The sequence below is a fragment of the Denticeps clupeoides genome, chromosome 3 (assembly GCF_900700375.1).
Source record: "Denticeps clupeoides chromosome 3, fDenClu1.1, whole genome shotgun sequence".
NCBI lineage: Eukaryota > Metazoa > Chordata > Actinopteri > Clupeiformes > Denticipitidae > Denticeps > Denticeps clupeoides.
In genome coordinates this window covers 6,283,117-6,388,651 of record NC_041709.1, presented here as the reverse complement: position 1 = coordinate 6,388,651, position 105,535 = coordinate 6,283,117, and the positions used below count along the sequence as shown (strand labels likewise).

General features: G+C 43.0%; 4 protein-coding genes across 5 annotated transcripts; 2 read left to right on the top strand and 2 right to left on the bottom strand.

The window, feature by feature from the left end:
• Positions 1-546: 546 nt before the first annotated feature.
• On the bottom strand, positions 547-6,169 carry isoc1 (isochorismatase domain containing 1). Its single transcript, XM_028974832.1, has 5 exons — positions 5,850-6,169; positions 4,619-4,738; positions 2,818-3,021; positions 2,617-2,733; positions 547-2,530 (listed from the first exon to the last, which is right to left on the bottom strand). Exons 1-5 carry the CDS (start codon positions 6,114-6,116, stop codon positions 2,384-2,386), a joined length of 855 nt encoding a protein of 284 aa, XP_028830665.1. The 5' UTR covers positions 6,117-6,169; the 3' UTR covers positions 547-2,383.
• Positions 6,170-8,866: 2,697 nt separating this feature from the next.
• On the bottom strand, positions 8,867-21,942 carry slc27a6 (solute carrier family 27 member 6). The gene is made up of 10 exons (XM_028971667.1): positions 21,355-21,942; positions 20,291-20,500; positions 19,091-19,249; positions 17,720-17,844; positions 16,083-16,277; positions 13,315-13,405; positions 12,334-12,532; positions 12,149-12,246; positions 11,233-11,363; positions 8,867-9,927 (listed from the first exon to the last, which is right to left on the bottom strand). The coding sequence occupies exons 1-10, from the start codon at positions 21,839-21,841 to the stop codon at positions 9,751-9,753; spliced, it is 1,872 nt and encodes a 623-aa protein (XP_028827500.1). The 5' UTR covers positions 21,842-21,942; the 3' UTR covers positions 8,867-9,750.
• Positions 21,943-24,900: 2,958 nt separating this feature from the next.
• LOC114785418 (long-chain fatty acid transport protein 6) lies at positions 24,901-33,345 on the top strand. Of its 2 annotated transcripts, XR_003749059.1 has the most exons (11): positions 24,901-25,436; positions 26,114-26,323; positions 27,011-27,169; positions 27,656-27,780; positions 28,188-28,382; positions 28,924-29,014; positions 30,110-30,308; positions 31,474-31,571; positions 31,704-31,834; positions 32,274-32,511; positions 32,546-33,345. XR_003749059.1 is itself a non-coding variant. In XM_028971668.1 (10 exons), exons 1-10 carry the CDS (start codon positions 24,962-24,964, stop codon positions 32,448-32,450), a joined length of 1,860 nt encoding a protein of 619 aa, XP_028827501.1. In that variant the 5' UTR covers positions 24,901-24,961; the 3' UTR covers positions 32,451-33,345. The 2 variants fall into 2 exon arrangements, 1 of the variants encoding a protein (XP_028827501.1); XM_028971668.1 differs by having other exon boundaries at positions 32,274-33,345.
• Positions 33,346-39,284: 5,939 nt separating this feature from the next.
• fbn2a (fibrillin 2a) lies at positions 39,285-100,522 on the top strand. The gene is given in 72 exon segments (XM_028971708.1): positions 39,285-39,660; positions 40,005-40,087; positions 40,474-40,572; positions 41,763-41,858; positions 43,374-43,469; positions 45,589-45,786; positions 48,234-48,359; positions 52,277-52,399; positions 57,195-57,347; positions 58,736-58,903; positions 59,407-59,526; positions 59,677-59,799; positions 60,162-60,284; positions 60,404-60,526; positions 61,023-61,175; positions 63,155-63,208; positions 63,298-63,423; positions 64,364-64,489; positions 67,284-67,403; positions 67,822-67,959; positions 69,186-69,236; positions 69,382-69,507; positions 69,635-69,862; positions 70,292-70,417; positions 70,516-70,644; positions 70,740-70,865; positions 71,198-71,323; positions 71,527-71,649; positions 73,855-73,980; positions 74,261-74,386; positions 79,029-79,151; positions 79,984-80,106; positions 80,231-80,356; positions 81,388-81,510; positions 81,597-81,719; positions 81,897-82,058; positions 82,191-82,259; positions 82,444-82,569; positions 83,718-83,843; positions 84,072-84,224; positions 84,311-84,382; positions 84,476-84,601; positions 85,990-86,112; positions 86,279-86,404; positions 86,539-86,655; positions 86,935-87,063; positions 87,184-87,303; positions 87,724-87,849; positions 88,274-88,429; positions 88,519-88,569; positions 88,694-88,746; positions 88,748-88,820; positions 89,229-89,348; positions 89,482-89,604; positions 89,806-89,885; positions 89,887-89,938; positions 90,188-90,313; positions 90,723-90,790; positions 90,792-90,933; positions 91,006-91,125; positions 91,217-91,303; positions 91,306-91,344; positions 91,620-91,737; positions 91,871-91,896; positions 91,899-91,930; positions 91,933-92,002; positions 92,698-92,750; positions 92,752-92,818; positions 95,633-95,779; positions 95,782-95,854; positions 97,690-97,855; positions 98,199-100,522. Coding segments are annotated over 72 exon segments (8,412 nt in total). The 5' UTR covers positions 39,285-39,484; the 3' UTR covers positions 98,565-100,522.
• Positions 100,523-105,535: the final 5,013 nt, after the last annotated feature.

Genomic DNA, 105,535 nt, shown 5'->3' with positions numbered 1-105,535 from the left:
ACATAATTGAGTGAGTTGGAGTTGTGAGGAAAATACTGGAACACTGGTGCCCTCATCAGGAAAAATGTAAAAACTACTGCCCCCTGAATATTTATGGAATTGGAACATGGTAACTCGACTTATTTGCAGGGTTATAGCTAATTCGTAGTGAATTAGTCTCATTGTAACACATTTGTTTTATTGGGTAGCTAGATGTTATGAAGGAAAGGAAACACTATATTCTCTATTCATGTCCACTGTAACAGTCCATGCTGAAATCTCAGATTTCTTGTCTGTTCTGTTTCCTCCAAAAAAAAAAAAAAAAAAAAAAAGGAAAGCCCAAACTGCAGTTAGGTACAAGTATAATAAATAACACATTACGAGCCTTGTGCTGCACCGGACACGCGACGGTTCAATCCAAGAAAAACATTTAACTTGGGGAATGTAGACATCACTTTGGACTGGCATCAACTAAAACATATTCATAAATTTAAAGTTTTACAAAAGTAGGACACCTGCCATAATCACCTGAAAAAAAAAATCAAAAGACAGGCAGAGGACTCAAGCTCCATTTACGGCATATAAACATTTATTTGTCAATAGTTACAAAAAGATTAAAACCAGCACACAATCCAATATCATCACAACAGAGCAGGATCTTTCAGAGGTGCAAGTAGAATCAGCATAGAGAGTTCATAAATAGGCACAGAAGTGAAATGCAACATTGACAATCGGAGAGGCTGTTTTAAACATTTAAACATCAGTACACACACACACACACACACACACAAAAAAAAAACAAGCAACACCAACATATGGCAGCTGCAAAGCATATCAGACACACAGTAACCCACCAAGTAAGACATATTTCTACTAGGGGGGCTGCTGTATCAACACCGTGGAAGTGAGGTTAAAGGTGCGCTTTCACTATATGAGAGTAAAGAAAGACATATTTATGAACAAAGCTCTAATTTTAATAGTAGCTACTAAATGTGAAATATTTCTCACCAAATTTCATGTTTTAAAGACTGAACTCGAGACCTTGTTTCAGAACTTAATATCAGATCTGGAAGAATCATCAATTTTATTCATATTTTCATGTAATATATTTGTGATGAACATATTACATGAGAAATATTTAATATTTCTCAAACTAATAAATGCATGCATGCATGTTGGAATTCTTTAAATATTTTTTAAGGACATTACTTACATCAATGAGGTAAACAGAGATTTTAGAGTTATACCCCACTCTTCTATAGAGTAATATTTACACTCCACAGATCATGGAAGATCACTGTTTAAGTCAATCTGCTCCAGGACTCTTCAAGTCGTGATCTTTGTGGACCAAGTTCTGATCACCTTCAACTTTTCCATCAGCTGTCTGCAGACACTGTGGACACTCAGAACTGGATTTGGATCTGAGGGTCAGATCTTAAGAAGCCTGGTTTACACATAATGGGCAGGTTTTGGGGTTTGGACTGGGTCAGCAGTCATTTGAATGTCTTTCCATGGTTTTGCTGGCGCTTTGTATGGGTTGTCCTTTTTAATGTGTGTAGCATTCAAGCTAAAAGAAGCTGCATGCCACCGTCAACATGCCAGGCACTGTCTACTGGGTGTTGAATTTAGGTTAATGTTACCCAATATTTACACTATTAAAAGTTCTTCCATCCTTAAAACTGATTTTATCACATCGTTGCAGATCTAGACCTGACAGAAGTTTGGTGAGAAAGAAACTCAAGTTTCCATTTAGTAACATTCATTCAACAAAACCTTTAGGTTTCCTACTTCCAATCATCCTGCACCATGGCAACTCCATACCTAATAGAACCTCAAATTAGATAAAGAACTTTAGCTATTAAACTTGTAAAGGCCTGCCAAAATTTTGAATTTTGAGATCCACCATCCAATCCTACAATTTTCAAAACCAATATCCAATCATCTTTGAGTTCATGTCCATGAATTATAGACATTCAGTTCACAGAATGAAACAGTTCAGCATTAAAATAGAAAATATGAGAGGTAGTCTAGGTCTTCAGGACAAAACCAAAGGAGAAAGCTAATGAACATGGACTTTCAAACACAGAGCGTAACACAATTTAAAGCTGTAACAGTGAAATCATAAAGCTAAGCAAAATACAAACAATAAAAACTGAAAACCAATCAATCAATCAATCAATCTAAACTGACAGGAGAAAATCCACAGATATTTTTACGATTGTTCATTTTCATTTCATCCATAAAGTCTAATTTAGCCCAAACAAACCAAAACAAAGTACACAAACATTTCAGCAAAGATTGTGACTATGACCTAGGGGATGCAGTTTGTGCCACCAGTATGATCGACACATTCGTCCGTCCCCTACCGTCACCGGACAAATAAGGATGCCCTGTGGCCCCGCCCTCACACCTTCGAAAGCAAGCCGGATTCAGGAGCGCTGGCTTTGATGATGTTCTGGACCTCTTTGAACTTGGGATGGTCTTTGTCTGCCACGAGCTGCAGCAGCACAGATTCACTCGTTGTTATGGTGATTCCGGTGCGCGCCAGTCGCTGAAGGAGGAAAGGGAGAAGGTTGCAGCACTATAGAGCACGAACAGCGATAAGAACGATTCTTTGTCACACGGCAGCTTTCTTACCTCCAGTGCAAACATCCTGTCCATCATGCTGCGAGATGAAGTGGCGTCAGCAACTATGTGCACTTCGAAACCTCTGCCAATCAAATCCAGAGCGGTCTGCTGTATACACACATGGGTCTGGCCAATGGAAGTCACATCAGAAGTTGAATGTTACTGCACAATACCTGCAAGTCACAAAACGTTTTTATTATTATCATTTACCTCAACCCCAAACAGCACAATGCTCCGAACCCCATGGATCTCCGCCAGTGCTGCCTCCACCTCAGGGAGGACCATGGAGAACTTTGTCTTGGGGAAGACCAGCTTGACCCCGGTCAGGTCCATCTCCTGCACTGTAGCACCCAGACCTTTCGGATACTGTTCAGACACAATGATGGGGATGCCCAAGATGCGCGCCCCCTGCAGCTGGGTAAAGAGGAGGCAAAAAATAATAAAAAGATAAAAATTCATTTTAAATGATGAATTTTGTTTTACATTAATTTTACTATATTACATATAATCACTGTAATTCACTGACAGGAATCTTTACATTTACAGCATTTATCAGTGTAAATAGTGTAAAATATTTTTGAGGTCAAATCTTGAAAATGTATAAATCTTTGTATTTGACCTCAATACTTCACAGTCCCAATGTCACTTGACAAGAGGGATCAGAGAGTGAACGGTACTTGAACACTTCTCATCCGTTCCTTTTCTCCCCCTTTCCACGCCAGCTAAATACAAGTCAAAGTGGGGAAACTGGAAAAGGAAACCAGAGACAATCTCCCTGTTATAGCTGGAGGCTATAAAACAGGCCCCTTCAATTCAGCAGGTCCAGCTCTGGCTCACGTTCCTCTATTATTCTCAGGTATAGCTGGCTTTTGGGGCGGACCGGCTCACCTCGCATACTTAATTAATGAGGGGAGAACGGCAGCGCGAGCCTGGACTGGTTTGACATTCCGCTCTGATTAAGTGGCAATATCCTCGTCTGGCCGCCATCCTTTCGAACAAAGACAAAGGGCCACATGAATATTAGACAGGCTGGGTCTGGACAGTGTTACACAGAGATCGTGTGGAGGTGAGGCTGTTTTCCTACACAGACACACCGGAAATCTGGAAATCTCATTTTAAACCCCCTGAACCTCAGAACCACACAATAGAAGGTGAAAAGTCATAAAACCAGAAAGGAGCTTTGAGGAATCAGCGCTTCTAAAATGTGGGATATTTGAGACAAGACAGCCTGCTATCCCAATAGTCTACATTTAACGTCGGCATGATTAAAGCACGGGCCTGGGGAGAATGGACCAGATTTTCCCAGTGTGCTAATGCCACGGTCTTCAGGAATGACATGAATACACAAATAGAAAACACAGCCAGCATCCAACCAGCTCCCTTTATAAGTCAAAGTAGTTGTGAGCCGTATTAGTCTTCTGCACACCACTAGGTGACGCTGTCTGATTGTTAATGTACAAAGTAGTTGTCAGGCGAGCAGTGCAAAGTACCAGAGGAGTTTAGATTGGCAATTTGATGTCTCCAAAAGCTACACAGCTCTGGATGAATGAATTGGAAAAGGTGCATCTTATGCACCATGTAGTGACAGTGGTGGCCAGGCGGTTAAGAAAGCGGCCCCGCAATCAGAACGTTGCCGGTTTGAATCCCGATCCACTGTGGTGCCACCGAGCAAAGCACCGTCCCCACACACTGCTCCCCGGGCGCCTGTCATGGCTGCCCACTGCTCACTCAGGGTGGTGATTAAAAACAGAGGACACATTTCGTTGTGTCACCGTGTGCCGTGTATCACAACCACTTTCATCATGTGTCAGCTCGTTTTAATTCATTGATGATTCAAAAAATTGTTTATTAATGAACACGAGATAGTCTATGAATCGATATTTCAGTGGTTTATTGTATAGTGTGGGTGTGTCTGGGGTTTATTGATTTAGTAGTCCGGTGGGAAATGACTATGCCAAAAGGGCATTTATAATCTCGGGGCATCACGTATGGGATGAGATCTTAACCTTACCAGCCTCTGTCCCACACTGATGATGTCACCAAAATACTTGATGGCAGGCCGGAACCTCTCCTGCATATCGCAGCAGAAAAACACAGTCGTCGCTGGGGTCAGGTTTCCCAGTGTCGTTATCTGCAGCAACAGAAAAGGTGCAAGTTACACAGCGTGGTGAATTCTTAAAAATAATTGACATGTTAATGACAATTCATCTGAGAGAACACTAAATGGTATTATCCTCAGAAAGACATCATGCCTAGTAGTAGCCTAGTGGGTAACACACTCACCCATGAACCAGAAGACCCAGGTTCAAATCCCACTTACTATTATTATGTCCCAGAGCAACTTAACCCTAACCCTGTCCCTGTAACTACTGAATGCAAGTCGTTCTGGATGCCATAAATGTCTTCTATTCTCCTCTATCACACTCCCCCTGAAATATATCTGAAATGTCACAATCACCTGATGCAGAGCATCAAAACGATCCGCATTATATTTCTGTATTTAGCTAAGCCATGTTCTTGGGCCAGAAGTGCATAATTACGGTACGATCACAATGAACCTGAATTTTTTTTTTTTTTAAATAATACAGCACAGAACTGCATGTAAATACCACGTGTAATAACCGTCCACAGGGAAGTATATGAAGTACGCTGCCAGCTGGCTTGTCTCAATGCACATTTACCTGGCACCAAATCAGATTATTACAGAAACTGGACAGAAAAAGTGTTTATAACCTGTGGTTTGTACCACGGCTTCACGTAGCCTGCTGGACTCTGGAATGAATCTGATTAATGATCCGTCTACAAGTCACCGTGTGTTTCACCACGACCACGGGACCATATGCGCTCATGTGACATCGTTTTAAATAAAACCACGGCCGCACGGTGGCTGTTGGCATGGTGAATACGGCGGGGCAGATGTCCTACAAAGCTGCCCCGGATTAAACGATCCATCTCGTTAGATTACAAATGACCGCTGCTCGCCATTTTAAGGCAGTCCTAGCTGTACAACTTCGATTTGCACATGATAATAATACTATTACGTTATTGCTACTAATGGCCATTTTAGATAAGATCCCGCCACGTCCATAACACTTTCTGGTGGATTTTTAATCTGGTGGATTTTGTTTAATCTGCCACCGCGAGGTGACAGCGACACGCCAGCGTCCCTTCGCGTCAACCTCGACACTTCTCGGTCATGCGCAGAGCGGGGCGAGAAGCCGACGGAAATCGCGCCGTCTTACGTCCATCTGCAGCGGCACCAGTCGCAGTTTGCATCGCTCCGATATCGCGAAGCCCTTCGGCAGGTCGATGAACTGGCCCCATTCGTCCGAGAACAGCTGGATGACGAACTTGCGGTGCACGTCGATCTGCTGTCCGTAAATCGACAGGAACTTCTGAATCAGCACTTCGTAGCCGGAGCCGGCGGCCACGGAGGACGGCCTGGAGAACTCCGAGAAGGAGAGCAGGACCGGGACGTGATTGTTGCTGCTGCCGTGCGCGTCCGCCATGATGCAGCCAGCGAGTGTCCCGGCGGGCGGAGCCGCGCCGCCGAGTGCGACCTTTCAACCCTGACCTCGAACGTGACCTCCTCACGTTGCCCGCTCCCCCCAGTCATCTTCCGCAAGTACAACAGTCATATATATATATATATACACACACACACACACACACACAGTCATTCATATATATATATATATATATATACACACACACACACACACACACACACACACACACACACACACACTGCTTCGGTACCTTTTTATAGATGGCAGGAGGGTGAAGAGAGCATCTGAGGGATGTGTAGAGTCCTTCACAATGCAAGTGGGAAATTTACATTGTCATGGCAGAAATTGGACAGTACAAGATAAGAGCAACAAAATAAAACAATATTCTGACTGTATAACATAAAAAACAGTGGATGTGAGTTGTAAAAATAAAATGATTCTTATTTTTTAAATGCCTGTATACATAGAATATATGTATGTGTATATATGTACAGAGTGTGTGTGTGTGTATATATATATATATATATATATATATATATATACATATATTGCACATAAGACACAAAAACACTATGGTGTATTGGATGCAGGGGTTTGTTAGTGTATGACCTTGTGAATCTCTCAGTGCTGTCAGGGTCTCCTGCATGAGGTGGGAGATGTTGTCCAGCAGGGTTGATAGCTTAGCCACCGTTCTCCAACCACTCACCACCTCCACTGGGTCCAGAGGGCATCCTAGAAATAGGGCTCGCCCTCCGGATCAGCCTGTTCTCTTTCTCTTTCTGTCCCCAGCAGAGATGCTACCTCCCCAGCAGACCACACCATAGAAGTTGGCATGAGTCACTAAAGGTCTTGAAGAGTGGGCCCTTCACTCCAAAATCTGAGTCATGAGTCCATTGCAGTTTATTGTTCAGATGAACACGAATGTACCTGTTGCTCCCCACAGCTTCAACGTCCGGACTCTGGTTGTAGGGGAGGATGTTTGTGCCTGCCACCAGCCTACCACCAGCTCCCTTTCCAGTGTTGACCTGGAGGTAGTTCCACAAAGTCCCAAGTCAGTTCTCTGTACTCCTTGTCATCCCCATTCGTCATGAGGCCAACTTCTGTAGGAAGCAGTTGGTGGTGTTGTGAGTGAAGTCTACAGTGTAGATACAATGTGAAGAACAACGGTGCCAGTTCCCTGTGGGACCCCTGTACTGCAGACCACAGTCTGACACGCAGCCCTGAGTTCCCACATACTGTGCTCGGTTGGTGCGGTAGTCCAGGACTCATGTTGTGAGGCAAACTGAAGTGAGTCCAGTGATGAGCTCACCGGGGGTCAAAGCTGAGCCAGGACCAGCCACTCTAGGGTCTGTAGCTGATCAGGCCACTGGGTGGTAGTAGCCTAGTGGGTAACACACTCGCCTATGAACCAGAAGACCCAGGTTCAAATCCCGCTTACTACCATTGTGTCCCTGAGAAAGACACTTAACCCTAAGTTGCTCCAGGGGGACTGTCCCCTGAAACTACTGATTGTAAGTCGCTCTGGATAAGGGCGTCTGATAAATGCTGTAAATGTAAATGTAAATGTTCTCAGCTGTCCTCAATAGCCGCTGTAGGGTCTTGAGGTCCAATGTGGTAAAGTTCCCAAACCAGACAGTGATGCAGCTGGTCAGAATGCTCTCAGTAGTCCGTACAAGGTGGTGAGGATGGGTGATGGGCTTCCTCAGGCTCCGCAGGAAGTAGAGACGCTGCTCAGCTTTCATGGCTGTTGAGCTGTTGTTGAGAGTCCACCTCTTTTTACTGTTAACATTGAATTTAAGAATGCAGCCAAGCTTTAGCAGTACAAATGTAAAATTGTTTGTCATGCCAATAAAGCACCTTGAATTTGAGAGACTTCTCCTAAAGATTAAATTATTTTGTCTATTTGCTTTAATTTATGGCTTGTTTAGTACTTTTCATTAATTTCCAGTCTTCCTGTTTAGTTTAAATGGTGATTTAATGTATGTCAGATCTGTGATTTCGCTACAGGGTGTCAGATCATTTAGTGACTTTTGTTGTCTTCTCCTCACCTAGATATTTTCAAGAGCTTTTAAATTATTACATAAAATTAAGTTTACACGCATAGTCCCAAGACCCCAGATTAAGAGTCATGGTGCTTACCTTTTTATAATACCAGTGCAATTATCATCTACATTTATTATCATGTATGTTAAAATATATGTGGTTGTGGGCATTACTTTGATCCACTTGACATTTGATTATGTTCTTCTGGAGAGATTTTCATCTTTTATGAAGCTATGCATATTGTAGGTTTTAAAAAAAAAACAACACAACGATGTATTTATTTCCAATTTGCAATCATGGCTAAGTGTAATGAAACATCATAGCAGGCCATTTCACCTAATCAACAATAAAAATAATTCATAAGATTAACAGAGACTATTAAATCAAACACAATTATATTTTTCTTCAGTTTCAGCACACACAGTAACAAACATTTCCACTGATCGTCAAAGACATCCGCAGTAGGATTGTAATCCTTAATTTTAACTAAGACCTAAAGCAGGCCATCCACCACTCTCTAATAAATTTAGACCAACGAAGGATCAAACACAGCTTTTGCCTTTTCAGTCAAAAATGGGCCAGGACAAAAAAAAAAAAAAAAAAGATCTTTAAAAGAATATTAATGGGACTTTGGGGTTATAAAGAGAGAGAAATGGAAGGGTTTATGATGATTTGTTGCACTATAATTGTAAGGAATCACATCTTAGTTCTCACCTTCATTTTCACTGACAAACAGTGCAAGCAATACAAGCACATCAGTATTCCATTCCATTCAGACAGCATTGTGGGTTAAATGGTAACCAAAGGCACTCTTAATATGACTTCAATAGAGTCCAGCCACTTTGTTCATCTCCTGTAATACCAATGTGAAATGGACATGTTTAAGTAAGCAGTGGTATTGAGGCCTACGGACTGCAAATTTGTTCCTTTAAATCAAAACTAGACGAGATTTTGCCAAGCACGCTTGTAACTTTCTTGTAACGGGATTTGACACTTACGGTTTATATCACAAATGTGACACATTCAGGTTTTTTTGCAGACAGTTACAATTGTACACATTTCAAAGATGGACATTCAGTGCAAATATAGTGTTGGAACCTGTATCAGCCAGATCCGACACTGCAGAAGGATCAGCGCCAGTAAAGATTTATTAGCTGGCTGTCCATCTTAACCAGTGCAGTTAGACAAAAGCCGCAGAAAGGTCCAGAACCCGATACTAATTTGTTGTGCCGCATGATGGACGGAACCCTGGATGAGCTGCCTTTCCTGTGCTCATACCAGAGCACCTGATCTCTTTGTGCCTGGCATATCAGTGAAGTCATCATGACCTCCTCCCTCCCCCCACTCTGTTAATCTATTATTAAATGGAATTGTCCAGGACACAGTGCACACAAAGAAAGGGATGCCATTCATTATTCACTACGTGATTTGATTCAGGGACACTTTTGACTTCCATCAAATATACAAGACTACTAAATGAGCCTGACAGCATCTGTGCTCCTGCTTCAGTAGGAACACCAAACTTCACAGAGTGTCTATTGTCCAGAAAGGTGGCTCTTCTGTATTATTTTCAAAGCTACTCCTAATGCAGCTAAAGCTTGCGCTGGCCGTCCATAATGTTTTCATAAAGTGAAGCAGTGAGGGGGACATAGCGTTTCTCTGTATAGTCTAAGAAGTAAAGTGGGTCTGCTATTTTGGTGGGGTTGAATCCACTTGCCACTAGTTGGAATTTTTGTTGTTTGAAGGTGCCAGTCATTTCCATCGACTCCTGCAAAAATAATGCAAAATATATGCAAGTTAATGTTTCAGTTCATTTTAGTAGGGTGGTAGATGCCTAGTGAGATACAACTCAGTGTGTCCCTCATAATAATTAATTTGCAAATGTTACAATTAACACTGTACCACGAAAGAAACCTCTCTCATAAATCATTAAACCACCTCTGGGAACTCCTTCAAGACCATGTCTATATTTAGATTTAAAGGATTTATTATTGTACCATAAGCTTTTGTTTATAATATAAGTGATATATTGCTATTGTGAAATACAAAAACACTTTAGGTAGTTTTCTTCTTCTTATTCTTATTAAGAGCAACTTGGAGAAAGATTTATTGTGTGCTGCTTTACTGCCACTAGGTGTCAGTGTTGCACAAAAAAACAAAAGTTTCCTAAAGAGACCCACACATAAATATATATTCATTTTTTAATGAATACAGACAGTCAAAATAAGTAAAATGGCCTATCTGTTTTCTCTGGCTTTTTGTTAAAGTCTTAGACACTCATTTCACTTCACTTTGACACAGTGTCAATTATAAAGTCCAGTTTATGACAGAGTCCCCCTGTTAGACACAGACAAAGTTAAATTCACCCTAGTTAGGCTGTCCTAGTTAGGGTACCGAGCCACTGTAGCACCAATATACTACTATTACCACATATTTCAGTATCGGTCGTACAGTACAAAAGTCTGCCGCTGCTTCTGTTTGTTTTCTCTGAGAATCAAGCACCCAGACTACTGGCAGACCCCAGTGAAGAGACCAGCAAATAACATAGCATGAAACAAACCAGAGGGTCACCACAGCCACCACCACCGTTACAACTACAGCTTCAGGGATCTTCAAATGGACCAGTAGCATCATTATGGACACGTAATCTAGACCATGACACTGACTACATCCTGGACTTCTCCAACCCTACAACTGTAGGACTTATTATTATATTGTACAAATCATCCCCAACCCTGCACTGACACCATTTGCAGGCTCATTCTACCCTGGAAGGGGGTCCCTCTCTGTATCACTCCTTCCCAACGTTTCTTCCTTTCTTTTTTTTCTCTCTCCTAGAGTTTTTTTGTGTGGAGTTTTTCCTTGTGTGCAGAAGGGTCAAGTGTGAGGGGTGTCAACTGTAGGGCCTGTCAAAGCCCATTGAGACATACTGTATGTGATTTTGGGCTATATAAGAAATAAATGTTGTTGTTGTTGATGTATGCTTTAGAGGCTCATCTGAAGAAACTGCAGCTTATGAACATTCTACCTTTATACATCATCATTTTCACCATGCTTTACCACAATTCTGTACCTGTAGCCTTATGAAGAGAGGGCGAGCGTAGGTGGGAAGGTCACTAACAACATGATCAAACAGCTTCTTCCCATCGAACTTACAGTCAGGCCTCACAATCACGGCAGCCATTCCGGCTCTCCCCTCATTTCCTGTGGAAAACATGGAAGCTTGTGTCTTTTTTCCTGTCATTCCTGTTTTGCATCAACAGCAGACCATTGTTTATATAGTGGACACGCTCGTTTAAAAAGGTTTAACGTAATAGGATTTGCAAAGGTCAGGGGGTTAGAAAGTCGAATTCAAGTTAGGTTACAGGCCCATGCTGACGGACCCCAGATGCCCTTTTAGCCTCTCACAAAAATATGTGAGATATTTTCTATATATTTAGGTCTTTAAATTAGTCCACATCATCATTAGGTAGCTACTCTAGCATTAAAATCGTGGTGTTAATGAAAACAAGCTCCTGCAGGGTTACATGGTTAATTGTCTGTCACAAGGAAATATGAATCATTCAGTGTTAACACTGGGTCACTGATGCTTACAAACGCACTGCTCATTAATATAATGCATGTCTTTGCTGTTGATACTGAACACAGGTCTAATTTGAAGTTATGTTAAGGCATTGGGACTGAGCATTTAAATTCTGGGTAAAGATTAGTTTCTTATAACATCTTCAGCCTGTACAGTATGGCAATGTTCTTAGTCTTTGTTATAAGTGTAAAGAAGTGAATGCTCAAGACCAGTTTGACAATTTTAACATTATCTTCTGCCTATTAAGCAAGGGTATATGCAAATTAAAATAAATTAAGTATTCATCCCTGCCACAGTCCTTACAAAAGTTGAGTAAGTAAAAATGGGGCTACTGTTTTAAATACGTTTAAATAATATCACCATTTGCCAACCCAGATATTTCTGAACTTTATCTTGAACACTCTACCTGGAACCTCTACACCGTACACATTTGCCTCCTGAATGAAGTCCACAAGTCCAGTGATTTCAGTCACCTCTGTGGTGGCCACATTTTCACCCTTCCACCTGAAAAAGCCCAGAACATGATTTAACATTTCAACAGCACACATCACATTTCAGCAGACCTTAAAGTCACCAATGTTCATCCCTCACCTAAAAGTATCGCCCACTCTGTCCTTAAAAGAGATAAAATCCTCATAGTCTTCTGCCATGAGGTCCCCAGTGTTGAAGTATACATCTCCTTTAACAAATACATCATTCAGGAGTTTCTTCTCACTGAGCTGTTTGCTACCAGCATACCCAAAGAATGGACTTTGTGAGCTGACCTTAGACAGGAGTAACCCTGATTCACCTGAAGGACAACAGAGGGGAATCATTATACAAGACCATGAAGCACATCTCAGATTGTATCAGACCAACTTTAAAATGTGTTTTGTCCACACTCAGCCAAAGTTACTTTCAGGTTATATCACTTCTATTATTCTTATCTTCTAATGTCTATATTGTATGGCATTCTACATATTATCTATACATAATATCTCCTTTTTAAATGTTACATTTATTACATATATATCGTTTTTATATAAGTTTTACAGCTAATAAATCCACTGTGAATTATTCCTCATTAAAAAAAGATGTTCAAATATATATTATAGCATAAATAAAAGGTAAAGAGCAAATAAAATCTGTAGAACCAGTACATACCTATCCTAAAATCTGTCAGCTTGAAATATGTATATGGTATAAACTGCCTGTTATATTTTTCATGAATCAGGTTCTGAATGCTGTAGAACATCTACCACCACTACCATGTCATTACTGCATTATTATATTACAAACATTATTACTGATTGCTTATGCATCTCATGTATTGCCATTTATCCAAATGTACTTATGATTATGATATTTTCACTTTATGAGATTATTTAACATTAATACAAACAGTCAGATCTGTGGCTGTAATTCTGCACCACTGCTGAATTTCGGGACCTATACGTGATATTTTAAGCCCAGGTTGTAATGTCTGTATCTTGTTTTATCCAGTTCACGCCCAGCCTTATAAATCAACCCCGTCAGTGTGAGCAAGGCTTGAGATATGTTTGAAAAGCACATTCAGATAAGGCTTGGCCTCACCTTTTGTCACTCGTTCACAGAATCCGTGTTTGTTTCTCACTGGTTCATCTTTCACCATGTCATACTTTACCAGAGCATATTTAAACAGGAGCTGAGAGAAAGATAGAGAGCAAGTGAGTGAAAATCTGTGGCTGAATGAGTCGAATAAATGTTTACAAAATGCATAAACCAAATAGATAAACTGTTCAGTCCACCAAAGTTCATTCAACCCCTTTTAATGTACTTTGTGTTCAAGTGTTCTGGGAAACATAATCTGATATACATATGTCCTCCGTAAAAAAAAAAATCATGTTTGACATTGGGTATCTCACTCCTCACAAATGAAATTATGATTATCTGGAATTCCACAACCACAAGCACCCATGCCCATAGTTCAAAAATGTTACCAACTGCCTTAATGTAAATCTCATAGTGCTTTTAATGGAAAAGTAACACGACCTGCTGTAGGAATACTCTGATGGATTTAAGACTTGATCTTACACACCAGGTTGTCAAAACTCCACAATCTGTTTGGGTCCAGACATTTAGCATAAAAAAATTATTTGGACTTACTAAAGAACAATAGTAATTCATGAGATAAAAAACTTTTTTTAGAGTTAGAAAACAAATTCAATTGGATTTAATACTAAATAAAGAAAAGATGCTCACTAAACCTTATAAGCCACCAGTACATGCAGCTTAAGAGCAGGTAAAGGCAGCTTAAGATGCTTTAAGCAAACACAAACCTGTAGACAGACATGCAGACTTGCTGCTTGGTTATGCAGGACAATCCTAGATAATGTTTCATTTGGCATTACGGATACAATCCTGACATTTCCGGGTCCTCCGGTTCCCTGTTTCCAAACTGGAGTATTATATTGTGTTCTTGTCTGTGTTCTCTCATCTATGATCAATCATCTGTGATCAGTGTGATGTTCTGTCATTGGTCGTTTTATCTTGTGTTTCATGTGTTCCTGGCTCGTGACTTTGTGATTGCTGCTGCGTCCTGTTTGATTTATTATTAAATGTAAATACATTTATATAAAAAAAAATAGCGTGTATGTTAGGTCATTGCTGTTCTATGATGTTTGTTACTCAGATGTTATCATGGTTGTGAAAGCTCTTGAGAAGCACCGTGATTTAACTCGGATTAGACAGTTAGTATGTCAGTGTGTCACTGTCCTCTGCACTACATTTACACCTCAAATAAATGATATTCTATAGACTACAAATGGATCATTTTAAAACATATGACCCGGTAACCTTACCATTTGCTCGCTGGAAATCCAACCCCCTGATGAATTGACTGCTGCACAATGTGACATGTTAGGGACATGCTTATGTATCCTCCAGAAGTAACTGTGCTTAAATGTGATCTGCGCCATTTTAAATCATTTCGCAACGCTGGGTCAGGAGCCACTTGTGCCCTAGGTGATCTAAGAATAGCTAAGGTAAAGACTTTATCCTCATAAAGCCCTTACTATTGCCCCTGCTAAGTGATAGCAAAGCCTTACGTGAACAGAGTCTGACCGCAATAATTAGACAAGAGCCTCGTTGCCCTATTCTTTAATTAGCATTCGTTTCATTCATAATCTCTGCGGGCACTTTATCATTCTGTATAATTAAGTGCTTTGCAGGGATGTAAATGGTGATCACACACTTAATTTGACATGTGGCATTGGTAACATCAGAATACACTGATCAACCACTACATTACAAGCGCCCATTTTGTGGTAATACCCCAGATTTTGGGTTCTTAGAACCCATTTCCTAGAATCGTTTAATCCTTTATTAGCTAATAACCGGAGTTCTAGAAAAAACACATCCCACAGATGCTCTGTTCATCCGTTCAGAAAAAAACACTGCTGACTTTGAGGTTCCCCTGCTGTGCAGTCCATTGAACTGTTGTGTACTTTACCACCTACAAAAACACTGTTGTTGACCAAGTGCACCTCTTCATGGAAGCGGATCTCTCCGATGGCAGTGCCCGCTTTCAAGAAAGATGGTTCAAACATGGTTTGTGGAACCAAAATCTCTCCAGATTTCAATTCAATCAAGCCTCTGTGGGTTGTGTTCGCAATTTACTCGACTTAAAGCGAATGCTACTGACAGCTTGGTGCCGGATATCACAGCATTCCTGTGGTGTAGGGGAATCTTTGACATGGGTCAGGGCTGTTCCGGTGACAAAAGTGGGACCAACTCAATATTAGGAGGATGCTATGAATGCCAATGCTATGGCTGATCAGTGTATTTTTTATTACTATAGCATACTCTGTATTAGTGTTCCCTTCAAAACACATTTAAAAAAATATATATTGAAAAATGAGCAAAAATGTGGATTCAGTTCTGCCCACTTTTACTTGTAATGACTATAAAAAATCCCTTGAAATTTCGATTTGAATTTGAAACGACTGACACACTGCAATCGTCTCTGGAAGTCACATGAGGGCCATGTGAACCCCTTGATGCCATTAACTGTTGCACTAATGTTTCGCATTTCTCTCTTAACCCAACCCCGCGACAGCTAAACTCACAGCGTACAAAGAGTCAGTGTGGTCAATGACCTGCAGTAGCACTATATAAAAAACGTGGACCTCAACCTATTGCCTATTTAGGCAGATCTATCAATATTGACAGCACACATTTTTATCTGTTTAACATGGGGGGCATTAACATTTATGGCATTTAGGTTCATAAGCAAGTGTGTTACCCACTATGCTACGACCTCCCTGCTCAACATGCCTATTAGGCTCATGCTGTGGACAGTTGGTGCAGGAGCCAAGACTCACCTTGTAGAACATGTTAGACCGACCCACCGCACCGATCTTGCCAATGTGGTTCATGAAACACAGGTTTCCCTCTGTGGACCCGTACAGCTCACACATGCGGATTTCGCCGAATCGCTGGTGGAATTCCCGCCAAATGTCCTGACGTAGCCCATTTCCTACCGCCATGTGCACCTTGTGCTCCTTTTCATTCTCTGTCTGGACATGGCAAACAACCAGACAGAACACAGCAGAGATTCATTTTGTGATGTGCATTCCTCATGAACCGGGTATTTTTGCAAATATCTGGCTCTCACTGTGATTAAAAATGATCTTTTGGACACAACAATATTATCATCAAGGCTCTATTTAGAGTGACTATTTTAACGTGACTTGTGAGTCACCCTTCCAGTCTTGTTTGTGCTTCTGATAGGTGACACTCTTGCAGACAGTGGCCATGGCCTAACAAAGACAGGCAGTCACACAAGCCCATTCTGAGCATCTGCTAGGGAATGCGAGCTCTGTTTTCATGTCGGCCCACATTCGCCGAGCTCAGAGCTCAAGTCCAGAAAGGGAGAGTGGAAAGGAGCTTCCTTATTGGCTCATTAAAAACCGGGCTGTGGTCTGTAGCACAGCAGGGGCAAATATGCACATGCCTGCATGGCAAAGTAGGACTGTGCTTATGTATATTATGTGTATTTGTGGGTGGGTGGAGGAGGCTGGGATGTATTGCAGATGTGTGCATATTAAATTGGCATTTACAATGCATCCGGAACGTATTCGCAGAGCATCACTTTTTTCACATTTTGTTATGTTACAGCCTTATTCCAAAATTGATTGTTTTTTTTTCTACACAAAAATTTTACTTTTTGTTTTATTATCACATCTACATAAGTATTAACAGCCTTTGCGCAATACTTTGTCGATGCACATTTGGCATTAATTACAGATTCAAGTCTTTTTAAATATGATGCCACAATTCCTCTTTTATCAAATGCCCTTTTGCAGGGCGACTTAGAATCAGTAGTTACAGGGTTAAGTATCTTGCTTAGGGACACAATGATAGTACAAGGGGTTTGAACCTGTAACTTTGTGATCTTCAGGTTCATAGTCGAGTGTCTTACCCACTAGGCTACTTCCACCCTGTTATAAGGAATATAAGGATGCGTGTTTTGCACACAGGCAGAATAAGCGCATGCATTTTGTAGCTGTGCATGCCTGTGTGAATGGCTATGAATGGGACTTTTTTAACATGACTGTGAAAGTGCATGCGTGTTTAAGGGCATGCAGTCAGTGCATTACCGCAGAGGCTGCCAGTGCCAGGATGTGAAGAGAAGGGTACTGGTGGGCGGATGAGTGAGACAATGGCAGTTTTCACTCAGTTGTTCACCCCAGCTTGCATGCAGCTCTGTGCCCAGAGTAAATGTGGAAATGGGGAGCCAGCAAGCACCCAGACAAAGGACCTCCTATCTGCCATTTGGCTGTGAAATTACAGCACAATCAAGCGCAATGTTTCCAAAGAATCCTACCCTAATATTATGCAATCATTAGGCCTCCATCATTATTTTAAAAGACAAAGTTAAAAAACAAAGTTTGCCTTCATTTGCCTTCAGAATGAATAGTCATTTGTTATATAAATGTCTGGTGGCACAACCCCTCACCTTAGGCTGGTTGCACAGGTATCGACAGAGCTCTCCAATGTACTGGAAGATGGTCACGTTGTATGTTCTGCAGTCGTTCCAGAACTGTGAGGCTGAGAATTTCTTCTTCAGGACGCATGTAGCACCTGTCCCATGAGGGGAGACAGACATTCAACACTTCATTTGTATGATAAAACAATAAATTCAAGAATAATATTCAACTTGAACCACCAGGCACAGAGAGAGAACTTAATGACTTAATAAGATGTGAATTTACGGGACCTACTTAATGAATACATAACATCTAGAAAAGAGTTTAATGCATAAAGACTTATGTAACTCGTTATAACCTGGTATAAGCTGCTATAGCCTTGGTATAACCTACTGCATTACAGGAGTTACCCAATCCCTTCATTTGCCATTACAGAAAGAGGTCATATAAAGATCTGAAGTAAGTGAATGAGTTACCTAATCAAAGTTTTCTTCAATGGTTTAAAGTGTGCAAGGTTCTCTGTATATAAATCTCATACTATGATGGGTGGAAGTAGCCTAGTTTGTTAGACACTCGACCATGAACCAAAAGAGCACAAAGTCACAGGTTCAAACCCCACTTACCTCCATTGTATCCCAGAGCAAGACACTAAACCATTTGAAGTACAACCACAATAATTCAGTCGGTGAATCCATTGCATATCCATTCATAATTTACAAAACTAATCAAATTACTTTTACCATTACTTTCATGTAGTAACTTCAATAGTTACACTACTGTTACATTTTGTAATACGGTAACTTGTGATTATACTGAATTACATTTCCAGAGTAACTACAGACTATGTCGCTCTGGATAAGGGCGTCTGCTAAATGCCACAAACGTAAACGTATGGGTGTGAAAATAAATGACGGTGAGCAAGCACAGCATTTATATTTTTCAGTCTAACAATATAACGTTCAGTTAAGTGCATATCATTGGTTATATAGTGTAAGTCCATAATCAGGGGGTTGTCTCTGGGTTCTAGGCAACTGTCTGGTTGCAGCTGCCCGGTGTGACAAACACACGCTACATCCCCATCTGTTTTTAAAAAATCTAGCCGACATTAGGATTATAGGTGATTAAAATTATTTTGATATATTTTGAGATGCATGGAAATATTATTATAATATTATAAATATGCTTCCCTGACACCATTAACCAAAGGCAAATGTCTTGAGATAATGGTGAGGATACAGCATTAAAAGGAGAGTCTCAAGGAAAGCCACTGATGGCAAACTAGAGGGTAAAATAGATGCTTCTTAAATTATACAGTATGTGGATGTACCTTTTGATAACCAGTTTGGGCTGTAGCTGAAAAACGTAATCACTTGCCAGCAGTAGACAGATTGCTTGCTTACCCAGCTCAATGGTTCCTCCTATGCCAATAAGCGAAGCTGCACTGTGATAAAGAGGTAAGGGTGTGTAGATCACATCGTCCTTAGTGCCACCATATGCCCAGAACCCAGCGGCTGCCTTCAGTGCCTGCAAATGTGTGATCACTGCTGCTTTGGGTAGCCCTGAGGAACAAACAAGCAGTTTAGTGTTACTGTGATTGCTGAGTTGGGAGGATTCTTCCTCAGTCTATGTTACATATATGTCCACCATGTTTCATGGAAATTGCTCTTGTGTAATTGATGAGGAGAAATGGTTCTCTTGAGGGCCTACAGGCATCGGATTTCACCGTAACTATGACAGGGAGTTCATCTGTAACCATCAGAGGGAAAAAAAATGGAGTTCCCAGAGACATCTAGCACAAAGGCCAACATTTGTGTCTGTGTTTCACTGTTGATGTCCGCAATTAATGATTACATAAAGGAAGAAGGTGGTGATTTTAATGAATTTATGTTGAACTAGGTACATGTGTAAACTGAAGTCAATCTGAAGGTCCATACTGGCAGGTTCCAGTTGCAGAAGGTCCAAATCAAGATCAAGGTTTTGGTTCAATCAAATAGTTGAGTATTGAACTCACTGCTCAGCAGGTCAGATTGGGATTGTTGGGATGTCAGATACTTGGTATGAGACACTGGAGATGTTGGTTAAAGCAGAATTTACAGGGACATTCCCGCCCTGGAGAGTTACGTGTCTTGCTCAGGGACACAATGGTAGAAAAGTGGGGCGTGAACTTGTGACTTTGTGTTCTTCTGGTCCATAGGTGGGTCTCTAACCCAGTAGGCTACTACCAAACAGCAATGAGGTGAATAAGGCAAATTTCATAATTACAAAACTTACCATGCCAAAAACAGTGTATATGAAGATGGGTCTCTAAACTATTCAGTGTACTACTGCACAAGCTTCTGCCTACAGGTCACGTGAAAGTGTCTTTCGGAGTGTAGCTGAATGTTCAGCTGGATTTTAAACCTCTCTGGGGAGTTCTGTGGTATTTAAGCAGATGTTCTGGTCTCTGGGACAACTGGAATAACTTGATCAAGGAGTCCCTGTAGTTTCACAATAACCTGTTGGGAGCCCAGCTATTTTCACAAACATTAATGTCCAAGTCCAACCTGTTCCACCAAGCCTGTGCACCGAGTTTATCAATGAAGGGTAGAATGTGTAAGAACCTGTGGTCCCAGAGGTGAAGATGTACAGGGTGGGCGCTCTGAGGCTGGTGGCAGCTCTGAGCTCTGCTGGAACAGCTTTATCGGAGGCTTGCTCCATCTTGTCCAGTAGAGTGTGCACCCCTGGATAGGGGGTCTTCTCCTTCATTGCCCATACCGAGATGTTATCCTCCTGGAGGTTTGGCAGAATATCTTGCAAGGTGTCTAACAGATCTGCAGAAAGAAATATATATATATATTTTTAAATATGAGCAAAACGCTCCTGTGATCTCTGTGAACTCTTATTGGCAGGCATAAAACAAACACAGACAAGACCAATGTTCGGGAGGTCCTCTTCTGCTGGGTTTAAATATATCACTAAACTGGGAGACATATGAATGAATATGCATTAAAATGCATTAACAAGAGATAATGTCTATCAAAAGGAGTGCTGGAATGCTGTTGTGAAAAAAATATATAGACTTGGCTTTCACATGCTGACCTTAGGTAAGAGTGTAAATGCATGTGGTGGAATGTTGCTCCTGATTCTGAAATAAAGTCCAGACACAAATTCCTGATCTCGGTTTGTGGTTTCAGTTCACTTCCTGTGCATGGTCCTCCCCCAATGCTGCCAATAATTCCTTCTACAAAGGTATTTTGCTTATGAAGGGTACTAACTGGGACTATTATAAGGAAAGGCAACATTTCTGCAAAACGTTTAGCTGTTTTTTTTTTATTAATATATGATTGCATAAGCACTTTGGACATTGAATTTCCATTTGCAAAATGACTCCCCATTTGAATAAATGTGCATAATGCAAACCCAATGCAATTCAGTTAATTGTTATTCTATTTTTTATTCAAAATACTTTGAAATGAACTAAGGATTACATCTGCACTTTGCACATTGAGTTGCCAATTGCAAAACTGAATATTTGTGCTTCAACTCCTAAGTTGCAGCGATTTAACTTGATCTGTTTTTGACCGCTGTAATAAATCCACGCGTGTTGTTGTTGTAAAGCTCCTTCCCACGTGGGTGGCGCGTCCAGAGGGGAAACCCGGGATCTGGGGACACGGGGACTCCCTACCTGCTCCCACCACCAGAGTTCGGGCCCCGCAGCAGCTGAAGCAGTGCAGCAGGGACCGCGACCTGACGTTGGTGTTGAGGAAGGCCACCGAGCAGCCCAGCTTGCTCAGGCCGAACCAGACGCACACGAAGTCGGGCTCGTTGCTCATCAGCAGCGCGACCGTGTCCCCCTTGCGCAGCGTCCCCCGCTCCGCCAACACCCGCGCCACCCTGTTGCTGCGCGCGTCCACGTCGCCGTAGGTGTGGCGCGCGCCGTCGTGGATGATGAAGGTCTTGCCGGGCGCCTCGGCGGCGCGCCGCACGAACGTGTCCACCACCGTCACCACCTTCCCGCGCCGCTTGGACGCCTCCAGGCGCGCCCCGTAACGCACGACCTTCGCCAGGAAGAAGGCGTCCTTCCAGAAATAGGGAAAGTACAGCTTCTGTCCGACGCGCAGGGCGAGCAGAGCCGCCAGCAGGGCCGTCACCCACGCCAGCGAGAGGAGCATCGCCCAGGCCGGGACTAGGACAGCATTCGGCCTTTATTATATTAATAACAATAGACCCGACGCGCTCCCGCGCTCTTCAACTTTGTCCGCGCTTCCATCGGCGTTTATGAAACGCCAGGCGCGTCATGTGACTCGTGTTGTACAACCAGCGCGCGGTGGGCGTGTCCTCTGGGCGTCCCCCCGACAGCGCGCGTCGCACGTCGCGACACGGCGGACAAACCGCCACCAGCGGCGTGTTGCGTGTAATCGTGGAGGAGACCCGGCCCCGCGTTTCCTGGAGGCTCGTGGTGGGCTAATGGAAAAGCGAAAGTGAAAATGGGTTTACCGTACTTAAACGACACAAAACACACCGTAAGTGTGATCTTGAGGTGTAAAACAACATAAAAAATAAAAGTGTGTGTGTATATATATATATTTCATGACCATTTACGTTGGTAGATTCTCACTGAAGGCATCAAAACTATGAATGAACACATGTGGAGTTATGTACTTAACAAAAAGTGGAGACCTGGACTCCACAGTCACCGGACCTGAACCCAATCCAGATGGTTTGGGGTGAGCTGGACCCCAACAAGTGCTAAACACCTCTGGGAACTCCTTCACGACTGTTGGAAACCCATTTCAGGTGACGACCTCTTGAAGCTCATCGAGAGAATGCCAAGAGGGTGCAAAGCAGTAACCAGAGCAAAGAAACTAGAATATAAAACATGTTTTCAGATATTTCACCTTTTGTGTTAAGTACATAACTCCACATGCGTTCATTCGTAGTTTTGATGCCTTCAGTGAGAAACTACCAACGTAAATGGTCATGGAAATAAAGAAAACACATTGAATGAGAAGGTGGGTCCAAACTTTTCTAATGACTGCCACGACGTTACTTTTTGTGGCTGTTGGACTTGCATGAAGTGAACTGATTGTGTCCATTTGCCAGGCTCTGGGAACATTTTCCCCTTCATTACTGTCCATTCCAGCCCCCCCCTCTCAGCATCAATGGCTGTTTGTTCCCAGCTATCAGGCAGGTTTTTCAGGAAGTTTTAGGTTCACTTCAGACTTCTTATTTTAAACACAATACGTTTTTTTTTTATTATTATTAATACACTTCCCACTTCTAAAGCACGATTGAGTTCGTGACCCTCGCCTGCTTTTAAATGCTGGTGTACGCGGACTGTCGTCATTATCTGATTGTAAATCTTATTGTTGACATTCGTGTAAATATGTCCCAATGTCGTGATCTGTTGTGGTGTTATAGCGCATCCTTGTGGCAGGAGATGGGAACTGCCTACAATCGCCCTCACTAGGAGACACTAGGAGCGAGACACTAGGAGTCCATCTTTACGTTTCTTGTGCCAGAAAATAAGATCCTGTATGGCAAGTTTTATGTTTAGCTGATAAAGACATAACTGTGCAGCATGAACATAAAACAAATACAATAAGGCTATTAAATAAAGCTATATAAGCCATATCAGCTCTCAACCACAATGCTACATAGGACAGAACACCAATACACTCCTGCACTTTTCAAACATCCTCTGGACTCACATTTGCACATCTACTCGTTATATATAAATTATGTTTACATTTATTTAAATTTCTTCTCTTTTGCATGTATTCTCTTTTGTAATTTTCAGGTTAACAGCAGAGGCAAAAGCATTTCACTGCATGTATTTGACTGTATATGACCGAATTGGAATTTGAATAAATACTAAATCTTACACATACTATATGTATACTATATTTTATATTAATGAAATCAAATAATTTAAGCCCCAATGAAGATTTTTGCTGGTCTCGTCCACTAAAAGGTTTCATTGTGCCTCAGAATTTGAAACCCATTTTGTGGACTTTTAGTGCTCGAAGAAGAGGAGACCATGTTGGAGACAGAGAAGCCTCCTCCGTGTTTATCCTTTACTGTACCCCGTTCAACCAATACTGGGCATCCTTTACTGTGAAGTGATTGTCACATGTGATACACGGTGCACACAGTGAAATTTGTCCCCTGCATTTAACCCATCACCCTGAGTCACCATGACAGGCGCCCGGGGATCAGTGTGTGGGGACCAGTGGCCCCTTGGCGCATCGGGATTCGAACCGGCAACCTTCTGATTACGGGGCCGCTTCCTTAACCGCTAGGCCACCACTGCCCACTGTACCCCGTTCAATGCTGGCTTTTACTAACCACCGTGCGTCCACTCTCAGATCGAGTCTGGTTCGGCATCCGAAGAAATTCCTTAACATGATCTTACACGCTTCTGCGACGGAGAGCGCTGTGCATTTCCGGCAAATTTCTGGGTGGGTGGTAGTAGCCTAGTGGGTAACACACTCGCCTAGGAAGCAGAAGACCCAGGTTCGAATCCCGCTTACTACCATTGTGTCCCTGAGCAAGACACTTAACCCTAAGTTGCTCCAGGGGGGGACTGTCCCTGGATAAGGGCGTCTGATAAATGCTGTAAATGTAAATGTGTGTTGTGTACCGGCAACAAGTCCTGCACATGGCGATTCCGTTTTACACGCATCGTGCAATCTTAACTAGAATTGAGGATTTCTTCCGGGAAAAAAGTTAGAATTGCGAGACGACTGTTGAGAGTCTTGTTCAGCGGGATCGGGATGGATCCGCGGGCTCCAGGCCCCCCAGGGATTTTGCGTGTGTGCCATTAAGGACTCAAATTACAGTAAAATGGCGACAGGAGGATTGCGATCTCATGAAAAACCGCGTCCACGCAGCCCATCTCCGATGCAACCGACAGAGGGAGAGAGAGGAAGAGAGAAAAGAGGGAGAGGGAGAGAGAGAGAGAGAGAGAGGAGCGAGGAGAGAGAGGAGGAGATGAGAAAAGAGAGTATATAGTGTAGTGAGAGAGAGATAGAGGAAGAGAGAAACAGAGATAGATAGGTATAGATAAAGATAGTCCTTTAGAGAGAAAAGATATATAGTGTTTGTTTATGTTTCTCTATGCTCTCTGGAGAGAGGAAGAGAGAAAAGAGAGAGAGCGCGCGCGCAGAGCGAGAGAGAGGGCGAGAAAGAAACTTTTTTTTTTAAGTGCGCACTGGGCATGCGCGTCAGGACGCGCAGGCATTTAAAGCCCACGGCGCTGCGACGCGTTCGTCGTTCCCCGGGCCACGACGATGACCTGGCTGCTGACTACGGCCGCGGCCGGACTCGTGGCGCTGCTGGCCCTCCAGCGGCTGCTCTGGCCGCACTTCTGGCAGGACCTGGGCCACTGCCTGGCCCTGCGGAGGGTCGGGGCGGCGGCGCGGCGGCGGATGCGGAGCGGGGTCCTCACCTACCTGGACTGCTTCGCCGCGCGGGCGAGGAGGAGTGCGGAGAAGCCCTTCATCCTGTTCGAGGGCCAGGTCCTGACCTACCGGGACGTCGACGAAAGGAGCAACCGAGTGGCGAGGGTCTTTCGGGGCGAGCGGGGGCTGAAGCGCGGCGACGTGGTCGCGCTGCTGATGAGCAACGAGCCCGACTTCGTGTGCGTCTGGTTCGGCCTGAGCAAGCTGGGCTGCGAGGTGGCCTTCCTCAACTTCAACATCAAGGCCAAGTCCCTCCTGCACTGCTTCCGGAGCTGCGGGGCGAGGACCCTGGTCGTGGGCTCAGGTAGGGACGGTCCCACGGTGGCAGCTGTCAGTCAACCCCACGGTGCTTCAGCGTGGCCTGGAGACCTGAATATGTCCAGGAGTCGGAGGAAGTGTGTGTGTATGTGTGTGTGTGTGTGGGGGGGGGGGGTGAACATTATTATCCGGCGTATTCTATCACCTGAATATGTCCAGGAGTTGGAGGAAGTGTGTGTGTGTGGGGGGGCGGGGGGGGGGGGGGGGGGGGGGGGGGCGAACATGCAACTATGGTGAAGATTATTATCCGGCGTATTCTATCACTTTACTATGCCCAGAGTTGTGAAAGTGAAAATGTCATTGTGATACACAGCATGGCACACGTTGACACACATGGAGTTGTCACTGTGTGTGTGTGTGTGTGTGTGTGGGGGGGGATTTACGCAACGTTTACGGATGACCAGGCCTGGCGCAGGACAGCTGCCAGCGCGCTCCACCAAACCACAGCAAAACCAGTGTAATTCGAATCCTAAAGCAGCAGCGGGCCGGGACGTTTAGTCAACTTTGTGTGCCCGGGAAACTCATAAAACACACACACACATCGAACAAGCATCAGCCTGCTCATTAGATGCTCATTCGTTTGCTTCGGACCTGTGGCTTACTGCCCATGTTCTTTCAGTAACATAGCTCTCATCAAGTTTCTCATCTGTCTCTTTAACCCAGATCTGGTCAGTTCCCGAGAGGAAGAGCTCCTTTGCCTGAAGGAAGATGGTGTGGACTTGTGGGTTGTGGACAAGAGCTCCTCCCTCGCATACGTCAGCCCGTTACTGGAAAAGGTGGACCAGACCTCCGGTGAGGGGCTTCCAGCTGAAGACTTGCCCCGGGCCAACCTCATGTCCAATTTCCTCTTCATCTTCACATCAGGGACAACAGGTAACGATGGATGAACTCTACTCACGTCTACTTAGCTTGAATTAGGAGGAGGTTGAGCCACCCATGCACTTTACAAAACATGCATAACAGTTGTATATTTAACAAAAAGTATCTGTATATTTATCAAGATCTATTGTTGTGCTCATTAAAAGGGTGGTAGTAACACACACGCCCATGAACCAGAAGACCCAGGTTCAAATCCCACTTACTACCATTGTGTCCCTGAGCAAGACGCTTAACCCTGAGTTGCTCCAGGGGGGGACTGTCCCTGTAACATATTGTACATGTTGTAAGTCGCTCTGGATAAGGGTGTCTGATAAATGCTGTAAATTTAAAATGTAAATGTCACTCATTTCAGTAGGTGTTTAAAAAGAACCGAATATAGAAAAAGTCATTATTAGTGGCATGTACATGTGAAAAAACACACAAATGTTCATCACAACGTAGGCCAAATAAATTTTTAAAAAATTTAATTCATAGTCTTTGTAAAAAAAAATCATCACAAAATAACAGGCAAATCAAATCAATCCCACAGCGATGTAAATTGTACAACGTCTGAAAAAAAAATCCAGTCCACTTCTTTATTTTCTTCTTTGTTTTCGATGAACAGCAGGTACCCAAAAACCACAGCGGCGTTTGTAACGTGGGATCTGATCCGGTGGGATCTGTTCGCTGTGTGTTTTTCAGGGCTTCCTAAAGCCGCTCGCCTGAGTCACCTGAAGGCCGTGATGTGCATGAGCTTCTTACGCTTGTGTGGAGCCACCTCCGGTGACAACATCTACGTCCCCCTGCCCCTCTACCACATGTCCGCCTCTCTCCTGGGCATCGGGGGCTGCATCGAGCTGGGTAAGGAATGCCGCTGGAGAGGGTCCAGAGAGCGCGCTGTGTGTTTGTAAAGGAGGTTGCCCCGAGCTCCTCTTCACAGTGGCTTGGCCGCACTTCCGAAACCTCAGACCAGTGGGAGACAAATTACAGGAGCACCTGCAGGATCCCAAAATACTTTATTTTATTCCAGAACTCACGAAATCTCACCATTTCCAACCAGCCACCACAATAAATATGCTCTTGGTCAGCTGAGAGAAAAGGCAACTGGGCGTGGACACCAGTGCGTATTTTTAGTGCAGGCTAGGAGAAAAGATGTGATTTGTGCAAGTTGCACACAATTCAAGGAAGTGCCAGTATTCACTTACTCCCTTAGCGCTGTGGACATGTGTAAGCATGAACCAAGCTTGAAGAACAGCATTTTACTTCAGATATCATTTAGTTCAGAACTAATGGTTTTGAAAACAACGGCAGGTTTTGAATTTTTGAATTTTTTTTTTCTGCTTGAAGGGGCCACATGTGTTTTGAAAAGGAAATTCTCAGCGAGTCAGTTTTGGAAGGACTGCCAGAAGTACAATGTCACAGTATTCCAGTACGTTGGAGAGCTCTGTCGCTACCTGATCAACCAGCCTAAGGTAAAGGAGACCCGCATCTGTGAACATAGATGAACCAGTTTATTTTTTTGCATTACAAAAATTTAAATTCATAATAAATAGAAACATGAAGTGCTTATAACATTGTATTCAAAATGTACAATTTTAGAAATGTTTGATTCCCCCATGTATGCATGTAGAAATACAGAATATTTACAGAACACACTGAATTAGTTGACCATGTTTCAGCCATTGTAATGGAGCCTCGTCTTGCCTAATGGAATTCTAAATTCTGGTGAAGCACATTTATCCATGGGTGTAATTCTGACTAATGACTGTGCTAATGTAATATATTGTAATTGTAATTGTATTAATCTACCACCCTCTGTGACATGTTCACCTCTTTTGAGGTGATAATGTGGTTTCAATTACGTCTTAATCCCTTCCAGGCTGTGGAGGAGGCATCACACAGCGTTCGGATAGCAGCAGGGAGTGGCCTGAGAGCGGATGTCTGGAGGGATTTTGCTAAACGGTTCGGGAAGATCCAAATTCGAGAGGCCTATGGCCTAACTGAGGCCAGCATTGGCTTCCTCAACTACACCAGAGAAATTGGGCCCATTGGTCGGGGGGGCTACTTCAACAAGGTGGGTCTTTAACAATAACCATTGTCTCTTCACCAAAGTGCTGTCCAGACATATTAATAATACACATAATAAAAACAATGGGTGAGGACAATAGATAGCAACAGTAAAAATAGTAAAAACAAGAAATAAAAAGTAAAAAGTTAAAACCAGTAAGAAGAAAAAATAAATAAATGTAGTCTGGCCATTTTGCCCTTTAAAGACAAAATAAAAAATTGGAACAAAATTCTATTATGTCGTCAGTGCAGGGACTCTGCACTGACTATCTCTGTTCTTTGTATTCGTTAAAACCCCTGCTGCTGCATTTTGGACTCATCGTAGGTGGGCAAAAAGCATGAATGACTTTTTCTAGATTTGTGAAGTGAGATTTGCAACATCGGGTTTTCTAAAAGCAGAGATAGGAGCGATCTGTTATAAAACAGAAGTCGAAATTGTGGATGGCCCAAAAAGAAGACCTCAATCTTATTAACATTAAGCTGCAGGACACTGCTTGCCATCCAGCATTTGATATAATGAAATGTGGTTTATAAATTTGTTCTTCCAGCGTAGCATGCCCTTTGAGATCTTGAAGTGTGATCTACAGTCATGTGAACCAGTTCGCACAGAGTCGGGACAATGTTTAAAAGTAAATAAAGGTAAGAGAAATTCTATTTAGCATGATTACTCCAATGCAATTGTCTTTATTGAACAATGTTGAACCAAGTAGCCCAGTAAGCAGTTTGAGGATTGATTGGGGATTGGAGTTACTTTTTAAACCATGGTTGATTACAAAAGGAAGTGTAGCTTTTTGACCCCTTAACCCATTGACAGGTCCAGGCAGTTGCTGTGTTATTAAAAAGTAGTTACTGAATAATTAAGAGGAGTTGTCTATAGTGCTGGTACCTTTTAAGGGGTTTAACAAAACAAAGAGATGTCATTATGTTTGTCAAGGGCCAGTTGTTGGCCGGGTAGCTGGGCCATCCATTAATCTATCCGTCCATTCATTGTAAACCTTGTGAACAAGTGAAGGTTTTATGCTATGATATTATATAAATGTACTGTTCCTACATAAAACTAGGACCCACAGAGAGGACATTTTTATTACAAGTGCTTTAAAATGTTCATCATTGAAATCCCTTGTTTGGTTCACTAGGACCCGATCTGTAGATACCGTTCAAATAACAACACAGACACCAACCGTTTTTTTTTGTTTAGTTTTTTTTAACATATACAGTGTGTGTAAGAGCTCTTCTTAGTCCAAATAACCGGAAGGTTTTTAGTTTAGGGTTGAAGATCTTTAGTGACTCTAGTTCATTCCCCAACCTAGTAGCCAAGACAGCTGGTAGCATGGTGGTAGTAGCCTAGTGGGTAACACACTCGCCTATGAACCAGAAGACCCAGGTTCAAATCTCACTTATTGTGTCCCTGAGCAAGACACTTAACCCTAAGTTGCTCCAGGGGGGGGGGACTGTCCCCTGTAACTACTGATTGTAAGTCGCTCTGGATAAGGGTGTCTGGTAAATGCTATAAATGTAAATGAGCTAGATGAATGCTTTCCTAGAACCTGGAGAGATGGTGGTACCAGTCATGCTGGAGGATCAGAGAGATCGAGATGCAGAGGAGGAGTAATGACAGATCTCAGGAAGATTGACATAATGAGAGAGATTGGAAATGTGATATTTAATAACTGGATGCAAATTTGTGCATATTGTAATTTTTCTAAATGTGTCCTTGATCTCTGATGTTTTGAGGTGAAACGGGTCTGCTGGTTGCCCCTGTGTCTGCTATGAACCCTTTCCTGGGGTATGCCGGAAACAAGGAAATGTCGGACAAGAAGCTGCTGCGGGATGTCTTCAGAAAAGGGGACATTTACTTCAACACTGGCGACCTGATGCTGCAAGACCATAGGGACTTTGTTTACTTCCGTGATCGGATTGGAGACACATTCAGGTGACTCATGCAATTATGTTTTTGGAACAATTCTAGACTACTGATTACATTATGTTTGCATTATCAAAGAGTATTATGTGATAAATTAGTTATATTTATAGATATAAATATAGTGTCGTATTGTGGTTTATATCCTATAATTTGTATATTGTCTTTTAACAGTCCATAAATTGCCTTGATGTGACAAATACCTTCTGGTACCCCCGCTCTACATGACCAGAGTGGCCTTCCATGACCCTTCCATTGTTTTCCCTGTCTCTGGCCTTCAGTCAAGAGATTGATGTTCTCTGCCATTTGTAACAGCCCGGGACATTCCAGACACAGCCATTTCACTGAGAGTGAAGAAAGAGGGGAATAATGCCCATTTTCCCTTTATCTGCTGTGGATTTGGCATGTTGGCTGATGTCATAATCCACAGGGATTGGGGCCAAGAAACAAGGCCATTGCAACCATTCATAAAACAAACCTATGGGAGTGATGCAGGACCTCTTTCCGGTCCCCAGCAAAATAATGAGGGGACTCTTGTCTGATGTGAGCAAAGAACTTAAATTAAAAGCAGTGCCATCCTTATTGAGCCATGAACAAAGGCTACCCGCCTCCTTTGTTATTGAATGAGGCTGTACTGGAAGCAGTTACCATGACGATTAGCGGAACAATAGTTTCATTAGCAGGGCCTGCCATCAGGTCAAAAGCTTGCAGCTAGATGAGGAATCTGAAAGAGCAGGGTCACAATTGCAACCATTTGTCTTCTGGTTTGGCTCATGGATGCAGTTTGCAGTATGACACAAAAATGAATGGTTCCCAACATTGCAGCATGGAGTGCTGTTGTGGTAAATAGTTCAGTACTGGAATGTAAAGGGGGCACAGAATACAGCTCTCCAGAGTGTTGTTACTCATGCATATTACAGTATTAATATGCCACATATTTGTTTTTGAAATCACATGACCTTGCTTCATGCAGTTTTATGTGCTCATCCCAGAATAGTGTTGCCATCTAGTGTTACATCAAAGACCAGTTAACTTTGGAAGTTTTTATGGACAATATTCTGACATTTGTTTTCAACGGCAAATGATTCATGATTTTCTTCTAGTTCTGACCACAGCCACATAAATGTTGGATCGATTTATTCATGTCAGAAGACCATCTTTGCAAATTTGTCTGCAGGTGGAAAGGAGAAAATGTAGCGACCACCGAGGTATCTGAGATTCTGGGAAGTCTGGATTTCCTGCAGGATGTGAATGTCTATGGTGTTTCTGTGCCAGGTGACAAAATAATTTTTTCAATTTTGTTTTGTTGTTCTTGTGCATTAAAGTGTGTTACTGGTTTGAGTAAAATTAGTCTTATCAATAAATGCCGTCTGTAAATGTATCGTTGTGCCTATCCCCCCTAAACAGGGTACGAGGGAAGGGCCGGAATGGCAGCTATTGTCCTAAAACCGGAACACAGTCTGGATGGTCAAAGGCTTCATGGCCATTTGGTCCAAAATCTTCCAGCATACGCCTGGCCTTGGTTTCTGAGAGTGCAGGTTTTTGGAACATTCCAACATTTTCTCACAAGAATATATAATTTATTAAAAATGCTTACTTCTGTATCACAGTTTTACATCCTGCTTTATTTTGTGTTTAATTTTAATTGATACGTTGCACAATGAAACCACATATATTGTGACATAAAACTCACAGACACACTGGTAGTAGCCTAGTGGGTGAGACACTCCAACTTACTACCACTGTGTCCCTGAGTAAGACACTTTTCCCTGAATTGCTCCACGGGGACTGTCCCTTTAACCACTGATTGTAAGGCTGAGAAATGTGTAAATGTAATAAGTTTGTTCTATAAGTAGTAAACGTGGTGTAAATGTATGTGTTAGCACATTAGTTACCTGTCTTTACAGGAATTGAGCTGATTGAGGCTACAATGGTCTTGCTTATAACCTTCATAATGTTTTTCCATGTTCTTCCTAGACCTCCTTAGATTTGACTGAGACTTTTAAACAACAGAAAGGGAAGCTGGTTGAAGAAGGATTCAGCCCTGAAGCCGTCCAAGAACCTCTTTACTTTCTGGATGTTTCACAGAAAGACTACATCCCTCTCACTCAGACTGTATACGAAGACATCATTTCTGGCAAGATACGCCTCTAACAGCACATCCAAGTAGATGTCCTTCAGCCTGGGAATATTCATTCTATTTTATCGATTATGCATTCTAAAAAAATAATAATTGTTATGTCATGCACATGGGCATCACCCCTAAGGGCTCATTTTCAATTATTGTAAAATACATGTGTCATTATTCAACTGAAGCCAGTCAGTTCTAATATACAAACAATGCCAGCATACTACTCAGTTAAATACATTTTATTAAATATGTAATATATTGAACTTCAGCTAAACTACCTGAATTACACATAATGTCTAGACTTTTGTTACAATTAATTTTTATGATAATTGTTTGTACAGTACTTTATACTTTTATAAAGCTGTTTACATTTGTTATTTAAATTGATGCATTCACACATCACGTGGGAAGTTTAACTGTTTCATTCAAATTCCCGGAAAAAATTGTCTTTCAGTGGTGGTTCTATTACGGCCCCAGGCAGCGGGTCACTCCAACCCGCGTTCATCACAATTGTGTTACAATGAGCAGCTCTCAGGGCTCCCAGTGAGTTGCCTTGCCTATGCATGTGCTGTGCACAGGTAAAAACTCTTTTAATGCAAACAAAGCAGTTTCAAGGTTTCTCAGTCTCAAGGCTAGCATGTCTATTAAAATCACCCTCCCAAATGCTGCCAGTTTTGACTTTCTTGAAAATGACCTTTAATATGCTAAACGTTTTTAACTTAAGAATATCTGTGACTTTTCTGTTAATGGCTTGCCATAAAAAGTAGTGTCAAATATTTTTGTGACCTAATATTTACAGTTCTTCTACAACACATTTATTAGATTTAGTAGTACAGCCTGAACTTGTCTAATATATATTTTGACTCCTGCTGTAGCTTTGTAAACTGGTTACAAAAATGTAGCAACAATAAAAATTGATCCAGCATATTTAATTTGTAGTTGATTGCAATTTTTGTTTCATTTCAAAACGATTGATTTGTCATTGTAATACACAGAACACCACACAACGAAATGTGTTCTCTGCATTTAACCCATCACCATTTTGTGAATAGTGGGCCAACATGGCGAGACAAGGGGACTTCACTTACACCTTGACTGTTTGGGATTTGAACCCTTTCATTACAAATCCGCTTGCTTAGCCACAAGGCCACCACTTTCTCATTTAACATTCCCATTAAAGCAAGGCAAAAAAATAATAATTTTGCCTGAAAAGGCTACTGAAAATAAGGAGCCATAGGGTTATGTATGTCATGTGACAGTCATGACCTGAGCCAAATTCCACTAGAATCTGGTTTTTGTAAACTGGTTTTACCTTTGTTGAAGGATCATGCATTAATTACTGAAATTCTGCATCCCTTTGTGAACCTTTAAGAACCTTTCTGCTTCTTTTATAAAGAAACACTTTTCCTTAGTCTTTTACATGTTAGTAAGAATTGTGTTTTTATACTGTTTTTAACATTTCAAAATGTGTCAAAGTAGTGACAGCAATGATTCTGATTGGATATGTGAGGGTATCATGGAAACTACGCAAACAGTACTCTGTTTGTTCTCAGCACATGTAAAAAACAATTAAATATATGGTCTGTGGCAAGTTGGAACATTATAGAGTTATCTAGACTCAACCAATTGGAAGTTGGTTGCAATGCAACTGTTGTTCGTATCCACTAGAGGGCAGGATATCATCTGCATTCATTGTCTTGGATGGCAGCCCAATAAGTTTTTGCCTGTTATCACATTGCCACGACACAAATTAACTAATAGTTCTTAAAGTTCCTAATAATTCTTAAAGTTCTTACTAATTAGCAAATTGCCTTCTCTTGCTAGTTGTGTGAGGTCCAGGGTACAGACCTGGAACTCAAGCCTCGGACAATCTGTCCTCCTCATTATTTTAAACCAGGGGTCACCAACCCTGGTCCAGGAGGGCACCAGTCCTGCAAAGTTTAGATCTTGTTAGACCAAAAGGGGCAGCTCTAGCCTGTTTGGTGCCCTGGATGAACACCCCCTCTGCTGCAATTGTCAGGATTGCCTGCAGCTGGCCTCCACACCTGACTTTAATCCTGACGCCCCATAAATGCCGGAAGTTTCCGCCCGTTCGGGGTCGCTGGCATTTTCGTGGACTCTCTGCACGAACTTGACCTGGTTTAGTTTCATGTGTTTTTGAGTTCTGGCAATCGCCACACGCCTACGGGTTAGTTTATGTTCTTTATTTAAGTTAAATTCGTTTTCGGCCACCGCGCCAGTCTTTATTTGTATTTCTTTGTTTATTGTTAATAAAACCCCGTTCCCAACATGTCAGACCTCTGCGCTTCCTTCCCCCGTAAGTCCGTAGTCGTGACAGAATGCCAGCGACCCACCCAAAAGCGCAGAGGTAGAAAGCAGAGGAGAAGAAACGCCGCGAAGGACGCAGCCCGGCGCGGCGAACGCGGACACCAGGGGAGAGACGCGCCGCCCGTTCTGGTGGAGCGTTTTCTCCCCGAGAAGCCGTGGTACGCGGCGCCGCGTGATGACGTCACCCCCGGGAAACTCCGCGAAACCCGGAAGCGACAACGTCGGCGGGTGAGTGGGCGGAGCGAGGACGTTGGCGTCGGCAGCAGCGAGGAAGTGACGTGGGCAGCGAGCGCAGAAGATGCGACCCCCACGATCTTCGGCATGTCGAGCCAAGAACTCTGCGCTCTGCTGGCAAGGCTCCCCGTGGACTGGGACGACACGGACGACGACGAGAGCACGGGAGACGAGAGTTGGGCTCCGCCCATCGCGCCAGTCTGCGATCGTCGCAAGGTCCGTGGGGACCCACGTCACTTCCAGGGGGGTGAGAAGCGGCAACAACAACGGCGGCGTTCCTCCAGCGAGGAGGTGGGCAGCCTCCAGCCCGAATGGCCAGAGTACTGCCCATGGGAGCTTATCGCGCCATGGGTCCAGGATGTCCGCAGGGTGGACGACCCTTGGAGTCACCGGTGGGAGGACACGGATGACGAAAGCGATGATGACGTGGATTTTCGGTGGGCGGTCGGTGCCGGGATGGCTCCGCCCAGCGTGCGCGTCCGAGATCATCGCGGCGTCCGTGATGACCCATGTGACTTCCGGGGGTACGAGGTTGACACGGACGACGACCAGGATGACGCCGTTTGGGCAGTCGGTGCCGGGATGGCTCCGCCCATCGCGCCCATCCAGGAGCGTCACGAGGTCCGTGGAGACCCACGTCCCTCCCAGCAGTGTGAGGAAAGCTGGTGGAAGAGGGCGACGGGAGGTCGCCAGCCAGCAACTGCGCTGCCGGGACTGCCTCGCAGGGAATCCTCCATTCCTGCTCCAGTCGCCGACCCGCATTCCCTCTGCCCGGACGTTCCCCAGCAAAATGGCAGCGCAGCACCAGCGTCCACACCTGCTGGAGAAGACGTCCACCCCCCTCCACACCACACACCTACCACCATCTCCAGCGACGTGCCCAGCCCCGTGTGGGACCGCCCAATTGTCCCGGGACCCTTCAGTGGGGCAGCAGACACAGACGAGATCACTACCATCCTCACGTGTCTGACTGGATCAGCATGGGGCTGGAGCACAACCCTCTGGCAGCAGGGAGAGACAGACAGGAGTTTTCGGGACTTCCAACAGAGACTGAGGGCGGAGTTTGATCGGCCTGAGCCAGGGATCGAACTCTGCCCCTCCACCACATCCAGTGCCAGTCAGGATCCGGGGCAAGAAGACCCAGCACTGGTGGGCGACGAGAAAGTCGCTCCTCCCGAGATCCTGGCTGTGCCCCCTGAGGAGGTCCCAGAGAGCCCAGAGAGGGAGCCAGACGACCCTCTCTTCTGTCTGTCTCTGTCTGTGTGTGTCTGTGTGGCATATGTGTCCGTATGTCGCCCCCAGTTCCCCTCTTTGTGTCCACCAGATGGCGACCCAGCCGCGGAGCCGAACCCCAGGGAGGAGGTTCCTGACCCGAATGTGCTGGTCCAAGGCGAGGTGGACAAGCCCCAAGGTACCCCTAAGTCCAGCCGGGGGGGGTGCTCCCCCAAATAATTTTTTGGGGGGGTGCAGTTCGGGTTGGGGACTCCTCCTGAGGGGAGGGGAGGTGGGGAAGCGATGGAGCTGGGTCCTCCGGTAGCCAGTGAGGAGGGCGGGGCAGGCATGGGCCTGCGTCTGCCTCCAGAGGGGTGGAGCGCCATAGAGCCCCCGGGTAGGCATGAGGACCCAGCTGGGACAGGCAGGAAGAGGGCCTGCTTGTCCCAACGGACGCAGAAGGGGCTAGCCGGATGGTCTGGCAATGCCCCCCCCCTTGGCACCAGGGCCGGGCAGCGAGAGGGGCTGCATAGTCCCAGAAGGCACCAGCCTGGGGTGCCTGGAACAGTCGCCGGAGGCTCTGGGACAATCTCCCTGCGCGGTGCAGGGGGTGACACAAGATGTGTCAGAGGGGACATGTGGAGACAGGGCCCACACGTACCCAGATGGATCGGCCCTGATTATTGTGTGCAGGTACGGGAGTCCGGGGCCGTCATGCGGGACCACGCCGGGGAGCCAGGCCGAGGGTCCGGGGCCGCCATGCGGGACCACGCCGGGGAGCCAGGCCGAGGGTCCGGGGCCGCCATGCGGGACCACGCCGGGGAGCCAGGCCGAGGGTCCGGGGCCGCCAAGCGGGACCACGCCGGGGAGCCAGGCCGAGGGTCCGGGGCCGCCAAGCGGGACCACGCCGGAGAGCCAGGCCGAGGGTCCGGGGCCGCCAAGCGGGACCACGCCGGAGAGCCAGGCCGAGGGTCCGGGGCCGCCAAGCGGGACCACGCCGGGGAGCCAGGCCGAGGGTCCGGGGCCGCCAAGCGGGACCACGCCGGGGAGCCAGGCCGAGGGTCCGGGGCCGCCACGCCTGACCACGCCGGGGAGCCAGCCCGAGGGACCGGGGCCGCCACGCCTGACCACGCCGGGGAGCCAGCCCGAGGGACCGGGGCCGCCACGCCTGACCACGCCGGGGAGCCAGCCCGAGGGACCGGGGCCGCCACGCCTGACCACGCCGGGGAGCCAGCCCGAGGGACCGGGTCCTCCAAGGGGAGGATACAGCAGGGCAGGAGCCCTGTGGTTGCCGCCGTCCGCCCCGCCGCCTCCACTGATGGTACTGTTGGGGCTCCGAGGACGTAGCCCTTGGAGGGGGGGCTCTGTCAGGATTGCCTGCAGCTGGCCTCCACACCTGACTTTAATCCTGACGCCCCATAAATGCCGGAAGTTTCCGCCCGTTCGGGGTCGCTGGCATTTTCGTGGACTCTCTGCACGAACTTGACCTGGTTTAGTTTCATGTGTTTTTGAGTTCTGGCAATCGCCACACGCCTACGGGTTAGTTTATGTTCTTTATTTAAGTTAAATTCGTTTTCGGCCACCGCGCCAGTCTTTATTTGTATTTCTTTGTTTATTGTTAATAAAACCCCGTTCCCAACATGTCAGACCTCTGCGCTTCCTTCCCCCGTAAGTCCGTAGTCGTGACAGCAATACTATTTATTTTACACGGAAATGTCCATAGTCTTCACAACCCTATGTGCATATGAGCAAAGTTCCCAGGCCATTTTTATAGTGAAACATGTTTTGGTCCAGACAGGTATTAGTTGATCCTATTTCTACACATCCTATTTTACCATAAACAAGAGAGCTTTTCAGTGGTCCAGAGCTTTTATATTGTAGGGTTTTTTTTGTAAAAGAATGCTATTCATCAATCCAATGCACAATTCCCATGTAAAATTTTCAGTGAAAACAGTGCTGGGTCAGACAGATAACAGATGATTCCGTTTTAATAGTTCAGGATGTTGAGTGGACACAGAGATCCTCACCACATACAGATTTAAAATGTTATTATTTCTGAAACAGATTTCCTGGCTGTAAGCCTCACGGAATACGGGTACTGCAGCCTGCTGAGCAGAATTTAAGGTGGAACTGACAATTCGAATAAGGAGATAACTTCAGCATCTGTTTTACTTTATGAGCTGGTCATTAGATGCCACTCCACTCCTGCCGCCCTCTCCCTCTGCGGCCCTTAGTCCCTGCAAATGGTGAGTAGAAAACCGATCGGTGGCCATGCAAAAAAGAAAAAAAAAAGCCAATGCCTGTGATGCCGCCTCCATCACGATATTCACCATATCAAAACCTGCCACTGTCCACCACACTCCATTCAACTGAAGAACTGGATGATAATGAGTACAGAAGTTGAATCAGATGTGCCAAATAAAGGTAAAGCACAAATATGTGCAGGCCAAGTGCCCTCCAGGACCAGGGTTGATTACCCCTGATCTAAACATATATACTCTCAACAACACTACATAGAACTCCAATGCACTCCAGCACTTTCACTCTCAACCACTCTGGACTCTTTGCACAAAATCTCTGCTCTTTTGACTCTTTGCACAATATATATATACACATTGACTTTCACTTATTTGCACACCTTCACCCTACCTGTCACACATATTTTATGTTAAAGACATAAAAATGTAATATTTGGTTATGCTTGCAATATTTGCATATTGGTTTTGGTTATACATTGTATACTTGCACATTTGCAATACTGTGGTCTGTAGCAGTCGCAAAAAGCATTTCACTGCATATCATATCGTGTATGACTATATATGTGAAAAATAAAATTTGAATTTGAATTTATGTTTAAAATATACTATATATTATACCCAAAAAAAGATAGGTCTACATCAGGTCAAAATATCCTTTCAGTGACATTAAATAATATTCATCTAATTTTATACATGCCTGAGATCATCTGCAGAAAGGTCCAAGCATCCTTCCTGGCTGTAAACCCTGACAGCGAGACAGAGGGGCGGGGGCGCGCACGGCGCAGGGGGCGCGCTCCCGATGCCCCAGTGCTCGTCTGTCACTGCTCGAATGCAGCTGCCCCTCCTGGACCCCCGCTCCATGCAACGAAGGGACCCCCACGGCTCTGCTGAGGAAGGCGGTGCGAAATGTGCAGTCTGGAAGTCTGAAATGATTCTCATAGGAGAACCCGGCGATTAATGCCAAAGCAGCAACTACGAAATAACTTTTTCACTTTTTTTTTGTTTCAAACGTTGAACGGGAGATTATGATGGGGACAAACTGGACTTTGCTGTGTATGATTGGATGGGCGACAATCTCGGGCGTTCTGGTGGAAATCGTGGCGGGACAGAAGGCTGAAGGTCCAAGCAGACCCGGAGCCGATGGCTCCCAAGCCCCCGCGGGCAGAGTGCGGAGACGCGGAAAACTGGACGCCCTGACCGGGTAAGGGTGGCTGGACACGCGGGGGCTGAATCTGAATTACACGAAAAGAATACTCGCGTGTGTGTGTGTGTGTGTGTGTGTGTGTTGAGTACTTTTTAAATAAAAAAAAATCGGTTCCACACCGCGTTATTTTATTCTCTGCATAAAATAGTTGGTTTTAATCATATCTCACACCCCTGCTCTGAGTGTGTGTGTGTGTGTGTGTGTGTGTGCGTGTGTGTGTTCACTTTGCATGCGTTGTTTTGGAGCACATAAACACGCCACAAGCGACTTGCGACCTCGGGACTGGCATCTGATCGTTTCCAGTCCATCAGACCCCCAACCTTCCCGTGGCTGTTTTGCAGGCCCAACGTGTGCGGATCCCGCTTCCATTCCTACTGCTGTCCGGGGTGGAAAACGCTGCCCGGGGGCAACCAGTGTGTCGTGCGTAAGTGGCGCGGCAGATGTTGCTGCTCGGCGGGACACATGTGCGGGGTTGTCTCTGTCTTTTTTATTATTCTGTTTCTCCGTCCGACAGGGGGCGCTGTTCCCCGCTTCCACGTGTGATACACGTGTGGAAATGTCATTCCCCTCCTACAACTCTGCAATTTCCTGTGCAAAATAAGTTTTTTTTTTTTTAAATAGTAAACACTGTGTAATTAATTGCATATGTGGGGAATAATCGCACGGTGGGATGTGTTTGGCGTGGATGATATTCCCACGTTGCCGCTCCAGTCCAATGCAATCCGAATGAAGCAATCCATCCCTGTCATGCTTGTGTCGGGTTTAATGAAACATGGAGACGTGGTGATTCCGTCTTGTCGTTGCCTCCAGCGATATGCCGCAGCGGCTGCGGAGACGGGTTCTGCTCACGGCCCAACATGTGCACCTGTCCCACGGGCCGCGTCGCCCCGTCCTGTGGAGCCCGGACCGGTGAGTGTGTCCCGGGGTTCCCCACTATTGACTGAATCCACCACTCACCTGCGCTGCTGATCGTGGGGAAACGTCCCTGAATTCACCCCTTCGTGGGCACGTGCGTTTTGAGAAGCTTACATTTACATTTACAGCATTTATCAGAGCGACTTACAATCAGTAGTTGCAGGGACAGTCCCCCCCTGGAGACAGTCAGGGTTAAGTGTCTTGCTCAGGGACACAATGCTAGTAATGCTAGTGGGATTTGAACCTGGGTCTTCTGCTTCATATGTGAGTGTGTTACCCACTAGGCTACTACCACCCAACTAGAAGCTTGCATGAAGCCCACCACTGCACAGACATTTAACTGTGACCCCCTTTCTAGTGGGATCAGTGGAGTGAATTTCAGGAATGATAATGTGTCTAAAACCTGATATTTTACATGAAAGGTACGGGTGTAATAAAGCATTACAAATATCTTAAAGTGCAGCACAGAAACTAGGAAATAGTCAATGTTAAAAGAAAAATACATAAAAATGCAGAACGTTGACAGCAATCAAAAGCATAATTGTCTTTATTAATTAAATGGGTTTGAAATATATTAATCCCTGACCCTGATCCAACTCCAATCAAATTGCAGGTAATGCACGAGCAGAAGTGAACTGAATAAGAGCAATATTGTTTGTGTAGTTTCTTACATATAAGTTGTTTAATTCACTGGTTAAAAAAGAGATTGTTCATCTGTGGTTGACATGACCATGTAATAAACATGCGTATGGTTTTAATCAATGACTAAATGCACTTGCCCGTGAAAGCTGGGGTGACACTGTGGGTGGAATTTCCTCTGTCCAAAGGCATGCTCACAATGTGAATTGATGACTAAATTATCCTCGGTGTAGGCGTGAGTGATAAGTGAAATACAATCCTTAGGTTATTACTTATCATGTAAAATGTATTATAGAGTTATCAAGCTTGTGCCAAACCAGTGCTTAAACGGGACAGGTCAATTTATTTTGCATTTAGTTTTAGGACAGTATGCATCCAGAAACAACCAACATTAAACTCTACATTAAGCCATTTTCAAACAATGTGCCAATCTGTACTCAGCGCTGTGAAGTGTACCGTAATTTTACTGCATTCTTTTTGAAACTGTGTACTGTTCTGAAGTTGAAGATATGATTTACCATCCATGTCCTTTAATGTCCTTCCAGCCCAGCAGTGTAGCATCAGGTGTATGAATGGTGGTGCATGCGTGGAGGACCACTGTCAGTGTACGACGGGCTATGCTGGAAAGCACTGTGAACAGCGTGAGTATAACCCAGTGCATCCTGTCACCCATTTACATTACATTTACATTTACAGCATTTATCAGACGCCCTTATCCAGAGCGACTTACAATCAGTAGTTGCAGGGACAGTCTCCCTGGACAGACTCTCTTGCTCAGGGACACAATGGTAGTAAGTGGGATTCAAACCCGGGTCTTCTGGTTCATAGGCAAGTGTGTTACCCACTAGGCTACTACCACCCTACTACCACTAGGCTACTTTGCACCCCTATGAAAAGCAGGGTGTCCATCTTGTTGCGTGCCTTGATATTTGATATGCTGTTGAAATGATGGGTTCAAAACCCAGATATGCCGTTTCAGTCCATGTATTTATCTACATGTATTCCTTTACATTGCTAATTAATTCATAATTGTTCCACATTGGCTAACAGAACTGGCAAAACATGGGAAGAGCTCTTTATTTGCCCCACATTGATCTTGTGTAATGGTGGGATCTTTATAATAAATAGAGTAAATGCTCCATTTGTAGATATGCAGTGTGCAATGTCGTGACCGGCTTAAGACGAGGCCTGAGCGGCATGGCTTTTTGCTCAACCTGTCTGACCTGCGCCCTCATGTGTGGAAAATAAATCAGTGTGGTGCATTGAATTTATGCTTGTAGTAAATGACAGTGGGAGGTTGGGCGAGGAGAAGAAATAATTTTGGCTATTGGCACAGCATGGTGCTGAGACGGTGCTAAAGCCATGGAGCTCAGACGTACTTCATTTCTACTGAAAATCTGAGGGCGCTTCCAGATGTTTGAACATGCGCAGCCCCACTCAATTTGGAACAGTCCATTTTGAGAAGAATAAGAAAAGACTTTTCAGACTAACCTGAAAAGATACCCTACTCCTTCAATGGTGCCAACAAATGATCCCAGTTTACAGATTAAGAATACTTTCCTGTCAGTATTTTATTATCGGCATAAAAGAGATATGCAGCAGTTTCTGATTGATAATCTGGTGAATCCGACACATTAAAACACTCCTAAAAATCATGTATAGCACCTCCAAATAACCCCCCTAGTGTCAGTGTGCTCTTGTTCTTAGTAAATATCTAGAGGTTTGGTCATTCAATATGATTTACGTAGTTTTTATATTGTGTCTTCATTTTCATCTGGCACAGGTAGAAATGTTTCATGACAGGATCTGTAGCTGTGTTCATTTGAAATAAAGTTTCCCTCTAGGGGACAAATTTGATATGCTGGGACATCGTGCTGTAACAAATGTGACAATGAAGTGAGTGTCATTGTGAAACACTGCATTTAACCCATCGCCTTTGTGAGCAGTGGCCAGCCATGACAGTGTGTGGGGACGGTGCTTTGCTCAGTGGCACCTTGGCCACTTCCTTTCCTGCTAGGCCACCACTGCCCCTGACAGTAGAAATGAGCTTCTGCTGTCATTTAATCTGTTCATTTACCATATTTGCACTATTTTTAATGCATGAATATTAGCTGGAATATATGTCCACCAGTTTGAGTTACTGGCTTGTCTTTCAGCTCTCTGTGAGAAGAAGTGCCAGAATGGTGGACGCTGCATCGGGCCTAACAGGTGTGCCTGTGTGTATGGCTTCACCGGCCCTCAGTGCGAGAGAGGTAAGCAAAGCCCCTGTGGAAGATCTGACTCACTGTTATGTCTCAGGGTTTGGTGGAATGGACTGGCCCTGTTTCTCCGCGTCTGTGTAGAGGAAGTGACTAATGTAGATGAGAGCGAAGTACGACACGTGAGTGAAGTCACAGGTCCTTGTTTTTAATTAAAAAGATATTCAAGTATACACTCTTTCTACTAATTAACAAACTCACTGGTAAATTGACTGGTAAAACATGGTGAATGCAGTACCATATTCATATCCAGCTATTCTGATCTAAGTAACCAAAATGCACTACAAAAGGTGATTCAGGGGTTTGTGCATCACAAGCTGAAATATAAGCCTTATTCTTTTGTATAATGCAGGACACGTGTGTCAGTAGATCTGGTGGGAAGTGGTGGGTTGCAGCGCAAAGAAGGGGACTTTGGGCTGTCCAGCCTGCAGCCAAGAGGCCAGACTCATTTCCTCCCAGGCATTAGTAGTGACTGGACAGGCTGCTCTACTCAAGAGCAACTTGGTCATCAAGGCTTTTGATGAGGTCCAAAGCACTCGCCTGAGTCATTACTGCCAGTATGGCATCAATGCGGGAAGCAACGAGTCATACTGCGGTCAGCATTATAATTTCTGTCCTGGCCTGAATGGCACTCCGGGACAGGTTTTCCTGATGTTCCGTGTTCTGATGTTTCGCCTGTTTTGTAAATGTAACTGCATGTTTTTAGTCAGTGTGTGCCACCAGTGTGTGTCACCCGGTTCCGTGCCTTGTATGCATCACGTCTTGTCGTATTAAATCCCTGTCTGTTTCCCTGGAGTCGCGTCCTTCCTGCCTGCGCCTTTCTAATCATTAGCGCTATAAGCTTGCGTTAAGAACATGTACATATTTGAATAGATGTATATGATGTGAAGTTGCTTTTGTGTAATAGTGTGGCAATGCAGTGATTGTGCCTTATTAGATTTTTTACTGTTCACTAATCTGGTGTGTTAAGGTCTAAACTGATAGTAAAATTGCCTGTATGTAAAGAATATTAATTTCTCCAGCATTGAATGAAACTTCCATTACCCACCACTTCAAAATGGGCCACTTCAAGATGCAAGAAATATATTTATATATATATTTATATATAAATATATTAAAAATATTGTTCCGGGTAGGTTTAAGTGTAAGTGTTGGTCTTGTGAACATCCCGTATGCATGACACTCTGCCATTATAGCTCCTCCTGATTTGGCTTCTGACCATCTTCTGTAAATGTTTATAACCCAGTTTTAAAAGCAGTCCTGATCTGACACAGCCAGTGTTGGAACATCGTGCTATGGTGCAGATGTATTTACCATTTACTTTATAATTTGTAACAGACTAAGAGGCACACACATTTTCTTTTTTGTGGCAGCCGTGATGACACCTTAATGTAGTCGAGGCGACTACATGTAGTCTCTAATCAAAATAAAATGAGAATCTATTCTACAGCGAGGAGTTACTCTCAAGTAATAATGACCTACTTTATTAAATGTGGGCATTTAATAACATACTTGACAAATACCACTTGCGTTTCCTGTTCACCTTATGCACATTAGCTCCTTGTTGAAGCAGCCTTGGTAAACTTATATATAAAGAGTTTGGTAATGCATGTTATTTGCAAGTGTATTTTATAGTATCAAACTTTATAGCTTGAATTTTAAACAAATCTGATGCTAAATAATGTAAAGTAAAATTGATTAATTGTCACATGTGACACACCACAGCACAGCACCCGGTGCACACAGTGAAATGTGGTCTCTGCATTTAACCCATGCCCAGGGGGATGGGTTGGGCACTCACGAAAGGCGCCCGGGGAGCAGTGTGAGGGGACGGTGTTTTGCTCAGTGGCACCGCAGTGGCACCATGGTGGGTCAGGATTCGAACTGATTACGGGTCCGTTTTCTTACCCGCTAGGCCACCACTGCCCTTAGAGTGCGAATGCAGTCCCCCACTAGCAGAAATTATGCAGTTGCGATTCCCACATTTAGGGAATTCGCTGGAGTCAGGTCTACCAGGTGAAGTGGCGAAGTTGAGCATGGAAGTTGAGTAAGTAGGCTGGAAACCCTCTCGTAGCACATGTGAATACATTTCTGCTTCTGTTCCATCTCTCAGACTACCGGACAGGCCCCTGCTTCACCCAGATCAACAACCAGATGTGCCAGGGTCAGGTGAGCGGCATCGTCTGCACCAAGACGTTGTGCTGCGCCACCGTGGGCCGAGCCTGGGGCCACCCATGTGAAACGTGTCCATCACAGCCTCAGCCCTGCCGTCGAGGCTTCATCCCAAACATACGAACTGGAGCTTGTCAAGGTATCAAAGAATGTCTGACAGCCTGAAATGAGTTCTGCATTTTGATATTTATTTTTAGAACGGCCCTAAAAAAGCATTATTACTACTCATTCATACATTATACATGTTTATTCTGCAGAACATTACTTTGATAATGAAGCGGACTGTGAAATTAATACATGATTTATTTTTTATTGAAACGGGAGATATATGTTTCAATTTCCAGAATAAAGTACATGATTTAAGTATATATTCAGTTTCAGATTTTGTATTTGCTGTTTGGATTTTGCCCCTCAAAGATGATGAGCAGCCATTTTGTATTGAAAGCTCTGCTTTCACAGAGACAGGACAGGACAGGAAGGCGTATGCCAGCCAGGCACAGTAATGCAGCCGTGCTGAGACAGGCCAGACAAACGGGAAACCGGGCAGACGTGCACCTCAGTGCCACTGGTGCTTTGAGGGATCAGTGGTGGTGGGAGGCCAGCAGAGAAAAGCAGATTTGCAGTAACAATCAGCCACATTTGCTTGGCCTGTTTTTGGTCTCGTGGCTGTCCTGAGCGTCCTCATGGTGTCAGTCCTGGTTGTAGAAAGGATGACTGGAGTCATCATGTCCCCTCTATAAAAACCTACGATCTATAATCAGATTATAGGTCAAAGTTAGTACGTATATATTTTGGCGTTACAGAGTCACTGTCTACTGTTACCTGGTTACAGATGAGTTGCCTCTGAAGCACTCATTGTTTTATAAGGTATAATGATTCTTCTTACCTTTTCATCTTCGTTTCCAGTTGGCTTGCTTATAAGATGTTTGGTCAGTACTTCATGCCAGTCGTGGTTGTGATGCTTGGCAATTATTGGTTTCCAAAGCGATTAATTGCCTCCAGTGTACATAGCACCCAGTGGACGTTTGGAAAGGGGACCGTGCCATGCTGCACTCAGCATACTGGAGCAATTTAGCACAGGCATGTCTGCAGATCGAGGCACTTTGTGTCCGTTGCCAAGTCTTATCACCGAAATTGGCACCGATTGGGCATCTGGAATAGCTTAATGAGCAACTCGCAAACAGCAGAGGAAGCTAGGTGGTTTGTTCAGGTTTGAATCGGTCCTCAGAGCACGTTCTACCAAAATATGGAAAATACCTTGAGGTGTGCATTAATCAGACACAATGCTGCTTTTTTTTTTTACATCAGAACAGAACACACAGGACTGCAGGCCTGTTTGATAATGAAATGATGAGTTAAATATTTCCTTGTAATGGACCAGGAGTCACTAGCCTCCGCGCTGCAGTGTGGGCTCAAATGAGGGATTTGATACCCAATGCATATTTTGTCCCCGTTTGTAAGTTGGTTTAAATGTAAGATTGCGTCATTGTGCTTAAGTTACACTGTTTGTATTAAACTGTTTTGGTCTAGTTCAGCTTCGGGGTGACTCAGTGCATAACTCATTACTCCAGACCACAGTGCACCCTCAACCTTCCTGTTTGTGAGGGGGGAAAAATTCCCCTGTTTTTTCATTCAATTGATTTAATTCGTCACCTCTCCTCCATCCTTCATTACATACAAAAAGAAAAACATTGTTTCACTGGGAGAGATCTGGTTTAATATGAGCTGTCTGACACTGTGATGGTGGACTATATACACCATCTAAGTACCCTGACCCAGTTTAAAGCAGATTGTCTTTCTGATATCGAAAACACTCAATATGCATGCATTTGACCCTAGTTATTGTAATGTGTCTGTCTCTCTTGGTCCCTCCCTCTTGTCTCATTTCTCCACCACCCTTCTGCAACAGCCTGTTGCACAAGGGCCCCTTTTTCCCTACGGGTGTGGGCTGGGTGGATAATATAGCCCCATGAATGCTGCCTCTGTCTTGGCCCATATTGTCGCTGTGGAGCAGCGGCTCCCTCTTTAAGTGGTTTCACTGAAAAGCCTTCTTCAGGCAATCGTCTTCCCTGACACTGGGTTGCAGGAACTGACTTCGCCCACAGCACTGGTCCGGATTCTGCACAAAGGAGTTTCACAGACACGAGTTAAAGGCCACGCCATTATAAAAAATAACCACAACGTGGAATAAGAAAAGGACTGGTAAATATTGACACCTTGAAGTGTCAGGTTTGCTAATGGACCCATTTAGGAGGGGATTCACATTTACCACATCTGTTTAATTCACTTTCCATTTGTCTTATTTCCTAGGCAGCCTGAAAAAAAAGTGGCTGGATAGAACTTTCCAAAGCTGTAAAATCGAGCCTGTAATAGCAATGCTTGTGAAGTAAAAGTGCCAAAAGAGATACAATTTGCAGACCACAATCATTTCCTCTGTCATGGGACAAGTGTTCAGTTTTGAACTCTCACTTTTTCTCTGGACGTATTTCTGTCTTAGCGTCTGTGTGATTGGGTAATTGCAGATGTTAAGTTCATGCAGTGTTGATTGCAGCTGTTTTGGTTTATGTGTTCTGCACGCTTGCCCAGATGTCGAAGAGTGCCAGGCCATACCGGGTTTGTGCCAGGGGGGAAAGTGTTTAAACACAGTGGGCTCGTACAAGTGCAACTGCCCGGCTGGACATCGGCTTAACGAGGGGACGCAGAAGTGTGAGGGTGAGTGCCACCAGACAACTGATGACAACTTTTTTTTGTTTTTATGTCTCAAACATGGTAACTTGTAGCATCAGACTTGCCATTTTATTACAGAGAGTACTTGCTATAGCGGTTGTGTCAACATCAGGACAAAGTTCCACATATTGCTTGTTGGATTCGAATGAAGAAGTTGTAAAGTAACAGGTATTCAGCGGCATAAAGTTGAGGCAGGGCATTGAACATAACCGTCTGGGCTATAAGCAATGGAATATGAACAAAATTAATTATGCTGTGCAAAATAATAATAAGTAGGACATAATGAAGTGAAGTGAAGTGATTGTCACATGTGACACTCAGCAGCTCAGCACACGGTGCACACAGTGAAATTTGTCCTCTGCATTTAACCCATCACCCTGAGTGAGCAGTGGGCAACCATGACAGGCGTGGGGACGGAGCTTTGCTCAGTGACACCTCAGTGGCACCTTGGCAGATCGGGATTCGAACCGGCAACCTTTTGGTTATGGGACAGCTTCCTTAACCGCTAGGCCACCACTGCACCAAAGGCCACCACTGCCCCAATCCGGCCCCCTAATCCTTGATCATGAGTGTGAAAACATTGTCTTGCATCCTTCGTTTGTTGTTCAAACAGAATATCTTATGTATTGGTTTATAGCATTAATTGCTAATGCCTGTGCTTTTAATGGACACCTACCAGCCTGTCAGAAGCAACCGTTTGTAGCTCAATGCAGCTGAATTCTGAAGTTCCTTGGCAGAGGCCTGCAGTAAACTTATCAGAAAACCTCAACAGCACTTGTGGCGTATTCACATTCTGACACCCGAGAGGATCAGCCAACTGACAAACCACACTCGCTTTGCCAGAAGCTTCTCCTTTCATCCCTTACACTAAGTAGACAGCGTCACACTGTCATTCACCCCTTTGAGTTGCACATGTACTGTTGTAACTGCTCAAAATGACTTTTAGGCAGAGAATAATGAAACTCAAGTTAGTGTCACAAAACTTCGGCAAAACTTTTTTGAGAAAATGTTCATGAGAACATTGGAGATTTCATCCCACTGGCAATGAGTGTCATAGTAGGGGGACAATGTTGAATGATTATCCAGGGCATAACCATTAGGTTTCAGAGCAAGTCTGTCGACTGGTTGAAAGACACCCAACTCTTCAGAACTCTGCGATTACCTGATGTAATTTGTCTCGTAATAAGCTGTGGTAGCCTAACCTGTAAAGAAGCGAACCTGTAATCAGAGGGTTGCCGGTTCGAATCCCAAGGTGCCACTGAGGTGCCACTGAGTAAAGCACCGTCCCCACACACTGCTGCCCACTGCTCACCAAGGGTGATGGGTTAAAAGCAGAGGACCGCGTGCTGTGCTTCACAATGATAACCACTTCACTCTCACTTTCGTGTTCAGGTAAAATATACACCCACCAGGTTGCTATGTTGTCATGTCCATTTACAGTTAACTTGTTAAAAAATAACCATGATATACCCCCAGTACTCGAGTTTCATCCCTTGTGCTATTTTATCAATGAATGCATAGGTCTATTAAGGGCGCTATGATTTCGGCGACATAGAAAAGGCAGATGGAATCGCGGAATCCAACAAATAAAGTGGAATCCAATTAGCATTTCTGGCCCCTGCAACCCACACGTGTTTCCTGTTGAATTGGGACATTCACATACACAAATGCAATGTAAACACTGTATAATACCACTGATATCTTTTTTGGTCCAATACCAAATCCGATACAGATAGTTTATAAAAAGAAAAAATGTGATCGGAAAGTCGAACTGAATGGTGTGTGTCCTGCGGCACCATGAGATTTTCTGGGAGGGGGGGTTCGTTGGGTGTCTGTCTTGGCTACTGAGCTGCTGGCGGGTGGGTTTGGTGCTCGCCCAGGGGCCGCCTGTTTCTGTGACGTCACTGAGTCACGTTGATGCGTGAGCAGCAGTATTTCCACTGGCACATTTACTTTTAGTTGGAACGGGGTACATAAATAAAATTTATATGTAGGATCAATACACACATCCCTAGTAAACGCATAGTCAGCTGTGGCGAAGAGGCTGTCAATGTCGAATCCGCATCGCTTGCCCGATTGGTTCTGAGCAAACTCATGGGAACAAATCAGCTGATTTAAAATGTGATTTTATTATCATGGTTCCAGTACATAATGCAAGTGGTCACAACTTATTTTTATTACTCCAGGTCTCCTCAATATTTATTTATTTGATACGTTTGAATGATGACTTCAAACGTGAAGCACTTTTATTTTATACAAGGAAGAATATTGTGAAATTGTTCTTTGCATGAACTGCACATATTATTTACATGAAAATGGTTTACAAATGCAAACAGTAAATGCCCAAGCATTTTTTATTGAACAGTGATTAAATGGGATTTTGTCATATTGCATTTGTTCTTTTCTCACATGCACTCCATAATGCATGGAATTTAGGAAGAAATAAAACAGATTTCATAGGCAAATGCTAAGTTTTCCATCCATCCAGGCGGCGCCACAAACTAAGGGAGAAAAAAAAAAGTGTGTCTTAAAACTAGTTTGTATTAATGTGTCTTTATATGAAAAGGACAAGACCACATGAATTGCAAAGTCTAGTAGTAAAATGTAGTAGTAATTATGACTATTTGGCATTCGTGTGCAAGCGCCATAAAAACATAATTAATCTCATTGAGGAGGAATCAGATGTAGCTGAGGAACTTTGACTGTAGCCATGAGAGAAAACTAAAATCACAGTGCACCGCACCCATCAATATTTGAGTGAAAATATCGATGGGAGTAAGTCGGATATTAATCATGATTTCACAACAATTCCACAAAATATGTCTGACAAACAATAAAATTCACCCCCCCCCCCCCCCCCCCCCCCCCCGTTTTCTTTTTCCTACTTGACTACTGTAAACCACTACTGAATATTGTACATATGTTGTTGTAGCTCCTATGCACCACTATTTCTCGCTAATGGCTAACATGTTGTAGCTTGTGTTTCCTTTCACCCACTGAAAGTTTCAGACGTCTAGCTTCGGGGCAGCAATTTTCCAGCACCCACACAACATGATGGTGCACAATTATCTCATTGTCTTTATGCTTGTCTGTCAAGCGACAGCTTGTCACATCTGCTAATTACAAGCAGAGGCGCCGCTTGCTACGATAAAAACATGCTGTTTCCTCAGAGCGCTGTAATCTGCTACAGGGTGCGGGACATAACAGCCTCTTCGCTCTTTTGGCTCGGAAATTCCTGTCCAGATATGATATGCACACAATTATATATTTTATTTTCTGCCCAATTCAATTTTCATATTTCAGTAACTTTTTACTACTGAATCAAACAAAATCCCATTATAGTGACCTCGTCGCCTGCGTGTGGAATAATCCCATTGAAAAAGCCATTCGCTGATGACATCGGCAATGAAAGAAGGTACAAGGATGAGGTTCTCTCGCCTGGTGTTCTGCAGCATGCTCTCGCTTTCTCTTGTGGGGGAAACCCAGCAGGCCGATGCTGAAGGCCTGTAATTTACGTAAAAAAAAAAAAAAAAATCACACTGAGGCCATTGTTCCAGAGGTAAAGACGCAGAATGATGGCAGAGTAATGGAGTTTTTTTTTTAGCAATGCTGCCAATTCTCCTGATATTCCTGATATTCCTGTGAAAGGAGAGACAAATAAATGTGTCTGATGGTATTGCTGTTTTGTCGCAGCATTTGTACAGGCATTCATAAATACTTTTTACAGTTTGTTAGGTTGTTTAAATCAATCATGAGTGTGCAGTTTTTAAAGTAAAAAAAACCTATTTCATATGTTCAATTAATAATAGTTAATAGTTTCATTTCAGTTAAGTCATTTTGATTTACCGTTGTGGGTAAATGAAACAGATTACGTGTGTAACACCTGCTCTGTTTTTGGCCAGATGTGGATGAGTGTGCCATCGGTCATGTGTGTAATGGAGGACAGTGCGTCAATTCTGCCGGCAGCTTTTCCTGTGTGTGTTCCTCTGGCTATGTGCTGTCCGCAGACAGAACGCACTGCTACGGTAAGTCATCAACAACAACAACAACAACATTTATTTCTTATATAGCCCAAAATCACATACAGTATGTCTCAATGGGCTTTGACAGGCCCTACAGTTGACACCCCCACACTTGACCCTTCTGCACACAAGTTAAAACTCCACACAAAAAAAAACTCTAGGAGAGAGAAAAAAGAAAGGAAGAAACGTTGGGAAGGAGTGATACAGAGAGGGACCCCCTTCCAGGGTAGAGTGAGCCTGCAAATGGTGTCAGTGCAGGGTTGGGGAGGATATAATGATAAGTCCTACAGTTGTAGGGTTGGAGAAGTCCAGGATGTAGTCAGTGTCATGGTCTAGATTACGTGTCTAAAGTGCCTAATACGTGAAAAACACTTATAACCTAGTTATGAAGAATGACTTTTGACAGTTTGTTAAAAGTAGTGGCTCTCTATTGTGCATGTGAGTGAGAAGCAGCTTCATCTAAACCACCAAACACTGGTGGGTCTGTATGAACTGATCAAAGCTGACGATGGGTTCGGCTCTGGTGGGATCCCGAATGTGGAGCACAGATCTCTGCTCTTTTTGGCTGCTGTTGTTTCAGGTGCCGCTCCGCCAGCTGACTCCTTAGTGCCTTGTTTCTGAGTTGACCCTTGAAAATAGGTTCTGAAAACTAGGTTCATTTTTGGTTTGCCCTAACCCTTTATCCACAAATGGCTCGGTTTGGATACATGTGGGCCTAAAGGGCCCTACATGGCATCAGAAGAGAGGAAATCTTGTACAGAAGCAGGAATATCTTTATCCTGATGGCCATTTTTTCCCCTCTTAACTGAAAAACCACACTGGTAAACCCTTGCCTCAGAACATCTGTGCACCTTTCAGACTAATTCTGTTGGCATTTTCCAAGCTGGTTTGAGTTTAGCAGATGACCAGAATGATCTGGGTTTTTTTTTTTTAGAATGGCTTCACTAATTTTAATGTATTAAGGCAACTGACCATGAGCTATATTTTATTAAAACAAAATAATTATTAATGCTGAATTCCATACAAAACAGTCCTTAGTGTTTGAGGGATGCCTTCTTCTACTTACGCTATACTGATAGGCCTCTTCCTTTTCTGTTTGTTGTAAGAACTGAATAATTATTCTGATGTTCCAAACACTGATTGGAACAAGGCACTGTTTCATAGATTTAGAATTTTAAAATGACAGAGATGAAGATCATATGTACGCACATTCTGACTGTGGAAATAGTTGAGAAATCAATGTAAAAAAAATAGGAGCAAACCGAGATGATATGTAGGTTGTGTTGTGTAAATAATGTTTTTGAACTATGTTAAAAATGTAGCTGCCTGATGCCAACGCACCGCTCACACACTTTACCCCACAATCTGTCACTGAGACCCTCCACCACAAAACCCTTTCCACCCTTCTGCTTTCATGTGGATTAGAGTGTCTGCAGCAATTACAGACCTGCTGAAGTTTTATGCTGCTGGGGGAATGTTCATGTCAGAACATGTGCTGAAGGCTTCTCTGCGCATTCTCTTACCCGGAGAGACCACAATTTCATCAAAAGCGAGACGTCATGCCATTTTATTGTGTCCAAAGAAATTCAGGAACAAATCAGAAAGAAAATCATTAATATCTATCAGAGAGGCATTATCCACAAACAGCAAAAACATAGAACAATTTTTAACCTTCCCAGGAGTGGCGGGCTGCAGCGACCACTCATCCCAAATGGTCACAAAAGACCTCACAACAACATCCCAAAGAACGTCCGGCCTCACCAGATACTAGGTTTAGTCGGCAATCACTTTGTCACATAGGGAGACAGTAGGCCATGGACTTAAACCTAACCCTAAGTACTACAAGTTATCCACAGCTAATAGGGCTATACTGATGCCCAACTAAATATGAAATTAGCAGTTATTTCACATGCAGCCTGCTCTCATTCCAATATCAGTGAATTTTTTCATTTTTGTTAATTAATTAAGACAAATAATACATGAATTCTGGGATTTTTTTCATGCTGATATGTAAGACACACAATGATATATACTTTATGTAAAATTGGAGTATTTCTGCACCCATAGTGATTTTGTCACAGATCGTGTGTATAATAGATTGAAAATAAGCTTATTCCACTGATCATTCAACACGTTTTTATGTAAACTCCACTCTACACTGTATCTCTCATCCCGCCGACTTATGTCATTTCCCCTATTAGCGTAACTGCTATGAAAACCAGCTCAGGAAATACAGCAGGGAAACACAGGCGCCAAACACATTGGCACACATCAGGAGGCCCCAAAAACAAGGCTGACAAGGGACCCTGCCAACTCAATCTCAACTCTTCCCCCAGCTCACCACCATCAAACAATAAGACAACACTGTTCTCTGTGCTGTGTTTATCTTGGAGGGAGCTTTGCATGTGTAGACCACCTCCTCACGCTCCCCCTGTGCAGTGACTTATTGATTTTGGATGCTTTCAGCATCAATTCGTAGATTTCTTTTCACCCAAGCTGTTCTACGGAACACCTTTTCTGGGTATGCATTATGAATGTCTTTCAATGCATCATAAGGGTAGATTACGCTAGTGATTAAACACCAAAAACAGTGACATATGACCAAAAAAAAAATTATTTGAGCAAAGAATAACATAATGGCAAGATCAACAACGATAATTTTCCATAACCAATTAGGCCTAGTCAGGGTCGCGGCTGCCAGAGTCCATACTGGTACATTGGGCACAGTGTGGGGTGGGGCACACGTCTTAAAACCACATTTCCAGGAAAACATTTTTATGAGATTTTTTTTTTCATTTAGTTTGATTTTGGTCAACTGTAAAGATATTAAATCCAAGAGTCAATGATCTAAGGGTTAAGGATTTCATGCACTGTGGTGTGCACATGCGCCTGATTAACAGGTCCTGATCGCTTCCACTTGAGGTTAATTGGGCAGGGGAGATCAGGATCGATTAAATGCAGAGAGCAGCCATACAGACGTGGCTGCTGCATTAATGTGGACATGGCCCTTTCCTTACATTGTTGGTTTTGTTCCTGTCAGTTAACACACTGTGCCATTGTGCCAGGATTTGCTTTTCATTGTGTTTTGTTATAATAAATCCCTTTATCCTGATGTTCGTCCTCTGCACCTCATGCCCAGTATGACCCAGAGACAGGACATGCACACAAAATTAGGTTAGGCAATGACTCAACTGATGGAAAATCAGTTGATTTTCCATACTGTATTTTTACACTGAATTTTTAATGAAAGTTATAAGCATATTTTCACCTACTGATTCATGCCGGTTGCTCAGTCTGGAAGCTGGTCAAAATCTGGTGATATCCAAAATAGAATTATTGTTTATTTTTACCCTGAGAATTTATGAGAATTTCAAACCTGCCAGCAGTTTATTGTAGGTTAGTGTGTTTAAAGTAAAGTAAATGCGAAATACAAAAATTTGAAATTGGAATAAACACTATATCAGTGTAGCCTGAGAAGCTAATTGGAACCATCAGGGATGCTGCTGTCTCATTGGTAAACTAGTCGGTTCTCATTTATGTTTGTTTCATCCTCTTAATTAGCTGCTCGCTAGGACTTAAAAACCTTAATTAGCAGTAGAACCGACTTGGGAGGCCAGATGCATTAACATCATGTTGATAATTCTAACCAGTTGGGCATGCTTGGGGTTGTGTGCTTTGAAATTCTTCTGCAGATGTGTCATTAAACAGGGATCTCGCATTTCACATTTCAGGTGGCATGGTGATAAGATGATATTATGGTATGAAATCAGTCATGCCATGGCAGAATTTGTGGTCAGTATGTAACCCCTGTTTATTTGATGTAATTAACCAAAATAAAGGTGGATTAATGATGTTGCAGGAGGCATTGGTTTTGCATGTGAGCAACTGTCTGCTGCGCCGCGACTTCCTCTTTGTAATCTCATTTGACTGTGTTATGGAGTTATGTTTGTGTAGGCAGCACTGCTGTTCTTTCTCCAAAGACTGTCAGTGTCACTTCCTGCTCTGGCTGGGCCTTTGAAGGGCAGAAAGTGAACTGACACACTTGCATGATATAAGCACTGAGGCTATTAGAAACACAAACTTCAGCAGCGGACGTCACTCTCCTGCTCTTTCCATTTGGATTTATGTTTGAAATATGGCTTCTCTGTATTCTTATTCTTATTAATTTGGGTGTTTTCAAGATTTCTTGTTTAATAAGACGGATTTATTTTTGAGCCTGCCCACTCCTTGACCTTCCGGCAGAGATTTCTGAGAGAGACCTTCTGAGAGATTTCACAGTTCAGTTTTAACTTCATTACCCAGGAAAGACTTGCTAAATGCTCAGCCTGTATTTTCACAGCATGGTGTAAAGTGCAAATGGCTGCATAATGAAAGGAAGGTCATGTCAGATCACAGCAGGTAATGCATCATAATTCCTCCAAATGTAATTCGATTACCAATGAGGCTGCACAAGAATGTAAACGCTGGGTGTAATTGTTCTTTTGACAGTTTGCTTCAGTGTATTAATTGACAAGATTATTGGTTTAAATAAATTATTTTACACTTTATTTTCAATTTATTCTCGCTATATGTATATAGGGGTTTAGAAAATGGAGTGGATTCTGTTTCTGGAGCAAAAACCATTAGTGGATATATCTCTCTCAGAGATATTTGGGAAGAGATTTGAACAAACTAAGTGAGATAGGTTAACAAACTAAGTGAACATGTGACAAATGACAGTACTATTATTCTCAGAATTTATTGCTTATTCGTTTCGTCATGGATGCTGCAGTGACTGGTGTTTTTTTATGTGTCTCAGACAAGCATCCAGGCAAGTGTTTCACTGCTGTGGTGAATGGCCGCTGTGCAAATGAGCTTCCTGGCTCCTACACTATGGTTCAGTGCTGCTGTGATGGTGGCCGTTGCTTGGGTCAGGGGACAATACCCGAAATGTGCCCCTTCAGGGGGACAGGTGAGTTATAGCACCAGCTCTCTCGACTACACCTGATCAAAGAAACAGAGACATCTTCCTGCTTAAACTTTCTTCAGACACTTTAACCGTGGTTGGATTCAAGTTGTTTGGATACCAGATTCTTTTAGGATCTTTATAAAATTCATGGACAAGTTTCTTACAGTGTAAATAATTCTGCTAATGTTGAAACACTGACAGATCAACCCTCATCACCAGCAGTTGTTCGGAACTTGTCCATTTGTATTTACAAAGTTATTATTACTGGAACACTTCCTCTTCATCTGCTCTGTATGGCATCGATTAGTCATGCCTCTGAAGTTCACAACCACAACAGTGGAGGAATTAAGGGGAAAATGCACCAAGAATAATATAAATGAAATGATTAATGAGATTGGCTGAGGTATGCCATTGTGTATATTTTATTGCGGTTTGTAGTTCTGCGCTATTTTAGTAACATAACAAACCAAAAGAATAAAGATACACTACCAGTTAAAGGTTTGGATGCACGTACTCATTTGTCTGAAGGCTGAAACAGAGGACTGTGAAACAACTTATGTGAAGTTATGTAATTAACTGGAATAATATTAACAAAAAGTTTAGTCTCTCCAAAGCAGTGATGGCAGCATTTCACGCTCTTGGCTTCTCTCCACCGGTTAGGCAAGAGGTTAGACAAGATGGTTTTCTGAAGATTTAGGGTGAAGGTTTTTGATCTTTCACTCATGTTAATGAGCATCTTAAGAAGCTACTTTTGTTTCTTGCATTGGATTCTTCAAAATGTCCTTTATCTTAGGTTCCATCTCAGTCTCCAAAACCATCCCAGAGTAGGTGTGTCAAAACTTTTGACTTACTTTGAATTACTGACATAGCAGCTAATGAATTAACACTTTAACAGATCTTAATTATTTAAGTAAATACAATGACTTTTTACATACTTTTGTCATGTACAGGTCATTGACATGCCACATTCTTTGGACCAGTTTTGGTAGGTGGTAATGTGGAAGTAGCCTAGTGGTTAACACACTCGCCTATGAACCAGAAGACCCAGGTTCAAATCCCACTTACTACTATTGTGTCCCCGAGCAAGATCCTTAACCCTGAGTGTCTCCAGGGGGACTGTCCCTGTGATTACTGATTATAAGTCACTCTGGATAAGGGCGTCTGATAAATGCTGTAAATGTAAATGGTAACGATTTCATGCCAGGAAAACCCCAGACCACACCTGTGGTTTTGAAAAAACAAGTTGTCAAAGTCACTCAGATCCTTAAACTTGCCCCGTTTTTGTGCTTTCAACACATTACTTGCTACATAATACAGTATATCTTAATTGGTGCCATTGTGTCAAGATAACCAGTGCTGTTCACTTCACGCTGCTCCTCTGCTCTGTTTAGAGGAGTACCAGAGGCTGTGTCTGGACACGGATAGGGCGCCTGTGAGAGAGGAGCCGGTGCATGACCCCCCACTCAATGGACACACCTTTCCTCAGACTCCTATCAATGGAAATGGGCACAGACCACCACAGAGAGACACTAACATCCAACCATTGTCAGAAAACCAAGGTGAGTTCTGTGTGGGAGTGTGTTTAATGCATTTTAATTTGTTTACTGAATACTGGATATTATAGAATCTTCATGTCATTAAATACAGTTCATGACAGACCATTTCTGACAGAACCCAAAATTCTGTATGAAGACATCTGTGGGTGGAGTGTGTTGGAACAGTTGCTGCATTGCAACCGGCACCACCTTCCACTGTGACTGTAACAGGCTACAGCTTTTCAGAAAGCAGTTTAGTCCTGGCTGATTTTCCCCTCTTTTCTGTACATCTCAGTAATCAGGCATAGTGATGTTGTGACATGTCACCATCTGTCTTTGGCCAGTCAGCTTAAATAAATCATGTACTTATATCATGTCTGAAACTTCCATCATAATCGATGATGTATGGATTGATGCATCATAATAATTCATAATACAACATTACTACTAAAAACAGTAAAGCTAGCAGTGCTGCCAATTATACTGTCTATATTTTGTCATCCAGTGTAATTTTATGTCTTAATCAGATATTGATCAGTGCCTTTCGGACCCCTGCGTTCATGGTGACTGCATTAAATCTGCTGGCTCCTACTACTGCAAATGCCACACTGGCTTCCAAAAGCCAGCTGGTCAGCAGACCTGCATAGGTGAGATACTAACAACATTTTATTGCCATGCCACGCAATGGCTATTGTCAAGCAACTGTATAGTTCTTGCGCTAAAAGGCTTGAACCGACCAATCCACACCGCCAAGGGCTGTTACTGTATATGTAAACATTTTAATGTTTCCCTCACAGATATTGACGAGTGTGTGGAGAGATTTATGTGTAGGAATGGACGCTGTGTCAACACGGAGGGTAGCTTCCGGTGCATCTGCAATGCAGGCTTGCAACTTTCCCATGACGGGAAGAGCTGTGTTGGTGAGAAATGAGCAATGAATTGATCACAGGACACTGGCATTAATGAGGCAGTACATCATTCAGTGATTCAGATTATCTGATCATGTTGATGTTGGAATGAAATTGAAATAAAAACCTGAATAAACTGAAATATTGCTGAAGAAATCAAGCCTGATCAGTCACTTGTTGTTGCTGGATGACAGCTTATAATAGCATAATATCTATGTCTATATAGTGGGATTTATAGATGTATATCATTAAGATCAAACCAAAACTGATTTACAAGTGCATGGCAGATTAATCCATTTTAAGCACATTGCCCAATATATAGATTGCCCTTTTGAGTGAGGAAGTTTTATGTTTTGCTTTTTTGCTTTCACCAGACCGGGATGAGTGTGCCTCTGCTGATGTGTGTTTGAATGGCATGTGCATCAATATGGAAGGGAGCTTCAGGTGCCTCTGCAAACCTGGCTTCATTCTGGCCCAGAGTGGACATACCTGCATGGGTAAGCCATTCATCTCACCTTTTTCCATCTGTTCTCTCAGTTCATTCTTTTCATCTGCTGTAATTTGTATTGGCTTGATGCTGTGTATAATAAGAGCTCTGATGAACTCTCTGTTGCAGATGTTGATGAATGTCTTGTCCCGGGCCAGTGCAGGAATGGCTTCTGTGTGAACACAGCGGGCTCCTTTCGCTGTGAGTGCACAGCTGGGCTTGTGGTGGCCAGAGATGGATACTCATGTGTTGGTAAGGAAGGGATTCTGACAAAACCACACATATTGGGTCACTTTTGGAGAATGCTGAACTGCAATAAAGCATATAAGGCCATGTACACAGATTATGCAAATACACAGACAATACACCATTTCTGTCCAAATCTGTCATATCCTAAGTGTATTCACACACTTAAACAAAGAATAACATTTAAAACTGTTCAGGTGGGAAATGGTTTCTCAGTGTTCACTGCTTTTGGTGTGATAATCACATCCTGTTTCCAATTTACAATCACATTTGTCCAGGGTAACAAATGCAAAAAAAAAAGTTTTTTTTTTAACCAAAGCATTTGGTTCACAGTGAATAAAAAAGAGAAACATTTTACTCCTGGCCTGTGGGGAAATCTTAAGGAAATTCATTATGGAAATCCTTTAAGGAAAGAGTCACTTACAGCCGCCGATATTCAGCCAAATTCTGAGAGGTTTTAGATTGTAGAAACCTAATGCTACCCTTCCTGTCTTTGACTCAGACACACACATGCGCAGCACCTGCTATGGAGGCATCAAGAAGGGCACATGTGTGCGGCCCTTCCCTGGAGCAGTCACCAGGTCCCAGTGTTGCTGCTCCAATGCAGATTACAGCTTTGGCGAGCCATGCAAACCCTGCCCGGCCAAGCACTCAGGTGAAGTACAATCTTCCCCAGTGGTTGTGCCTGTCACAAGCACAAGCCAGGCTGCAGTATTACAGGGAATTTGCACTTAACTTTGGAGAAGCAGAGTGCTGATGTGATCTAGATCCGCTATGCAGCATGAAAAAAAGCAACATATCCACAAAAAAACGATGTTTAACACTTCTTCTAATGGCTTTAGATGTAATGCAATTCTTTGCAAGAACTTTGACTTTCACTTCACTCTCACTTTTAAAGAGAATCTTATTACTTCAGGTGTATGTAGACGGTGGAGACAACTCTGATTCCACGGAGAAGCCGTGTTGTGATCCAGAGCAGTGTGAAGGGATCTTGAAGGGATTAGCATTCCAAACATCTTTTCTTCTCATCTTTTAGTCCACCTCCTATTTATCAATAGGATAAATGTTTTATGGTTTGACTAGAGGCTAAATAGGTTATGAGAAGTGAACGTGGACAAAAATGAGAAGGAGGTTTGTTTGGAAGCAGATGTGTTAGTGGGACACATGAAGCCACTAAGGTTCAGATATGAGCTTTGCCTCATACTCTTTGCTTCTGAAAGCTGGTGAGCTTTCAACTTTAGCATGCTGACTTTCTCACTCTTCTGAAGTCCAGATGAGAAGTACACGACCGAGCGAAACCCTTGAGTTAACCCTTGAAATGCTATTCCATGAAGATGTGACCTGCTTAGCATTCCAGACCATGGGTCCTTGTCACAGTACAAAAATGTAGATTTCTTTTGTTTGTGTCACCGGGGAGGCCGGGGGGGGGGATTTGCAGAGATCACAGAAGATGCAAGATGAAGGAGAGATGTGGGCACTTGGCCTGGCAAGTGGTATGGAGATTAGTTCACTAATAGATATCACACCATTCACAAATGCATTTCTGGACTTGGAAAAAAAAAAAATTACATGATACACAAATGTCAGTTTAGTTAAAGTAATTCACAAACCAATAAACCTGCATTTACAAACAACCATATTTGTGACTACCCTTTTTTTAAACATCCTTGATGGCGCTCGATTATTTTTTTTTTAAGGTAGCCAATCACATCAACTGATGTTCAGGAGTTTTTGTGAAAACACAAGTTTCATAAAATCAATCAGAAAAAAAAAATTCAAAAATGTAACGCAAATCCTCCAGTGTTTTGTTGTGGTAGTAACTGTGTTTCTGCTGAATTTAAATGAAAGTGCTGTATCTCGTCACGTGTCAACACCGACATCCTGGATCCTGGATACAAGAATGCCATCTGAAATTCTCTGAACAGTTCAAGTGCAGCTGTCCACTATGAGTGTCCATCACCAGACCATTTATTTCCGCATGTATTCACGTCTGTATGTGTGTGGTGACCATATTAAAATGTGACCCGACACAAGGGTTTGTCCCAATACACCATAACCGGCAGGTAAACGTGCAGCAGGAATCATGCTGACTTGCTCGATTCCTTTTTGGTGAGTGTGAATTATCATGCTGGACCACAGACTAAAAGGAATCAAGCAAATTTATGGCTGAATCAAGAAATATATTTGTGAATGGTGTGATATTTTTTTGTGAATTTTGAAGCTAACTATCTCCATGGAGAGGAGACTTAAAAGTGATGAAGTCTTGAGAGGGAGAGCTCAGTTCTGGATGGTGATACAGGAAGCTCACGGTGCATTTGAAGTTCAGTTTCTACTGTGGCTGGGGCGTTGGGAAAGGGGTGTTATTGGGGTCTCCAGGCATGGGTGAGCAATGGCGAGGTCAAGTTCATAAAAGGGTTGGCATAGTTGGGCAGGCGGACTATCGAAATCATTGGTTGAAGAACAGAAGGTAAATCCAAAAGAGTAGTCCGATAAAACAGAAGGTCAGTGTGAGGCAGTAGGCAATCCAGATATTGTCCAAATATTGTACATTCTCTATACTTGTTGCATAAAAGGGGCAGCGGTGGCCTCGTGACAACACAATAACTTAAAAAATTGTTTTTCATCTAATTTCAGCTGATTTCCAGACACTTTGCCCAAGTGGGATTGGATTTTCAGTGAATGGAATAGGTAAAGCCAACATCTTATAAAAAAAACATGCATTTGTGTTTGGTTGTTTGCAGCTATACAACTAAAGAGCTTTGGTGCATTGTTTTCAGACATTAATGAGTGTGCCCTGGACCCTGACATCTGTCCCAACGGAGTGTGTGAAAACCTGAATGGAGGCCACCGATGCATCTGCAATGCAGGCTATGAGACTGACTTCACAGGCAGGAGCTGTGTTGGTGAGGGTCTGATACACCTTTACAGATCATGATCATGTCTCATATAATGTTAGATTAGTCTAAATTTGAATCTCTCTGACATTCCATGACAAAGTGTCCCAAGACTCAACATTGACTGATTTTTTGTGTTTGTCTTGCCTGAAAACCCCCCAAATTTCCCCAAATTTCCTGGTAGACCCCTTTAATAGCCAGATTTTTTAAACTCAGGTTTCACTGACTGAGTGAAATTGAGTCACTCCACCAGATGTGGCATATCATGAATCACAGCTTTTCAGAAATGCCTGCACTCTTCAGCGTCTCTCCTGGTACAGTCAAAACACTTTCTCATTTACCAGACAGACTTATCCTTTCACTGCCACAACTGGCTGCAGCCTGATACGGCTTCATTTCACCACAAAAAGCAACCTTTCTTTTTTGCGTGTATGGCAATGACATCATGAGAGCTGTCTGGAAGATGTATTTTCGAACGTTGCATGTGAACACTTCGACTTCGTAAGACAGGACAAGCTGGGTGAGTGAGCCAAAACAGAGATTTTGGGGGGGTAGTTTACTAATGGGTTAGACACTCAACTATGAACCAGAAGTCACAGGTACAAACCCCACTAACTACCATTGTGTCTCTGAGCAAGACACGTAACCCTGAGTTGCTTCAGGGAAACTGTCCCCATAACTACTAACTGTAAATTACTCTGGATAAGGGTGTCGGCTAAATTTATATTATGCATGTGTTTTGTTTTTTTTTTTAATTGCGATATCCTGAATGAGGGTCAGCTAATGATTTTTTCTAAACTCACTGGATAATAATTCCCTAAGAACTTAAAATGAAAGCACAGCTGCACCCAGCAGGGTCGTAAAGGTCCTGACCAGGAAATAAAGCTGTTTGCATTCACTCTTTAGCTGGCACTGAGCACCTAGCTGTCACCTCTGATTACCTTTTCAGACATTGACGAATGCCTGGTGAATCGGCTGGTGTGTGAAAATGGCCTGTGCAGGAATGTGCCCGGCAGCTACAGCTGCACCTGCCCCGAGGGCTTACTCTTCAGTCAGGACTCGCAGACATGTGAAGGTGGGTGAGGCTGCAGGTTCTCATAGAGAAGGGAGATGCTAGCTGATATGTGGGACGACTGGTGTTTTGGCTTTGGAGAGTGTTTGGATGTTTTGTAATGCCCATAGAGGTATATGATACCCTGGGTTAACACTATTACCCATGATATCCATTTTTTTTTTATTCTGTGGGTTTAATAACCTATATTTTGTACAGTAAAGACACAATGTCTATGATATTGAGTCCTGATGTGTTACCTTGGTAAGAATCTGACCCTTGACCTTGACCTCTGTCCCCTCCCTATAGAATGTACCTCAACATAAGACACCTGTGCTTTGAACTTTGCTCCTTTGTGCATATATCAACTTTGGAAAAAGTCTGGGCTGTGTGCAGTTTCCTGCCTCAGTCCGAACACAAGCAGAGTAGAATAGCATAAACAAACAAAATACATAGCTGAGTTGGGTTAATACCCTGTGTCCCTATTGCCCCTTGTTGACTCTCTGCTGCATCCTGTTCCTGTTTGACTGTAACTGGTGGACCGCGGAACTGGGCCACTCACACCAAATCCACGAGCCCATATCTGAACCAGATGGGCTTTTGAAGCCGTCTTCTCTGCCAACATTCCTTGAGTTTGACCCATGCATTTTAACTGTTTCACCCTCAATGGCTGAGCTGCTGTCAAGTGAATGTAGGGACGACTTTTGACCACAGAATTTAGTCCAATGTTCTATTTGTTGCAAATGTAAAATAGTTACATTTAGCCAAAGCTATTGTCAAAAACAACTTACAGGTGAGAACTAATATAAAGTTATAAAAAAAAAAGTGTGTGTTTCAAGTAAGAGTGAGTGATGGAGAGGTGATTTAGCAAGATGCTCTCAGTATAACAATACCATTACAGTTGGTAATGATAATATGCTAATTTGTACAAGTTTTTGTGAAATTATTGATACTGCTAAAAAAAAAAAGTATGTATAGTGTTCTTGTTTTAAGTGCCTTTGACCAATATTCACTCCTCGCGAAAATGACAAAGTTACCTCACCTTCATGAAAACACACCTACTTGCAGCACGAGCCACTAGTTTGGGGCGAGAGTTTCCACAGATCTTTAAAAAGTCCTAAATTCGAGTGTCCAAAAAAAAAAAAAGGCCGTAAATATCATAAAAAACAAGCATAGTGTTATTTAAATATATTCTAACATTTTTTAAAGCTGAAATCCCCAGATTTTATAATATCACTCGCATCATAATATACCTGGTATTTCACTGGGGTGTGACAGATAGTCCAGTTTCAGTAGAATTGCCCAGATATTGTTTTATCTGGAATATGGTTGATGTATCTGTAAATTTAAAGTTCATTATACAACTTCCTGCTGCAGTGCCTTTGCGACGGACACGTGTCACACTTTCAAAAACAGTTGCATTTAAATTATATACCGCAATATTACCGTTTACAGAACCCAATATGAATTTTTGGCCATATGTGCTTATTCTTACTTATTACAGCAAAAGTGAGCCAATAAGAAGCATATTACTTATTTACATTGGATGCATGACAGATGAGATGGATTCAAAATTCTAATGAATTAAATTTTACTACATTTATTAGTTATAAATACTGACAAACTTTGCAGCCCTTATTCCTGTTCCAGTGTCTTTTGATGTTGCCATAAACCTGCACATTCTCAGTTCCCATCACTGAGTTCTTTCAGCTTCCCACCACTGAGGTCATGGCCAATGTGCAAATTCGCCTCTTAAAATGTGGGCATTTTCTGAGCCACACAGAACCATATGTTTCCAGCTGTGTGTGGAAAATCTCATCCTGAGTGGAGGGGGGGTGGTCATTTTGGTCTTCCATTTGGTCTGTCGAGCAGAAACCCCTTTAAACTCCTCATGGCGAAGGCTGTGGGAAAAGATCTAGATGTTTTTGTTTTACTCAGTTCAGCTAGTAAGGGATATAAGAATATGCATCCCTCTCACTGGTCACACAAGCCTGCGGGTTTATGGGAGTCATACATCTGAGGCTCCTGCAGGGTCCAGAAGATCCCTGAAGGCCAGTGGTCAGAGCTCCTAGCAGCATGTTGATGCCTAGGCACTGACGAGCTGTCTGGGGTGCCAGAGAGGGGCTGGTTCCCTGGGGCGTTATAATGGGAGAAGACAGAAGTAGATTGACAGAAGAACCCTTTGAGGACGTGAAAAGCTTTAGGGGTTTAAATGTAATTCAAATGACATCAGATGAGTGCAGTGTTTGTGTAGAAGCCTGTCACCATTTTGAGAAATACCTAGTACATTTAAGAAGTCACACAGACTTCCACACAGCGCTAAAGGAGTTTAGCAGCGCTATGACTTGATGAAGCTTGATGAAAATAACACACATCGGTGCTCAGAGTACTGCGGATTTGTATCGTACAGCGGGCCGGGCGTGACAGTGCAGGAGCTGAGCAGAGTGACTCACACGCCCCCTTCTGTAGCCCCTCACACACACTATAAACAGTCGGGCCCCCCAGCCTTTACTCTACTGGTTTATAGCTGGTTTCCTGCAACCAGCGGTGACCTCAGATTCAGCAAGCACCTTGTCCACATAGCATAGGGTTGTAGTGGTGCATGTTTAGAAATGAAATAAGCTTAATCAAAGTTGATTATAAAATAGCTGCGTCTTTTGCAATCGATGTCCAAATGTTCCTGTTCCGCTTCGATGCAGTAATTCTTGGAAAAATTCCTGGATGGCCTAATTGTTTCTTCTCCTGCGGGCTCATGGAGATGGTCCGTGTGCTGCGTGGCGCCTCAGCTGTGCACACCTCAAACTGTTCTGTTTTACAGATGTGGACGAGTGCGAGAGTAATCCGTGTGTTGGCGGTGTGTGTAATAATAAGTTTGGCAGCTTCTTGTGTGAGTGTTCCCATGGAAGCAAGCTGGATCCCACTGGACTCATCTGCGTTGGTAAAGCTACTTGTACACACACACAGGATGCATGCACAATAGGGATGCCATAAAATAATGATATAATAGATATTGATCATCACAAAAATAAAACCCATACCTAAATGACACCAAATACAGATACGGGACAAATACAGATATTTCGGAGTAAAGGTTTTTCTGTTTATTTAAACCAATTCATGTGGCAGTTAAAATGACATCATTGTTCATGCATGAAAATATACAGATCCCAAGATTAATAGATATATACACATACACATAACAAATAGTTTTGAATCCAATTTACTGATCTGAAAATGCATTAAACTTTATTTCTCTCTATATTAGTGATTATCTGTTTATTTAATACATCAGTAGGACTGCTGTCTGTTGTACAGTGCTCAGCATTTGCTCTGCTCTTTATTGTTTCCTTTGGCAGACAGTCTGAAGGGCACCTGCTGGCTTAACATCCAGGATGGCCGATGTGAGGTCAACATCAATGGTGGCACGCTCAAGTCTGAGTGTTGTGCCACCCTCGGAGCAGCATGGGGCAGCCCCTGTGAACCGTGTGAGATTGGTACGAAGCACAAATACATGCTGTCATGAACTAAGCCAGACTTGCATCAGTTTGATTAAATTATTATTTTGATGTCAAAACCAAGGACCTCAACAAGTGCTTGTTCAAAGGAAATCATATGTATACGCTTAATGTGTGTAGGCTGGATTTACACTGGGTTTTTGGTTTTGGATCACTGTCATGTCTAATAATCTGCCCATAGCCGCATACATAAGCCTGCTTCCTATTAGTGTGCCTTATAAAACCGTAGCTCAGGCCAGTCTGATGCATGTGTGATGAAACACAGTGTGTGGGCCATTTCTACCCTAGGCAGTGGTGGCCTAGCAGTTCAGGAAGTGACTCATAATTGTAAGGTTTAAATCCTAAACCATCAAGGTGCCACTGAGGTCCCTTTGAGCAAGGTACCGTCACCACACACTATTCCCAGGGCACCTTTCATGGCTGCCGAGCGTGTTGCTGACATGTTTCGTAATGAAACTAATGTCATATAGATGCAATTCACAAAATGACCAACATTATTCATAACCCATATGCACTGCTTCCCTTTTTTTGTAAACAATTCTCTTCTTGGTTGCTATCATGTGTAAATTTGTGTGTGTATTGAATATGTGTGTGTATATCTTAGTGTGGACTAATGTTTTAGTGTAGTGGCAGGGATCCATTTAGCTCAGAGTTAGTTATACGTTCAAAGCACGTCACTCTTTTATTACCCAAGGTTCTTTCAAAGACACAAAAACAAACATTTGTGTTTTATTGGAGTGTTGAACTGAAACATGCACAAGCAGGTCCACCTCCTTCCCCCTACTTCTGCCGTTTCCTCTGTGGGAAGAGCTGCCCTGTGTTTTTCCAATGATTCTACAGCTGAACACATGCTGTCGTGACGACTGCCAGTGCTGCCTAATGACAATCCAAGCCACAGAAAAATTATGTTTATGGACAACACATCATTGCGGAAGGACAAAAATAGGCACTGGCTCTGTTGATAAAGTTTGATGTGGTGCTTTTGGCTGACACCGTCGCTTCGTCTGGCGTTGTTTATGTTTGTGACACTGTAAATCTGAGCGGTGCACCACATTGTTGATCTTGAAAGACATATACCTCCAGTACAGGCCAAGCCTGCCACAAGATGTAATCATTGTCATTGGCCTCATGGGCTGTCATTCTGTTTAGAATTATGACTTCACCACTATGTGCATTTTAGTTTTTATTTTGTTTGTTGTTAATAGATCCTAGTTGCTCGAGAGGGTTTTCCCGTCCAAAAGGCATCACATGTGAAGGTACCGTCATTAATCTCTCCAGCTTCTGTTTATTAGTCCTTGCACATTTTTCAACTTTTTATAAGTAACATAAGATTAATGTGTTTAAAGAATATGAAAAGCACGCTGTCCTCAAAAGCACCTTTATTCCTGCTGTGTGGTGTAGATGTGAACGAGTGTGAGGTGTTTCCGGGGATTTGTCCCAACGGGCACTGTTTGAACACACCTGGGTCCTTCAAGTGCCTGTGTCCTGAAGGCCTGACTCTTGACTCCACAGGAAGGATATGCATTGGTGAGCAAATCCATGTTCCAGCTTCCAGCATCAATGAAAAAAAAAAGAAATAGTAACATTGATAAAAAAAAAAAATTATAATTTTAATGAATACAAATTCATTGAAGAGCGTCTGTATTTTTTCCAGACCTTCGTTCCGAGCACTGCTACTTGACGCATGATGAGGACTCATGCACACTTCCGGTGGGAGGTAAGTTCCGGATGGATGTCTGCTGTTGCACAGTGGGCGCTGCCTGGGGCAGAGAGTGTGATGCCTGCCCTGAGCCGGGCACACCAGAGTATGACCCACTCTGCCCACGTGGTCCAGGCTTCATCAGCCGAGGGGATATTGTGACCGGAAGACCCGTCTTCAAAGGCAAGTGGATTTAGTCTAATTAAATCATCCTAGTTCCAGGGACAATGGCATGGACAGTTTCTCTGAATGGCTCTTACCCTACACATTTTTCATTAGATTTCCATTGCACAAAACTACAGTGATATTTGTGACATGATGGCATTTCCATTCAGTGACATTATGCTTCATAACAGCTATGCAGTTCATTGTGACCCCTAAATGTGAAAAAACGTTTTTCCTATGCAATTTTGTGAGAAATACATGTTTGCAATATAAAATGTATATTATTTATATTTTACTTCATTTTAAAGCCTAATGCAAAAGGTCATTGCTGGTAGGAAACAGTGTTTGAACAGTGTTTGAACTTCCACCTATAATGTCTGGCATTGTGATTTTGTTTAAAATAACTTTTGTTAATAAGTTTTATTTGCTGTCTTGTGTTTTTAACAGACATTAATGAATGTAAAGTGTTCCCCAGACTATGCACTCACGGAAGGTGCCGTAACACTATTGGCAGCTTCAGGTGCAACTGTGACAGGGGCTTTGCCCTTGACATGGAGGGACGCAACTGCACTGGTATGTCATATGCCGTCGAGAGTGAGAGATTTTCCATCCAAAAAAGCAATACAAACAGAAACTCCTGACTCCTAAAGTATAACTGGTAATGTGTGCAGACATTAATGAGTGCCATATCTCACCGGATGTGTGTGGTCATGGCACATGTGTGAACACACCGGGCAGCTTTGAGTGCGAGTGTTACAAGGGCTATGAGAGTGGCTTCATGATGATGAAGAACTGCATGGGTGAGGGAGACTGCAACCCTAATCTAGTCCATTTCATTACACACCGCTCTATAAAGTGAATATATGTGTAAAAATCCATATGCATTTGATGACAGATATTGATGAGTGTGAGAGGAACCCTGCGCTGTGTCATGGTGGTTCCTGTGAAAACACTGAGGGCAGCTACGAGTGTATCTGCCCACGAGGCCACCAGCTGTCTGCAGAGGGTGATGCCTGCGAGGGTAGGAAGACTACCACACAAACACACACACATACAGATATGCACACGCTGGTATACTTATTTCTGTGTTGACGCATGGTTTAAATTATGTTATGAATGCAACACTTTTCGTACCCACTGTATGTCTCTCCAAATTTTGACATTATGATGGTTCTAAGAACATAACATCCTGATTGTATTCTGGAGTCTCTGTTGCATTATCAGTGCAGCAAAAGACTTACATCGTCTTGATCTGATCATGTGTGATGCATTACCTAGACCCTACTGCTGTATCAGACGTGTGTGTGTGTGTGTGGATTGATTTCATTGTTTATAATTGTCACTTCTGCATAGATATCAATGAGTGTGAGCTGAGTGGCACCCTCTGCCCAAATGGCGAGTGTGTGAACTTTGTCGGCACCTACCGTTGCATATGCAGCTTGGGGTACCAGCCTACACCTGACCAGCAGGGATGCACAGGTATGGGTCTTTAGTGCAATGTTGGCAATGACATAGTGTGACAAATTACTGTGCAGAATAACAGGGTCTCTATGGTACATTCACAGCAACTTGGCTATTGTAATTGTATTCATGCAAATGTAGTAAACCTGCTTACAGCATTCAGCTAGATTAATACATCAAGAATGTTCAACACACATTTTCTCTCTGTGTCTGTGTTGTAGACATTGATGAATGCACTATAGAAAATGGGGGCTGCGATGTGCACTGCACTAATTCCGAAGGCAGCTACCAATGCAGCTGCAGTGATGGCTACAGCCTAATGCCGGACCAGAGGACATGCAATGGTATTAAAACACACACTTCTTTCACACAATTCACTCTGCCCCATCTGTCTCCCTACTGATAGTTAGCGGTTTTCTTCCTTATACCCTTGTATAGCAGCCATTGGCTAGGAGCACAAAGTTAGGAGTGCATAATTGTGACGGGACCTTTAAGCAAACACAGTTCAGTTAGAAGTTTGTTTCATTATTACATGAGATAGCTGAACTTAGCTACATTTGAGAGAAATTAAATAAAGGTGCCATAGAGCAAATCAACTGTATTCATTTTTATATAGTTGAATAAGGAGAGCCCTTGGTACAATGAAGTTTTCTCCTCATCACTGTAATACAGGGAGTGCAGAATTATTAGGCAAGTTGTATTTTTGAGGAATAATTTTATTATTGAACAACAACCATGTTCTCAATGAACCCAAAAAACTAATTAATATCAAATCTGAATGTTTCTGACATTCAAAAGCAAAACAAAAACAAATCAGCGACCAATATAGCCACCTTTCTTTGCAAGGACACTCAAAAGCCTGCCATCCATGGATTCTGTCAGTGTTTTGATCTGTTCACCATCAACATTGCGTGCAGCAGATACCACAGCCTCCCGGACACTGTTCAGAGAGGTTTACTGTTTTCCCTCCTCGTAAATCTCACATTTGATGATGGACCACAGGTTCTCAATGGGGTTCAGATCAGGTGAACAAGGAGGCCATGTCATTAGTTTTTCTTCTTTTATACCCTTTCTTGCCAGCCACGCTGTGGAGAACTTGGACGCGTGTGATGGAGCATTGTCCTGCATGAAAATCATGTTTTTCTTGAAGGATGCAGACTTCTTCCTGTACCACTGCTTGAAGAAGGTGTCTTCCAGAAACTGGCAGTAGGACTGGGAGTTGAGCTTGAATCCATCCTCAACCCGAAAAGGCCCCACAAGCTCATCTTTGATGATACCAGCCCAAACCAGTACTCCACCTCCACCTTGCTGGCGTCTGAGTTGGACTGGAGCTCTCTGGCCTTTACCAATCCAGCCACGGGCCCATCCATCTGGCCCATCAAGACTCACTCTCATTTCATCAGTCCATAAAACCTTAGAAAAATCAGTCTTGAGATATTTCTTGGCCCAGTCTTGATGTTTCAGCTTGTGTTCAGCCTTTCTTGTGTTGGCCATGTCTCTGAGTATTGCACACCTTGTGCTTTTGGGCACTCCAGTGATGTTGCAGCTCTGAAATATGGCCAAACTGGTGGCAAGTGGCATCTTGGCAGCTGCACGCTTGACTTTTCTCAGTTCATGGGCAGTTATTTTGCGCCTTGGTTTTTCCACACGCTTCTTGCGACCCTGTTGACTATTTTGAATGAAACGCTTGATTGTTCAATGATCACGCTTCAGAAGCTTTGCAATTTTAATAGTGCTGCATCCCTCTGCAAGATATCTCACTATTTTTGACTTTTCTGAGCCTGTCAAGTCCTTCTTTTGACCCATTTTACCAAAGGAAAGGAAGTTGCCTAATAATTATGCACACCTGATATAGGGTGTTGATGTCATTAGACCACACCCCTTCTCATTACAGATGCACATCACCTAATATGCTTAATTGGTTGTAGGCTTTCGAGCCTATACAGCTTGGAGTAAGACAACATACATGAAAAGGATGATGTGGACAAAATACTCATTTGCCTAATAATTCTGCACTCCCTGTATGTGCCAATCCAAATTCCTGTTTCATAAGGGCTGGGCTTCTGCCTCCAGTACAACTTCAGATCAAGGAAAATAAAATCTCTGCTAAATTTCAGCATATTGTGAGAAATCTGTGTGAAACAATGATTTCCTAATAGGAGAGATCAGAATTCAGATAAGAGACCACCCAAACAGGAAAACAGCTTGGGTTTTTTTTTTAATGGGTGTTTTCACACTATTACATTACCTATCATAGACATCACAGAACAATTATTTAATAAATTAACTGCATAACTTTAAATAAATTGTTTAATATAGTTTAAATAACTAAATAGTTATAGTTTAAATACTTGAATAGTTTAAATAACTAAAAAATTATGTTACAAAAGATTTCAGTGGTTTCACGGTAAGCCCCATTCTGACAGGGATCTGTCACTTCACTTTACTTCAAACAGCTGGTTCTTCGTGGTGTTAGTTTTATTGCAGCTATAATGGTCTGGTCACCAGCTGCGTGCTGTTCCCTCTCTCTCGGTTTCTCCCTCCCCCAGATGTGGACGAGTGTGAGGAGGAGCCTGCTATATGTGTTGGCGGCCAGTGCACCAACATTCCTGGAGAGTACCACTGTCTCTGCTTTGACGGATTCATGGCCTCCTTGGATATGAAATCATGCATAGGTAACACACTGCCTGTATACTCTGTTCAATTTATGACTTGCTGAGGAGCAAGTTTGTGTCGTGATGCTAGACCACTCACCATGCTTCCAAACACCCAAAGCACTGCCAAAATCTCACTTATATTAGTAGCTTGGGACTATAAATACTTGATCATGTAAACTATACTTAAGAAGGCGGAAAAGTGAAAAGATCAGAAAAAAATCAGTGTTCACCACATCTGTGCTGCATTGTGGGTATATCAGCCCCTTATTGTCTCTGTGTGCATGTTTTATTCCTCCAGATGTGAATGAGTGTGATCTCAATGCCAACATCTGCCTGTTTGGAGAGTGTGAGAACACCAAGGGCTCCTTCATCTGCCACTGTGAAGTAGGATACTCAGTGAAGAAGGGCATGTCTGGATGCACAGGTCAGTGAAATGCACTCAAATTAGCATGTTATTTTGCAATTTATGTCTGTTTTTCAGTACATTTATAATTTGCATTTATATTTACGTCATTTGGCAGAAGGCCTTATCCAGAGTGACATGTTTTAATGTTAACATCAATTAAGTAATCAGTTCTGGTCGAGTTCTGGACTCAAACCATGAATATCATCATTTTATTCACCCTGTTGTAGTTTTTCTTGCAAAAATCAGGCTATAAAAAAAGTCACAAGTTTAGTCTTCACTAAAGAGGAAGTTCTTAAACTGTCATTTGAAAGTACTGTTCTGACCTCAAGGGGAAGTTCATTCCACCACCTAGGGGCCAAGACAGAGAAGAGTCTAGATGAGTGTCTTCTTCGTACCTTCAGCGGTAGAGGGACCAGGTACTGGAGGGTCGGAGAGTGTGAGGTGCAGTGCGAGGTGTAATAAGGGCTCTGAGGTAGGATGGTGCTAACCCATGTTTGGCTTTGTAAACAAGCATCAGTATTTTTAAATGTGATGTGGGAAGCTACTGGGAGCCAGTGGGGTGGTGTGGGAGAATTTGGGAAGGTTGAAAAAGAGTCGTGCTGCTGCATTTTGTGTTAGTCATAGATGTCAGATGTCACTCAGAGGTAGACCTGCTAGAAGGGAGTGAGTTCCAAGATGAAATGTCATTTAGACATTTACAAGCGGCATGTACATCTGAGGGAGGAAAAGAGAATTTGAGTTGTGTGTCATCGGCATAGCAGTGGTGGGATAACGCATGCAAGGAAATGACCTCACCTAGTGATCTTGTGTAGAAAGAGAAAAGGAAAAGACTTGATGGACACCAGTAGCAAATTTGTGTGAAGCAGATGTGGATCCTTTCCAAGTGACTTGGTAAGACCTCATCAAAGTAGGAAGCAAACCATTTTAATGCTGAGCCCCAAATTCCAAGTCTCTTCAAAATGGACAGGAGAGTCTTGCAGGAGAGTCTTGTGGTTAACGGTATCACATGCTGCATAGAGGTCATGGAGAATACGAACAGATGAGAGTTTTGCAGATCTGGCCACATGTAACTTCTCAGAAACAGCCAGAATGGCTGTCTCTGTAGAATGACCTGCTCTGGTTGATGTCTAGGAGGTTGTTCTGAGACAGATAAAATAATAGCTGATTGTAGACACAGAGAAGAGAAGAGCACTGACAAGCCACTGGTCTTTAGTTATTGATGTCTGTAGGATCAGTGGTGGGTTTCTTAAGGATTGGAAGAACCTTGGATGTTTTAAAGACAGATAGTTCATGACCCCATGTAATTGACGTGAGAATTGAAGGGGATAAGGTCAGGAGAGATCGGAGTATTGGAGATCGGATTTGGAGTATTGTGGAGGGGATTGGATCCAGTGGACAGGTGGTTCAATCGCCTGTAAATGTGATCTGAATTATTTAATCTGATGTGAGCTGTGAAAATTCTTCTAGTGTGGACGGCGAGTCTTCAGATGGTAGAATAGGGGTTGTGGAGAATGAGATTTGCTCAGTCTTCCCTGTGATGAAAATCTTCAGCATTTTTGGAAGATGGAGCAGAGGGAGTGATGAGAATATGCTGTGGAGTTTTTGAGAGCTGTGGCAGAGGTTTCCAGTTTTGCTTTGTAGAAAGTAGATTTAGCAGAGGTAAGGTTAGTGGAGAAGTTGCTTGGGATTTTCTTATAATGCAGCAGGTCTGAGTCAAGCTGTGATTTCTTATATTTCCTCTCCGCTGCTCTTTGAGTTCTCTTTGACTGCTGCACAACATCTCAGATAGCCGGGGAGCAGGGGGAGAAGTCCTTTTGGGTTTGAAAGATAGAGGAAAGAGATGATCCATAGAAAGTGGCCATTTCCAGTGGTAAGGAGAAGAATGAGTCGGAAGCAGACATGTCAAATGAGTGACGGATCGTGGTTAGTGTTGTGGGGGTGGGGGTAGAGTGGGGGTGAAGGACATAAGTGATGATCAGAGATAACAACAACAACATTTATTTCTTATATAGCCCAAAATCACATACAGTATGTCTCAATGGGCTTTGACAGGCCCTACAGTTGACACCCCCCACAATTGACCCTTCTGCACACAAGGAAAAACTCTAGGAGAGAGAAAAAAAAGAAAGGAAGAAACCTTGGGAAGGAGTGATACAGAGAGGGACCCCCTTCCAAAAGTTGTACAGTTGTAGGGTTGGAAAAGTCCAGGATTTAGTCAGTGTCATGGTCTAGATTATGTGTCCACAATGATGTTACTGGTCCATTTGAAGATCCCTGAAGCTGTAGTTGTAACAGTGGTGGTGGCTGTGGTGACCCTCTGGTTTGTTTCATGGTATGTCCTTGTTTAGCAGTTGTCAGGAACCAGGATTTATTTGCTGGTCTCTTCACTGGGGTCTGCCAGTAGTCTGGGCGCTTGATTCCGTGTCTCGGAGAAAACAAACAGAAGCAGCAGCAGACGGTTGCACTGTACGACCGATACTGAAATATGTGGTAATAGTAGTATATTGGTGCTACAGTGGCCCGGTACCCTAACTAGGACAGCCTAACTAGGGTGACTTTAACTTTGTCTGTGTCTAACAGGGGGACTCTGTGATAAACTGGACTTTATAATTGACACTGAGTCAAAGTGAAGTGAAATGAGTGTCTAGGACTTGAACAAAAAGCCAGAGAAGTTTAGTGGAAGAAAGGTCGGTAGGTGGAGAGGGATGACTGAAGATCAGTTCCAGGACATTCCCTCTTTTGGGCTGGGTGGTTGAGCTTTGTCGCTGCTTGGAGAAAGAGTGGAGAAGGGGAAGAAGGCAAGATGATTTGAGTTTGTCAGGTGGAAGGTGGAAATCACTTAGGAGAATTAAAGGTGTGTCTATGGGAATATTGCTGAGCACATTGTCCAATTTATCAATAAAGGTTCCAAGTGACCCTGGAGGGCGATATATGACGATGGGAAGGATGTTCACTAAGAAGAAACTGAGACTACATGGAACTCAAATAAATTTTTTTAAGATGCGTGAGAGCCAGTGGTGTGAAGGACCAATTCCGAGATAGTAAGAGGCCAGTTCCCCCTCCTCTCCCAGTTTTCCTAGGATTGTTGGAAAAACTACAGGCAGATGGGATATCCAAGTCTCAGTTAATGCCAAGAAGTCCAGGGAGTGGAGAGTAGTTAGGGCAGAGATGAAGTCAGCTTTAATAACAGCAGACTGGCAGTCTACAACAAGTAGATGACAAAATGGGGTTGGTGAGGTTGCTGGTAACTGAGCTTCTGCAGTGTGAATATGTTCTCCTAAACCTTTAAGAGATAGTTACACATGATGGCAGTTTGGAAAAAGGGAGAAGGTAAAAATGGAAGATCAAGAGAAAGGTACAAGGTTTGGATCAATACTTGATACTACTGCACAAAACCCAATCTACCACACACTACCAGTCAAATGTTTGGAGACACCTACTCTGTGGTGGTTATAGAGAATTTTCAAGAATTGAATGCAACAAACATTTACTCCGCATTCCAATTTACGATTTTCCTAACTAGTCGATGCAAATGATAGTCAGCATGTGTTTCAAGTCATCAACTTCAACACATTTCAAACATTTTATAGGTTGTTAAGAGCTGAAAATAGTCAAAATGCAATTTGCAGCATTAGGAGGTCATATTAAAAAAAGTATTTCAATCATAAACCAATCAAGTTACATTTTACATTTGGCAGTGGCTGGTCTAGCGTGTAAGGAAGTGGACCGATAATCGTAAGGTTGCCGGTTCGAATCCCGAGTCCCAAGGCACCACTGAGCAAAGCACCATCACCACACACTGCTCCCCGGGCACCTTTCATGGCTGCCCATTGCTCACTAAGGGTGATGGGTTAAATGCAGAGTACAAATTTCATTGTGTGCACCGTGTGCTTTGCATGCTGTGCTTCTCAATGACAATCACTTCACAAATGACAAACCCCATTTTAACTTAGGACCCCTTATACAGAAAATCATAGTTCTTTTTGTACCATGGAAGAAAGTGGTCAGTCAGAAACTCTACATACTTTTCAAAGGTTCTTTTCACACCTTCATGGACCCTAAAGGGGCCAAACGGATCTCTCTCCATGATTCCTGCCTAAACATGACTCCGCCACTTCCTTGCTGATGTTGCAGTCTTGTCGGTCCACCAACCATTCACCATCTGGACCTAGGGTTTCATGGCACTCATCAGTGAACAAGAATATTTTTTTTGCTTTTTTTTTTGTTTATTACATAAACTCATGTATGTTACTTTTTAGTTCTGTATCTTCAGTTTTGTTTTATAAGGAAATAATGCAAGACCCATAATGAGTAGGTCTGTCCAGACTTTTTTTGGTAGTTCAACACTAAATCAGGGTTGCAGCTGCTGATGCCCAGCCCGGGACAATGCCGCAGGGTATAGGCTCCCCCAGGGTAGGGTGCCATCACACCAGAGTGCAGACTATTTATTTATCATAAAAATTTTAAACTGACTAAATATTGAACACATTCTAAAATGTTTATGCATCACCTACTGCTTGAAACCAAGAAGACAGAACTGGTATGGCGCTGACTAGGACATTTTATAGTTTAGCGAAATTGTATTTTTGTGAGCATGATGCCTTGGAAACCACATGATGGAATTTTAATTGCAACTGTGAATGTAAATGTCTGTTTGCAGATGTGGATGAGTGCGAGATTGATGCCCACAACTGTGATGTTCACGCCACGTGCATCAACACGCCAGGCAGCTTCCGCTGCTCCTGCCAAGAGGGCTGGGTGGGCAGAGGGGTGAAGTGTGTGGGTAAGCTGCTTATCTTCTGTGGTCAGGATGACTACATCCTTTCATGTCTGGCTGTGTCATCACTGTTGCTTTCTTTCCGGGTGTCTGCTTCCGGAAGTGTTACCGTGTAAATACTAGGTGCTCCTAGGAGAGCCTTTTAAGATTCAGAGTCCAATATAAATCAGAATGTCAGGTTATTTTAATGTGCACCATATGTCCTTTTATATGTGTATTTGTAAATGGGAAAGTTTGTAGCCAATATAAAACTCCTCTGGATCCCAAGCCACGGGCCTTCAGATAACGCTGAGCACAGACCATCTGAGAGCAGGGAGGGGTGGACACCATTGCAGACGTCCAGCCTGGGAGAGAGACAGCAAGGGAGGGCATGGTCAGCTGAGCGTGAGATAATGGTGCATGTTCAACAGGAAGGACATATCAGCAGACTGGATTTGAGTCTGAATTGTATATCAAAGAGCCATGGAGACTGGTGAAATCTACTCGGCCCTCCTTGGCGGCTTGGGTAGTGAGTCAGCTCTTGATTTCATTCCCACATTTTCTCCAAAGACCGCTGAGTAATGCCTTACTGCCACTCACCATAAAGTCACAGGTTTGAACTGCGTTTACCACCATTGTGTCTCTAAGCGAGACACTTAACCCTAAGTTCAATTCAATAAAAAAAGTTATTTGTCCCAAAGGGGCAATTAAAGTTGTTCTCGGGGGACGACTTTCCCTCTAACAAACGGTCATTGTAAATGTTAACCCCTGGACACTAAGGTATTGTAAATTGGAGAGGCAGTTTAGGAATCGCCCTGGAATGTATTTTTCTTAAGAAGTATCTTGCTGCCTCTGGTAGACCTGGATGAGTGCACCAACGGCACCCATCGGTGCAGCGGTAGTGCTAAATGCTTGAACATGCCTGGCTCGTACCACTGCAGCTGCTCTGAAGGCTTCACCGGGGACGGCTTCAACTGCTTAGGTGAGACAAAGAAACTGATGATAATTTAGATGAATGAATACAGTTTGTAATATTAATGGGTAAAGGACTTCGCACAGTAATATTTTTCCACCATTTTTGTCACACTCAAAATCCACACACTCAGACATGGACGAGTGTGCGGAGAACGTTGACCTGTGTGAGAATGGGCAGTGTCTCAACATCCCTGGAGGCTATCGCTGTGAGTGTGAAATGGGCTTCACTCCTGCATCCAACTCCCGTAGCTGCCAAGGTGAGCCCTCAACCTTGAACACACACACACACACACACACGCAACTGTATACAAAAGTTTTTTTATTCACACATAAATGTAAAGGAAAATGATATTCCACAGTGTAATTCAGTTGGCATCTAGAATTTATAGGCCAAAACATCTCATAATAGAAAACCGAATATTAAATTCTCTGGGTTAATTTCCCGTTTATGGATTAAACCCAAACTAAAAGAGATTTCGAATGAACCCAATCTTTTTTAGTCTAGGACTTTAATGTCTAATTATTAAGCACACATTTACCTTATACCTTGTTTTTATAAGTGAGTTTAGTATTATGTATCCTGACTGTAGCATTTCGCTAGAGCTAATCAGAGGAGGTAAATAGGTGTAAATAAGTGGGGTTTTTTTTTTCAGTTTTTGAGGACCTCTCCTGCCTTATTGTTGAATTGTGTATCATAGTTTGCTGGCAAAGTTACACAATAGTGATGAAGTCACAAAACTCCAGATCTTGTCTAGTGAAAGACACATCTCTATTCGAATGCATCTAACAAGTACATGATAATCTATAGTGGGATTAAAGAATTGAAATGCATTTTTAGTGCCTTGCTTGGATTGGATTATATTACTTTTTATATCACTTTAGATTTAGAACATATTCTTGACCCCTTACTGTTTGGAATCATTTCAGAATTTTACTACATTTTTATAGTCTCTGCTGTTCTGCAATTGTATATGAATAAGGATAGAGAGTATGTCACTGTGTACATGCCAATACGTGTTTTATACTTCAAAACATTTGAAGAGTTGTGTATGAGGCAGATGAGAAACTTCTGACATGGACAATTTTCTTTCACAAATTTTCTTTTTTCTTTTCTTGAGTGCCTTCTTATGAAATGCATGTTTTATGCCTCGACAGGTCTTGGAAATGACCTTGGAAAATTAAGATGAATGCTTGAGTGTTAATGCAAATAAAAAGTCCCTTAATTGAAATACATGTTAACAGTGTATCTTCATAATGAATAGGCAATGGCTTAATGCTCTTGTTGCAGATATTGATGAGTGTTCCTTCCAGAACATCTGTGTATTTGGCACGTGTAAGAACATCCCTGGAATGTTCCGTTGCCTCTGTGATGAAGGATATGAGTTGGACAGATCTGGAGGAAACTGTACAGGTATTTGTACATTTTCATTCTGCACATCGTTGTATCCTATACACGCTCATGGTGCATAAAGTGGACCTTCATTTGTGCATTTGCAGATATTGATGAGTGCAAGGATTCCATTAATTGCATGAATGGCTTTTGTGTCAACATCCCTGGCTCTTACAAGTGCAACTGCCCACTTGATTTCGAACTCAGCCCCTCTGGAGTGGCCTGCGTTGGTGAGTCCAACTATGACCACATCCATTTGTTTTGCAGTCTGTCTCCTTCACTGTCTGGTGTGGCGCCTGTACACAGACATCATGTGTTAACAACTCCTTAAGCAGTCCAGCTGGTTGCTGTATTGGTCGCTGGACTCTGTTTGAAAGTGATTTTTATTTTTTGGACGTGTCACACAGACACTCGCGTGGGGAGGTGTTTCTACGAGGCTGTTCCTCACGGGCGGGGCAGCCTGGTCTGCAGCGCGGAGGTGGGCATGGGCGTAAGTCGTTCCTCATGCTGCTGCTCCCTGGGCCGAGCCTGGGGGAACCCCTGTGAGCTCTGCCCCGTTGCCAACTCCTGTGAGTGCTGCGCCAACATGCTAATCACAATGTTCATTGGCTTACACACTGTCTTACATGCTCATCTGGGTAAACCTATTATTGACTCGTAAAGCTCAGGAGCATTAAACCTGAGTGTTGTGTACTTTCCAGCTGAGTACAATACTCTTTGTCCAGGAGGAGAGGGATTTAGGCTCAATCCAATAACAGTTATCCTGGAAGGTAAAGTAAAACAAACAGGCCATAAGTTGTGCAATACACTATAGACCCAAAGTGTTATGTTAATTAATTGATTTGTTAAAAGGGCTTTAGTTCATATAACTTGCAGCTTTTAATGTAAATATAATGTAATTTTCTCTGATCTATGGATTCTGCATCACATTTCGTCTGTTTTTCCTTTTCTCAGATATCGATGAATGTCAGGAGCTGCCTGGACTCTGTCAAGGAGGAAACTGTATCAACACCTTTGGCAGTTTCCAGTGCGACTGTCCATCTGGGTACCACCTTAACACAGAGAGACGCATTTGTGAAGGTAAGTAATCTGGCCTGTGGCACTTCATATTCATTCTCTCTGGGTAAGTAGTCTCACAAAGATCCGCTTAATATTCAGTGAAGATGTTTGAACCGCCTCCTTCTGAGTTCAACTGAGTTCAGGTGGCTACTCGCATGGGACGGCCACAGCAGCAGAATTCAGAAACTGTGTTAATAAGTGTTGATTAGTGGGGACAGATGTTCAGAAAATGGAATGAGTGAATAAACAGTGGATGGTCATAGCCTAGTTGGTAACACACTCACAATGAACCAGAAGACCATAAAGTCACATGTTCAAAGCCCACTTACTACCACTGTGTCCCTGAGCAAGACACTTAACCCTGAGTGTCTCCAGAGGGACTGTACCTGTAACTACTGATTGTAAGTCGTGCTGGATACGGGCGTCTGATAAATGCTGTAGATATAAATGTAAATGTAACGGCCAACGTACCACCTCCAGCCCACCAGAGGGAGCAAGATAAGCCGGGGAGACACGTACCCAGAAGCGGAAATGAGGGGGGTCAGCTTTCAGAATAAAGGTCAGGTGGCCAGGGGGGATGCTGCCCGCTCTTTTGTGAATTATATTCCCAGAGACGCTAGCCTTTTTTGTGCCACTTTTGATCCTGCCTTTTGACCACGACCTTTGCCTGCCCTCGTGTCTCCCAGGCTGATCTTGCTCCCTCTGGTGGGCTGGAGGTGCCCCCTTTTGCAACAAAAATACGTGTATGCTGCCCCACCTTCCTGCCACCCATAGCCAAGCAACAGCATCCGCCTGTGCCACCCAAGATGCCCCCCCATCCGACCCACTCACCCAGATCATCCTCAAGCCAGCCGTCTTCCTGTTCTCCTCTGCTCCGGCCTCATCCCCTCCCCTCCTGCCCCGCTGGTCCACACGGAGCCAGAGTTCCCCCCCCCCTTCTGCGCTGTGTCGTGTCCTCTGACCCACACCCGTTCCGACTCACCTTCTGCCTCCCTCTCTCAGGTCAAGCGCCTCCAGTCATCCTCCCCAGCTCTTCCAGTGCCCACTCCCCGTGCGACGACTTGTCCCCCCGCTCCTAACATGTCCAAACTCGTGCAATGACAGTAAACAATACCTGTTCCTCTTGCCCATTTTGAGGAGTCTAACTTTAGTCTTTGTTGCTGCCCCAGACATTGATGAGTGTTTGGTTCAGCGGGGAATTTGTGGCCCAGGCACCTGCTACAACACACTGGGCAACTATACCTGCGTCTGTCCACCAGACTACATGCAGGTCAATGGAGGGAACAACTGCATGGGTGAGTGCAACCCTGTGCATCAACAGCGCCATTGTCAAATCAGACCATGTGAACACTTCCTGTGATGATTATACAGTGAATTATACACTATAATATAAGTGCTTTCTAATGTCTATTGTACTTGATTGGATTCTACATATGCACTTTTATGGTTTCTTTCCATTATGATGCATGTACAACTACATCTACCCTCAAACCATGCATGTAACATTGATCACTCTGTTTCAGACATGCGGAAGAGCCTCTGCTACAGAAACTATAATGGTACAGTGTGTGAGAATGAGTTGGCCTTCAATGTCACACATCACCTGTGCTGCTGCGTGCTGATGGTAGGTCGAGCATGGAACAAGCCCTGCCAAGCCTGTCCTACACCCACTACAGGTGAGGAGCAGACAGCCAAACCTTCAGAGAGTTAAAAATCGTCTCATAATCAAATGAAACTGTGTTCTCCCCCTTTCTGGTTGTAGATGAGTATCGGCAGCTCTGCGGCAGCATGATCCCTGGGTTCAAAATAGACATCAAGACTGGTAAAGCTGTAGGTTGGTCGATGTTTTTACCTGGTTCTACATGGTGTTATTGTGTGATTACCTTGTATTTCATTGACAGTCCCTCTCCCTGTGTTTCTGCGGCAGATATTGATGAATGCCGGGAGATCCCTGGGCTCTGCAGCAATGGCTTGTGCATCAACATGATCGGGACGTTCCGCTGTGAATGCCCCATTGGTTTCAATTACAATGAACTCCTGCTGATATGTGAAGGTAAGGATCAAAACGATGACCCGCACCTGCATATAAACAGTAAATGGTCATGGTTTTTAGGAGCGGGTTGTTTCCAGTGTGTCCTCTTTAGGATCAGTTTTAATCAGAGCCAAAACACTGCCAAGGAGAACCTATGAACCTTTTACTATGAGTGTCTCTCTGTCTGGAGCCTTGCAACTGACCAGAACCTATTATCATTTCCAGATAATGTATTGGTTATTTGTTAATTAATCCTGCTCAGTTGCTTATTGCCAGCTGGAATGGGTTTACAGAAGATTTCCCTGTGAGAACAGGAAGTCAGTGAGTCTGAGGACCAGCTTCTCTTGGGCACCACTGCAAACACATGTCCCCTCGCTTTGTCTTCTCCAAATATTAGCCCACTGTCTGCCTGTGTTGCAAAAACAGTTCCCCCAGATCCTCCAGCACATTGCACTGTGCACACTGTATCAGTCTGTGTTAGTGTTCTGTCTGTTTCCAAGTGACTCCAGTTGAACTGCAATGTCTCTCGTGTTAATTCTACTCGCCTCAATTGCCTGTGGAGTCAATTCACTTACCTTTGTGGGAAATCTGACAAAGGAGGGAATTAGATCATGTATGTAGATCTGAATCATGCACACATGATCATTCACTTATAAAACTGTAATGATCTGATGATGATTTGTCTATTTGTAGATTTGTGCATTTGTATATGCCTGAACAGTTACTGTCACTCTATAATCAGCAATACTGTAGTTTATTGCCCAACTAAATTACGCTTTTACAACTTGGTTGGATCTAGTCTCCAGCTTTTCTGCCAGTTGGCACATCTGATGTAGCTGTAACTCCCTTGTTGCTGTTTATGGCCATCAAACTTCATGCCACAGAGATGAGTCTGTTCTTGAAATCCTTCGATGAGTGCACATGGCCTATGATTAATCCCAAAACGCTATTTGAAGTGTCTTTCTGTTTGAAATAATATTATCAAAACAAATCCAGTATTCATAAAACTTTTTTAAAAGGTTATTATTTTCCTATAACCTCTGAAGCACATCATGCACTGTGATCCTTTGTGTCTTCTGACAAGCAATTATGAGTGAGCAGTTTTTAATTGTTACTTCTCAAATGGATTTGTGTGTCTTGCTAGAATTGTGAGGGGAAATTGATGATAATAAAAAAAAAAACACCAGATCCTGTAAGTCTAGAATTTTTTTAGCACATTTTGGTTATTGATACACAAGTGATTCTCTTCTGACACTTCTGGCCTGCTCTCTGGTTGGTTAATGCAAAGGATTAGCAACTCACTGATCTGAGAGAGAGTGAGAACAGACAACAGGAAGCCAGAAGATCACTTTCAGAAACAGTCATTGTTCCACTCCCTTCTCGTTGCCTCGTCCTCTTATCATCCACAGACATTGATGAATGTGCCATGCCAGACGTCTGCCAAAGGAATGCAGACTGCATCAACATCCCAGGCAGCTACCGCTGCGAGTGCCTCGACGGATTCGTCCTCTCCCCGTTTGGACTGTGCCGAGGTGAGGTGTCTGGACTTACCCACAATTCACAGCAAACACTGACGTGCCACTGTGAATAAGGGGCTCTGCATATACAGTCACGAGAACTTACTTGCATTATGTGGGCGCGCTCAGTTCCCATCCGAGGCTGGTGCTGAAACATTCTCTCTCCTGTGCCAAACACCAGACCGCAATGAGTGCCTAGAGATTCCCAACGTCTGCAGCCACGGGGACTGCGTGGACATGGTCGGTGGATACAGGTGTCTGTGCCACACGGGCTTTGAGCCCACTGCTAACCTCATGATGTGTATAGGTGGGTTGCACATTTGGCTTTATACTCAACATGTGAACGTTAAACATATATGCAGTCTATTTCAGACATTTAAGTATCTCAACAGAATGTTATATTAAAATGCATTCTTGGTGCCTTGATCTATCCGGCTGTAGACACAGATGAGTGCCTGCGTCAGCCTTGCGGGAACGGAACATGTAAGAACACCGTGGGCTCCTACAACTGTGTCTGCCACCCGGGCTTTGAGATGACGGTGAGCAACGGATGCTGGGGTGAGTGCCAAAATAACGCGATCGATTTTATTTATCACATCACTGAATTAAACTAGAACAGCTAAAGAAGTATGTACTGTTCTGAGATCATAGTCACTAGGGTAAAGGCTGCAATTAAACTTTATTTTGGAACTTTAACAGTTGAGAACATGGTTCATGTCCAACTGTGTTACAAATTTTTATTCGTTTAGTTATGATCATGATTAATGCAAATCAAGTTATTGGCAGTTTCTGATATGATTCACCCCTGTTGTGGTTTTGTCTTTTTGCCACTCACAGACATTGACGAGTGCACGATGGCATATAGCCAGCTGTGCAAGAATGGCCAGTGCATCAACAGCATGGGCTCCTTCCAGTGTCTGTGCACAGATGGGTATGAGCTCACCCCAGACAGCAGGAACTGCATAGGTGAGCCAACTAGGGACTGTGAGATGAAGGGTTTGATCAGCTTACCCAAATAATTAGACTAATCATCCTGTAAGTATAGAATAATTAGAGTTATTCTCTTTTCCTTTCATTTTTGTTCAGATATCAACGAATGTGTCACCTTTCCGAGAGTATGTGCGCCCGGAACATGCCGTAACCTGGATGGGTCTTTCCGTTGCATCTGTCCTGTTGGTTACGTTGTGCAGAATGATCGCTGTTTAGGTGAGAACCATATTTAACACATGCACACACACATCTGTTATGTCCAATATTTATGTTATTTTATGTCTTGGATTAATGTCACATTACATAATCACATACCCTCCCAATCACACACACATTCTCTCAGATGTCTGAGCTGTCATCTGGATTTAACCAGGCAGTGGTGGACTAGCGGTTAAGGAAGCAGCCCCGTAATCAGAAGGTTGCCGGTTCAAATCCCGATCGGCCAAGGTGCCACTGAGCAAAGCACCGTCCCCACACACTGCTCCCCGGGCACCTGTCATGGCTGCCCACTGCTCACTCAGGGTGAAGGGTTAAATGCAGATGACAAATTTCACTGTGTGCTGTGCTGCTGTGTATCACATGTGACAATCACTTCACTTCAAAAAAAATTACAATAATATTTATTCTTCTTTGCAGACCTTAATGAGTGTGAGGAAGCTCCTGACTTGTGCCGGTTTGGGACGTGCAACAACAACCCCGGCAGCTTTGAATGTGTTTGCAGAGATGGGTTTGTGCTGTCGCAGAATGGACGCGTGTGTCATGGTACTATTCTTTCTGCTAATGCTTTCAGCTGAGAAGCTTTATTGTGTAAACTGTAGACAACTGGAAAGATTCACTGTAATGAAGGTATTTGTATCACTGTGTCTGCTCTGCTTTTTAACCTGTTCTGTACTGGGAGCTGTTCAAAATTGCTAATTAATAGTTAGTTAAACGTTTGGGGAGAAAATGTTCCATTCCCATGTACTTTAAATAATTCCAGTGACATTTGATGGGTGTACTGCTGCATTTTTGCTAAAGAAAACACAACATGACTGATTATTTCCCTTCCACTATATACCGAATGCAAATCATGCATATGTTGTATATATAATTATTAAAGGCGTGGGGGAACAGTTTATATTAAACCAGTGTCTCACGAAGTGTAGATCCACACCTGTAATCCTCATCTTGCTGTCCTGTCCTGCAGACATGCGGAAGAGCTTCTGCTTCACCCGGTTCGAGGACGGTAAGTGCTCAATTCCCAAGCCCTTCAACATCACCAAGATAAAATGCTGCTGCAGCAACATGGGCAACGAGGGCTGGGGAGACCCTTGTGAACTCTGCCCCAAAGAAGGAGACGGTGAGGGGCCATTCCTAACCAGCAACACAAGAAGGTCCCTTCATCCTCGATCCATGCGCTCACACCATTTTGTTATTTACCTCTTTAAAGCTGGTTCAAACTTGTTTGTCCTTTTGGATTTGGCCTCGATGAAACGGGTGAAGGTAATGTGCTGGTGTTTTCTGTTGGATTTTGTATGTTTAAAACGTTCCCCAAAATATTAATATAGAATCTGTCACACCACAATTTTACTTTGTGTGATTAATCTTCACTGTCTAATTCTGCCAGACGTGAACGAGTGCACGGAGAACCCTGGTATTTGCTCCAATGGCCACTGCATCAAACACTGATGGTTCTTACCGCTGCGAGTGTCCTGTTGGCTACAGCCTCACCTACACTGGCAGGGACTGCATCGGTGAGAGACACACAGTGGCCTGGACTGAGACTATGTTGGTTACAAGCCATCTTGATTTTGTAGACTCTAGTCATGCATGTCCCATGCAGAAATGCAAAATCACCTTCAATTCTATAGTTGTGTGTGAGGAAGGTAGAATTTCTGACCTTCGATGTACACAGTAGTGCATGCAATATGCAAAGTGCAGAGAAAAACAGAGAAACAGAGAAAAAAAAACGCTTTTTATCGTTACCTTTGATGATTCAGCCCAATTTAAACCCAAGTATCTCTGGGAAATGCAGACATGTAAAGCTTTTTCAAATGGTGCAGAATTTTTCACGTATGCTTTATCACTTGTGGTTTTAGTGAAGTTTTTTTTATGAAATACGCTTTGTAACTTTGAGTTGAAGGAACTTTCTGACTTTGCAGACAATGATGAGTGCTCTGTGGGTAATCCTTGTGGAAATGGCACCTGCTATAATGTAATTGGAGGATTTGAATGCAACTGTGATGAAGGCTTTGAACCTGGACCAATGATGACCTGTGAAGGTTGTGTGTCAATTATTAAGCTTTATTAACCAATAAATAATTATTGCATTTCATGTTTTTTAAAGAACATATCAAATAATAAGCATGTGTTTGTTTGTCTTATCTATTTCATGTGAAACATTGTCACGTCCAGATATAAACGAGTGTGGGCAGAACCCACTGCTCTGTGCATTCCGCTGCATTAACACGTATGGAGGTTATGAGTGTGCTTGTCCCTCCGGCTACATGTTGCGAGAAGACCAGAGGATGTGTCAGGGTATGGAAGTTGGTACACACAAAACACACAAAACATAATGAACATAGATTATTCTATACACTACACTGATCTCAGCACACATCAACATATGGAATACTCTTGACAGTGTGATGCTGGACCATCTGTGGAATAAATATTTCTAGTATGTTCATACACATTGTTAACAGTGTATAGAAGTGAACACTTCTGTCCTAAATCCAGATTTAGATGAGTGTGCTGCAGGGCTGCATGACTGTGAGTCTCGGGGTATGGTCTGCAAAAACCTGATTGGGACGTTTGTGGTGCATGTGTCCACCGGGAATGGTGCGCAGGTTGGAAGATGAAGTGTGTCGAGGCAAGTAAAACACAACCACCTCTCACCTAACAACAGTTAATGAATGAATCTAACCACGGATTAAAGAATTAACAGTTAAAGTCAATAATGTGAGCATAAAGAAGCATAAAACCAAATATGAGAAAATATATTTTCTAGAAAGCTCACCACTCAAATGAAGAACAAATCAGTCCCATTGTTGAGATTAACAGATTTATCCACAATGACCTAACGTTCTTTTTCTCGTTGTGCGTATTAATGATCTTGCAGATGAGGATGAGTGCCGTACTAAGCTGGGGATCTGTGAGAATGGCCGCTGTGTGAACACCATTGGCAGCTACAGGTGTGAGTGTGCTGAGGGCTTTCGGACGGACTCCACACTGACTGAGTGCTTAGGTGAGCACAGCCTCAGCAACCTCTCAAGAGATCCGACGAATCCATACTGCTTCTTTTTAATAGGAGGACATAAACCTGTCAATGTAGCAAAGTATGAGAATAACTCATAAAATTCCGATTCATCAAGGTGCCACTGAGGTCCCCTTGAGCAGAGTACTGTCCCCACACACTGCTCCTTTCATGGCTGCCCACTGCTGGTGATGGGTTAAATGCAGAGGACACATTGTCTTTGTTGTGTATCACAATGTTGTGTATCACAATGTGTATCACTGTCACCTTTCACTCATCTGTCTTCTGTTATTTACTTTAGGTTGTGTGTGTTTGTTACACGACAGCCTTTTTTTATTGTTGAGTGTGTATTTGTGTTTATGATATGTAGAGCACACACATGATGTTTTTGTGTATGTAGACTACAGGGAGGGCTTCTGCTTCACCGAGGTGCTGCAGACGATGTGTCAGATGTCCTCCAGCAGTCGCCACCCCCTTCACCAAGTCCCAGTGCTGCTGCGATGGGGGACGTGGGTGGGGCAACCAGTGCGAACTGTGCCCCCTAACGGGTACAGAGCCAAATACAAAGAAACTGTGCCCACATGGCCACGGCTATGCCACTGATGGCACTGGTACGTCTATTCGAGATTCACTTTGGTCAGAGTGCGTGGCCTCTTCCTGTGGTGACACTTCAATGTGCGCAGACATAGATGAGTGCAAGATCATTCCAGACGTCTGCAAGAATGGCAGGTGCATCAACACCATGGGCTCCTTCAGGTGCCACTGTAACGCCGCTTACACTGCCACTATCACTGGCACCGCATGCACGGGGACGGGGCTTAACACACACTCACACACACACAGAATTTAGCTTTGCACATTTTCTCAGCGTTTTCTTTCCTGCATTCTGTTTACGTACAGATCTAGATGAATGTGCCATGTCGCCCAAGCCGTGTAACTTCATCTGTAAGAACACAGAGGGAAGCTACGTGTGCTCCTGTCCACGGGATACTTGCTGAAGGAAGACGGCAAGACGTGTAAAGGTGTGCACTACAAATAAGACAAACAGATGGTCCAGACTGTTTCTTTTGTAAGAAAAAAATAAATATATTGTTTATTAAACATAAATTAAATATAACTTTCAAGGATATGTTTATAAGTCTAGTGGAAATAATCCAACTGTAACAAATTGCATTGATGATGTTTCTCAACAATGCATGTCAGTTTTTTTTGCAGTTTTTTTTTACGATTGATTCTGATGTGTATAGTTTTGGATTGGCTGTAGAATATTGATCATATGTCCCACTGTCACCTGTAGACCTGGATGAATGTCAGATCAAGAGGCACAACTGGCCAGTTCTATGTGTTAACAACCATTCGGGGGCTTTCACATGCAAGTGCCCACCATGGTTCACACAGCACCACACTGCATGTATTGTGGGGTCCTTACAGATGGCATAATGCATATAGCGCATGTCCTTGAAGAGCATCTAAAATACTTGTTATTGTGCTGCATTGTGGATGTAGCTAGAATAAACCCTGCTCCTGCTGTGTTATGAACCCTCCCTCAGATAACGATGAGTGTGCAGCAGAGCCACGCTATGCGGGACCAAGGGCCTCTGCCAGAACTTCCCCCCGGCAGCTTCAACCTGTGAATCCAACACGGCTTCAGCCCTCACTCCACAGGGCAGCACTGTGAAGGTCCTATTTTCCTCATTTTACTCTTGCTCAAGTAGATATTAGTTAAATTGTATTCTTAATTGTATCTTAACATTTCAGTGTTACAGTTGCCACTTCTTTTTAACAATTATTAGTTCCATTGTATCTTTTATATTTGTAGACAACTTGTTTTGATATTCAGTTTTTAAGTTTCCACATCATCTTGTTCATGCATCATACAGTTACTCAATAATAACTATAATAGTTGGACGCAGCCTGGTTCAGGTGCCTGTGAATGACTTCATGGTCTGGAGCGCAGCCTTTACCTGCTCTGCATTATTTAGAAGCTGTCCAACAGCAGCCATGTGATTTTTCCCCCCCTTCCCTTTTGGAAGTAGTTCAGGAGGACTGCTTCAACTTATGTAGGTCAAGTGCAGGATCAGAAACAGATGTAAGGGTAGCAAACTAGCAGCTTGCCAAGGACCATGGGACCACTTCAGATGGGTCTCAGTAGAGACTTGGTAGTTTAGTTATGGTAACAACCAGACAGAAAAAACGACTGAAAGCTGTATCAGACTGTAATTAAAGCAGAAATCTATTTCCCTACACTTCACCAGTCTAACTATGACGACTCTATGTTTCCAATAGCAACAATGTACAATTATTACATGGCCAGCTCAATTAGAACAACATTTTTGATTGGTTGGTATTAGTCACACGCTCCTTCATCTCCTCAGATGTAGATGAATGCAAAAGCAGCCACAGGTGCCAGTATGGCTGCCAGAACGTGGGTGGGTGGTTACCGCTGCAGCTGTCCCCAGGGCTACACACAGCACTTCCAGTGGAACCAGTGTGTGGGTGAGTGACTTGGAGTCAACAAGCATGCTGCAGATGGGATGGGAATACTGAGCTTGAATGAGCACACCTGTGTGTGTGTGTGTGTGTGTGTGTGTGTGTGTGTGTGGTGCGTGTGAACCTGTTTATTGACAGCTGTAAACCTGTGTTAACAGCTGGATATTTTTCATCTCACTGCTGCCAGAAAGAGAATAATGACAGTTATAGAAAATAGTTTCATCATCTTGGGTTAATGAAGTCACACTGGGTGTCAGGTTTACTGAACAACTCGATCTGCTGGTGAAAGTGAAGGGATTGTCACAGCACACAGTGACACAACCAAATGTGTCCTCTGCATTTAACCTTCATCCTTAGTGGGCAGTGGGCAGCCATGACAGGCGCCCGGGGAGCAGTGTGTTGGTGTTTTGCTCAGTGGCACCTCAGTGGCATCTTGGTGGTTCTGATTACGGGGCCCCTTCCTTAACTGCTAGGCCACCACTGCCCCTGGTGGCTAGTCGTTTACCAGAAGTTCATTGTTGTTTTGTATGAATGTTTAAAATAAGTCCTTAATTAAAACCTTACATTCGGTTTATTACACCGGGCACCCTGCCGTGGATATTTCAGTCTGGTGGTGACCCATCATGCGGCCTTCTGCTCCCTTGCTGGCATTGGATGCCACTCAAAGCTCACAGAGTTAGATTTCCAGCCCAGTGTGTTTGCCATGCCAGACCCTTAGAGTGATTGGAACAAGAATATTTTTACTTTTACTCAGTTTTCAAACAAGCTGTGGTTGAAATCAGGAGAGGAGGGGGGTGTGTTGGGTTTTTGGTGTGAGATATATTAAAGTTATATATATCCTGTTTACACTCCAGTTATACTGGAAGTGCCATTATAACACCGCCATGTGCTCTGGTAACGGCGAGAAGCCCTACACTACCATCTACTGGAGAGATTGTGATGAAGAAGAATTTAGGAAAACAGTTTGTTGATAACACACTTCCACTTTTTCATTGAAACATGAAGAATATAGACATTATATTATGATATATTATAAAGGAATCATGTCTGCTTCATGAAGACTCTCCATTGGCATCCCTCAGGGCTTAGTGCCCTGTGGTTATCGTACCACTGCTAATTTACCTTTACTTACTGCATTTTTCAGACACCCTTATCCAGAGCGACTTACAGAGCATAGTTATAGAGTTAAGGTTCTTGCTCAGGGATGGTAGTAGGTGGGGTTTGAACCTGGGTTCATAAGCAAATTTGTTACCCAATAGGCTACTACCACCCTTGCAACACCCTAAATGTGTTCTCTGCTATGCTATTTACTTTTTCGTTCGTAGCATTTGACAGATGCCCTTTACCCAGAACGACACACCTCATGTATTCTTTTCCTCCCTCAGATGTACATTGTGCCTCCAAGATCTCTGTATGTCTAACTGACATTTCATCTTGGATGGCAGATCATAACCTAAAACTCAGTCCCATCAAAACCAAATCTAATGCATTCCAGCAGTTTCTTCAGAACAACTCACAGTCTCTCCTTCTGCAACTGCACGCGACCTTGGAGTAACAATAGACAACCAAGCCTCCATCTCGACTCACATCACCAATCTTTCCCGCTCATGTAGATTCATTACATTTGCAGCATTTATCAGACGCCCTTATCCAGAGCGACTTACAATCAGTATTTACAGGGACAGTCTCCCTGGAGCAATTTAGGGTTAAGTGTCTTGCTCAGGGACACAATGGTAGTAAGTGGGATTCGAACCCGGGTCTTCGGGTTCATAGGCGAGTATCCGCCATATCTTTTAATACAGGCCACTCAGATACTCTTTCAGTCCCTAGTAATCTCACAACTGGATTACTGTTACTCCCTTCTAGCCAATCTACCTCTGAATGTCATCCGACCTCAACAATTAATACAGAATGCAGCAGCGCAACTGGTTTTCCACTTTCCCAAATTCTCACACAACACCCCCGCTAAGCTCCCTCCACTGGCTCCCAGTAGCTGCACGCATCAGATTCAAAATACTGATGCTTGCCTACAAAGCCAAACACGGGGTAGCACCATCCGCACCATCCTATCACAACCTATTATACCTTGCACTGCACCTCACATTCTCTGACCCCTCATGTCAGTCCCTCTAACTAAAGTAATAGTAAGACACTCATCTAGACTCTTCTCTGTCTTGGCCCCTAGGTGCTGGAATGAATGGAATGAATGTGGTCAGAACAGCACAGTCGCTGAGTGTTTTCAAGCGGCAGCTTAGGACCTTCCTCTTTAGAGAATACTTGTAAATACTAACTTGTAAACTCTTTCTTGCAATCTGACTTATGTAAGAAAAACTACAACAGAGACCATGGTTGAATTCATAATTGGGGTCCTAGTGGACCAGAACTAATTACTTCACTTAAGGTAACTTTTAACTAAGTTAATAAAATATTATATTGCCTGTCCGCTGCTGTTTTTATAGACATTGTGCTCTGCCTAATGCAGATGTTTGCAGTCCACATTTGTGTTTATGACATGATCAGTTTCTGATCATTATGATTAGATTCCGTGTAAAAAAAACAACCTTTGTAACCCAAGAGTCAAATAAGCAAGAGTCCGTAATAAAGTTTTACTTTAAATACTTTAGGCAAAAAGGCAGGATTTGCACTTTTAGTTGAGAATTTTTTATTTCATTTAATCGACAGTAGGTGCACTGCATGCACATGGTGAGTATGCTTTTGATTACATTAGATGTATCTGTATTTTTTTTGGTATTCGCCCTCTGAGTATCTTGAATTGTGAAATAAATCTGTAAGTCTTGAGAATTTGTTTCTGTCTGACAGATGAGAATGAGTGCTCCAACCCAGGCAGCTGCGGAACAGCCTCCTGCTACAACACCCTGGGCAGCTTCAAATGCGCCTGTCCCTCAGGATATGCCTTCGACCAGCTCAGCAGCAGCTGCCATGATGTGGATGAGTGTGCCTCCTTCAGAACCCCTGCAAATATGGCTGCTCCAACACAGAGGGAGGGTACCTGTGTGGCTGCCCCAACAGGCTACTACAGGAGTTGGCCAAGGGTGAGGAGAGAGGCACAAATGTGTTTGCATCTATATTCTATATTCTACGATAACAAAAATCAACAAAAAGTGTGCTATGGAGCACCAGATGAAGTAGACGTAAGCTCCTCTCCGAGATTCAAATAATTCGGTCATTAATGTAATTCATTTATTTACCTGCTGCCATTCAAACATACAAGAGGACACAACCGATAGCAGACCGTGGAAAGAAGCTGGATAAAGGCTCAACAAACAACAGACAGCCGTCATCAGAGGTAGCAGAGCAGGCCACGGCAGTGCTTAGACTTCCTCTGAGACCACACAAGTTCTATTAGGAATACAGAACATGAATAAAACAATGACAGAACATTTGGATATGTTGAGGCTACTGTGGCTGCTACTCAAACGTCTCTGCTGAGCCTTAGAAATCGCATGACTGCTAAACAAAGCACTTATATCAAAGGTCAAGGATCTTGAAGCTTACTCAAGACGTCAGAATGTCAAAATAATCGGATTACCAGAGAAGATAGAGTTATACAGAATAGACAGAGTTCTTGACGTAATTTATACCCAAGTTGGTGGGTGCTGATCATATCCCTATGCCGGTGTAGTGTACCGAGCACATTGCATAGGGGGGGTTGCCTGCCAGTGAAACGCTCATAATGTTCTGACAGATCAGCATACTGGTAGAGCAAAGTGATAGCCCTAAGCCTAACCCTAACCGTACCAACACGTACACTGACATTACGTACAATTTTCTTACCTTATTCGGAGGTGTCATAGATTGATGACCAAAACATGACCATGATCGCGCGATGCATGCGCATTACCCAAGGATATGCCATTCTGATAGGTATTCTGATTGGTTAAAACCCCTGCCGTGAAGACTCTGAGGTTCCTGTACCCCAGTCTTTCCCTTACCCACCTTGGGAGATAGCTAACCTGTCCTTTCACCAAACTGCACAGTCTTATGGTGGGAGAGATGAATCCACAACGGTTGGTGTGGCGATTGATATGGCCATTCCTGCCTTGGCTGGACCAATTCTTCTTCTATATCCTTGTGACGAGGACCCAGTTCTATTGTTTGACAATTGGATCCCGGCATTCTTGGGTGGAGTGTCAAATACCGGTGTGGATTTTGCAGAACACCACCTACGTGACTGTGCAGACGGCAGGTGGATGGGGATATCAACTATACAAAAACTCCACAAAATAAGAACTGTTGGCAATGGCCGTCCGAACTGCGTTGGTATGTAAGTAGGTGGTAATTATAGTGCCATATCATAGTGCCGAGATATCACTGAAGAGTAGTCAGATATCTTTGTCTTTCGTTAATTTGTATGATATGTTCATTAATTTTTTATTGTTGTTTTAATCATTGGGGCAGTGTTGGCGGTTAAGGAAGCGGCACGTAATCAGAAGGTTGCCGGTTCAAATCCTGATCCGTGAGCAAAGCACCCCGTGTGCCTGTCATGGCTGCCCACTACTCACCAAGGGGGATGGTTAAAAGCAGAGGACACATTTCGTTTTGTGCTGTGCTGCACTTCATTTTCATTTTTTATTTTCTTTTCCTTATATGTTTTAATCGTTTTGTTGATTATGATACTCTGATACTGAACTGGATCATGTTGTCTGCGAAAGCAGACTTGATCCTGATGCTGAGGAGATTTCAGAGATCTCTAAGGTGAAGTGCTAGTAACCTTGGGATTTGGTTAATTGTAATTTGTACAAATTGGTATGAAACACAATATGTTGGTCTTTGACATTTTTTCCTCCTTTTCTTCATGTTATTTATGTTTTAATTATTGGTTTATCTCTCGCCTTCCATGTGGATATATTACTTAGGCACTGCGTGGCTGGCACCAGTTTGGGGAAAAATCGCTTCAGGTCATTTGGTGGTAAAGATGAGGACAACAGCCTGTCTCCCGAGGCCTGTTACGAGTGCAAGGTCAACGGCGTGAGGAGAAGACGCCACACAAACTCCACATACACACCAGGAGAAATGCACCAGGTGAAATGCACTGTCATGGAATCCATCCTGTAGCCCCTTTCTGTCTTCATTTGCAATATTTTTGGTTTTAATAGGGTTACACTATACTGTTATTTATTACTGGTTTATTCAAGTCAAAACTATTCTGTGAAGCCCGTTACTACATGTTTCTCACATACTGAATAGTAACACACCATTTCTGGCCACCAGAGAGCACTGTGGTCTAGCTGTTACAGTTCGGCTGTAAAACATTTGCACATTGCTGGATTTAACATAAATGTTGTACTCCTGGGAGAAATTAAATATTATAGGAGAAGAAGTACAGAATTATGACATGTTGTGTTTATACACTGTGGCACCACAGGTTAATTTAGCAAGTTTGGACATGGAAGAGCCTGTGACCCTGATAATGAGTGCCTTGCAACTCAACCCAAGGGAGCACCTCCTTGAACTCACCCCCGCCATCAAGCCCCTCACAGATCACATCCGTTACGCCATCACCAGTGGCAGCGGGGCGGGGATGTTCCGCCTGCAGCAGCATGAGGGAGTGAGCTACCTACACAGCCTAAGACAGGAGGCGCCGCCGGGGATGTACCTGCTGGAGATCAGCAGCATGCCGCTGTATGACCCCGCCCAGCTCCTCAGCATCCAGCAAAGCAAGGACGGAGACTACCTCACCGGAGAACTGGGAAAGAATCTGCACATGAAGCTGCGCATCCGGCTTCGCTAGGGCGTAGCCACCGCCGACCTCTCCCCATCTCTCCCTCACCCTGTCTCCATTTCTCCAGCACTGGGAGGGTGACCCCTCACTCACAGCCAGTGAACAGCAGGAATGTTGCTAGAGTCGTCCAAGCTTGATGCCAAAGAAGTTCCTGTCCCAGTAACCTAAGCTGTTTGATATGAACTACATGTGTCCAATGGAATTCTGGCAGTCATTTGACTGTTACAGATATGCACCTTGAGCTATATAGGCTATAAAGTATATTTTTATAATAATATCATAACAGATAAAAAGTGCACTTTTTAATACATTTCCCTGGTTGTGAGAAGTCTTGGCCTGTCTGTCGTATTAGTTTTGGTCTGTCGTATTATTCTGTGTATCTTCATACTTAAAATGAAAGCCATTGTTTTTTTTTCTGGGTGTTGGGCTTTGAACCATCTTATAAATTGACCGTACGAGCATATGAATTATTGGGAATTTTAAAAAACCCTTGTTGTATGACTGATGCAAGCAGAGTTAATGAAGAGCATCCACAAAGTTAAAGATGTGCTTGCTGATGGCACAGAAAAAAAGATTTTGTTTTTCATTATTAATTTACCACAATAATTTGCTTGATTAAGGTAGAATTTGAATAAAAACATTCAGTAGGTCATTTGGGAACAGGGAACAGGACTGATAACCACTGATCTGTAATATGTGGAACAAGTAAATATCACAGTGTACTTTTTTGTGTGTAATGTACGTTCATATTTGTCCATGGGTGTGAAAGATTAATATTCTAACATTGTGAATATGAAAGTGAGTTGAAAAAGATCTGAACAGTTGTGTTTGACCTGACAGCTCCCAGTCCACAGAGCCACTCCTGGCTCTAGGCTGCAGTCTAACTCCTGATACGCAGGCCCTTTGAATCGATACAAAGGGCAATTCTCACAATGCACCTTTAGTGATTGGGTGCAATTAACAATTAATCCAAATGAATGGAGGGACAGAGCAACACAATTTTACAATGGGGGTAAATAATAAGCACCATGTTAAAATTGGAGCCTTGTCTTTCAGGCTTCATACACTGGACAAGTTTTCCTCTGACACAGTAAACACTGTGGAGGTATTGAGAAACATAAAAGTAACAGCAATATTATTTTGGATCATTAATAAATTCACTCTCATCAAATAGTGTAGTTGTTTATGCTTGAAAAACATGCAATGAAATTCAAATATTACGTTTTACATCAGAGACCATTTCTACTGTTTAGTGTTATGAGGACAAATCATTCATTTTATTTATTTAGATTTGCGAATATGTTCATTCTTATGGTTTTCACAATGAACTCATTCCCTAAATTTTTATTAATATATGATCTCTTCCACAAACATTTTGCCAGGGAACACCATGCATCCATAAAACAAACTGAGCTTTATTACGTGTAAAATACCAAAAAATAGAGTCTTTATTTTGTAAAACTATGTCAGATTTCCAGTCTCAATGAACTATTGTGTCTAAATATGCAATTAATGAATCATTGTATACATACTACCTGCTGATGTTTAGATTTTTTAATTTCCCCATATACACCTTCTGACAAATTTATTTCAATAGGTAATAGTAAATAATTCAAATTAAAAGTCATGAGATCCAGATGAAATTAGCCAGTGGACTCATCAGTGCAGTTCAACTCTGTATTACTTTACTGGTGCTCTTAGCAAATACTGTAGTGTGTAAATACACGATATGTACAGCTTTACTGTAATATGAAACTCATTCAGCCAAATGCCATGATCAGGTGCTCTCCACATCCATGTATCCAGGACAATTGCATGTGTTTTACTCAACATTCTGTAAAGAGGAAATTAATTTTTTGAATGCATTACCAAGAATTACTTCTTAAGGACATTTGTAGAAATTTCTACTGTGAATTTCATAATGTATTTATCATGATGTATTTGAATAAATTTGTACGTTGGTCCCATGACTGTATACTACATATCGATGAAATGGGAACAGAACCTCTCGCGAAAACTCAGTATCGTATTACGAGACCACAGTACTTGTGGTCATGTCAGTCAAAGATGTGATTTGTGGGAAATCATTCAAAATAAAATAGCTTATTTGTCAGATGTCACTTCCTTTTTTAACTTCTCTGCTTGAGCCTAGACTGGAGCAAGATTTCTTGTTAAATATATATTGCTTCTCATTCAGGACAACCTGGCAAGCAAACAATTCAGATTTTTAATTGTAATGGTTCACAATTGACATTTTAGTTGAGACTGAAAATCAATTTAATCAAATTAAGGAACACATTTCATATACAAGCAAGTTGTTAACCTGAAGATGTAATCAGGGTTATTGTCATTCATATGTGTTGTGTTGTCTGTGAGCAGTGTTGGGGAGTAACGGAATACATGTACCGGCGTTACGTATTTAGAATACAAAATATGAGTAAGTGTATTTCGTTACAGTTACCGTTTAAATGAGTGATAATCAGAATACACTTACTTTGTTGAAATAAATGGTTTACACGGAGGTCTGATCCACGGCCGCGGCCCCCCGGGACACCCGCAAAAGCCATCTGCCCGTTCCAGAGCAAGCACAAGTGTGCGTAATAGTGCGCATAATACTGCACGTAATAGTTCCAAACGTTTCTGCAAAACGTTCCATTTTCTCCAAGAACAGTATGAGAGCGAGAATAATTAATTCATGCATTTTTAGAATCATATCATTAAAGTCATTCAAAGTTTCGATTCTGTGTGTATGTGCGTTTTTTTACCGGTTGCTGTGACGTGGGGAGTTTCACTCTTAAGTCAACAGGGAGCAGCAACGTGCTTTGGACTATAAAATGTGTTGCCAGATATGTGCCATCTGTCCAAGAGGCTCATCTCCTCAACACGGAACCTTCTAATGATACCAGCACCACTGGACATGCCTCAGTGGGAAATGAGCCAGAAGATGATGATGACAACTTCTTCAGTTTTCAGAGTCCACAGGTGACCTGTTCTACAGCGGAGGATGAGGTACAGAGGTATCTTCATTAAAGACAGTGATCAGAACCCTCTTCTTAAAATACAATACGACTCTGCAGTCAAGTGCTCCTGTGGAACGTCTCTTTTGCCACGGAGGACTTGTTTTCACCCCACACCGTAACCGCATGACAGACAAACCCTTTGAACAGGTGCTCTTGCTGCGTTACAGCCGCCTTTACTGGCCTGTAGACTAAGTGGAACAGATGTAGGTAGGTTGCTGAAAATATCTTGGTATTATATATTGCCTTCTTTATCCTAATCAGGAAGAGGGTAATTGAAAATGCTGTTTTATTTCCTTGTGCAAGGCTACTTTTTATTTTAACTAGGTGATGGAATATGTTGGTGACCATAACAGTAAATACTTTTCAATGGTCTATTTTAAATAAATAAACAAGTATGTATGTATGTATGTATGTGTGTGTGTGTGTGTGTGTGTTTTTTGTCTAATACCTTTTCACTTTTCAGCTTTATAAATAAAAAAAATGGTTAAGAAAAAATGGGGCTTTTTATTATCTGTGATTGCTGGATTCGTGTAGTTGTAAAAAGCATGACAATATATTAAGTAATCCAAAGTATTCAGAATATGTTACTCACATTGAGTAACTTAACGGAACACGTTACAAACTACATTTTGTGGCATGAATTCTGTAATCTGTGGTGGAATACATTTTAAAAGTAACCTTCCCAACACTGTAGATATTACCCATGGGAAGGTGAGATGGTGATATAAAAGATTACTGCTTGTGTGCTGATGGATGCAGGGATTGGAGCTGCATTGTCCAAAGGAAGCCTGCCACGGGAAACCAGAAACCAGAGTCTCAAACTGTGGTTGAGAGCCAGTGTCTGGGCTGGATCTAAAACTAGAGAGAAAACCCTAGGAATATCTGGTAGAAAATGACCAAATGACCATGAGTTGTTGAGAGCCAGTGTCTGGGCTGGATCTAAAACTAGAGAGAAAACCCTAGGAATATCTGGTAGAAAATGACCAAATGACCATGAGTTGTTTTTGCAAAAATTAATGTATACAAATTCTGTAGCATTTGGTTGTGCCGTGTATTGACTTCATAACTGCACTAATTTTGCAATATTGTAGATGGCCTAAATTTGCATAATCAGAATCGAAAATTGCATTTATTGGAGAAGCATGGGAGCAAACACATAAAAGGAGTTTGATTCCCGTTGACGGTGGGTTGCAAGCAAAAGATAATATATAGATATAAACATCAATTTAGTCTAATATCTTACATACAGAAAACACAAAGTGCCAGATGCTTAGATCTTAGTTACCTGATGAATCAATTAAATGGATTATTCCATTGATGGCACCTACATGGATTGGCATATACTATGCACCAAGTCAGTTTTGATGACCTTGATGTATAAACGTGTGATGCATGGCATGATACAAATATACAATCCAATAAGAAGCTTGCTTACTGCTCAGTCCACACGAACCCTTAACCTCCTTGGTCTTGGATCAGGCGCATGTCCTCTCTGCTTGGAGCCTTTAGAATAGCACAGATGTCTGGCCAACAAACCAGCCACTGAGTCCAGAATTACACACCACTGAGGCAAACATGAGCAAAGCCGCTACTAATGATGCCCACAAGGAGTCAATCAGTCACTGTCCTTTATTTCGGAACAGTGGCAGCCTTTGCCTCTCTGGCTACTGTAGCATCTAAGCCACAATGAGTTCTGATCCGGATTTATGGGAGCCTGGTGGACCCAGGGGGCTACATACAGATGCTAAGCACTCGGGTCAGGGCCCCCTTAATTGCTTCATTTTGAGGTGTCCCTGTAGCAAACCACAATTATTACACAATATTTAATACTTTTATCATTTTATCCAGGTTAAGTAATTAAAAAGACACGAGTTAATAATACACTCAAGACAGAGATGATTTCATTGGAGTTTTATTTATTGCAATAAAGATGTACAAAGTGTTGGTAACCTTGATGTTAAAATGTTAGAAAAAAAGCATATCTGTGACAGCTAACAGTACAGCATAAAATTAAAGTCTTTCCTCCTTTGACAGAATCTATCCACTCATGTGTAAAACAGGGGAAAAATAAAAAAACAGAAGTTAATCAAAGGGTATATAAAAAGACAGAAATTTACAGGTAAGAAAGAAAAAAAATGGAATAATACAAATGAAAACACCATGAAGGGGTGGGGAAAAAAATTATTATGCCTGTAATTTGAATAAAATAACAATAATAATTATAATTGGAAAAACCTAAACTAAAATAAATATCATACTTCATAGTATTTAAATGAACCATTTCCACTGCCCTGATTTACTCTTGTTAGACTATGGAAGTTATATACAGGATGGTTAATAATTACAGTGTGAACATGGTGGAGGATGATGAGGTTGTTCATTGCTTGAATGTTGTTTGTTCATTCATTGTCATGGGTCACACAAACCGGGGGGGTGTCAAAGGGCAGGGAACGTTGCTTTGGCTAAAATGGGGCTATGGGAAGGGAGCGGGCAGAAAAAATAGCTGGAAATGGTACGAGCACAAAGACGTCCAGTGTGTTTTGTCTGCTGGGCTCTCCTCCCCGGACACACTCCTTGGTTAAATGTATGTACACAAATCACTGGAGAAACACACTTAGAAAAAACACACGGTATTTGGTTGAGACATCCACGGCAAGTATATGTTGACATCGTAAATGAAAAGTCAAAACTGACAGCTTCAGACAAGCGCTGATTAATTCTCTTGCATCGGCGCTCGGGTGCTACATGACCGCACAGTTCATCAGAAACATGTAAGACTGTACCATCAGAAAACAATTTATAATAATAATAAAAAAAGCTTAATACATGAGCACATACTTCAAAGTACTCCTTTATTTAAAACACAATATAGATTGACTATAAGTAGGTCTAAATAAGTGATTTTAAAAAAAGGAAAGAAAAAAAAAAAAGAAAAAAAAAAGTACTTTTATTATTTAATTTGTGAATTGTTTCATTGTGGAATGTAGTTTTGTGGGTTCATTTTAAAAAAAAAAAAAAAAAAAAAAAAAAAAAAAAGGGGGGGGGGGGGGGGGTAAATTAGAATGTTGTACTGCACTGAAAAATGAAAAAAACCTCAATCCAGTGAGTACTTGTGTGTAAAGATGTGCTTTTTGTTTGTGGTATTTACATTCAGGAGACTGACCTCATCATCCACTATCATGGACATTCTGTACCAGGAGTCAGGAACTGCATACCTGCTGAAGGTACAGTGTTTTTATGCTCCTCTGACTGGCATTGGACAATCACATAGTGGCCTTGAGTTCTACTGAAGGCAGACAGACATTCCTCTCATGCCGTCCTCACCCCAGGCAGACACGATGCTCTGATGACTCGAATAGGCCGGCTAATGCGTACAATTTGAAACACGCAATCTCCACGGCTGTAAAGATGCAGAACTGGGAAACTGTCATCTGAATCCAGTCCCCATCGGACAGTGAAAGGGCGGGTCTGGCAGTATAGGACAATCTGTGTTGAGAACTTTCCATACAAAGTGTGAGAGCTCATGCCGGGGGGGACGGACAGAAATGAGTGAGAAATTGAGTGAGTAAAACCGTACGTCTGCATAGAGGTATGAATCCATCGGACCTAGAGGCAGCATCTGCAACATTCAGATGGCTCTCCAGCCTCAAAACTACTGCAAACTTGACAAATCGCAGCCTCAGTGAAACCCGAGGCCAGAGTGAAGGAGCTATGAACATGACTGACCTGACCCTGCAGCCACAGGCCTACAGGTTTATGGCCGAGGCAGCACAAGTTAATGCAGGGTAAATGAGTATCACACACACTTCAAATTACAGACAGACCATTTCATGGATTAAAGATTAGGAACGTCCGGACAAACCCTTGTATATATTTATTATATATAGAATTTACATACATTTTTGGAAAGAAACTGCTGTATGAAGACATACATTCCCTATTTACATAAAATTCCACCAG

Coding starts and splice junctions, on each gene's coding strand:
- isoc1 (XM_028974832.1), bottom strand. CDS start 6,116: ATGGCGGACGCGCACGGCAGCAGCAACAATCACGTCCCGGTCCTGCTC. Junction 3,022..4,618: donor TCAGTGTGGGACAGAGGCTG/GTAAGGTTAAGA, acceptor CTCTTTACCCAG/CTGCAGGGGGCGCGCATCTT. Junction 2,531..2,616: donor ACAGGATGTTTGCACTGGAG/GTAAGAAAGCTG, acceptor TTCCTCCTTCAG/CGACTGGCGCGCACCGGAAT.
- slc27a6 (XM_028971667.1), bottom strand. CDS start 21,841: ATGCTCCTCTCGCTGGCGTGGGTGACGGCCCTGCTGGCGGCTCTGCTC. Junction 19,250..20,290: donor CTTCACCTCTGGGACCACAG/GTTCTTACACAT, acceptor TTTGTTCCTCAG/GGCTACCCAAAGCAGCAGTG. Junction 17,845..19,090: donor AGGAGGAACCATTGAGCTGG/GTAAGCAAGCAA, acceptor CTCATGGGACAG/GTGCTACATGCGTCCTGAAG.
- LOC114785418 (XM_028971668.1), top strand. CDS start 24,962: ATGACCTGGCTGCTGACTACGGCCGCGGCCGGACTCGTGGCGCTGCTG. Junction 27,781..28,187: donor ACCTGATCAACCAGCCTAAG/GTAAAGGAGACC, acceptor AATCCCTTCCAG/GCTGTGGAGGAGGCATCACA. Junction 31,835..32,273: donor CTTGGTTTCTGAGAGTGCAG/GTTTTTGGAACA, acceptor TGTTCTTCCTAG/ACCTCCTTAGATTTGACTGA.